This window comes from Harpegnathos saltator, unplaced genomic scaffold, assembly GCF_003227715.2.
Source record: "Harpegnathos saltator strain DR-91 unplaced genomic scaffold, Hsal_v8.6 scaffold54, whole genome shotgun sequence".
Classification (NCBI taxonomy): Eukaryota; Metazoa; Arthropoda; class Insecta; order Hymenoptera; family Formicidae; genus Harpegnathos; species Harpegnathos saltator.
In genome coordinates this window covers 1,939,122-2,064,342 of record NW_020230360.1, presented here as the reverse complement: position 1 = coordinate 2,064,342, position 125,221 = coordinate 1,939,122, and the positions used below count along the sequence as shown (strand labels likewise).

Sequence of the window (125,221 nt, the reverse complement as noted above, 5' to 3'; positions counted from 1 at the left end):
CTCAAGATACAGGAACGCTGCTTTGCCTCATATATAGTCCTGTATCAACCCTATTCTCACCATGAAATTCTTGACTCTCAATTCCCAGTAGAAGCGGAGATATGAACATTAATTCAAATTTCAATTAAAATTAACTTAAAATTTAAAAATGTAACCTTCGGTATCTTCCTAAACGGCTCAAGATACAGGAATCGCCGCTTTTGCCTCAATATAGTCCTGTATCAACCCTATTCTCCACCATTAAATTTCGACTCTCAATTCCCAGTAGAAGCGGAGATATGAACATTTAAATTCAAATTTCAATTAAATTAACTTAAAATTTAAAATGTAACCTTCGGTATCTCCTAAAGGCTCAAATACAGGAACGCGCTTTTGCCTCAATATAGTCCTCTGATCAACCTATCCTCACCATAAATTCGACTCTCAATTCCCAGTAGAAGCGGAGATATGAACATTTAAATTCAAATTTCATTAAAATTAACTTAAAATTTAAAAATGTAACCTTCGGTATCTCCTAAACGGCTCAAGATACAGGAACGCGCTTTTGCCTCAATATAGTCCTTATCACACTATCCTCACCATAAATTTCGACTCTCAATTCCCAGTAGAAGCGGAGAGTTGAACAATTTAAATTCAAAATTTCAATTAAAATTACTTAAAATTTAAAAAATGTAACCTTCGGTATCTCCTAAACGGCTCAAGATACAGGAACGCGCTTTTGCCTCAATATAGTCCTGTATCAACCTATCTCACCATAAATTTCGACTCTCAATTCCCAGTAGAAGCGGAGATATGAACATTTAAATTCAAATTTCAATTAAAATTAACTTAAAATTTAAAAATGTAACCTTCGGTATCTCCTAAACGGCTCAAGATAACAGGAACGCGCTTTTGCCTCAATATAGTCCTGTACAACCTATTCCACCATAAATTTCGACTCTCAATTCCCAGTAGAAGCGGAGATATGAACATTTAAATTCAAATTTCAATTAAAAATTAACTTAAATTTAAAAATGTAACCTTCGGTATCTCCTAAAACGGCTCAAGATACAGGAACGCGCTTTTGCCTCAATATAGTCCTGTATCAACCACTATTCTCACCATAAATTTCGACTCTCAATTCCCAGTAGAAGCGGAGATATGAACATTTAAATTCAAATTTCAATTAAAATTAACTTAAAATTTAAAATGTAACCTTCGGTATCTCAAACGGCTCAAGATACAGGAACGCGCTTTCCTCTCAATATAGTCCTGTATCAACCTATCTCACCATAATCGACTCTTCAATTCTCCAGTAGAAGCGGGATATGAACATTTAAATTCAAATTTTCAATTAAAATTAACTTAAATTAAAAATGTAACCTTCGGTATCTCCTAAACGGCTCAAGATACAGGAACGCGCTTTTGCCTCAATATAGTCCTGTATCAACACTATCCCCACCATAAATTTCGACTCTCAATTCCCAGTAAGAAGCGGAGATATGAACATTTAAATTCAAATTTCAATTAAAATTAACTTAAAATTTAAAAAATGTAACCTTCGGTATCTCCTAAACGGCTCAAGATACAGGAACGCGCTTTTGCTCAATATAGTCCTTATAAACACTATCCCACATAAAATTCGACTCTCAATTCCAGTAGAAGCGGATATGCAACATTTAAATTCAAATTTCAATTAAAATTAACTTAAAATTTAAAAATGTAACCTTCGGTATCTCCTAAACGGCTCAAGATACAGGAACGCGCTTTTGCCTCAATATAGTCCTGTACACCCCTATCCCCACCATAAATTTCGACTCTCAATTCCCAGTAGAAGCGGAGATATGAACATTTAAATTCAATTTCAATTAAAATTAACTTAAAATTTAAAAAATGTAACCTTCGGTATCTCCTAAACGGCTCAAGATACAGGAACGGTCTCTTTTGCCTCAATATTAGTCCTGTATCAACACATCCTCAACGATAAATTCGACTCTCAATTCCAGTAGAAGCGGAGATATGAACATTTAAATTCAATTTCAATTAAAATTAACTTAAAATTTAAAAATGAACCCTTCGGTATCTCCTAAACGGCTCAAGATACAGGAACGCGCTTTGCCTCAAATAGTCCTGTTCAACACTATCCCCACCATAAAAATTTCGACTCGCTCAATTCCCAGTAGAAGCGGAGATATGAACATTTAAATTCAAATTTCAATAAAATTAACTTTAAAATTTAAAAGGTGTAACCTTCGTAATCTCCTTAAGGCTCCAAGATACAGGAGACGTCGCTTTTGCCTCAATATAAGTCCTGTATCAACCCTATCCACATAAATTTCGACTCTCAATCTCCCAGTAGAAGCGGAGATATGAACATTTAAATTCAAATTTCAATTAAAATTAACTTCAAAATTTAAAAATGTAACCTTCGGTATCTCTAAGACGGCTCATAGATACAGGAACGCGCTTTTGCCTCAATATAGTCCTGTATCACCACTTATCCCACCGATAAATTTCGCACTCTCAATTCCCAGTAGAAGCGGAGATATGCTACACATTTGAAATTCCAATTCAATTAAAATTAACTTTAAAATTAAAAAATGTAAACCTTCGGTATCTCCTAAACGGCGTCAAAATACAGGATAACGTCGCTTTATGCTTGCTCAATATAGTCCTGTGATCAACACCTATCCTCTCACCATAATTCGTCCTCGAACTCTCCAATCCCAGTCAGAAGCGAGATATGAACATATTAAATTCAATTTCAATTAAATTTAAATTTCTTTAAAATTTAAAAATGAAACCTTCGGTAATCTCCTTAAACGCTCAAGATACAGAACGCGCTTTTGCCTCAATATAGTCCTGTAAATCAACACTATCCCTCACCATAAATTTCGACTCTCAATTCCCAAGAAGCGGAGATATTGAAACATTTAAATTCAAATTTCAATTAAAATTATACTTAAAATTTAAAATATGTAACCTTCCGGTATCTCCTAAACGGCTCAAGATACAGGAACGCGCTTTGCCTCAATATAGTCCTGTATCAACCCTATTCTCACCATAAATTTCGACTCTCAATTCCCAGTAGAAGCGGAGATATGAACATTTAAAGTTCAATTTCAATTAAAATTATACTTAAAATTTAAAAAATGTAACCTTCGGTATCTCCTAAACGGCTCAAAGATACAGGAACGCGCTTTTGCCTCAATATAGTCTGTATCAACACTACCTCACCATAAATTCGACTCTCAATTCCCAGGTTAGAATGCGGAGATATGAACATTTAAATTCAAATTTCAATTAAAATTAACTTAAATTTAAAAATGTATACCTTCGGTATCTCCTAACGGCTTCAAGATACAGAGACGCGCTTGCTCAATATAGTCCTGTATCAACCACTATCTCCCACCATAAATTCGGACTCTCAACTTCCCAGTAGAAGCGGAGATATGAACATTTAAATTCAAATTTCAATTAAAATTAACTTAAAATTAAAAAATGGTAAACCTTCGGTATCTTCCAAACGGCTCAAGATACAGGAACCGCTTTTGCCTCAATATAGTCCTGTATCAACCCTATTCTCACCATAAATCTCGACTCTCAATTCCCAGTAGAAGCGGGAGATATGAACATTTAAATTCAAATTTCAATTAAAATTAACTTAAAATTAAAAAATGTAACCTTCGGTATCTCCTAAACGGCTCAAGATACAGGAACGGCTTTTGCCTCAATATAGTCCTGTATCAACTATCCCTCACCATAAATTTCGACTCTCAATCCCAGTAGAAGCGGAGATATTGAACATTTAAATTCAAATTTCATTAAAATTAACTTAAAATTGAACTTAAATGTAACCTTCGGTATCTCCTAAACGGCTCAAGATATAGGAAAGCGCTTTTGCCTCAATATAGTCCTGTATCAACACTATCCTCACCATAAATTCTCGACTCTCAATTTCCCAGTAGAGCGGAGATATGAACATTTAAATTCAAATTTCAATTAAAAGTTAACTTAAAATTAAAAAAATGTAACCTTCGTATCCCTAAACGCTCAGATACAGGAACGCGCTTTAGCCTCAATATAGTCCTGTATCAACCCTACAAACCTATTCTCACCATAAATCTCGACTCTCAATTCCCAGTTAGAAGCGGAGATATGAACCTTATAAATTCAAATTTCAATTAAAATTAACTTAAAAATTAAAAATGTAAACCTTCGGTATCTCCTAAAGGCTCAAGATACAGGAACGCGCTTTTGCCTCAATATAGTCCCTGTATCAACCCTATTCTCACCATAAATCTCGACTCTCTCAATTCCAGTAGAAGCGGGAGATATGAACATTTAAATTCAAATTTCATTAAAATTAACTTAAAATTAAAATGTAACCTTCGGTACTCCTAAACGCGTCAGAGAATACAGGAACGCGCCTTTTGCCTCAATATATCTGTATCAACCCTATCCCACCATAAATTTCGACTCTCAATTCCCAGTAAAGCGGGATATGACCATTTAAATTCAAATTTCAATTAAAATTAACTTAAAATTTAAAAATGTAACCTTCGGTATCTTCTAAATGGCTCAACAGATACAGGAACGCATTTTCTCATGTAGTCCGTTACCAACCCTAATTCTCACCATAAATCTCGACTCTCAATTCCCAGTAAAGGGAGATATGAACATTTGAATTCAAAATTTCAATTAAATTAACTTAAAAGTTAAAAATGAACCTGCCGTTCTCTAAACCCCAGATTACCAAGGAACGCGCTTTTGCTCAATATTCTGTATCAAACTATTCTTCACCATAAATTATTGACTCCTCAATTCCCAGTAGAAGGCCGGAAGATTTTGAGAACATTTTTTTAAAAATTTTTCAAAATTTTTTTTCAAATTTAAAATTTAAACTTAAAATTTAAAAATGTAACCTTCGGGTATCTCCTAAAATGGCTCAGATACAGGAACGCGCTTGTTGCTCAATTATATAGTCCTGTATCAACCCTATTCCACACCATAAATCTCGACTTCTCAATTCCCAGTAAAGCGGGATATGAACATTAAATTCAAATTTCAATAAAATAACTTAAAATTAAAAAATGTAACCTTCCGTATCTCCTAAACGGCTCAAGATACAGGAACGCGCTTTTGCCTCAATATAGTCCTGTACCAACCCTATTCTCACCATAAATCTCGACTCTCAATTCCCAGTAGAAGCGGAGATATGAACATTAAAATTCAAATTTCAATTAAAATTAACTAAAAATAAAAAATGAAGCCTTCGGTATCTCCTAAACGGCTCAAGATACAGGAACGCGCTTTTGCCTTCAATATATCCTCTATCAACCCTGTCTCCACCATAAAATCTCGCTCTCAATTCCCAGTAGAAGCGGGGATATTCGAACATTTAATTCAAATTTTCAATTAAATTAAACTTAAAGATAGAAAAATGTAACCTTCGGTATCTCCTAAACGGCTCAAGATACAGGAACGTGCTTTTGCCTCAATATAGTCCTGTATCAACCCTATTCTCACCATAAATCTCGACTCTCAATTCCCAGTAGAAGCGGGGATATGAACATTTAAATTCAAATTTCAATTAAAATTAACTTAAAATTAAAAAATGTAACCTTCGGTATCTCCTAAACGGTTAGAGATACAGGCTTCGGACTGGTACCAAATTAAAGTCTTCTCAAAAACACACTTTCGTACACATGCGACTCTCTACTTCAGAAGCGGAGATATCAACGGAGAAAGGTTGGAAAACTTTAATCTTCGATTTTTCCTAAACGGCTAGAGATACGGGCCTGGCTCTGGTATCAAATTAAAGTCCTCTCAAAACCCTACAATTTCGACTACATGGACGACTCTGTACTCCCAGTAGAAGCTGAGATATCGACGGATGAAGGCTGGATATCGACGGAGAAAGGTTGGAAAACTTTAACCTTCGATATCTCCTAAACGGTAAGAGATACAGGCCTGGCTCTGGTACCAAATTAAAGTCCTTTCTAAACCCTACATTTTGCCGTAAATGGCGACTCTCTACTCCCAGTAGAAGCGGAGATATAGACGGAGGAAGGCTGGATATCGACGGAGAATGGCTGGAAAACTTTAACCTTCGATATCTCCTAAACGGTAAGAGATACAGGCCTGGTTCTGGTACCAAATTAAAGTCCTTTCAAAACCCTACATTTTGCCGTAAATGGCGACTCTCTACTCCCAGTAGAAGCGCAGATATCAACGGAGAAAGGTTGGAAAACTTTAATCTTCGATATTTCCTAAACGGTTAGAGATACGGGCCTGGCTCTGGTACCAAATTAAAGTCCTCTCAAAACCCTACAATTTCGACTACATGGACGACTCTGTACTCCCAGTAGAAGCGGAGATATCGACGGAGGAAGGCTGGATATCGATGGAGAATGGCTGGAAAACTTTAACCTTCGATATCTCCTAAACGGTTAGAGATACAGGCCTGGCTCTGGTACCAAATTAAAGTCCTCTCAAAACCCTACATTTTCGACTACATGGACGACTCTCTACTCGGAGTAGAAGCGAAGATATCAACGGAGAAATGTTGGAAATCTTTAATCTTCGGTATCTCCTAAACGGTTAGAGATACAGGCCTGGCTGTGGTACCAAATTACAGTCCTCTCAAAAACTTACATTTTCGACTACATGGACGACTCTCTACTCCCAGTAGAAGCGGGGATATCGACGGATGAAGGCTGTATATTGACGGAAATAGCCTGGAAAACTTTAACCTTCGATATCTCCTAAACGGTTAGAGATATAGGCCTGGCTCTGGCACCAAAATATAGTCCTCTCAAAACCCTACATTTTCGACTACATTGACGACTCTCTGCTCCCAGTAGAAGCGGAGATATCAACGGGGAAAGGTTGGAAAACTTTATTCTTCGATATCTCCTAAACGGTTAGAGATACAGGCCTGGGTTTGGCACCAAAATAAAGTCCTCTCAAAACCCTACATTTTCGACTACATGGACGACTCTCTGCCGTTGTGAAGTTGGCACCTCATTTTGTAGCACCGCAAGTTTTAGCGATACTTCCATTGGCACTCGCAATAGTTCTACAGTTCCTGATAGGTTATACTAATAGTTCTGTCGAATTAATTAACAAAATTGCAGTTTGAAAATATGAGGTTCTAACTTCCCGTAGCACCGCAACTTCCAAAAAAACCAATTTCAAGCACGAAATTTTATAGTTCTAGAATAGTTCTATAGTCCCTGATATGTTTTAGGAATAGTTCTGGCTTCTAACCAATTTTAAATAATTTTTGGATCTCAGCGCCAGCACCGCATCACAAAAATAAAGTATCAGTTTGCTGGCAGTTCCAGCCGACTTCTGGGTTTCTTTTAGTAGTTCTGCAATAGTTCCAACGTTTTAGGTTGGTCCCGCCGCGGGTGCCGGCCTTTAACTATTTTTAAATAATTTTTGAATCTCAGCGCCAGCATCGCATCACTAGAGTAAAGTATGTGTCTGCTGGCAGTTCCAGCCGAGTTCTGGTTTTCTTTTAGTAGTTCTACAATGGTTCCAACGCTTTAGGTTGGTCCCACCGCGGGTGCCGGCCATTAACTATTTTTAAATAATTTTTGAATCTCAGCGCCAGCACCGCATCACAAGAGTAAAGTATGTTTCTGCTGGCAGTTCCAGCCGACTTCTGGTTTTCTTTTAGTAGTTCTACAATAGTTCCAACGCTTTAGGTTGGTCCCGCCGCGGGTGTCGGCCATTAACTATTTTTAAATAATTTTTGAATCTCAGCGCCAGCATCGCAGGTCGTCGATCGACCCCTCAATCTCGAGCCCGTGCTCCCCGAGAATTCGGGTGATCTCGGGTTTGCGTAGCTCCTGGATCCACGCTTTCGGCACTCTTCGCTGTTTTCCTTCTCTCTTTCCTTTCACCCTAGTCGACCGATCCTGGCAGGATCGCCATGTGACGGTAACGCCCGCGGGGTTCGGTGCGATCGGTCGCCCACCGTCGCGCCTGGCTCGCCGCTCCGCGACGCTTCGCTCGCCGCCGCGCCGGTGCGTTACTCGGGTGAAGGAGGGAGGTTGGTGTGAAGGTTGCTTCTCCTCGCAAGAAGCTTGTGAAACCATTTATTTTAGTTTCAACATTTATGTTAACATGTATAATATTGTTATGCCAACATTAAGTTCTCGTTGCTCTTTATACCCAAATTTTTATTCGTTTTGGACAAGTGCATATTTTATGTAAGCATATGTTATTTAAATATAAATAAAAAATATTTATTGCTCTTAATATTATAAGTTTATTTATTTCCTAACCATAAAGTTTGCAATATTACGTATTTAGATTATATTTAATGCTTATAATATTCATAAAGGATTAATATATATCAAAAAGATTTTAGAAATAATAAACATGAGAATAAGTTAAAAAGTATGTATGTATTTCAGTATAGTTTGTCATGTTACAAATATTAAAAGAAACTCTATATATACATTATATACTAGTAATATTTTTTTTTCAACAAAATTAAAACTATCAATGTTTTTTTCAGAACATTGAAAGCAATATTATAAGTTTCTTACAATAAATGAGAAATTATATCACTTTTCTCTGCGCCGTCTATAAATGCAATGTCGTTATTGACTTCCATTTCTATGCAGTTAAATTCCATAGGTGCATCGTCATTCTCTATACATATATTATGTAAGATACAACAAGACAATATTACTAAAGGTATCATCTCCGTATTATACATGTCAATGTATTTTAATTTACGAAATCTTCCTTTTAACATCCCAAAGGCACATTCAATAATGACACGTGTTTTTGAATGCTTTGTGTTAAAATGTCTCTGCACATCGGTTAAATGACCATTGTCTCGATAAGGAGTCAATATATATTTTGTCAAAGGATATGCTGAATCCGCTAAGAGATGATATTTATTTTGGAAATATCTATTTTCATCCTGTGTTATTAATTGTTGAATATTGCTTAAACACCAGACTCTTGCGTCATGAACGCTTCCACATATTCCGATAAAAACATCTATAAATCTATATTTATAATCACAAATACCTTGCAACACTATTGAATGAAAGCCTTTGCGGTTAATATAACTATCCGAGTTTTCTATGGGTGCACCGAATTTTCTATGGGTGCACTGATAGCTATATGAGAGCCATTTATTGCTCCTATTACTCCTGGAAAGCCATTTAATTGACGAAATTGTCTCTCGAAATTTATCATTGCATGCGGTTCGGGCCATTTAATATATCTTTGAACTTGTTGAGTGAGTAGCATCATGACTTCAAATACTGTTTTCCAAACTGTATCCTTAGATACACCAAATCTATCTGCTACTGATCTATAACAAAAATTGTATATCCCTCTTTCTCTCTCTACACACACACACATGTGTGTGTACATATATAATTGTTAACAATTTGTAACGGCCGAATTCCGCTGTTCGGTCGTTGCTACGCGTTTCGCGCGGATAATGCTCGTCGGAGTCCGGGTTCGAGGAGGAGTAAAGCAGCGAGACACTTGATAGTGGTAATATGAATAACTTAGATTTATTGTATGCTTACCGAGATACAAGAGCTCGGCCCCGAAGGCGTTGTTGCGGGTCGCGTCTATCAGGCGCATCGGTGCAGTACGGTGCGGTGCGACGTGCGGTACACGCGCGCGTACGAACGGATAGGCCGCGCGGAAGGCGGGGCCTATTGCGCGACGCGTATAGACGGTAACGGCGCAGTGATCGGTCCCGCTTCGCGACGCTGGGCGTCTCGGACAATTATCGCCCAATACTCGGCTCGCAATCGCTCGCGTATAGATGGTCGCCGGACCGGAGATTTCGACTTTCGGTCGAATGTACGCACGCAAGTCGCGGAATACGCGAAATGATTTCGTCCGTCGGGGCCGAGGACTCTCGACAGAGAAAGTGTACGCACCTTCCCTTTTCCCTACGTTCGCGGAGGAAAGCGACCAAGTGCTGCGAACCCTCAGCGGAGACAGCGGACACACCGTCCTGGGTTCTTGGTCGCTAGACGGATCGCCTGAAGGCTGAGTACGCTTAGCGGAGTTCGCCGACGGACGAACCCCTGACTCAAGGCGGCGGGTAAAGGCAAGAGACTGTCGAGTACGCTCGACTGAGCACGCGCATGCACGAGCCCAGGAAGACGGGAGACGGCCAAGTATCGAGTACGCTCGATCGAGACTGCGGACGCACAATCCCGTGTTCTTAGTCGCCGGTCGGGTAGTCGGAAAGCGGAAGGCAGAGCGAAACGGTCCGGATATTCTCTCTTTCGACATGAAGCGTCTAGATCGAATGACGGTACGGATCGGTCTGGTGTCTAGAAGCTCGATCGCCGCCGTTTTATAGTTGTTCGCGCTACGATTGATACGGCGGCGATCGAGCAGTGCGCCTATCGGCGCGAGGCACGGCGACGGCGCGTGATCGCGGCCGCGCGCGCTAGCGGCAGCGCGTGATCGCCGCGGCGCGCGATAGCGGCGGCGCGAAATAGCGGCGCGCGATCGTTTTCGATCGATTAAGACGCAAAGCGCCGTTCTTCGGCCCGACAGGTGATCGGTCGGGCCGGTAGTAACGAAGTGCATTTGCGCCTCGTTACAAATTGATCTTTTTATTCATTAAAAACAAACCTTTGTCGATATTTACACAAACACTGAGTATAAGTCTGAACGGCAAAGGAAATGATAATAACTCTACTGTTATGTTGCTAATACAATTTTAAGAGCTCCTACAACACGACAATATAACTAAGTAATGAGATCAAGATCAAGATAATATTTAATAAAAGTATCTTTAAAACTTTTTCGCGTCAGAAAAAAAAATTTATGCTCTTACAAAAATATTTCATTGTTTTTATCCTTATATTATCAACTTTAATCCATCTTTAGCGTGTATATCCGTTTATAAGTCGTTTATAGATTGTAAAGGGACCCTTTTACATATCAGTGCGTTAATACATTTCTACTCATTTTTAAGCAAAAGAGAAACGCCTTAATGTGCTGACATATAAAAGGATACCTTTATGACCTATAAACGACCTATAAACAAATATACGCGTTAAAAACGGACTAAAATGAACAATATAAAGATAAAAATGGTGAAATATTTTTGTAAACGTGTACACATTGTGGTTACATATATATGGCTACATATATTATAGATTCAGAGTTTCTATATATCACATAGTATTTTATGTAAAAGATAATTATAGTCAAGACAATCCATGGTTGCTACATTATTTCCTTTCAACTACAATTTTTGTTGAGAATACAAATAAATAGAAAAATATAAATATTTGTACAAATATCAGGTGTAGTAAAAAGAAATCCATTATTTTTCCAATAGATGGCTTTAGTTATCTGTATCTCGCGTTGTATAAGTCCGATCGGGTTCCACTAGATGGCGTTAGAAAGATGAGATTTCGTACTAAAAAAACTTTTGTGACAGTTTTGTGATTAGTTGACTCAGTTTTGTTTGAGCGCGCGTCAAAGATGGACACTAGCAAAGAGAAAATACGCTATATTTTACAGTTTTTCTTCGATAAAGGCGAAAACGCAAGCCAGGCGGCTGAAAATGTGAATAGTGTTTATAGTCCTGATACTGTAACAGCCAATCACGCGCAATTTTGGTTTCGTCGATTCCGTTCCGGTAATTTCGATGTCAAAGATGCACCACGCACTGGAAGGCTAATTGTCGAAAATATCAATAAAATTATGGACATTGTCGAGTCCGACCGTCATGTAAGCACTGTTTCGATTGCCCAAGAGCTAAAGATTGCACAAAAAACCATTTGGAACCATTTGAATAAGGCTGGATACAAAAAGAAGCTCGATGTATGGGTGCCACACGAGTTAACGAAAAAAAACCTCATGGACCGAATTTCCATCTGCGAATCGCTGCTGAATCGCAACAAAATCGACCCATTTCTGAAGCGGTTGGTCACTGGTGATGAAAAGTGGATCACTTACGACAACGTCAAGCGAAAACGGTCGTGGTCGAATCACGGTGAGCCGGCGGAAACGGTGGCCAAGCCAGGATTGACGGCCAGGAAGGTTTTGCTGTGTGTTTGGTGGGATTGGCAGGGAATTATCTACTATGAGCTGCTCCCCTACGGCAAAACTCTTAACTCGGAACTGTACTGTCAACAATTGGACCGTCTGAAGGAAGCAATCGCCCAAAAGCGGCCAACTTTGGCCAATAGGAGAGGAACTGTGTTCCATCAGGACAATGCCAGGCCACACACATCGATAGTGACTCGCCAGAAGCTCCGGGAGCTTGGTTGGGAGGTTCTTATGCATCCACCTTATAGTCCGGACCTGGCACCAAGTGATTACCATCTGTTCCTGTCCATGGCGAACAATTTTGCTGGTGAAAAATTCGCTTCAAGAGAGGCTTGTGAAAATCGACTGTCTCAATTTTTTGCCAATAGGGACAAGGGCTTCTATGAGAGAGGCATAATGAAATTACCTTCAAAATGGCAACAAGTTATCGAACAAAACGACGCATATTTGACCTAAATCGGATCATTCTAACTATGGTAATTAAAGCCTTCAATTTCATGCAAAAATAATGGATTTCTTTTTACTACACCTGATATGTTTTGGCAACATGTTTCATATAAAAGTAAAATAAAGCAGTCTACTTACCTATGAACTTCTTGATTACCAAGAAACCATAAAGTTAAGGCTATTTGTTTATGGGGAGACATTTTTATGGCACCGTGTTCCCGATATAGAAAAGGCCCAAGGACTTGCACTAGCATTTCAAATGTATGTTTCTCAAGTAGAAAATGCGACTTGAAATCTATTAAAATAATGTTAATGTTATGAATTACAAATATTTTACTTAAATCACCACGGTTTAACAAATTATAATATAATAAAAGTTAAAAGTCTTTTACCTGTTAAAGAATATGTCACAATGACAGTCTCATAATAATTTTGTATTTTATGATGACGTTCCTTTTCAGGTAAAAAATCAACAATATCATCATCTGAAGGATCAACAAAATATACGTCTCAAATTCCTTGTAGATCCATTTTTGTCTGAAAACAATTATTAGAAGATAATAAAGTATGAAGGAAATAATCCGGATTACATTCAGTTTATAAATGTTTATAAATTTGCATGTATTTCTAAATACTTATATTATTCAAATATAAAATCAGGTATATTGTGCAAATTTAAAATAAAGTATGTTAGTTGTATGACAACAAAAATATTTTATAATATTACAATTTACTAACAACAATTGCTTTCACATTCACGCTATATTTGTCAGGTACATATCGCTCGGTTCATGCTTAGCTAACTCAACTCAACTCGGGGTTTATCGGACAGCACTGAGTTGTCATAAATCATGAAGTTACTAGATAGTTGTGTCTATTACATTTTTCGGCCTTTTTTTTTGTTTTTTTTGGTCACCCAGGGGAAATCCATTATGGATACCCCCACCCCTTGGGGGTATCCATAATGGGGTTTTGTCGGACTCTTACCGACTAAAACCCCTGCGGGATGTCTACCTGTCGGACCGTGAGGAGGGGAGTCAGGGGAACTACTCCCGTATTCCCTCCCCAACCCCCCGGCCCCAGAACTCCCTTTCGGGAGCCCCTCGCCACCTGTGTACCGCGCCCTGTTCCGCGAAGGGAATCCAGGGTGCGGTCCCCGACGGGGGTTGGCCCCCGTCGGTTGGCCTTCTGGTGTCTCCTATCGAGGAGAGAGGGGACATCCACCCTCCCTCCTCATCCCCCTCCCTGCTAGTCGGGGAGGGGAGGATTTGTAGGGGAGCGGGCCCAGCCCCAACCGGGGTACCGCTCCCCCCTGTCCCTACTTGTCCGGTCGCTCGGGGGGGAAGGCAAGGAAGGCGGCTCGCCACCCCCCTACTCCCCCCTTGCGACCGGTGGCGAGCTCAGGGCGGCCGAGAAAGCTCCCGACCCTCGCGGGTCTGTGAGCCCTCCTCGCCCGGCGCTGCCCCGGGCCCGCTGTCGCGTCCCTCATCCCCCTGGGGGCTCTGACCCCGGAGTTGCTCCACGCAGCCCCGGTACGGTCTTCGCCCCCACTCGGCGGTGGGGGCGAAGACCCCACTTCTGGGACAACATTACTGTCTCGCAGAAGGAGACCGCCGCTGTCCACGCCTCCTCGCTCCCGCACATGGCCTTGACCATGCGCGGGAGCGAGAGTTCCCCCTCTCGGCATCCCACCGCCCCGCAGAGGACACGGCGCTCCCCGGCCCATGCTGGGCACGCGGCCAGAGTGTGGTGCGCCGTGTCCTCCGGCGCGGGGCAGTGGTGGCACCGAGTGGTGAGCTCCTACCTTATCCGGCGCAGGTACCGACCGAAGTACCCGTTCCCGGTCAGCACCTGCGCCAGATGGAAGGATAATCCACGTCCCCTCCTGCCTGTCAACTCGGACAGGGGCGGACAGCCGCGGCCGTCGCTGGCCCGGGACCCCGGGGGTCGGACAATAAGTCCGCCCACCTCTCCCGGGTCTGGGCCTCGGCCTGGAGCCTCAGACCCCTCAGGGCCCTGACCGACACTGTTCCCTCCCTGCGGAGCTCCTTCATTCTCCAATAAAGGAGGTGTCGCTCCTCTGCGAGGAGCTCCACAGGGGGGAAGCCGGCCAGGGTGGTCGCCGCCATGTACGACACGGTCCGGTACCCCCGAATCGCCCTGATAAACACGGGCCGCAGGGCCTGCCGCAGTGCGCGCTTGCCGCCGCGGCAGGCCCCTAGCTGTAGCGCCCATATAGGCGCCCCGTACAGGGCGATCGAGAGCACCGCCGTGACGTACAGGCGGCGAGCTCTCCATCCTGGGCCCCCTTGGGTGCGCGTCAGGCTGGCCACAGCCAGTCCTACCTTGCGCACCCTGGGGGCCAGTTCCCCAAAGTGGGGTCCAAAGCTCCACCGACTGTCCAGCGTCAGGCCGAGATATCGCATCGTCGGTCCGACGCGGACGTGGACTCCATCTACGAGCACCTGGATCTCCGACGGCGCCCTCCGACCCCTGCAGTGAAAATACACGGCCTGGGTCTTTTGGGGCGCCACCTTGAGACCCAGGTTTCTGATGGTACTCACCACTGACACCAATGCCGTCTCCGCACGGAGGCGGGCTTCCCCTCAGCTCTCCCCCCGGCTACCACTAGCGTGTCATCTGCGTAGCAGACGACGTGGCAGCCAGGGGGAAGCGGAGTGCGCAGCACTCCGAACGCGATGTTCCATAGCAGGGGGCCGAAAACCGACCCCTGCGGAACATCGCGCTCCATAGCGCGCCGGCCTTGGACTCCGCTCTCCACCGGGAAGGGGAGGTCCCTGCCTCCGAAGTAGGCCGCTAGGATCCGCCGGAGATAGACGGGCACCCCGTGGTGTTCGAGGGTCCGTCCAATCTCCGGCCAGGACAGGGTATTGAAGGCGTTCGTTATGTCTAACGAGACCGCCAACAACACCCCGCTCTCCTCCTCCACGACCGCCCGGGCCAGGTCCCGGAAGCACTGGATGGCATCCAGTGTTGATCTTCCGGGCCTGAATCCGTACTGGCGGTCGTGGAGGTCCGGCCCCTTCGAGGACAGGTGCTGGACGAGGCGGTCGGCAACGATGCGCTCCAGTATCTTGCCCGCCTCGTCCAGCAGGCATATCGGCCTATAGGCCGACGCACTCCCGGGTGCTTTGCCCTCCTTGGGGAGGAGGACCAGTTTGGCCCTCCTCCACTCTGGAGGGAATACCCCCTCCTGAGACACCTGCTGAAAACCCTGCGTGTGGCTTCGGACAGGTTTCCCTCGCCGAGGGCGAGGGCCTAGGCCCGGCCAGGAATTCCGTCAGGGCCAGGGGCTTTCCCCTTTGGCCCCGAGCCTTTTCCTGGCAGCGGTGAGCTCCTATGGACTCGCCGCCAGACCCTCGTCCCAGTCACCCTCCCCCAACGGGGGGGTCGGGATCTCGGGGGGCCCCCTTCTGCCCTTGGAAAGAGGGCATCCAGGAACCCTTCGAGGGTCTGGCGGTCTAACGACTCCGTTGGTGGGGGCACCCATGGGCGGATCTTCCCCATGAACCTTTTGTATGGGCGCCCCCACGGGTCATCGTCCAGGGAGCTCACCATTTACTCCCAGGCCGCTCGCTTGGCCTCGACGATGGCGACCTTGAGGGCTTTCCTGGCTCGCAGGTAGCCCTCTCTTGTCCCTGCGGCATCCCCGCCTTGTCGCCGGGCCCGGTAATATACCCGGCGTGGACGGAGGAGTCTCGGAGAACCTCCAGCTCCTCCGTCCACCAGTACATGGCCCGGCGGCGGCGGGGGTGGGATTGGGGCATCGCGACGTCGCATGCCGACGCCACGATACCCACGATTTCCCCAGCCCCGTTCGCCGGGCTGGGGTCCCACTCACCTGGCCCTACATCTAGGTGCCAGGTGGCCGCAAGGACGGCCGCCCAAAACCTGTCTGTATCAAGCCGATTGAGAGCCCATCTTTTGGGGAGGAAAAAATTCCCCTCCCCTGGGCAGCGGGCCAGCTCCTGTGCAGATTTGGAGAGGCGGAGGGCCTACGCTATGTGTCTGTGATCAGACAGTGATTCGTCCTCCGCCTCCACCCTCCATTCATGGAACATCCCGGCGACCGAGGGGGTGGCCCAGGTCAAATCTATGACCGACCGCCCCCCTGGCCGCACACAGGTGCTGGTTGAGCCTCTGTTCATTAACAGAAGGCCCAGCCCCGCTGCCCAGCCGATCACGGGCTCGCCTCGAGGGTCCCTTTGCCGGGGACTGCACCCCTCCGAGTGGGCGTTGAAGTCCCCGGCAATCACGACAGGTCGGGGATAGCACCTACGTACCAACTCCCCGATCCTGTTGAGGACCCTCTTCACTGGGGCGAGCTCCCCGAGACCGGTCTTATTCCTGTGATGGGGGAGATACACCCCCACCACAGTGATGGGCCCTCAATCGACTGCCACGTACGAGGCCCGTTCTCCCTGAAAGTACAGGGAGGGGTCCCCGCCTCAGAATTCGCCACCATGGCCACCGAGCCGTCCGGGCTGCCGATCCAGTTCACATTGGGTACCGGCACCCAGTACGGCTCGGCGACCACCCCCAGCCCGGCGCCCAGCTCAGCTATTCTCTGCAAGCAGAGATCCTGAGCTCGGGCGCCGTGGCCGAGGTTGGCTTGTAGGGCCCGGAGTAGCGTGAAGGCTAAGCCTTTCACGCCTCCTCCGGGCTGCCTACTTCAACCCCCTCCTCATGGGAGACTTCCGACGGCACTGCCGTCTTGGTCTCCCCGAAGGGGGTTTCGGCCATGGTGGCCTCCAACGCGGGTGTCTCTGCGGAGATATGGGGGTCCCTGCCTGCGTGGTCTTCTCCTCTGGGGGGTACGAGGGGGAGCCAACCTGTAGGGGAGTCGGGGCAGCGCTTCCACCGACTCCCCTTTCTCTCGTCAGATGGGAGTGGGCCCGAGGGCTCCACCCTCCTCACCTTAGTTGCTTTTCCATCTTCTCCAGGGCCGTCCTCGTCCCTGGTTGCCTCTTCTTCTTCTCCTCTTCTCTTCCTTCGAGGTTGGGGCGTCTCCGGCTCCTGGACCCTCTCCGGCTCCTGGACCCTCTCCGGCTCCCACTCCAGGTCGATGAGATCCATAGAAAGGTTCCCTTCCTTCTCCGAGGTACCTGCCAGGAGAGGAGCCGGGGTCGCTCCAGCTGTTTCTCCCTTCTGCGGGGGGAGGCCAGTCGACTCCCTTTCCCCGGATTGGTCAGGTTCGGTCCTCCGGCGATGGTGGTTCGGACCTCCCCCCCGCCGGTGACTTCCCTCTGCCTATCTCCCTCCTTCTTCCCCCCCTTTTCCTTCCGGGAGGGAGTTTGCAGGCAGGTCCTCCGATCTTGTGACCGGAGGGCCTGCCTGCCTCGGCGCACACCGGGCAGCGCACCGCCTCCTTACACCCTTTGGCGCGGTGGCCGGGGTTACTGCAGCGGTAACACAGACCGCTGCGGTCGACGGCGCTGGTGCACCGCTCGCGCACGTGGTCCCGCTCTAAGCAGCGGAAGCACAACGTTGCGCGAGCGGGCAGCGCCGTCACCCCGGCGCGGGCCCAGCCCACTGGAACCCGCTCCGCGGCGGCGACCTTAGTGGCCGCCGCCAGCGGACACCGCACCACCATAGCGCCTACTCCTCGCTGAGAGACGCTCATCTCGCCGAAGGAAATATCCTCCGGCGAGCATCCCCCAGCGAGGGCCGCCACTTCCTCGGCCCCGGTCGTTGCGTCCAGGCCGGCTTCCGCAGTGCTGCGAACTTCGCCGGCCTCTGGACGCGGTAACCAGGACCTTTTCCCGCCGCCAGCTTGCGGAGCTCCTCCGCAAGCCGGTCGGCGGACGCCCCGACGTTGAGACCAGGCACCTCTATCAGCATAACCCCATTCAGGGCCCGGCGGACCCTCAGGGACGCGTTGATCCCAAGGTCCGCCGGTCTGATTCGGCGCCCGGCCTCTAGCATGAATTCTTCATACTTTCCGTCGGGGCACATAACAGTGACGGCCGCCGAGCGAGGCGGCTTCTGTCTGCCCGACATTTTCGTCGACGTCCCCCTCCCGGGTTCCTTCTATTTTGGTGGGGGAGCGGCAGAGACGGTGGAGGTCCCGTTTTTCCCCCCTGTCTCGCCTTCCTCCCCACCACTTGGGACCATGTCGACTCGTTCTTCCCTACTGGCTTCCGCTGGGGTCCGATTGGCCGCCGGATCGCCTCCAGCAGCTCCCTTGCCGGCGTTCCCTTTCCTTCCTCCCGGGCCCTTCTCTCTTCCTCCTTCATCTTCCTGGCCCTCTCCTTCCTCCTCTCCTTTTGCCTCTTCCTTTTTTCCTTTCTGGTCCCTTTCTTGGTCCCCTTCGGCTCCGCTGGTGTTCGCGGGGCCTGGGTGTCCGCCTGAGCCGTAATGGTCGTCACTGGTGTTCCCACCGCCACGGCCGCCCGGCCCCTTCCGCTTGCCGCCATTAGGGAGTCAAGCTCCGCCCTCATGCGGCGGAGCTCCTCCCCATGGCCGCAGGCATGGGCCGAGACGACCATGGTGACGTCCAGCTCCTCCTCCGCCTTTTCTGTCCTCCACGTCGGGGGAGGTGGGTGCTCGGGGGGGTTATCGTCGTAAGACGGAATGTCCACCAGCACCCCTACCTCAGCCACCTTCCCTTTTGCCGTCGAGGAAAGAAGGGAGGGAGGGATAGTTTCCCTCCTCCTCTTCTTCTTCCTCTTCCTGTCTTCCTTCCTCGCCTTCTCTTCTTCCTCCGCCGATGTAGACGTTGACGTCGATCCCTCCGCCGCCTCCGCGTATGATAGTCTCCTTCCCCTGGGAAGTAAAGAGGGAAGGAGGGCGGGGGCCGAGGAGGTGGAGGCCTTTATGGCCTCCAGCTCCTCTCCCAGCTTCCTGTTCTCCACTCTCAGTTTCTTAAGCTCCGCCCGGAGCTCCTCCGCCTTCCTCTTTGTCTCGGAGGCTTCCTCCCCCTGCTGTCGCGCTCCGCCGTCCTTGCTAGCAAGGTGGCCATAACGGCCTCGGAAGTGGCCACTGCGCGGTTCAGCAGTCCCACGAAGGTCCCTTTCAATGTGCGGGACCTCCGTGAGACCAGCCGAACCGCACCCAGCGCTCGGCCCACTTCTGAGGCCAGTTCGGTCACCCCAGCCTCTTAAGAGGTTGATGGTGGCATTGTCCCTATACACTTCCTCGACCGGGCGCTTATCTTCTAGGGACCTAAGCATGCCCGTGTCGAGGAGTATCCTTATATCCTCCTCCAACCTCTTGTTTTCCTCCTCCTTTTTCTTCTCCATCTCCGCTTCTTTTTTCTTCTTTGCCCCACCGGTGGTGGACAGCCTTCCTGGCCCCCTTCTCGGGTGGCCGCCCGCGTTTGCCTAACCGGCGGGCTCACCGTGCCATCCCCGCGGTCAGGGAGGCACTTTTTGGAGGACGGTGGTCGGTCCTCGGGTATGAGCGACGCTTCAGGAGCTAGCCCCCTGGAGTCCGCTAGCACAACCTCCCCAGGGGAAGGGGAGGAGGCGTCCGCCTGGCGGATTCTCTCCATCTCTACTAAAAACCTCGTCCCTTCTGAAAAATCACCCTGAATAAGTAGTCGATCCATGGACGGGCTGCTACGCCCGTCCATTAGGACCGTTGAGCCCGAAGGCTCTGAGCCCGAAAGCTCGGAGCTTTTTGTTTTAATTATTCGAGAATCCATTTTTGATCCCACGAGTTCGGCGGGAAGTGGGCGTCGACCCCGGGTAGAGCCCCGTATTATCCGGGATAAGGCTAGCATGTCCCCTGGATTCGCCAGGTGCCCAAGGTGAGGAACCACTAGCGACAAGTCACGCACCTGCCATTCATCCCATAAGCGTGGCATGCCTCAACCGTAGGATTACGTGGTGTTTTATAGAGGACCCGCCTCGCGGTCCGGCCAATTAAGGCAAGACCCCCGGCCCCAGAGACATGACCTAGGGTTACGGTGTGGTAGGCTAGGGTCTGCCGGGGATGCCTGAGCCCCCTGTACCAGAATACCGAAACACCCTGGCCCCTCGCAATCGTGTCAAGTTATACGTCCTGACAAGTACGGGTTTGCAATCAGGGTTTTCCTTCCCCTAGAACGGTTGCCTTCACCCGGCTCACGAGCCCGTTCTGCCCGCGCTGTAGGGTCCTTTGGATCGTACGAGTACGGTCCTCCGGTCCCTGTATGAAACTCGGAGAAAGCTGCCCCTCCGAGAGTGAATAAGGACGCTCTTAGTCTGGCCTCTCAGTACAGATCTCTCCGGCATGGTAGAACCTGCCAGGGGTCGAAACCCCCGCCGGCACAGCTCTGTACCTCATCAAGGCACGCAAGCCCCCCCACCACGTCAAGGTGGCGCCCACGGGGGGGAAAGGTGTGTGTGGGGGTCCCAATGGGAACCCCCAAACCCCCTCTCGGTGAGGAACCGAGGGGGACTCTGCAGCGGGTGGGTCTTCCCCCCCAGGGCTCCCTCCTCCTCCGTATCAATAACCGGAGTCGGGGATCTCACCCTGGGGAGAGGCTGTCCCTCCTAGCGCGGTCAGGGGTGTTCCCACAAGGGGTCAGCCCACCCTTGACCGCTCCTACCTGGCCCATGGGTCCCGGTGCGGGGGCCTCTTGCACTGCGAGGCCACTACCGCACCGGCAGATCCCATGGGCCTGGGGTGAGGGAGGGGGTGGGGAGAGCTACTCGTGCTCATTGTCCCCCCCACTCCTCCCACCCCGTCTCCGCTACGAGGGAAACCGAGACCTCGACCTCCATTTTTGCTTCCGCCTCGGAGACCCCCTCCGGCCTAACCGCCGGAGGAGGGTCCGGCGCAGTAGGAGCGGCCGACGCTCCTCACCCCTGGGCCTATCTGTATCGTGGGCGGCAGAGGCTGGATCACTCCAGCCTCCGTCGCCCCCATCCCTTCCCCATCGGTCCGGCTCGAGCCCGCGGCCGATTTTCGTGCCATTTTGGCGGCATCGCCAGGAGGCTGCGGCTGAATATCAGCCGCAACCCCCCCGCGTGCCGCTTTCTTCTTTTTTCTCCTCCTTTTGCGAGGAGGAGGTACCCCCCCTTTCGGGGCAGTCCGGGGGACCGCCCTACATGCCCGGCCACCCATTCGGTGGCCGGCTTCCCTCCCCTCTTTGTGGCACAGGGGGCAGCTCACCTCTGCGGTGCACCCCTGTGCCACGTGTCCGGCCCCTCCGCACCTGAAGCAGCGGCCTGCCAGACCGTTGTCGGTCTGGCAGGTCGCCGCCAGATATATGGCCATAGTGCAGGCACTTATAGCACTGGAGGGGCCGGTCCTCCAGTACACGCACCTGCGCCCTTCCCCACCCGATGATCAGCCCCCCGGCTGCCACTAATTTTTGGGCCGGTGCCAACGGGCAGAGGAGGCTCTCTCTGAAATCTTCATTCAGGTCCTCCAAATGTTTGCCGTAACCCTTGGCGGCCCTTAGAGAGGGATCCACCCGAACGGATCGATACCGTCCTGGGCCCGCTCGACCAGATACCTCTCGCACGCCTCCCTCGCAGCAGGCTTCCACACGGGCGGAAGGCTCCACTGGTGGCGCCTGGATCGCACGCCCTTAACTCCTCCCTCCCGCGCGTTATGGAGAGGAGCCTCTCCTGCCGAGGGCTCTTCGTCCTCGACAGGAGGGAACTCCTCCCCCGGGAAGAGCTCCCCCCATCGTTGCGTGGCAGACATTGCGTCCCCTCCCCCACGCGTGCAGGGAGCTGCACTCCCCCCATGGGAACTAACGCCCTCGTGGGGAGGGAAGTGCATCTCCCTGCCCTGCCACAATTGCGAGGCGGATTACTCCGCCTCGCGCTTCCTTCTTTTGGCGCTCTTAGGGCCGGCGAAAGCCGAGGGTGGGTCTATGCGACCCACACTCGGCCTCAACCGGTCCTGGAAGCCTCCCTGCGGGCGGTAGCATCTTCAGATGGCGCGCCCGCCTGGCGCACGCCATCAAGCCCGTAGCAGGATGACAACGGGGGGGGGGTGCCGGGACGATACGCCCCCTCCCGCCGTGCCCCGGCTCCGAGTACCGGGGCGCTTTTCTCCTTGGTCGTCATATCTCCATAAATGCAAGGGTTTTACGTGCCCCTGCAACACGGGTGTGATTTCGGGGTTTTCCTTCCCCTAGACCGGTTGCCTGCCAAGGCTAACGAGCTCGCTCTGCCCGCGCTGTAGGGTCCTTTGGGCCCCACGAATGAGACTCTCCAGACCCTGGATAAAACCTGGAGGCAGCTGCCCATCCAGGAGTATTATGGACGCTCTTAGTCTGGCCCTTCTGTACAGACTTCTCCGACATGGTAGAACCTGCCAGGGGTCGAAGCCCCCGCCGGCACAGCTCTGTACATCATCAGGGCACGCAAGCCCCCCCACCACGACAAGGTGACGCCCACGGGGGGGGGGGCATTGACCTCGCCTTGACTCCTCCATTCAAGGTCAACCGGATATGATCATTCAATAGAACTTTTAAAACCTTTACAACTTTAGTTGGAAATATTTTTCTGAAAAATGTTTCGTTTTCGAGGTATTTGACCGTTTCCAGACTTTTCTAACTAAAGTGATATGGTCCATTATCGATGATTTTATTAAAAAATTTTTCGAACGAAAGTTGCATGGCTTGAAGGATGACACATAACGGAAATGTGGACTTGACCTTGAGTGAAGTGACCTTGTCAAAATCAGGCCAAGGTCATTAATGTTTTTTTAAATAGAAACTACGATTTTTTATTACATATTCTTGTAGCTTATCTCGAGAGCATTCCAAAACACTCTAACAAAGTTACATTTCATCGAGTACTTTCCGAGTTATGAGGCTTGGAACTTAAGGCAAGACCGATCACTGATCCAACCAATTAAGGCAAGATCAATTCGAATATGTCTTTAGCCGTTAATAAGTCTTGGCCTTAGAAGTACGAAATAAAACCTCCTTGCTTTTATTACAATATCCTGTAAGTTAGCAAATATTCTTCACACATACAAACATAGTATTATTATAATTTTATTGAATAGTGCACTGAACAACTATAACATTGTTCTGAGAGTTTTCTCATTTAGAGCGACGAAACAAATATATTTTATGAATTTTTTTCGCGCAGATAGAAAATTTCACGGATATAATTATTTAATACTGTATGAAAAATATTTATTAACTTACAGGATATTGTAATAAAAGCAAAGAGGTTTCATTTCGTACTTCTTGATTCTGTTACAATATTCTTTTATATTTCATACTACATCCTTGTATAACTTAAAATTATTCTTAAAATATTATTAAACAATTCAATAATCAAACCTGTGAACCTGCCCGACTCCGTAAAATAATTAATAAAATATATTTCATTTTCTTGGCGCCGAATATTATTAATACTATTACAAATAATATTACGAATGATATAAATTTTTACAAATAAAATTTGTAAAAATTTGTATTATTTGTAACATTATTATACAATTACAAATAAAATTACAAATAATAATATTACAAATAATATATATTACAAATAATAATATTAATAATAAAATATTATTTGTAATAATTTCGGTGCGCCGAGTAGACAAAACTTTTCAGTATTGTCATAGAGAGGAAAGAAGAGAGAGACAGTCGCGCCCGCGATTCAGATTATGGGCAAGAAAGAATTAGGCTCACTCGCTGAGCGAGAACGAGAGCGACAAGAAGGGAATGATATTTTCTCTCTCTCTCGCTCGCTCGGCGCGTCGACGATTGATGATCGCGTGGCTCACACGGATAGACCGAGCTGGCTGTGTGCGTGCATGGGGGAGGGGGAGAATCCTCGTGCAAGCCCGTCACCAAATTCGCATCACTGATACCAATGATGTCAAAACCGAACAAGCTGCGGACAAGCGTAACTTGTAAATACCAGAGATCAACTGTTTATCAGCTCATAGACAATTAATATGACGAGATACCCGCGGAGACCCGTGTACTTCTCTTTCGTCTTTGCGTACAATTGCGATCAATAAATAATTTTCACGAATTGTTCGATTTTGACATCATTGGTGTACGTATGTGTGTATGTGTACAATTGCGTACACGTACAATTGCGATATACACTTACCACGTTAGCATTGATCATTTTTATTCATGCTAAAAGAAATAAGTATGATTATATAAAGAATTTGTCTGCGTATTATTATACATTCTACATAGTTCTCCCTGTGATAGTAAAAATAACACACTTGAACAACCTCTACACTCATATCACAAAGCCTGATCCACTGCGCTACTGAAGCAAATTGGTAATTCTTCTGCTATAACGACATTAACAGAAAAGACTAAACTTCAAACTACATTTCTCAAAAACGTTTAAGATTTGCACCGTTTTTAGATAGCATTTGTTACTATTACATCAATATTATACTTTTCTAAAAGCAAAATCGCACTGTGATTTCAAGGATGAAGATTCCTTTTGTGTGAGATATTAATTATTCATTCTTTATTAATGGGAAAATATTTTCCTTTAGTTTAAATGTTCAAGAAAAGTTATTTGTCCTCTGAGAATCTTTCAATTTTTATGTTTGTGAAAAGTTTATAAAATTCGTACAGAAAAAAAATTATTTTACTACCTACCTGTTCAAGAATTGCGCATAAGAAATATTTTAACAAATCTGAATCTGAATCAGTCAACAAATTAAATTTTTCATTCAAAGAAGGATATGTAGGGTAAGCATAAGTAAGATAAGTATAAATAATAAATTAAATATTATTCTCTGAATATAATAATAAATAAATGTTTTTTTCTTTAGCTGAATCATCGAAGTAAATATTCTATTATAAATTGATTTTTCGGATTACAATATTAATTTGATTTTTCAGAGCACGCTTTAAAATTGACTGTTCGGAATACGCTATTAAATTGACTTTTCGGAATACACTTTTGAATTGACTCTTCTGACTACACATTTGTTAGTTGTCTCTGTGGAGTACATATTTTTTAATTAACTCTTCGGAGAGAAGAGAAGAGAAACATTATATATTTTATTTAAAAAATCTTAATTTTTGCAGAAAACTGATTGATGAAGAAAAAAATTAATTCACGACCTCAACGAAGATCTTAAAAAAATTACTGCAAGAAATGAAGTTGTTATTATATACCATATTGTACAATATTAAAACATACGCGCAATAATTATCTATAATTTGCATATATGAGCGTTTATGTAATTATAAGTAATATAAAAGTCATGACAAATTAATGTGGCCGCGCGTTATCTCTGTCGCGTCATTGCTAGAAATCGTCCGAACTCTCGAAATTATTTTCTTCCCGAATTATGAATATAAAACAATGTGGAAAGGAAAATAAGGAGGTGAAAGGGGGGACGGCGACGTCTGCCTTACGATAATATCGCTGCTGGCTCGCTTCGTCGCGATTGTCTATTCGCTGGACGTGAGACGAAAACCGATTCTTCGTTTTCATATAACTAATCTAGCTCGCTCGTGAACATAGCACAAAACAGAACCAAATAATTATCGACATAGCACGGAATAGTATCGACAAATCGTGGACATTGGCTTAGTTTTTCATTCTATTAATAGTTCATGTCCATGAAAAATGGACCCAGTTAGCGCTTCGAATCAGCCAACTTTTCCATAACGCTGTAAATGCAGCCATGCCCGCTCTCAGGCTTCTCTCTGGTAACCGTTGGCTGCGTTCAGAAAACACAACGGTTGAATAATTCGTCAACGTTATTGGTCTGAATGGAAGGATCTAAAGCCAGCAGCACACGGTGCTTGTTTTCGTGCTGGATTGCTTGCTGGATGAAAATACTGCGTTCTGATTGGTGCATTTCCATCCATCTTCGGAAATGCACCAATCTGAACGCAGTATTTTCATCCAGCAAGCAATCTAGCACGAAAACAAGCACCGTGTGCTGCTGGCTTTAGATCCTTCCATTCAGACCAATAACGTTGACGAATTATTCAACCGTTGTGTAACCGTTGTATTTTCTGAACGCAGCCTTTATTTTCTGAACGCAACCATTGTGTTTTCTGAACGCAGCCTAGCTGTCAATTTCTTTGGTAAAAAATGTGTAATCATGATCAAATGTGTATAATTATAAAATGAATTGGACGTGAAAAATATGTTATTGTACCTACAGCAGTAATATTTGGAAATTGGAATATATTTCCGATTACGAAATGATAATTATTTAATTACATGTCAAGGAAAAGTGAAAGAAAGAAAGAATATGACTGGATTATTTGCGTTTTGTATAATTTTTTTTATACTTTATTGTTATTTTACATGGTAAGTGTGATGTTATATATAAATACAAAATGAGCAGTAAACAATGTATATTGTATTTGTTTAATCTTTTTAACAGGGTGATACCAAGAGTGTTAGCATGGCTGGTGAAACGTCGTTACAAAATTCATTTACGAGTGGGCCATATCTCTTTACCTTATTTTATCCTCCGTGATGTCAATATAACAAAAAATGGTTTTACATTGGTGAGTCTTTCAATTTATGTTACAAATATTTAAGTATGACATAACAAAGGTAATAATTAATTTTAGCAAGTTGAAGAAATAAGTGTACGCAGCAGTTTGTTTAGCAGTGATGTGGCAAAATTATTAGCTGTTATTATGAGAGATGTTAGAATAAATAAAGATGTCCCAGTTGATCCAACATACAAGATAAAACAATCCAATGAAGTATTAGATTTTAGAAACAAGAAAATACCTCCAATGATTATTACATTTGTACAGGTACTTACATGAAACTAAAGTTTAAATTCATTTCTTTATTTTTTGAAGATATATCTGTTATATTGATTATGTGATCATTATATATACTTGAATATGTTTTAGTTTATGGCTGTGCATGTAGAAAACATAAGCTTACTGGCTCTCGGCAATGGTTGGTTAGCAAATGGGAGCGCAGAAAGTCTCAATTTGGATGGCAGTATTGTACATGGTGCACGCACACTCTTAGCATCAGCTTCTATTGTTGGCGGTGCTATGAAATTACTGCGACATGCTTCTGATGCATGTCTTTCACAAATAACATTTGCTGGGACAGTAGAAGCTACATTTAAAGCTCAAGGAGAACTCTCAGTTGAGGTATAGCACTTCATCAAATATTTGTCACTTTAACATTTGAAGTTTGTAAGAAAATGATGTTTTGATAATTTTTATTAAAATACAGCATATTTTCATATCTAATACTTCTATTAGAAATGCTTCTACTTGAATAATAGATAATTAAAAAGGCTTCTTTGGAACAGAGCACGTTCTACTTTTGTGCATGTTCTACATTTCTACATTTAAAGTGGCTTTGTATATGTGAATCTGACCATCGACCATTTCCAAAAGGAATCAAGTGGGATCTAATTTATAGACATTGTATGTCGGAGTAACACAGACCGAAGGATCAGGTGGTGCGGGCCTTATCCACTTCTTGAGAGACAGACAAACATTGAGTCCTGCAGCATCATGCAACAATGTAAATAGTAATTCGTCCAATGACTTAATTGCTAGACTAGCGCCTGTTTTACCCAAAGTAAGTAAGTCTCCCTACTATAGACAAACAGTTATCAATGTAATGAGCATTGACAACACTATAAATTACTGATAATACTTTCAGGATTTTACATTGAAAATTGGTAATTCATTGATAATAGCTGGCAGGGAAGATAGTAGCATGATAGGTTTGGAGGGTACTTTGAGAAGTCTTCAAGTTAATGCAAAATTTCAAGCTAATAGAGCACGGTTGAACTTCACTGTCAATTTAGATGGCTTATGCATACGTGGAAAACTCCCTATTTTAACCTTGCAGTCACTGTCCATCGAAACAAAGGTGGGGAAGAGTATATACCTTTGAGAGTGAATGAAGCGTAATGCGGTAACAAATATAAGTATAAATGCTATTAAATTTGATTCGTTCGCATTGAATTGTGCGCAGATGGAGGAGAATGTCTTATTCATTAATGTACAACTGAACAATCTCTCGATAATGTACGATCATAGAGACTGGGAATCGTTGCTGTATGCTAATGAGAATGACATTTCGAAGCCCGTTAGTGATATATCGCTGAGAGATCAACTGCCCAGTATCGAAGTGAGACTAGACACGGAGCTATATGATTCCTCGTTGAATGTTAAGTTGCCAGACGTGCAAGAAACATCTTGCGGTGTCGCGCATATGAAATTCTCCTTGAATTCATCCACAGGTACATCGTGCTTTATTTGAGATTTATTTACAAGAACTGAATTTATTTACAGCCTCATTTATTTAGGACCTCACTTATTTACAAGAACCGAAACTTCATGATGCACATTTGCCTTGCACTAATACTGTTTGTGTTCTGTGTGCCCCATCGAACAGATAAAACCGAGGATCTAAATACAGAATTGATCGTCGAATCCTTATATTGCGCTTTGAACGGCGTCAACGGCAACATCTCCGAGACGTCTCACCAATGGGGTAGCCCGCTCTCTATCGGGGTATTATTAGCGACTACTCGTAGCAACGCCATAGGCATCGCAGTTGACGCTCTCGTGACGGAATGGAGTTTAGAACTCGCCAAGTTTCTCGAGCAAGCTTACAGGTGATTACAACGTTGAATTCTACAACTCGGCAACAAGCAAGGAAATACAGTACCATCGAGATGACAAATAATGGCAAATAATTGCTGAAAAATAATATAATTACAGGTGCTACAAGAAATATCAACAGCCAGTAGTGAAAAAGAAGGATACGGTGTCGCGCAGTCCCATCCAGTTGAATCTGAAAATCACAAATTGCAATCTATTCTTTATCGCGGAGAACGAGTGTGAGTCCCTAACAGCGTATGATTTTGTTTCAACTTTAGAAATGTTTTCTTACTTTTTCCTCTCGTTTAGTGTCGATAATGATGCGCCTGGACATAGCAACTGTAGAGCAAAGCGCAAAGCGATTCGTAGGCGTGGCAGAAGGCATGAGCGCGATCACTCTCAACAAGAACGAGCCAGTTATGTGCCAGCACGCGCAAGCCTTGACCCATTCGTTTCTGGCAATACGAAAGTGCAAAGCTGCGATCAATTCCGACGCCGTGAACATCAGTCTCGATGGCACCAATCTAGCGTGGAGTCCGAATTTGCATCTTCGCTTGCTGCAATTCTGGGTAGAATCCGAGGTTTTCAGATCTATTATCTCCAATGAAATGAGCGCAACTCGTATTGAAGGTAATGAAATGAACTGACGGGAAAAGCTAATAAATTAGTAATATATGTATTAGGCAAATGTGCATAAAATTGATTTTGCCGGAGAGTTTGAGTATTCAGGATTTTAATTGTATCATATTATATTAATTTATGAAAAGATTTTCATTTATTCATATGTATATATTTCCGCAAGCATGTCTGACCAACACCATTTAGTGTCGTTTAAATTTGAATTTGTCCCAATATAACTACTATAATTTGTTATAATTTTCTTATAATTTATTATACTTTCGCTGTAATATATAATTTGCTATAATCATTCATTTTAATTATAATATGATTCGCCAATTATATGATTATCGTTAGATAATCTCGTTTTAGAAGTGCAGAAAAAGAAACGCATTCTCGATTTGCTGGCTACGGGTGGAATCACCGTCTCCGTCGACATCTCAACCAAACATTTCCTGATCCTGACGTCCGATCAACTGCGTTGGTCGCAGGGCGAATGGAGACTCAACTATGTGCGAGTCACGCTGGACATGGCCGATATAATAATGATCGAAGGTTTCGAATTGGTGCGCGTGAACGATAACGCGGAGGTGCGAGTGGAGAGACAAAGTAACGAGGGCTTCGTGTTGGATTGGAACGAGTGCTGGGCCCTGAACGTGGACTCCATCAAAATCTGCTTCCCGTATGAACATCAATTCACAAACGCGATACAGAACGAGTTGTTCAGCATCAGGAGATGGCTGAAGGAGATCCATTCATCGAACGCGTCCAAGCAGGAGTCCTTGCCTTGCGATCTGGTCATCAAGATCAAGGAGTGGACGTTCGAGGTCGGCGACGACCCGTTCGAGGTACGTCTGCGCGACAATTACGAGCTGCTGGAGGATGAGTACAAGGAAAGCTTGAAGCGGCAGGCGATGTTGGACGCTAAGGTGCAGGAGCTCTGTCGCGCGCACTTGCTGCTGCCGCAGGGGAAAGTCGAGGAGCTTTACGCCAGTCTAAATAAAAAGAACGCGGAGATCTACGTGCAAAGATGGAAGCAGATGCAACGGGCCGGTCCGGCGAGGACTCGGCTCTTCGCCTGGATCATGCTGGATCTGGAGATATTGGCCTTGGCTGATCCGTCCATCAACGGCACGGAGAAGGCGGTGAGGGCACTGCGAGAGATGGACCCGGAAACGCCGTGGCCCGAGGACGGCCTGGAATTCAGTACGCTATGGGTCAGAGGAATCAGCCTCAAGTGCGCGGAATGGAAGCTCCAGCTCCGCGATTTCCCGCAGCCACTGCTGCTGGTGGAGAACCTGAATATCTGGGGCAGACTGGCCGGGGCGGAAGCGTTGGCGCCGCTGAGAGCGAAGAGAACCGTCAGGATCGAAATTGGTGCGCCGTGGGAGGACATAGTGGTGGAGAGAGGCATGACGTCCCTCAAGTATTATCACGATCTCAATTGGGACATCGACAAGTTCAGGTACGCGTTCGGGCCGTGCTGGGAGCCGGTGATAGCGCAATGCAACCTCAGCTTCGAGAAGATCCTGCACCCATCGCGAGATCCGAGCCCGCCGTTACCGTTTTGGGATAGAATGCGACTGGCTCTTCACGGTAGGCTGACGCTCTGTGTGAAACGGCTGACGGTGTTGTTGCACGGCTCTCTGGATCCTTACAATACTACGGAGGAAATGGAACTGACGTGGACCGGGCTGGAGCTCGACTGGACGCAGGGGAAGATCATCATCAAGGGGGATCTCGACGTGTACGTGCGTACAGCCAGTAAATACGACGATTGCCGATTGCTGCACTTGCCTAACGTCAGGTTGAGCATCAAACTGGCGTGGGTGTGCCTAGGCGACCCGCGCGACCATCACGCCGCTGTACCCTGCGCCCCGGATCGGTTACCTGAATACTCGAGCAATCAGGAGCACGACTCCTTCAGGGCGTTCCGCTCACAGAACCTCAACGTCAGTCTCTCGCTGGAGACTAAACCGACAGGCTCGCCTACGTTGACTAGCGCACCGACGGCCTTGCTCTACGGCAGCACGTTGAGGTGGTTCGAGAACCTGAAATTGATACTGTCCGGCGCGACAAGACCTACCAGGAAGGGTCCGCTGTTCAAAAACACCAGACCCAGGAAGAAGCAGCTCAGCAGACACTACAGGAAGGTTCGACTGACCCTGGCGTTCCATCGATTCCATGTCAACTACTGGATGTCCTTCGCGATGCAACGGGGCTTCGAGGTGACCGGCGGCAGGGTGGCCTGCAGTTCGGAACACAATCTGGCGCTGCATCCGATCGACGACGGGCTGATACACCGGCCACGCGCCGAGTGGTCCGTCATCTATATGAATTGTGAGCTCAGCGACGCCGAGATCTGGCTGAAGAGCGCGTTACAGGAAGAGGAGGAGAGCGCGTCGCTGCGTCAGCCGGTCGAGAAGTGTTATTGCCTGAGCGTCGCCCGCGTTAGCTACGGCAGGGAGGCGATGGTCGCGGGTATAAGCGGCGACACGCCGATCCATCGACTGGTGGTGCACGACCTGCGAGGCGCCTGGACCAAGACCAATCGCGACGTCGCGTTCGCGCTCTTCGACTCCTTCATCAAGACCCAGCAACTCAAGAAGAACTTGTCGACCGCGGCGCTCAAGGGTTTCCACCGGGACAACAGCACGACACCGCACAAGAACCGCCGTACCAGACCCTCCGTGGGCGACCAGCAGAGCACACCCACCCAGGTGACACCCTCGTCCGCTGTGAAGCCGCAGCAAGGCGAGGCGGTTGGAATGCTGCAGAGATTGATAGCGGAGGCTACAAACAAGCCGGTAGCCTTCAGCGACGATCTGTCGGTGCAGACCAGGGGGCAACAGCTGCGTGGCTTAGCGGCTTGTCATCAGGACGATGTCTTGCACAAAAATTGGCTGAGTAAGTTATCCATATGTGAGTAGTTGTAAGTACTGATGAAACGACGTGAATTCCTTTCAGTCGCCTTGGTGAACAGCCAGGTATTGCTGAAAGGCATCGAGACTCGCGGCTATGTGATCCTCTCGGCAGCCAAGGCAGAGATATTGCAGAGGGTTCATCACCCGGTCTGGAAGGAACGGTCTCTGGTTCCGAAGACGACCTGGGTCGGCTCGTTGGAGTGCATGCAGTATTACGCGACCGTGAGCGCGAATATCGACGACAATATCGATGATAACATCATGTGGTTGACATTAGACAACATTCAGGTATGCGTGCCAGGCGCATTCTTGGCGAGTATTCTGTGCAAAACAAGCATTATATCGTTCCAGGAAAAAGATTCGACCGTTATAGCCGGCTTGCCAGACGTCCCGGCGTTGGTAGGGTCCGGTCAGAGCGTAGGTGGAGTGGTCAGTCAGACGGTAGGAGGTGGGGGAGGCCCTCAGCATCAGCTGCAGCGCATAGTTTCCCGTTGCAAGTGCGAGTTCTTCTACGTCGGTTACGGCCAGACCTTGGACGTAGGCTCAGTGGACCAGGTGCCGCCGCCACCCAGAGAGGAAGTCAGCCCATGGGAGCGGAAGGACTTGTCCGCGGCCGATGCGTTCACGCTGATGCACCACGACTTGGACGTGTGCACCAATTCGTTGCAATATGCCATGATCTTGGATATAGTCAACAACTTGCTGCTGTACGTAGAGCCGAGGCGGAAGGAGGCCTCGGAGAGGCTACAGAGGATGAGGTTCCAGTTGCAGTTGCATTCCGTCGAGGACCAGAAGAGGCCAATACAGCAGCTGCAGAACACGGTGCGCTGTTTGGTGGCAAAATTGAGGAGGTTGGAGCGCGAAACATATCTAGTGCAGAAAGCGTTGGCCGACGAGTCGAGTCCGGAGTTGCTGACTGAGATGGAGCGGCTGGAAGCGAGCGTCTTCGAGTGCAAGGAACAGCTCAGCGCCAAGGCGGAGGAGTTGGATGTCATGTTGAGCTGTTACAAGGAGACAACCGCGCCAGCGGCCGCGTCGGCCACGTTGAAAGACAAGCCGGCTGCGGTAGCCAGAGTGGCCGAGATTTGCTTCAAGCACGCTCAGTGGAGGCTGACTGATGCGGACGGCCAGCTAGGAATCGCTGATCTTATCCTGACTAATTTTCTGTATACCAAAACGAGCAAGACCGACGACTCGGTGGAGCATCTGCTGGAGCTGGGATACGTCCGGATGACGAATCTGTTGCCGAATCAGATCTACACAGAGGTACTCACGCCGACAGAGCTGCAGAGCAATATGCCTGTCGACCGGCAAAGGGCTCTTCGGGTTTTCTGCAGGGAAAAAGCACCGGTAGCGGGTATATCTGTGAAGGAACATTTCGAGATCAATGTGGTGCCTCTTACGATAGGTACAACGAATGTACAATTCGTGTGTATCGTACATAGAATATCTGACCTAATAACATATACAACCGTTGTGCGCATGTAAGTTGGGTCAAAGCAAACAGAAAAGTCACATCATATTTTGCGAGCTATATGAAATTTTGAGTTATTAATTAAAGAAGGTTGGTAAATGAGATCGCGCGCAAGAGCAGTGATGGAGCAGTGATGAGCTCTGTGATGGCGACGTCTGTCGTCGTACTTGTCGTCATGTGCTTGTGAATTAACTAAACAAACGAAAGATCAGATCAAACAAGAAACGATATGCTTTATTTCGCGCAATCATTAATTGATGAACAAGGTCTTACGTGGTTGGTTGCGAAATGGTACATTTTGTTCAGTTTGACCCAATCTGCGTGCACAGTTATATATGTCACCATCAGACATTTCGTATGTACCGCATCACATGTACGTCAAGTGCAGTCGCTTCACTTTTATCTAGGTCTGACGAAGAAGTTCTTCAACACTATGTTGAAGTTCTGCTTTCCGGAAAGAGATCCGGAAGGTATAGAGGAAGCACCAGCACCGCAACGCGATTCGTCCTTTTATGTGCCCATCGAGAGGAGAGACGACGTGGAAAAGATGAAGGAGCGAGCTGACAAGAACAAATTGTTCATATACATCAAGATACCGGAAGTACCTGTTCGCGTATCGTATAAGGTAATGATCTCGATAGCTATAAACCGAAAGAGGAAAGAGGTTCTTTCCGTTATTTTATTACTCAACTTCCAATTTCCTTTGATAGGGAAATAAGGAGAAAAATCTCGAAGACGTGCGTGACTTCGCGCTGGTCATACCGACTTTGGAATATCACAATGTCACATGGACGTGGCTCGACTTGCTCTTGGCGATGAAGAGCGACTCCAGGCGCGTAATACTCAGTCAAGCTATCAAACAAAAGCTGCAGATCAAACCGAGGGGCCCACCCGAGGAATCGGCACCGCAGGAAGAGGATAAGGCTCGTCTTTTGTTAGGTACCAGACATCTACCTGGAGATGCGAGAAAGAAAAGCGTCTTTAAGTTTAAATAATTTATAGGCAACCCGTAGATTTTTTCTCTGGGTAACGTAGTAACTTATTTATTATTATGGCATCGGTAATCGTTGCATGTGCGATCTTACGTACATGTCGTGTACAAATAAATTGTACAGATTAGTAATATCTAAGTTATACTAATATACACATCTTCCTGAGGTGTTGAAACGTCAACATTTTGCGTCTCTTTGTTTCCCCATACCTCACTTACAACGGTAAGGATCTTGTGATACGATACTGCAGATAGGTAAAGTTTCTGTGTAATCTCTGATAAGTATGTAAGAGCTTATAAGGGCTCTCTTCTCCCCTCTCACGTTACTTTATTTGGCTAATAATCCTTACTGTTGTGTTAATAAAAATAATCTCGTTGTGATAATCGTATTACTGACACTTAATCGCGGTTAACGATAGGGAATAAATTAGAAACAATTCAAGAGAGATCACTGTAAATCAAAGTCGCAAGTCAAGATTCAATTCTCTATGCGAAATACTATCATCTTTCATCTAAACGAATAATAAATTAGTGTTAATCTTACGTGTATATGCATAAGTTGTTACATGTGTACTAAGTTATATGTATATACTGTATGTATTGTAATTTGTTATATATGCTAAATATAACAAATTACAATGGTCATTTTTATAAAAGTCTTCTGTTTGTTAATGCTATGTGTATAGTTGACACCTTGAGTTAATAATTTTTATGGATTATACACTTGGTTTCAAAACAATTTGAACACTTTTTCTCGACTTGGAGTTTCTAATACAGCTAACGACGCAATAAGAGAACTTGTTTTTTATTCGTTCCTAAGGTTCAATTCTCTCATTGGATAGTTGGCTATTCAAACCATTTTGAAATTAAATGTACATATTGTTCAAGTATCTACAGAATGTGTGTAAAGTTATAGAGTGATTAGAGGTGCCTCGGCGTTTTTCCTCGCATGTCTCCATGCATTCAGGTCGGCCAAGATTCGCCTGCCGTATGCTGTGTGAAGCTCACGAAAGGTTATTCTAGTTCTGGGTACGTTCTCTGTCCTACCAGGTGCTGATCTGACGCTCTGGGAACGGTGATGTGAGTCCGGTCTGTTGAAAGGATTATGTCGTTGTCTTGGCGGTGCCTTGGGCGATTGCTGCACTGGTGTTGAAGATGTTTCTTCCTCCACAGCATCCAACTGACGTTGCAGCTCAGTCACCATAAGTTTCATGTAATCATAACTAGCGCAGGCTAACGCCTTCATCCATTGCTCCATAGATTCCTGAAGAATGTTAACATTATTCATTGAGCATATTGATAAGCATAAATATAAATACTCGTGTATGTCAGTATTTTATTCACCTGAGACTCTGCTGCTAAAGCGTAACTTCTGTTGTTTGGCCCATGAAAGACTATCTTGAAACCAAACTGCTCTTCATCCTCTGCTAATTCGATTGTGCAACCTTCGAGCACAACCATACCCACGGGCTCTTTGTCACCGCGGCGATCAAAATAGAACAGTATATTTCCTTTGAGAACGAACCATCGCCTTTGATATCCGCGATTCACCTCGCCGCGTTTATTTAGCCAGCCTTCGCGGTCCACTGGCGTTGCAGAGGTCGCGAATGCCACCATATTTTTCTCATTGAACTTCATGGCGTTTAGAGGCGAATTTTCGTCCAACTCGCGATACTCGATTGATTCGTAGCACAACTCCGCAATAAATTCTAATGCACGTCGAGCTGCACGTCGGAACCACAGCCCGAGGTAAAGTTTTCAGGTTATGTCACAAAGGTGCGCTTTTTCCTTTTTTCAACCTAATATTACAATCACGTGAGATATAACAGAAACATCGTATATAAAACTTTCTTGTATCTTTCATACAAACGTTGATTTTGAAGCCGTTAGGATAGACATAGTCGCATTGTTTATGAGGTTATGTTATGTGTCGTACAATTTTTTTTCAATTTGCAAACAATCGAAAGAAATATTAGAAGTATTGTTACCCGTATATATATAATGCGTTTACGTAGTACATAAATTTTATGTTACACAATAAGATTACACAATGTTATCGCACATTTTGCGTATCCGCAATGACGTCCACACTGTTTTTTTTACGTCTGTCAAAGTGAATCTGACGTGCGTTTGGAGGAAGCCAAAAAATTTGTAATGGCGGTGATGAGTGCGTAATTGCAAATGTGTGTAGACATATTTGTAAAACTGTTACTTGGAATCGTGTAGAAAAAATCTCAACCTGTGAAAATGGGAAAGGGATTCAATAATTACATGTGCAAGAAATTCTTCCATCCAGCGTCGCGAGATAATTTGAAACGAGTACGAAAAATTTAACCTAACTTTTTTACAGTGCCTCACTATTTCTCAAATTTTTTTGTTTTCTTGTTATAGAAAATTGTATACAAATTATATATTTTTAGAAACAGGAAGTCTTTTTTAATATATGCATTTAAAATTAAATCGACGCATATTTTAACAGTTAGATTTTATTGAAATTCATGTTTATTTCAGGTATGGATGGCAGAACAGCAAGCAGAGGCTTATAAGAAAAAGCAAGAAGAATTGCGAGTTCAATATGAGAAGGAACAGGATCTTCATAATAATAAGTAAGTTTTAAAATATTTTATAAAGAAAGAGTCAATATAAGATTTGCTTCTAACAAAAAAGTTTCTTTCCAGAGCATTACTCAGCAAAGAAAGTAAGGATAAACTTAGTGTAAACTTCATGTATGAACCACCTCCTGGAGCAAAAAAAGAGAGAGAAAAAGAGGATAACGAGCCTGAATATAAGTTTGAGTGGCAGCGAAAATATAATGCTCCTAGAGAGAGTTATTGTAAAGGTGATAGTGAAATTCGAGATCAACCATTTGGTATACAAGTAAGAAATGTACGCTGCATTAAGTGTCACAAATGGGGGCATATAAATACAGGTAATTTAACATATATTTATTAAATACTGTTGAAATATGGTAGAAAACAGAGTTTGATGATAATTTGCTTTCAGATAAGGAATGTCCTTTGTACAGTCAAGCAATGAGTGTTGTAATGGCAAATAATTCACAAACACCATCTGCCCCAGACACAATGACACTTGTACAACAGATGCGAGAAGATGGTTTAGCTCTAAAAAAGTAAGTTTATATCATGCTTTAGATAATATGTTGTGTTATTTCATACATGTATTTTAAAATTATTTACAATATATTTAAAAAAAAATTATATATATTGTTTTATGTATGTACATATATATATATATACCTGATAAGAGTAACAGTTGAATATTTAATTTCTTACTACTTTCTTACTACAGATCTGCATTAGATGCCCAACAACACTTACGAGTTCCAGAGCATGAGCATCTTATGGTTTCTGAAGATGAAGAACAGTCGGAATTATCGTTTCTCAAATCTCTGTCAAAGAAAGAAAAGAAGAAATTATTATTGTAAGTTAATTCAATTGTGCAATCATAATTTCTCCACTAGTAATGGAAAATAAAACATTAATGTTTATTAAATAATTGTTCTTATAATTGTGAATTACAGGAAACTACAGTTATTGGAGAAAAAAAATCGCAAGAAAGCAAAGAGAAGACTGAAAAAGAAGAAAATGAGCAGTAGCAAACGTAGCAATATTAGTGATAGCACCAGCAGTAGTAGCAGTAGTAGTGATAGCGATAGTGATAGCAGCAGTAGTAGCGATAGTGATAGCAGCAGCAGCGACTCGGAAAATTCCAATGTGAAGAAAGATAGAAAGAAACGAAAGAAGTCGGTCTCTAAAGAAAAGCATACTCATAAGACTCACAAGCACAAGAGTAAACGTAGTGATACGCACAAGCACAAACATAAGGAGAAGAACGGCAATGCTAAACATGATAGAGACAAGAGTCACTCCAACAGGAAGAAAAAAATTAAAGAGGAAGATAAGGACAGAGATAAGGACAAGTTGCGACACAGTGAAGCAAAGAGAAAACACACGCACCATTAATGATTATTTTTGCAAGACCCGTGAAATGATATCTCCTGTGAAAATATAATAAAAATATACTTATCATGTTAACAATTTAAAAATGCATTTCGCAATTTAATTACAAACCAAACATGTTAGATGTTAATATAAATCTAACGCTGAAAATGATACGAAGAATTTTCAAAAACGGGTAGGTTTTTAACGTTGCAAGTAGATAATGCAGATTGATATTCGAGTATCGTTTGCACACATCAACGAAACTGACTAAATAAATTGCAGCATTTTATTCAATGACAGTGAAATATATTCCTAATAACACGACCCGTAATACAAACATTAATTCGCTGCATAAGTTTTATTATAATATAGCATACATCTTATATCATTTTTACAAATCAATGAAATGCATTAATATATTATTACTGGTATTCTTACAATCACATGTAATTTTAGTGCAACGTATACATGCCTTTCTCGCCAAGATGATACATGGGATCATCGATAATATACGTATATTACAGACATTGGCCAGATCGTTCATTGTATGCCGCGCATCTCGCTTAAGTAGTTCTTAAAAAGTAATAATTTCTCTCACTCTATATTTCTGTCTCTTTATAACACGGTTAGCTAGTAACAATCCGTTTTTGCATATATATCTTTTTCCATATATATATATATATATATATATATATATATATATATATATATATATATATACACATATATATATATAACGTACGAATGTAAATTATATGTAATACTAGCCACCAGTCGGCTTTTGAACACTTGGGCACTTTGAAATCTGTTTGCGTGATCGTTCCTTGCAAATGGATTACATCTTCTATGTGATATGACACTATAACTTTGGGAAGTAGAATCCGGATTGGCAGTTATATATGTACAATTAATTCATCAGTTAATTACAATTAGCAACGAGACTCGATGTATATAGATAAAAAGAGAATACACTCACTATTACGATTGAAATATCTCATATTGTTACATTACTGAAAGTGACATTAGAGCAATAGTGATTACTATGACAGAAATGCCGTTCCGTAAAATGCAACATACACCGTTGTTCTAAATACAATCGTCGGGATTAATTTCACTCTTACATGTACATATATGTATAATACAATAGTCATCCACTCTTCTTTTCCGTTTTTACTCCAGGATAATTGCTTCACTTTTCCCGTGAAAACCGAACTACATGGAATTAATTACATATAATAATAATAGAGACGAGATAATTTAATCTACTCGCTTTTGATAGGATAGGAGTATTACTCGACGTCTCATCTTGTACAAGCGTGAATTGAAATTATCGCGACATCCACGGTACATGAAATGCACTGAAACGTAATATTCATTTCCACAAGAATCGACATCAGAAGCGCGAGCGTGTCTCTTACATACATATATACTTCGATATCTATTGCACGGAAAGCAAATTACTTAAATGGAGATTAGAAAAGTACATTCTCTCGCTCGAAATGCAGTATTTCACTTCAAATGAAACTTTCCAAGACATTAGAAACAAGAAACTGTTGTATAGAAAAAAAAAATAATCTTTCGGTCTAGGAAGGAGAAACAAGCTTAGGAAACTCAATCTCATTATGTGGCACTCTCGAAATGAAAATACTTCGCGACATTCTTTTCTTTTCAAGGATCCATTTGTTTTCGAGTCGCATTTTCTCAATCGCTTCTTTCCACAAGTTTTCGGCTCTAATATATCTGTTTGAAGGACGTGTCACTTTATATGAAAGCAGGTTGTACCGTTAAAAAGGGTCTAACGCTAGTCAACTACGCTATCATTGGCTACCCGATCGTATTATATTCGTGATATATTCACATCAGTACTGCGACATACAGCCACATGTCGGATTTGAGCTGCATCCTGCTCATAAGTGTTTCGCGTTTAGTCTGTAAGTCGGTCACCTAAAGAATGTACTTGCTCTTAATCATCCACATCTATTTACATAGCAAGAAAACGCATACTATTAATTTTCTCGCATTGCAAACGAACGTAAGCCGTCCTGAAATCGCCAAAGGCCTAGGTAAGATCGCGTTTAGCCTGATGTCGCGATATCAAGGAAACCGTCCGAACATGCTGCTTTTTCTTAACTATACATATTAAATCTGTCTAAATACATCTGTTCGTCTGTATCGGCACGAACAATGAACATGAACGGCGATCCGGCGAACAAACGTTTACAGGCGGCTATATATATATATATATATGTTTCTTCCGTCCTTGGTTTGCATCGGAGAAAAGAGAAAAGCTAATGGTTTGCGCGTGTCATGTCGCGGCACTATAAACGATTCGATAGTTGACCGAGGTCTACCATTTCGGCGTCTTCCACGCTGTTGGGCCCCACTGGCATGTGGTGCCTGTGTTGCTGGAAGTCCAACGACGGGCGCAGGTGGACGTCCAGTGCTGACCTGGGTGATGAAAAGCCGTGAAGACCAGCGGCTGCGCCGAAACCAGAGCTCAAGAGTCCCCTACGCGGACTCCGGGCGTTCACAACTTTCGGCTGCGCGTACATCTCCTCCAAGACGCTCGGTGCTACGTACGTGAAACCCTGAAATATCATGTTCGCGGATTCACTGAGAGTACTTTCCACCGGCGAGTCGACCGGCACGGTAGCCGTGAACTGTTCGTCAAACTGAGACGTGTCGTCTGCGCTCTTTAGGGACGGCTTGAACGGCGGGTCCAACTTCCGCGCGATTACGTCTTGCCAATTGATGTGTTTGAAGAAGTTATGATTCTTGATCTGCTCGGCGTCCTCAGGACCGGAACCCAATCTCTGCACGACTTGTCTCTTCAGCAACTTTCGGATAAGATCCCTGGCGTCTGGTGTCAAATATTGCGGAAGACTCAGCTTTCCTCGCAAGATCTTTTCGATGGTTTTTCGTCGGTCATCACCGGTAAACGGTGGCATTCCTGTAAGCATGTCGAACATTAATGCACCTAAACTCCACCAATCCACGGCTTTACCGTGGCCGCTCCTAGTTAAGATCTCTGGAGCCATGTACTCTATCGTTCCACAAAACGTATGCGTCACTGTGCCCTCCTGTATGTGTTCTTTGCAAAGGCCAAAGTCTGTTAGTTTAACATGACCTTCACCATCCAGCAGAATGTTTTCTGGCTTCAAATCTCTGTATATAATTCCCTGATTGTGAAGATGTTGCAGTGCCAGTATAATTTCAGACAAATAGAAACAAGCTGTATCCTCTAAGAAGATGCCTTCTCGATCGAGGTATGTGAAAAGCTCACCGCCGCATAGGTACTCCAGGATCAAATATAATTTACCACCAGTTTGAAAAGCATACATAAGGTTCACAATAAATGGATGTTTTACAGCCTCCAGAATATTTCTCTCAGCCTTGGTGTGAGCAGTATCCTTCTGATTTCTTATAATTGATGCTTTACGCAAGACTTTCATAGCAAAAATACTGCCTTTATCCTTTCCAGTGACTTTTCTCACTTGGAAGACCTTTCCATAACCACCTTCTCCCAAGATCTTGCATAATTCAAAGTCCTGTGGACCAGCTTTCTCTTGGCCAGGATTTACATTCTGCTCTGACAATTGCACTCTCTCCAAGTTTTCAGACCTGCAAATTAACAAATGCAATGCAATGCGATTGTTTTATTAATTAAAATAAAAAATTATCATAGAATCAGAGAGACAGGCAAGATGCTTACTCTAATATAGCGCTTACAGTTGCAGCATGATTATATTCCTCCTAAAAACAAATTAATACAGTACTAAGTATTACTGTTGCAAATATAATTTCGAGCTTGTTACACGGTATGTTTTACCTCTCTGTGTTCAATCACATCATCATCTGATTCATCTTGATTGGTAGCATCTCCATCATGTAACTCAATGTCGAATACCCCTGCCATTCTGGGTACACCAAATTCTCATCAGAGGATCCCAACAGATTGAGGATGTATTCAATTAGAATGCTTTGGATAATGTGCTATGTATGTGGAAGGAGGGTAAAATAAGTTCTGTGGATACATACGTATGCGTTGAAAACGAGTCTGCTTGAAGGACACTCACCTTGAATTTCACAATCTGATGTATGATAAATCTCTCGTGTTTATCGGGTTTCTTACGAAAACCGCAAAACCGCGGACTCAATCAGCAAATTGTGCTGCGATGCACAAGCCACATAATTGCAAATGCATACATGAACCACGGTGAACCACGGTGAACCACGAAGCGGTCCCCATATGAGGTCCACAACGACGACCTTCTAAGTTATGTTCGAAATTCAGACGAGATTTCGTATTTGACATTCGATCTTGGCTATCATCTTCCGCTACGATTGGTTGATACGAGGATATTCGAGAAGTTAGAAAAATGCATGTACGCTTCGTGGAATTCGATGGCGCAATTCACAAGTTCATTGTGATAATGCCGGTATTGCAGACGGTAGTGTCCTGCAATATCGACAGGTGCTTCTAAAACGTTCGGTGAATGCTGAAAATCGCGCGACCATATCCTGCGACCTGTGCTGGCGCATCTTCGCTCCTGACGAATAGTGACGTATATCCAGTATATCCACGTTTGCCGATGTTGATTTTTTTCGTTTTTCGACGTTTTATCGGACGGACAATTGCAAATGTAGAGAGATATGATCGTGGACAACGTGCAATAACAATGTGTTAGCCGAGAGCGAGGAATGCTGACGACGCATTGACACGTCCGATCTGCTGCTCAAGAACGTCGGATAACATAGAAAGTGAGGTTAGTTTTTCGTTTCTTCTTGCGATCTTCTTTTGCGCCTTAAATCTCATTTATCCCGGATATTCGACGAGTGAATATCTGCTGTGTTATTGCCTTATTGTCGCCTCATTGTTGTCACGTATGTTCAGCGAGTGCAATAACGATCGTGTCACTTTGAAATAACGATTACTCGCTTATCAGTCTACGCTCGGGCCACCGATCGGACCCGATTTTCCCGAGAGTTACCCGGTCGTCTTGTTCGCCGAACCACATACGGGTCGTCGCTCGCTCGTCTCGGTCGCAGATCTCGCGCGATGAAGAAACCATGAGTGTCGCATAAGTGTTCGCGCACGCTCGCATGAGTTCGCCGCATGCGTCTTCGCCGCCAAGTCGCGCCCCTGAAATTCAGTTTCCGCGGCAACCGCGACTTATCGATTCATCCTAGGCGTCGCCGATTTACCTTACGGACGTCCAGGCGGGCACTTCGTCTCTTCGTCCGCGAAGCGTCCCGTGAGGAAGACGCGGTGTGACGCAATGACGAAGAATGATGCGTCCGAAACTGTTCGCAGCCGTGCCGCACGACGGAACGACGAAAGAGCGAGCGGAAGAAGAGAGAGGCATCGATGGGATTCGAGTACGCTGTTAGACGAAGGGCTGATTAGTGCCACGGACACGGAAACCTAGTAACATCATTATAACGGCGAAGCAGATAATTTTCTATAAACTTTATTATTATTATCGCAGTGAGCTATATATACGTCCGGGCTAAATGTTTATATTATTATTGATGATTGTCAACTGAAAGTTTGTACGAATTAGAGGAGGAAGAGGAGAGAAATCGCGAGATGCTCTCACTAGTCAAAGAAAGTGGATAAGCGATAAAGGACCATTATTTCTTAAGATGATTGAAGAACGAAGAGACGCCAAAATGAAAAACGAAGGAAAGAAGATGAGGAAGAGGAAGGACGAGAGTTAACAAACCCGAGGAATCAAATTGGGGAGCTAGTGCTAACAATTAACAAGTATATGAAGGAATTTATAAAATACAATTTTCGACATATTCCATGTTCTTTGAATAAAATTCCAAGGTTTTCGACTAATCTTTTCCATATTCTGCAAGTACATGAGTGCACATTCGTGTTAAAAGCTTATATATGCTTATATACATGTATATATGTATATGCAATTTGGAATGAAGCTACAACACTCTTAGTAATTAATCGTATATGTACAATTAAATGGTACCTAATAATGAAAGTTCAACGGCTGTAATAACTTCCAATTTGCGACGACAATTTGCAAGAAGGACTCAAGGATCTTCAGAGGACTAGAACAAAGACAATATCTTTGCAACTTCTGTTACTTCTGTGCAACGACAGGTCGGACAGATCTAGTTATTAAGAGAATTCGAAAGGTAATGAGAATCGTTACCTTGATAAAAAAGGCAAGTCCAGAAGGAAAATTTGCGAGAACTCCAGGATCTTCTGAGGATCAGAACAAAGTCGAGGATGACGGTATTACGAGGATGACTGTGCGACGACAGATCGGTATCTAAGAGGACCTAGAAGGTAAAAAGAATCGTTAAAAAAAAGCAAGCCTGAGAGGAAGACCTGCGAGAAGAATTCAAGGATTCTCTGAGACAGAAACGAAAGTACAAGGAAAATCTATGGGTATCTATTGTAGGGATCAGAGGATGATACTATGAAAAGACCGGTCGGACGGGTCAATATTAACAAGACCTAGAAGATAACGAGAACCCTCGACAAAAAAAAGAGTAAGCCAGCCCGAGAAACGCGAGAGACGAGGAAGAGCACGGGAATGCTAAGTGAGAGCCGTGCGGCGAATCGCGCGAACATCCAGCGGTGCTGCTCCCTGCAGGAGACGACGCTGCAGGTGTCGCCGGAGCACCGGCGATTCCGGCGTATTCACGGTTTGCAGCTGCCGCTGCACCCGCAGCAGGTGATCGGCTGGGTGCTACTGCTGGTCGTATTTACCGGCACCTTCACCGTGTTGACGACGCCGTCGTCCTTGTCGCTGCTGCCAGAGTTGCGGCTCGGCCTCTCGCTCGCGTTCGCCGCGCTGTTCTCGCTACACGTGCTCGCTCACTTGACGGTGCTGCTGCTGGACCCGGCCGACCCGGAGGTGCGCGCACGGCCGGCCGGCGAGGTCGTGCCCGAGTTCGACCGCAGCAAGCACCGGCACGTCATCGAGAACGGCCGATGCCACCTGTGCAACATCACGACCCATGGCCGGCGCACCAAGCACTGCTCCATCTGCAACAAGTGTGTGCCGCGCTTCGACCACCACTGCAAGTGGCTGAACAATTGCATCGGCGGCCGTAATTACCCGGCCTTCTTGGCCTGCTTGCTGTCGACACTCGTGGCCGCGCTCGCGGTCTCCGGACTTGCCCTGTGTGAGCTGCTACTGGTTAATGCGCGTGTCGTCGAGTGGGGAGCTAGAGACAGCAGCAACGACACGATGAACAACGCCACAGCGTCGTCGTTGCCAGTGCCCGGCGCCGGCTCACTCGTCCTCGTCACCGTGATCGGCGTTCTCTCGGCCATCGCCGCGGTCCTACTCATACACCTGTGCTTTTTCCACGGCTATATCGCCTGCCTCGGCCTCACCACCTATGAGTACGTGCGCAGCAAGCGGGAGAAGAGCAACGGCGGCACGGCCGCTGTCACCGCCGCCACCGGCACTTCCAGGACCACGTCGTTCTCGGGACTTTGCGGCGCGCCTCACTGCACCACCGACGGCCAGGACGTCGACGTGACGGGCGCCAACCGAGGCCTCTATCGCTTCTGCGAGAACAGCTCCATGTTCAGGGACAGTGCCACCACGGCCACGACGGACGTGTACGTGTGCTCGACGCATGAAGAGAGCAACGACGGGACGGCGAACGGCGCTAAAAACGCCCGTTCCCGACTGTCTGCCACAAGGAGCAGCCGGAACTTCCGGCTCTGCTTCTCGTACGACTCGCGTACCACCGAGACCTCCATCGAAGTCTCCTCGCAGACCACGGCAGAACTGAGGAACCACGCGGAGTCACCGGACGCGAAGTCCTCCACGCCTTCGCCGGTGTCCTGCTGCTTCTCCATCATGAGCCCCGAGAGCGGCAGGCAGGGGAGGAACGCGGCTCGGAAGCGCCGCACCGGCGACCATCCGGAGGCTGCGAAGCGCTCCTGCGGGACGATGAGGAGGATACAGACGTTTCTGCAGGCCCGCTGGAGAAAAGGCTCGTCGAGGCAGAGATCGGTCAACTCGACGAGCGGCCGTCCTTGCAGCAACAAGGTGATCCCGGCGGCGAACAGCCCTCTGGACGTCGCGCCCACGGCCGAAGACCGGATCATCACTTCGGCCCCGTTGACGATGGAACTGACGTCACTGCCGGACCCACGTCCACCCACGAGGCTGCCCGCCTTGGATCTTCCGCCACGCGCCGTCCACAAGATCAGAATACCCCCGGGTGCCGGGGACATATCCGTCCTGGGGCCGTTGCCGCCCGTAGCGTCGATGCCCCCCAAGCGCAACCAAGCACTCCGCAGCCGAAGGAACACATTCTCCAGGAAGAGGCCGCGCTTCAAGGTCGGCTCGCACATCACGCAGACCGCTCAGCTGTCGCCGATACCGGAGTCGGAGTTCTCCAAGCCCGCCACGCCCAGGTCGCCGGCACGGTCCGGCCACTTCGCCTTCCCGCCGTTGCGCGAGTAACGTCCCTGCCGTCGTATCGACTCAGGTGTTGCTTTAGGGACGTCGAGCTCGCTCGAGATGGAGATATACGCGCTCGCGGTATACAGGACGTGTCTCGTTTATGTGCTTCAGTGCATCGGGAGAGGGCTTTCATGAGAGCCCGTCGAGATTTTCGATAAGTCTCTGCATTGGCGTTTCATTGACCCTCACGTGTGTTTCCTTCTTATCTGGGTTCATGGGTTTGATACACCTCTATTTAAGCTGACGCTTAGAGAGAATAAAGCTATACATTACAGGCTTGTTTTACTTGGTTATATCATTTTTTACCTTTTTAGCGTGATACAAACATAAGTCTGGTCCTTTTATTTGAACCAATGAATCTAGTGGCTACTGGAACTTCGTTCTTTTTTCCCTTCAACGATAAATTGTATACACAGATACATATTTGTATATATTATTGTTATATATACTTATTTTACCTCAACCCTTTCTTGGGACGTTTTTTTTTCTAATGAATATAATTTTGTGAAACTTGTTACTCGGGGGTTTCCAGGCTCGCTGAATATAAATCCGGTGTGAGAAATATGAAATTCAAAATGGCGAAGCCATATAGCGGACGAAATTTGCAAAATCAGCCGAATTCGCTTGAAATTTGTAATTTAAGGGTTTTCGAGGTTGCTAATTACAAATTCGTTATCGAAAATTTGAAATGCCACAGGTATGACGGACATATATACGGCAAGGTTCGGTTGACATCGGTCAGGTTGCCCAGTTCTCATGCGCAGACAGCTTGTTTCATTTCTATAATTATGTTCGCCGTATGAGATCCGTCATTTTGAATTTTGTATTTTTCACACCGGATTCGTATTCAGCGACTTCAAAAATCTCCCGAGTAACAAGTTTCAAGCGAATTCGACTGATTTTGAACATTCCGTCCGCCATTTTGAATTTTGTATCTTTCACACCGGATTTATATTCAGCGACCTCAAAAATCCTCAGATGATGATTTTGAGGTATACGTTATTACTTAAGATTTCATGTAAACGAATTTATTCTCTAAAAACGACAGTTTTGTTCAGTATATGTTTATTAATAACAAATTACTTGTTTGAAATGACCCTAAAAGTTGATGTATTAATTAGAGGAACATCTTAGTAATCCAATAATACCAAATTTGCTAAAGAAATATGTGAAAAATATTAATTATTAGGAAAACAAGCTTGAGGTTGATAAGTAGCACTCTGGGAGGACCACTACGCAGCAAAGGGTTAAAGACAAGTATAGTCTGTAAGAATAGATCTGACGTTGAAGGGAAGAAGGAATGAAATTTCAGTGCAACATCAGTTCAGCTCAGAAAAGAACGAGCCTTACATGATGTTCATTCGCTGCGAAGTCTGCACATTGTCCGTACTCAAAATGAAGCAAACATATATTCAACACCTGGTAAAAGAAAGAAGAAAGATACTAGCAGATAGTTTAAAAAATGCAGCTACAAAGAGCAGGCCTGTCATGTGCTTGCTGGGCGATTTTAGCCTGTGAATAATAAAACAGTCCGTGCAGAGACGTGATTGCAAGGTGGGCGGTTAAACGGAAATTGATACAAATGTATTCAAGACGAATGCTTCGATAATTTCGCGCTACGATGTTGAGGCCACGACGTGTCCTGTATACCGGTGACTCTAACTGCACGGCTCTACCCTCGTCGCGCGATCGAAAAAGCGGCAGATATTTCTCCATCGAAAGTACCGACTGATGTGCGCCTACAGCAGCGAAGCTGGTTACGTAACGGCGGTGGTTACGTTACAAAGAGGTTTTATAGAACATCTAGAGAACACGAAAACTGCCCGCTTTAACGATTAGCAAGACGGTACCAAGCCGTACGACGTGGCCACACAGTGCAGCCGCGTTCACTTGAGTGGCAGTGCCTAGGAGTGACATTATTGCGCTGCGGCACGCGACACATTCCTCCGATGAAGACTTCTTTACACACATGAATAAATTAGCAGTGCCTCATAGCCGCGATTGCGAGTAACGACGTACAATCTTTTTGTCCGCACAGATCATGTCGGAGACTATGTCCGAGTCGGCCCGCGTGCAGGACGTTACCACGAAGGAGGTGAGCAACGTCTGGGAGGACCTGGGCTCGCCGCGCTGCATAGTCGCACCGATGGTGGACGCGAGCGAACTGCCGTGGAGACTGCTCAGCAGGCGACACGGCGCCGAGCTCTGTTACACACCGATGTTGCATTCCTCCGTGTTCTGTCGGGACCCCAAGTACAGGCGTGAGGCTCTCACTAGCACCAGCGAGGATCGTCCGTTGATCGTGCAGGTACTTTGCTTCGCCTTGTCGGAGGCTTTCCGCTGCGAAACCCTGAGATCACGAAAAGATCACTCGGTGCATGCTGCTTTCTTCCTTATACCAGCAACTGCTTCAACTCGAGTAAATGATCGTAAGACTCTTGACTCGGGTGAAAAATGTGGGGAGAAGACGATAAGAGTCAGTCGCAAGTCCAGTTTGCATATGTTTATAATATACTGTACTCGTTCTGTTAGATAACATTTCGCAGAATTACATACACAGGTGCAAGAAGCGTGGAACAATGCATCGCAGAATAATATTCACCACCTGTGCGGTCGTTTGTATATGAGAATTCAGGTCTGTGTTCACGTCCGAGAAGAGTACACGAGATATTTAATATAGTCTCTAAATAATGTTCGCATACATCGTATTTTGAAACTTGTGCATTTATGGATTTGTATATATGATCGTTTATTATGACACATTTATTATACAGGATGTATTGAACAGATCTTTTGAAACTCTACAATTTTTATTTGAAATATTTTTTCTATGCTTAGTTTTTGTGATATTTCACCGTCCCGGTACTTTTTATACATCCTGTATGTGACAGCTATATCACCTATAGGTATAACACTGAGTAAATTGAAAAACGTTTTCATAATGTTGCAATTTCTTTTTTCATCAGTATTATATGCAAATTAAATCTGCAGCGATAATTCTTATCACCCTCTTTCTTCTAATTTTTACCATATTAATTGTAAGAGCAGAATCCACAGTGCTCTTAACTGTTGGAGAAGATCAAATTTGCCGTACTCGACAGTGACGTATTGCTTTCCAGTTCTGCGGTAGTGATCCGGAAGTGTTATTGGAAGCTGCACGCTTGGCCGAGCCATATTGCGATGCGGTGGACATCAATATCGGTTGTCCACAGGCGATCGCGAAGCGTGGACATTACGGAGCCTTCTTGCAAGACGATTGGGATTTGTTGCAGAAGATCGGTACGCTCTTATCTTTGTACCCGAAGAATTCCACACAGCACAGAAGCATGTTTAGTTATTCATCCTTGAAGAAACAATTATCTTAGCTCTGTGTCAAAATACGCAGAGATTCTTAAGGCTCCTGGACGTTCACCACGGTCATATTGGATGATGATGTCAGAGGCGAGAAATTACACATGAAAAAATCTTGTGTGCTATTTCCAAATGAAAAGATATCTGTGTGAAAGAATATTTCGGAAATCGCTAGATCATACTTGTAAAATGCGTGAACGTCATGTTTCTTTCTTTATAATCAATCATAAAACGACGATGATAACAACCATAAAACGACGATGATGAGGTTTAGTTATGCGCATGCGCAATCATTCTGTATGATCATCATATTACAGTCATTTTACGGTTGATTAACTTTCAAGGGAGAAGCAGAACAATTTATAGTGTTTTACGAGTATGTTCTAGCAACCTGAAGTATTCATTCGTATCAATTTATTTTTATTTAGAAATAGCACGCAAGAATTTTTTGAGCTTACTCGCTGCTGACGTTATCATTTAAAAGTTCCGTGGCGAAGGACTAGGAACCTTGATCGGCATTATAATTGGATCGTTTAGCAATTATCTCGCATGCCTTAACGCGTTATTCACGCAAATATCTCGTCTTGACTTCCTAATATAACAATGATATAATATAATAATATGTGATCAATTTCTCGCACAGTGTCTACCTTGAAGCGTGGACTACGCATACCTGTCACGTGCAAATTACGAGTGTTTCCAGAAGTCGGTCGTACTGTGGAGTACGCCCGTATGCTGGAAAATGCTGGTGCTAGTTTACTTACCGTTCACGGACGTACGAGGGAGCAAAAAGGTCCTTTAACCGGATTAGCGTCTTGGGAACACATTAAAGCCGTCAAGTGACTATCTGTTCCTACTTCCACTCGATGTGCTCGATGTTAAATGAGCGAAAAATTCGATTCTTTTTCTAAAACATGAATTACTGCCGCCTTCTCAGTACGATAAAAATAAGTTGCCGATATCGAGAGCTGCGAAAGTATGTAAAATTATCCAGCGATTAATTCGTCATTTTGTTGTACCAGAGCTGCTGTGAAAATACCTGTGATCGCCAACGGTAATATACAGTGCATGCAAGACCTGCAACGGTGTATCAAAGAGACCCAAGTGCAGGGTGTGATGTCGGCGGAGGGAAATCTTTACAATCCGTACATATTCGAGTCATGTTACCCCGCTTGTTGGGAACCCGCCTTAGAGTATCTGGATCTCGTGGAGCAATATCCAGCACCGGCCTCGTACATCCGCGGTCATTTATTTAAGATGTTTCATCACGTGTACGTATATATCGGCCCTTTGATCACGATAGACGCAAAATGATCGCCAGTCCGATGAGATCACGAACTTCTACATAATATCTAGGCTGCTGAATCGCTATTACAGGCTGCGTTAAGGCTAGAAAATATAAGCCACCATCTTTGAAAGGACCTCATATATACATGTTTTGTAATGTCAGTGTGCGAGTTATCGGAATTTCGAATACGGATGAGTTTGCATTAGAAAAAAAATTGTATTTCTTTAATTTGTTGAAATATTTCGCTTTGACAGATTGCAATTAATTATGTATTACAATTGCTCATAAATATACAATATAAATATTGAATTATCGTCTTTTGAGAGAAATTGTATATCAGTGAAATCTTACTACCTTTATGACGTCTCACTCAACTCAATGTAAATGCAATGTAATATACATATATGAGTAATAGTTGAGTAATATTGAATGATGTGTAATAACATTAACGTAATGTTACTGTCAATTGATACTCACTAGACATACATTTTTATATTAATTATCTGTAAGGGCGAAATATTATAATACATGTCGTATCAAGTGGTTCTTTCAAAGATAGTTGCCTTCCCTCTATTTCCTATTTTGTGGGACTTCACTCGCCAAGTCTGTGTTAGAGCAGCAAAGATATTGTATTGAAGTCTGTGGATGAGAATAGTGTTAAAGTTACGATACTTTAACTCCTACTCGTGCGCTCGGCATGCTTTTAACTAGAGAGTAGACTTTGTTTAGCAGAAAATCAAGAGGAGAGAGAGAATTTGGCCACGAACTCCACTATGGAAGCTTTCCGGGCTGTCACATGCGCTTTGAGGGATCGTTACTTACCGTATCATGAGGGTCGCTTGATGTGGCGAAAGGAGCAAATCGGTAATGAAATTCGACATTTGAAGAAATACTATTCGCATTTATATTCACTTCGCATTTAATAATGTAAAATTGCAGATTATAATTTAAAGTTACCACCATGGTTGTGCCAACCTTATGTACGTGAGCCGCCGAATGAGCATATGCACAACGTAGAGGTAAACATAAACTAAACTCTCTACTAGAGAGGTAAGAAAAATGTTCTGTTGAAGATAGACATTTTTTTCAGGAAGGTTCACCTCGGAAAAGGAAATATGAAGACGAAGATGGAAACGAAATCTCGCGAAAACGCTCGAAGAAACTTAAGCGAATAGCGCGACGGCCAAACAAAGCAACCTCAGCTCCTAAGAGAAGTTCGGACCGATGTCACGACTGTCCAAATCCTCTGGTCCGAGTTATATCTTCATAGTTCTAATCTTTTATTAATTTTTAACAGTCGATATTTTTTGAAACAGTGTAGCCTTTTGGAGTAGTTATAATACATAGTTTCAAATTGCAGGGTTTCAAATGTGAATATAAGCTATGTCGGCAATGCTGTAGGACCAAATGCTACGTAGAAAATTTAGATTGCACTGGCCACAGAAATCTAACTAAAACCAGGAGACAGATAGCGAAAGAGTACGAGGCAAAGCGCAAGGACATTCAAAACGTGATATGACACTATGTTAAAATATTTTAAATAAAACTGTACATAATATCTTAGAACTCTCGTTTTCTCCACTTCGTATTTTTTTATGTCAAATGACGGCACATTTGACATTTATTTATTAACTATATAAATACCCGATCCAATGCATAATTAGATCCACGGCGAGATATTCCGAGTTTTACAAAACCTTCTAGTTTGGTAACGTAAAAATCTCAGCTTTTCTAGCAAGTCTAGACATTTTTACATTTTTTCTCACCAATTTTTACATCAATTTATACTATCACAAATTCAACAGCAAACATGGTTACACGGACGAAGTTGCCGGAGCGATAGTAGTCAAAACTGTCCCTAAATTCGTTTCTTGCTCGTTATGAGATACGAGCTTATCTTCTTGTTTTTTCGTGTTACTCCAATACTTCTTACTTGTAAGCATCAACATCATCAACAGAGGTAGATGGAGTAATGAAAATCGGAATAATTTTCTAGAATTCGCGCTGTCCGAATGTTCACTGAATTTCCAGGCTAAAATGGCCGACGAGTATTATTTGTATATTGAAAAAACATTAGGTAAATAAACGTAGAATTAAGTTGAGGATCACTTATTTTACCTAGATAAAGGAAAGATACGTTGAGTGGTGTCGTAGCCAATGCAAACCACCAATTTGTCACATCCAGTACAGGTGCTAAATAACATAGACCAGTCAGAGCCACTGTGTACCTCATAGTTGTTTTACGACATAAATCTGGATTTGTAACAGCCATCATTCGATAGCCAGCACGTGAATAATCTGGCCTCAAGTTCCATGATAAAGCATTAAAGTGTGGAAACTGCCATGCATATAAGATACCAGATATGATCAAAGCACCCGGCATCATGATACTACCAGTACAACCTGCCCAGCCCATAAGAGGAGGTATAGCTCCTACTACAATAAAAAAAATAAAACAATTTACATGTGGTTGCCATTAATATATATGTTACCAATATTACATATGTGTAACAGTGATAACTTTTTTTTCCTCATACACATATAAAGATGTGCACCCATATAAAAAAATTCTATATTCATATATTGAATCAAGTTTGTTTTATACAATTAAATAAAAAGAAACAATGTAGTTTATAGAGTTTTTTCAAATAAATATGTTATCAATAAATTATAGCAAACATAGAAAGTATACTCACCAACAGAGCCAACCCAAGTGTTGACAATACTGACACGTTTCATTGGGGTGTAGATGAGTGTGTATAAAACTAGATTAGTAGCACCCAATGCTGCTGTTACACTATTCACTTCATAATAGAGCATAGATAATCCAATGATACTAGAAACAGCTGCAAATGCTACTGCTTGAGCAGATCTGTTACAGCGTGTTCAATTATTATTACTTACTAGAAATCTAATCTCTAGAATAAGAAAACTTCTAGAAAGAGCTTACGTCAGGTGACCACGCACTAATACACGATTTTTGGTTCGTGACATTTGTGCATCAAAAGGAACTTCAAAAAATTGATTGATCGCATTTGCTGCAGCTGACACTAAGCCTGTGCCAAGAGAACACATGGCAAATGTATAAATATCAAATGGTGCGGGAGCTAGTGCATATCCAGCCATAGTTGTGGCCACAACTAGAGCTACAACAAAGAAAATTATAGTTTGATAAAGTGAAATTAATTTCTTGGATAATTTCAATAAAGCTGACACAATCAATATAATTATACTTTTAAAATGTTTATATTAATTAAAGAATTAAAAGAAAAGCCTTTCTTCCGTTCAACTAAATTGCTACACAAATATATGTGTAACATACTACTTACATGTCAGTCTAATCTTTGACAATTTCAGATAATGTTTGTGAAGCTTAGTGTAATCGACTATTATAGGTGACCATTCTGACATTTGTATTTGAGATAGATTTTTCTTGATTTCATGTACAACTGTTTTTCCAACAGGAAAGGGAATTGTAGGGGTTACTCTGGCAACCTGTAATTTTGGAGCATCTTCTATTGACTGTACTGGTTCTTCCATATATGCAGTTTTTGTTGATTTGAGTCTTCGAGAGCCAGGGCACTAAAATTAGTTTCCTTAGTGAATACAAACAAAATACAGAGAATTCTGTAAATTCGTCTCAATATTACATACCATGGCGACAGAATATTTTGACATAGAGCTGCATGGTATGTACCGGCAGATTTTCCATGAATGAACACTAAATAACATGATAGTCCTAATCAGCTATTTCTTAATTCCATTGAGACTTAAAATAAAGAGTAAGTACGGAAAGATAAGCCAACCTAGTCATAACCTGAAACATTCAAGCATCATTACTTCATTATTATATAATCTGTGACAATAATCAGAGTACCTTCGATAAGATCAATGAAGACAGGTAAAATGATCAATGGAGCGCTGTATAACCTATTTACGGTACGCGCATACCGCTCGTCTCGCATTTGAAATTAAATACTTTGAAATATTTTAAGAAAACTTGTTTTGTATCGGGTGACTAAATTTTGAATATTCCTCTTTCGCGTTTACACGAACATAGCGGTGTTGAAAACGAAGCTTCACAGAACTGACACATCCAGCGCACTCGGTAGTGTTCGGTATTCCGAGCAGTCCCGAGCCACGAGGCCAACAATCCCACCGGGCTGTGGAAAGTTTAAAAATAGTTAAATATTCGGTGTTGAACCGCCGCGTGAATTGCCACGGGCTTCAGTTCTTGAATTGAGAGAGTTTTATATTTCATACTTGTACATAGGCTTCCATACAAGTCGTTCCAATGGCTTCAAAAGTGACAATCTCTCAAGCCCTCGGAACGGACGGTAGTGACTACAATCACAGACAGAAAATCGCGACACATTACCAAGTCAGGTAAGGAGCTTCTAACAGAAACGTTGAATCATTTTTCAAAAGCCGACTGTAGGAGATACAGCGAATTTCATTGATTAACGGCACAATAGTATTAACTTACATTTAGCTGATTTTGGTTATTCCATCACATATTGTTTATATTAAATATATGTGACATATGTATATATATGCATAAGGGCTAGAAAAAATGCACTTTTGAATAAAAATTTGAGTAAAAATTCTATTACAATTTATTATGTGCTTTAAGTACATGTTATATATTGAATAAATTAGAGATATATATAGCTAAATGTATTATTTTTTAATTACTTATATATAAGAAAAGAAGATAGTTATCTATAATTCATATAGATATATTCATATATTAAACTTGCTATTATTTTTATCTCTATTATTAAAATATTGTATTTTATTTCAGTGTGACTAATAAATCAAGACTGAAGTGCTGTATATTTTTTCATTATCTATTATTTTTTGTTATGCTCGCCAAACTATCTGCAGATATATTAGATCATCTGGATATATTTATCTTAGAAATAGAGGAGTTACAAATACCACAGGTATGTAGTAAAAGATATCTTAATTATGACTTATTTCAATATTAATTTTAATGTATTATTTCAATATTATTTTACTTTGAATATATGATAAAATATTCTCTATATTTTCATGAAACAACATATTAAATATCAATGTTACCTAATAAATTATATCTTTTTTTTTATTTCAGCCATTGTGGTGGGAATACATATGGTGCACTAGCTTATTATTATCTTTTCTTGCTCTCTCAGCGATAAAAAGAAATAGAATCAAGACATTGCAGAAATATATGATAGGAATTGTTTTACTAGGATATGGTCCATTGTCTTATGCTGTTGTGTATTACTTTAAGGATGTTTGGACATATTTAACTGTTGGAAAATCAGAGGATATTCATTTGTGGCAGGTATGAATTTTATCATTAAATTATTTTGCATTTTAGTCTTTTTAAAAAAAAATTACTTGGTTCTTATATTTTATTTTTAAATATATTGGATATATATCTAATTATTTTATTTTTCAGGGTTTACCATATGGTGTACTATGGTATGCTTTCATTCTCTTAGCATCACAGGTTCATTGTTTCTCTTTATATTTTTCATGGAATTTGCTAGTTGCCTGGAAAACACGGGGAGCTAAAAAGTTGGATTAAATTTAACAGATTTCCTCTTGACAAATTATGTTTATGGGTATGTTCATTCAATACTAACATCATTCATTAAGCATTCAGTGAGCTTTTGGATTTGACTGGCTTGTACTTTTAATCTTAATCAAGTTTGAAAATGTCAGCTAAATTCAGGAGCTCATTGAGTGATGTTGTATTGAATACACACTATATTAACATACATATGGATGTGTATTTGAAAATGTTAGCCACACTTGTTCATTTATGATAAATTTCTTTTATGAAGACTTGATGAAGATATACATATAACAGTCGCACAAGAAACAGCATCTAAAATGTATAAAATATATGAAATATGTATATAAATGAGAATATGTTATCGATGTATTTATGTATATAAGAAAATATAGACAAGTTAATTAGATTTATGTTTTAAGCAATGGAGTTTACAAATTTTTGTAGTAAAAATATATCCAACTGTACTGTACTGTATTTTTGTGGGAAAGCAAAATGATTTAAGTTCTTTTTGTAATGTTTTATTCCCACAATAGAAGAACACAAATTGTTATTTTAGTATATATTCTGTACTATGATGGAATCCAATGGGGAAATTACTTTCTAAAAATGAGATCAGAAAATAATTTTTTTATTAGGAAAATTTGAAGATATATGAAAAAAATAGTTTATACAGAAATATATCATATAGAGATATTCAATATAGAAGAGGATAATATATAGTAAAAACAATTATTATTTTATAGATAAAGTTGTTGAATTATCATTTCAAAATCAATTTTATTTTCTACTGAAATATATATTTTATGTTACAAAATAGTAATTTTTAAATAATAATTATGAAATTATAAAATTTTTTTAAGGATTACATCTAGGTTTGCATTTCGATAAAATGATAAAAGTTTATAAAATTTTTAGAACTAAATGTAAATTTCTTCACTGAAGAAGAAAAGTATTAACAAAAATATGACTATGAATAGAGAACATAGTTTTACTGGAGTTATTGATCGGTAAACACTATCCAGCCTAAATGGTGTATTTGAAATCAAAGAACTTAACAGAGTATTAAAATAAATTAAAAATAGTAATTGTTAATAATTTTTGGTTTTAAATATACTATTTTTTTACCAAATAACTATTTCATATGAACAAGTTTGGCATTTTTATTGAAACAAAATGTTTATTTCTTCTAATTACTAAAAAATTAAGATGGTTACAAAAAAAATTAATAATCTTGATCGTTAAAAACTACGAATTATTTTTTATATATTTTTAAATTTAATAATTATATCGATCATTTTATATGAATCACCCTATATATCGAATGTTTTTGAATTCCTATTGGCAGAGAAAAACCTGAGAGCAGCGTTTTGGCCGACACATGATCCTGATGTCTCTTGTACTTTCTACTCCAATGCAACTGTTGCAACCAAAAATTGCCTAAAACAATCAGAGCGTAGACATAGATAGACCGTGTTCGTTGATAGATTCTTGAAAATCTTTTTAAATTTTATTTGACCAGGACCCTGCTTCATTTTGGCCAAATGCAAATTATTCAGCGATAACAACGCATCAGAGTGCTCATTATTAATTTTCAAGGCGTCCTTAAACCAATCGGACGTCTCGTAAATTTATCCTTTATATCTAACCGTATAGCCAAGTCGCAAATAACAGTCTATATAATCCGGATGCTCCTCCAGAATGTCTTTATATAATTTTTCTGCTCGGTCGAATATATACAATGTCTCGTTCAGTCTTGCTAAATTGTGTGTGGTTGTAACTGATATCGAGTTATAGTGCACTAAGTCGTGTGAAGCTTTCGCCTTTGAATGTGCCAGAGACTTCTCCCAGTTTTTTTTTGGTTTCTTCCAGATTACCGAGCCTGAAGGATGAAACAAACATTTATGTGCAACTTTATCTTCCTTAGCAAGATGTATTCAAGATAGAAATATACATACTTATAATGCAAAGTCCCTATGTTATTCAGTACGTTACTCAGGATTTCCGGCGGGATATCTGCCTGAACCCTTTCCTTTAGAATTCTTGTCGCAATGCTGTTCAGGACTGCATTCAGATCGCTCTGCTTCAATATCTGAACCAACTCTATCTAGGCTTCGACGTCGTTGGGAAATTGCACCGTTACCTTCCGTAAATAGGCCTTTGCGATGTCGCGTTTCGATTGACAACTCGAGTTGGCGTAGAGTGAGCCAAGGATCTTCATAGATTCATAATTTCTTGGTTGTGCCTTCAATACTTTTTTGAAGCATTGTGTTGCCTAATTATCAAAACAGATTATTATTTTGTGTTCTTAAAAAAATGAGCTTTAATTTAGATAACAACTAGTATTGTGTATTTACATTCTCGGCATCACCAAATGATTCAACACTTTGTGTTGATTTGTCGGATCGATTGTTTATGTCCTCGATAGCATTCTTATACTGTCAAGCCATTGTTGATTAAACTCCAAAACTGAAAGACCAACTAGTGCTTCAATGCATTGTTCATCCAAATGCTCTTCCAAATGCTCTTTCAAATGCTTATCGCACTTTTTCTTGATTGTCCAATTTCATAAAACAGTGGCTCATCCCTAACCTAGCAGCAGCTAAGTAATTTGGATCAGTTATGAGGGCTCTCCTGTAAAATGCAACGTACCTCTATAATCCTTGTCAAAAGCAACGTGAGTTTTTCCAAGCAAAACAGGTACATTGGGCGATTGATTCAATACAAGATTAAACTGTGCATCTGCCTGCTTAGTTTTGTTCCCCTCATGTAAGCAGAAGCTTGTGTGAGTAAATGTTTCTATAATAGAAAAAATGATGAGTATAAATTTAGAAAACCTTATAGAGATGTCAATGTATAGAAGTATATATCAGGTGTAGTAAAAAAAAATCCATTATTTTTGCATGAAATTGAAGGCTTTAATTACCATAGTTAGAATGATCCGATTTAGGTCAAATATGCGCCGTTTTGTTCGATAACTTGTTGCCATTTTGAAGGTAATTTCATTATGCCTCTCTCATAGAAGCCCTTGTCCCTATTGGCAAAAAATTGAGACAGTCGATTTTCACAAGCCTCTCTTGAAGCGAATTTTTCACCAGCAAAATTGTTCGCCATGGACAGGAACAGATGGTAATCACTTGGTGCCAGGTCCGGACTATAAGGTGGATGCATAAGAACCTCCCAACCAAGCTCCTGGAGCTTCTGGCGAGTCACTATCGATGTGTGTGGCCTGACGTTGTCCTGATGGAACACAATTCCTCTCCTATTGGCCAAAGCTGGCCGCTTCTGGGCGATTGCTTCCTTCAGACGGTCCAATTGTTGACAGTACAGTTCCGAGTTAAGAGTTTTGCCGTAGGGGAGCAGCTCATAGTAGATAATTCCCTGCCAATCCCACCAAACACACAGCAAAACCTTCCTGGCCGTCAATCCTGGCTTGGCCACCGTTTCCGCCGGCTCACCGCGATTCGACCACGACCGTTTTCGCTTGACGTTGTCGTAAGTGATCCACTTTTCATCACCAGTGACCAACCGCTTCAGAAATGGGTCGATTTTGTTGCGATTCAGCAGCGATTCGCAGATGGAAATTCGGTCCATGAGGTTTTTTTTCGTTAACTCGTATGGCACCCATACATCGAGCTTCTTTTTGTATCCAGCCTTATTCAAATGGTTCCAAACGGTTTTTTGTGCAATCTTTAGCTCTTGGGCAATCGAAACAGTGCTTACATGACGGTCGGACTCGACAATGTCTATGATTTTATCGATATTTTCGACAATTGGCCTTCCAGTGCGTGGTGCATCTTTGACATCGAAATTACCGGAACGGAATCGACGAAACCAAAATTGCGTGTGATTGGCTGTTACAGTATTAGGACCATAAACACTATTCACATTTTCAGCCGCCTGGCTTGCGTTTTCGCCTTTATCGAAGAAAAACTGTAAAATATAGCGTATTTTCTCTTTGCTAGTGTCCATCTTTGACGCGCGCTCAAACAAAACTGAGTCAACTAATCACAAAACTGTCAAAAAAGTTTTTTTAGTACGAAATCTCATCTTTCTAACGCCATCTAGTGGAACCCGATCGGACTTATACAACGCGAGATACAGATAACTAAAGCCATCTATTGGAAAAATAATGGATTTCTTTTTACTACACCTGATATATGTAGTATAACACATACCTGGTCATACATGATGATTTTGTCAGCTGTTGTACAATAATAAAGTTTCTGTGAAAAGATTTCTTTTCTTGTCCTTATTCTTTTCTCTGTTAGCTTCTTGAACATAATAAGTTACTGTAAGATATAGATGAGGGAGGACAGCACCATCTCGTTCCGGGGGAGCCACTGGAGAAAGTCCGGACTCAATAGCCCAGGCGCGGCAGATGGAGAGGAAATAAAAAGAGACGAACGGACGGAGAGAGAGAGCTTTTTGGCGACTTAACTTGGAGATAGATAGTCGAAAAATAGAGTCGAGTCGAAAGACAAAGTCGGAGATAGTCGAGATTTGTAAAGCGTTATATTTGTATAAACAGCGGTGTCGGATATATTTATATTTGTGTTCTTTTTACAATATATATCTATATTCTTGTTCTATTAAAAGAGAGCTTTCTATTAATCGCTCGGAACCCATACATCCTGAACATCACTTTTTCTAACTAAGGAGGAGGGTCTCGAAGAAGAGAGCCAGATAAGATATCAGAAGTGGAATATATAGAGATTCGAGAGAGAAAGAATAGAGATAGACATTTGCTCTTTTTTTACGGTTTACATTACCAACATATCAAGAGCTCACATTTGGTCTTTTTCATAGTCCTGGTAGTCAATATTTGCATCAGTTCAGTTCAGTTCAGTTCAATATATGGCTCCGGACTGCATTCAACTTTGTCCATACGCCATTTTCCAGTAGTATGAAGGTAAAAGATAAACAGGGACAACGCGTACGCAGTCCCCACGATCAAAAAATATGCGTAGTTATAGGAACCATATCAAACCACTACGGAGGCGAACAAAAGACTAATATTTGCATCAGAATGAGAAGATTCAAATATCTTAATAGTCTTCAATCTTTTGCTGCTTGTAATCTTCAAGCTGGAATATAAACAAAAAACGCTAAATAAATGCGCGCTATTGGATATATATCCATTTTCAATTAAAATTATCTATTTTACATACTTGCATTTTACAGACTGCACACACTGCACTGAAAATCTATAATATATGTAAAACAAATTATGTATTTTCAATACTGGCAGTGAATTTCGGAACGCCTATATTTGACATTTACCTCATTTTTGACGTTCAGGCTATAGCTATCTGCAGTATGAACTAGGAAGTGGTAGGAAGTGGCAACACATTCACGACATAAGTATGTTTTCACAGCACCTCTACAGCGTGTTGCAACTCATTTTGGAACAGTGCTAGCTAGCGCTGGCAGTGCATTTTGAGACACGCCCTCTATTTAATTGTATGTGTTGGAAACTACTAAAATTACGATTACGGTTAACGTTTTTTTACGTGCAAAAGCCTTCAAGTTGATCTTTAGATGCTTCCTAACCAATAAAACGACTCGTACGGCATTTTGAAATAGATTCAGACGATATTAAATATAAATTCGACTATGAATACCATTCGATAGTATCGCTATGAATTTCCGTAATTGCCGCTGAATGTTGCGTCTTCTTCTCCGTCCTTTTCTCTCTCTCTCTCGCTGTTGTTCGCGAGTTCTCTCCAGTGTTGCCAACTTGGCTTATTTTCCGTCATTTCTAGCTTTTTTAAATAACGCTTAGCGTGCAAAAATTGCGGTTTAGCTGTTAACGTATTTTCTGGACATTTTAAAAATTGAAACGGCGGATTTTTCTCCAAAATAAGTTAACTTTTACTAAATTTGAATGAGGCGTTATTAGGTGTGATTTATTGTTATTTAAAAGAGTTAATTATAATTAAATAATATATATTACTTTAACATTGCATGATTAAATTTATGTATGCTTGCACTAGGCAGATTTGCGTAACTGAAATTATTTGATTTGCTGACGTGGTTTAACACAAGTTACATATCTTACGTCGCATAAGGAAGCAACATAAGGCCTGGAATACAATACGTCGTATGTTGGAGTCGGATGTCGCAACTCAGTTGATGGTCCAATAAGAGAGTTTGTTTTCCGGTAATGAGTTTTTCTCATTGGACTATGAATGAATCCGACATCTGACTCCGACACACGACGTATTGTGTTCCAGGCCTAAGAGCTCTCGCAGGCCAGCGCGACGCGACACGCGACAAGCGACGCGCGATATTCAATGATCGTTCTGCTATTTTGATAATTGCACGCTTATTGGATATCACGCGTTGCATATCGCGTGTCGCGTTACGCTGGCTGTGTGAGCCCTAAGATTGCGAGGATACTGAACTATCTACATAATAGATAATAGGAAATAACAACACTTGATCATTTATTTGTGGTGTACAAAGCTTATTTCTCAACTCATAAGTTTGACTTGAACGTAAGTATTATTACTTGTTTTAATATCTTTCTGCACTATTATTTTATATACCTTATATTATTGCTATTATTAACTTAGATTAATTTTGCTACATTTATGATATATGTAGATGCCACCACAATATAAACAAAAATTTCGTCTGGCTTGGTTAAAGTCAGATAAATTCAAAGATTGGCTCTTACCTATTGATGATGACCCAACAAGAGCAACATGTAAGTGGTGTAAATGCACTATTACTGCCAAATTGACTGACATTGATAACAATTCGAAAAGTAAAAAACATATAAGAGTATTAGCTCCATTTATTTCATCGTTTTGTCAAAAGAAGATTGATTTTCCTAAAAGAAATAAGAAGACATCAGTTGCTAAAAGTAGATAATACCGCGTATATAATACTGTTTATAATAAAATGAAATATGAAAAATATATATATATATATAAATATATATATATAAAAGCGATATTGTATCAATAATATAATATAATTATATTATTATGAATAAAATTAATCAACAATAAAACTAATGTATTTATTTTAATTCCTTTCTTAAAAACATATGCACACGTATACATAGCGCGCGTGCACACATACACACACACACATTTATTAATTTTAGCTTATTTCTGGGGTCTTTTGGAGAAGCATTTGACGGATTTTAAAATTCAGAGTTGGCGACACTGGTTCTCTCATATCTACACGATAATGACCAAGCATCCCGAGTGACACTTAGTGACACCAGAGATAGCGTAAGAAATAGATTTCCTGGCGCATTATGCTAGCAACGGTGAAAAGTGTCGACTCAGTGGTTTAATTATGTGCGTCGTCACGGAAATTTCGCTGTAAAGGAGAAACTACAATCATGTGCGACAACGTGAAGGGAAATCCATTCGCTGGACTGTTTTCATCGGTTAATGAAGCTATCTCGTTTTCCTCGCAACATCAAGCGAACGACGATGAGAGCAGCAACGCTAATTACGTGGAACAATCGTCGGACGTAATCAAGGATGAGCCTTACAATGTGATGGAGTCAAGAATCTTAGATGTTAAAGACAAAATTGATCAGCTGATGGCAGATGTGTTTGGCTTGGCACTGCACTCAGACAGCAACAATGTTGTTCAAAAAGCTCTGATTTTCATTGATACCGATTCGATTGAACATGCTGTTTTCGAGCGCTTAATGCTACCAAATCCAGCAGCTAAAATGACATACAATCAATACAACTGCAAAGCTCCTTCTGATAGTCATATCGTTCAAGCACAAGTTATACCTTATCTGTATGAGAGCTACTGCCGTTTAAAGCAATACAACGCGAAAAGTGGTTTAGAAGATATCATAAGAGATGCTTGCCAAATTGTGCTGAGAAATGCCAACACAGCTTTACAAGAGCCAGATTTATTTCAGAGTCAGGAGGTACAAGTTTCTTTCAGTAATATAATGATTACATAAAATATATTTTTCTAGGAACTATTTGTTCTATTTTGCAAATATATTAAAATTATTATTATATAATGTTATAATATACATATTATATGTTATAACATATATAGGAGAGGTCAAATAACTTTATAAGCTATTTTCTCCAAAACCACTGGAGTTATAGACTTGAATCTCTTTTCACATTAAATAGTATATAAGGGCTGGCTTTTTGTATATAAAGTACTTTTTGTATATAAAGTATTATTCTTTATATATTTATATGTTTATAAACATGGCAGATCTCTTACCTGTCATAGAAGAGGTAATATTTTAGATATCAACAACTTTATACTTAGATTAGTTAGAGGGACAAATAGGTCCTTGATATTATCGAGTCATTTTATTAAGTATTCAAAATGATATTCATAAACTTTAAAACACATTAATGCATTGACATCTTGTAAGAAATTACCTCCACTGTGCTAGATATATTTGTGAACATTGTAGATTTGAAATAATTTAAAATATGTGTCTAAATTTATCCAGTAAATTAATTTGTATTCTTTTCCAGAGTTCTTTAACAATGTAGAATAAAAGAAAATAAGAAAAAGATACAAGAAAAATTTCAAATAGAAGTTACTAATTTTGTTGAGAGCTATCTCATTCCACAAAAAAAAAGGTCCTGTTTTGTCTTTCTGAAAATTCATCTTAAAAAACTTTTTGTGTGCCAAAAAGTCAGTTCTTATGTACCATTTATTGTAAAAAAAAATTCAAATCCATAACTCTTATGGTTTTGGAGAAAATAATTTGCAACAAATTATTTGGTTCACTCTGTATAATTATGTATGTCTATTATTTATTCAGGTTCATAATCAGTTTGTTGCTTTATTCATGGATGATGCTGTAGCCAAAACAGAATTGTTCTCATTTGTCAGTGGCATAATAGAAGAATTAATAGCAGCAAATGAAGGAAGCAATATAGATGATATAGTTTCAGTATCATTTAAACCTATTCTATATATCATTCATAGAGATGCAGATGATTGTAATCTTTTTACCTTCCGTCATCAGTGGTTTGCCTTGCTGCACATGTTTTCCACAATCGAACTATTAGCAAAATTAATAATACACTGTAGCATACCAAAGACAGAACGAGGTAGCTCGTATGAAGTTATGTTCCTAGGTGTTTTCTTCAGAATAAGCTGTTTACCGATAGCAAAGCGGGCATATGGTTTCTTTGATAAACCTCTGCAGCAAGTAAGTACTTCTTCTGGATAAAATCTCCTCAGATCGCACAGATTTGCTCTGACTACATGACTGATACATTACAGTCAAACATTGCCATGGAAGGTAGCATATGGACAGCCATGGATACTCTGAGCGAACACTTGCACAAGATTTTCCATTCCTTGCTAAAATGTTCGACGGAAACTCGACACTTGACTCTGCAATGGTTAGGTGATTGTCTCCACGCAAACAGAAATAGGGGAAGACTTTGGAACTCTCACATTGACATGGGATTAGCCCCGTTACTGTGCGTTTCCGATGGTTTCATGCTAAATGTCGGCAATGTTTTGCTGCGTCTTTGTCAACCGTTCTGTGTTAAATCGAACGACGATAAAATACCGAAAATAGATCCTACATACTGCAGTGCTGAGGTTGGTTGTTCAAAAGCTTAGAAGAATGATTACATAGTACCCATCATATTAACATTAATACGGTATTTTAATCGCTTCTTTTATTATCAACATTGGATATATTTTTAGATATCTTTGAACTTATTTCCCATAATTACAGTTATTTACCACAAAGGTTTGCTCTTTTAGGCAAAAGATGAAGCTGATGCTCTGCAACGTGGCATACATATGAAAGGACTGAGCTCGGAGACATGTCTGATACCAATTCCAGAGGGCGAAAGTCGACCAACAGCAGATTCATTTGGATTCATAACTGAATGTTTCTTTCTCACGCATCGTGCATTAGATCTTGGCTACAGAGTTATACTCGACAAGTTTTTAAGGTGCGAAAAGTAAAACGACATCATACGACTCTTGAACAGCCGTGACAATTGCATTATACCTTCATGCGCCTTTAATTCTGCAGGACAAATCAAGATTTGGCCAGGATACAAAGAACCTACAACGACGCTCGAACAGGCGGCAGTTCCGAGGTGCTGGACCTTATAACGCAACGGATGGAAAGCGAAATGACAAAGTATGTTTGTCAGAGCACGTAAAACCGATAAAGATGCGATTGTGCCCTAGTGTGCTTCTATAAATTACACTCTTGTGTGCCTGCAGGTACTTAGCGCTCAAAGCGAGCCTCCTAGTGCCAGAAATGTTGCAACATCTGGCGAGATTTCACGCGATGACGGCATTCTGGCTGATACAAGTGAATATACATGACGTGAACGATGAGGAAGACAAACAAAATTTCGCGCCGAAGCAATGCAAGTCTGTTACATTCCCGCTGTCAGAGGCTGTTCCGACTACACTAAGGTATGCCAAATATGTGCTGTACTGTCGGATAATTCATGAACCGACCGATGTGCTTTTGCGGTAGGTGCATTCCCGAGTTCGTGGTAGAAAATACCATCGAGTTCTTGTGTCTCCTGCGTCGCCTGAATCCAAACACATTTGAGGAACAAGGCCCGAGTTTCCTGAATCCGATCCTGACAGAGGTAAGTCAAGGCAGAACGAACTACTTATTCTCGTCGCGATCATTAAAGTTATACGTTGGTTCTTCCAGCTTATAGTTCTGATGGAGTCTCAGCATCGTTTGTACAATCCTCATCTGCGCGCGCGTTTGGCCGAGGGTTTGGAGGCGCTTTTGCCTATTATAGCAACCGAGACCTTAGAGGCAGCGACGCCGAACTTAGGAACATTCCGCAGGAAGCAACTATTCGTTACTCACCCACACAGGCAACAAGTGAGCACGATTTTGTACGAAGTTTGTACAAAGATTTCTCCACATTATGAAAATATATGCGATACTTGTCGCGACGACGACTGCAAACTCATAGCACAAAATGCATTTAAGAGGCTTAGGAATATAAGAAACTGCACACCGATGAGCTATTTTCATCAAACGAGCAAATTCGCACGACAATCGGTTTATAATGGATCATAAACGGTTCGATCATAAACAGTTTGCCATCATCGAACGGCGCAACCGACATTGTAGTCAATGTAGAAAAGCCTTAAAATAAGCATATTTTCACAGCTAGATATTTCATGTGTTGCCTTGTTCACTTCTAGATAATTGCGCATCTGCTGCACGTATTCGTGAGCATCGAGATGACGGGGCAAAGCGTACAATTCGAGCAAAAGTTCAATTACCGTCGTCCAATGTACATCGTTATGGACTATCTGTGGAGAGTTCCCGAACACCGTAATAATTTCATGTAATTACTTAAATATAAGTTTACGTAAGAATAACAACAGTAAAAATAAGAATCGTTATTCGTAACACGTAAGAATAACAATTTTCCTGGTTGTTTTCGTTCGTAAATTCGCGTTTTAAGCGAGAAGCATGAGAGAGCCATTCTCACGTGGGAATTCTGTAAAATAGCTTCCATTAAGATCTTGCGCGATATTTCCTTTAATTTTAATACTATATATATATATATCAGTGTTTTAGCTCAAGAAGCGGAGGACAATATGGAGGCAGTCCAACCACCGTTGTTTCTGCGTTTCATCAATCTTTTAATGAACGACGCTGTATTCCTTTTAGATGAAGCTCTATCGAATATGGCACAGTTGAGACAGATGCTTCAAGCGAGGTATATTCAAGAATGTGTACGAATATATATCGTTTCCAAAATATTTTATCATGTAAATTTGTATTTGCAACTATGACTACTTTTGATTACAAGGGAAAGCGGAGAATGGAATAAGCTGCCACCAAATGAGCGCGATCAGCAAGCTGGCTATCTTCAACACATTGGTATGATCGCTCGCTTCGACAACATATTGGGCAAGAAAACCATACAGGCGATAAAAATGCTGACCAGTGAGATCAAGTCCATCTTTTGTCATCCAACCATGGTGGATCGTATCGCTTCTATGCTCAATTATTTACTGTTGCAATTAGTGGGGCCGAATAAGAAGAATCTGAAGGTTATTTTATAAGATTCGAAATATCATATATTCGTAAAAATGATAAAAATCGTAATTCTGCGTCTGTCTAAATCTAGGTGAATGATCAAAAAGAATATGCATTCAATCCTGCGAATTTGGTGCTGAACATATGTGAGATTTACATCAATTTAAGTAAAAACGAAAGTTTCACATTAGCTGTGTCGCAAGACGGACGTTCTTACAGTCCAGAACTTTTCAAACTCGCGGATAATGTGCTCAGTAAGGCTTTGCGTATCTTTTCGAGTTTACTTGCACTTGCAGGGCGTAAAGATTGATTAAGAAAATTTTGCCATAGTTCGTATCGGTGGTGTTGGCATCTTGGGAGATTTGAATCAATTTGCCAAGAGTGTAGAAAAGGCCGCGAATCAGAAACGAGAAGAGGATGAAATTCTGACAGGTGTTCCTGACGAATTCCTCGACCCGATTATGTCCACTGTTATGACAGATCCTGTCATTCTGCCATCGTCGCGAATAACCATCAATCGGCAGACTATAGCAAGGTATACGTCATTTTACCTAAATCCAATTTATACAAATATAAACGTGACAAGGAATGACAAAAATAGTGTCAATTATAAAGAAGTAACAGATATGTATAAAACAGGAAATATTTGCACAGATTCTCAGTGTAGTAAAAAGAGATGTTCGTACATAGTTTTCTACCAAACGTTATATTCGGATGGTAAATTTATTATGGTCTGTTATTATAGTCTATATATAATATTATGATTCGTTAAAGATCACGTGCTGAAATGTAAAACAGATTTGTTTATACATACTTTGTCTTTTTTCTTATGGTTTCTGTGTTTTTTTGTTATATATTCAATCACAAAAATCTTGTTGACGAGAAGCTCACTTTATAGTTGCCATTAATTTACTATCTGCATGTAACATTTGCAGACACAATCTTTTTTTTGCAACACAATGTGCGTAAATAATTTTTTTGTTTTATATGTTTGTTACTTGACGTTTATGATTGACATTATTTTTAATCGCTAACGTCATACAAATACTACAAAAAGCCTCTTGTTGACCAAACCATCGACGTTTAGTTATTACATAACATTAATTGTATAGTACAATATATGTTAATTGCACATTAAAATAATTGTAGTAGGGCTTTTACTCGCTATTTTTTTTTAGGTTTAAATTAGTCGCCAAAAGAGGCGTATTTATTACATTTATGGTTTAAGCAAATAGACTTTATTGCATATATTTCAGACACTTGCTGAGCGATCAAACTGATCCTTTCAATCGATCACCGCTTACGATGGACATGGTGAAGCCGGATATAGAACTTCAGCAAAAAATACAAAAGTGGATTTCGCAAAAGAAACAAGAAAAATCGCAAGGAACTAATTCATAATTTATTGTCAATTTTATTACAATAATACAATGTTGTAACTTAAGTATATGATCTCTGAGAGACAGATTATAAAAACGATAAAATTAGTAACAATTGTTGTATTTGTATTGCTGAGCAAACTTTGGTCTAGAAATAATCATGGAAATAATTATTATGGTCTATTAGATATATGTCAAATATACAAAAAATGATACATAAAGTAGTTTGCATTTCACCGCACAACACGTTATTTTTTACATGCTTTATTGAGATCTTATTGCTTGGTATTCGATTTGTTTATGAACAGCAATTTTGTACACAAATAATATAAATTACAATACAATGTAATTATGTACAGAATTATAAACGAAAATAGCTGTTATGGTAATAACAATTATCGGTTGATACAATGAAATGTGTATATGTAGATTATACATCATCTTTGAAATTACATTAATACATGTAATGTACATTATATTTGTGTGTAGAATAAAACGTTACTTGTGAATCTAATTCCGTCGAAATATTTAAAAATTACAATATTTAAAAATTTTTAAATTACAATTGACATTCTTGTAGAATAGTTCAACATTAACATTTTACAAGATATATTACATTATTTTGATATTAACATTTTACAAGATATATTACATCATTTCTGTAATTTTGGTTATAAAATTTTGGTGAGGTCGTTAAAATTCGTCACATACCATTCCGCGCGTGACTTAACATTTTCTCTAATTACATTTCCACCAAATCCTACAACAAAGATAAATATGCTTTATGACACTGTATAACACTAACATGCAACTGATCGTTGGCTGACATTTAGAAATTTTAATAGAATTTCAAGCAATTTGCAAACCTATAAAAGCATCTGCTGGTGGCGATGCTTCTAAGTCTGTAGCACCATCACCGATATGTACTATAGTCTTAAATCTTTTCTCTTCTTTAAGATGACGTATTACTTCTGCTTTTCCACCACTTTTAGAGGTTGGTTGATTTTCATCAAATCCAGCATATTCTCCTGCACATAGTTGTATACATATATGTCTCTGTATCGTGTATCCCAAAAAATAATTATAAACTCATTAATGAAAATATTTACCTGTAAAGTAAAACTTTAATTTATTAGCGTAAACATTTTCAGGTGGGATGTTAAGTTGTGCAGCAATTGGTGCAATGAGAGAATGGAAACCTCCAGAAATAAGAAACACTTGCTTCCCACGAGTTTGTAAAGTTGATACTAACTCTCTAAACATATTTACAATTATGGATAATGTAATATATATACAAATCTAACATATATTTAATTTTATATTTCAAAAACAGATTTCTTACTTGATACCACTAGTGAGTTTTGGCTGATGCATATACAAAAACTCTTTTATTTGAATTAAACTTGGGTTTATGATCCGCAATCTCACTGATAAAGATTGTTGAAATGTCATATCACCTTGCATGGCTTGTTTAGTCCTGAAAAATATATCATAGCATAAATTGGAAAAGTGTCTTATGAATTCTATAGGCTATATATACACACATATACTATATGATAAGTTGAACTGTAGTAAGAATCAATTAAAGAACATACAATTCAGTGATTTGATCTCCTTTGCCACAAAATTTTGCAAGCTCATCGATACCTTCTTCTGTAGTGACAGTAGAGTCTACATCAAATGTCACAGCATCTGTGTTTTTCCATATGCTTATTATTTTGCTCAAACTCGTCATCTGAAATGTTAATAAGAAAAAAAAATACAAAATACACAGAGAATTATTCTACCAAGCTCAAGATATATAAAATAATTGGATAAAGTTTAGAATATTCGAAATCAAGTTTAGTGATACGTTTATAACGGATATTTATGGATATTTGCGGATATTTATGGATATAATACGCGAAATATTTGTGAGCATTACTGATTCAACTGAGCACGATTTGCACAATTTTCGTCGAACGTCACATGTCTTCAGTTACATCACAATGGTCCCCCGCAGATTGTTGTTGATTAATCACGTGACACACATCAATCATTTCACGAGAAAGATTCCCGATTAAACGATAGTTAAGGTTCAACGCAGAAATAATAACAAATAATTATCATGTTACGACATTCATTGTATCATGACCTGCCTATAATTCATTAAAATTTAGTTTTAGAAAACAATTTCGTTTCCATATCGAGTTCTGTGAATAAATTTTAACGAATTTTTATGAATTGTGTGTGCACGTCGAAGCTTATAGAAATAAAAATTGCCATATTTCTAATATTTTTCATCTTTCCGAAGATTACTCCGAAGTAATATATAAAAAAACTACTTGCATAGTAATTTTTAATAATTCCGTAAAAAATGAAAAAAGAACACTCAATATACAAATTTCGTAACGTTTCACTTTATTAAGTGTTATTTTACTCCACAGATTGGTAAAACGTGTTTAAAATTTTTTCTACATACTGTATACACCAATCGTAGGTCCGTCTTCTTTATTAGATGAGCTACGTTGCACTTTTTGTCATTAGAATGAAATAAATGTACAGATTTGCGTCGAAGAAAAAGTAATAAAGTTCCTCAGTGCAGCGTTAACTAAAAAAAAAAAAAACGACAACCTTACGACTCGAAGAAACATTATGAAACTACTCGTTGGGCAAACATTATGAAATTGCTCGTGGAATGTTTTAGTCGGAATGATTCTCCAGAGAGAAGCAATAAACGATTGGGTATAACAATCGAACGGTTCCGATCGGTAAGCTTTCCGAATAGTAATACCTGCTCTTCCTCTGCCGGAACACAGTCAGGAGATACGTGTAATATCTCGTCGGCACCGAAGAATTGACAGATACGGCGCGCAGCGACTACGAATAGCGATCGTTACTACAGATCGTTACTTGTGAACGACTACACGCGATAACACGCACACATGAAAGCTGACGATCACGTAATGGAGAGGGGGGTGGATTCTCGCGGGCAAGTTGTCGCATGATTGCGTTGTTTCGCGTGTTTTTTAGCTCGCGGTTAGTTTCGTACTCGTAACTCGTACGAGATCTGCGTGCCATATTAATATGGCAGTTTGACGTCATCGCGATCAATTATTACTCAATGGCGTTAAACGACCGTGGTTGTTCTGTGCTCGCGTCAAGGAGAATTCAGATTTTGAACGTAACAGCCGCGCGTTGACACGCCGCGTCGAAATATTCGCCCTTCTGAGACGAATTTTAGTTACGTGGTTTCTGCAGAACTTGCAAGAGTATATCACGAGATAATAAACGTAAAAGTAGCTTTACAATGCAATGTATCGAGGTGATTTGTAGTAATGTCGATGCGACGCTTTGAGAATTATAATATCAATACGTAAAAATTAGGAACTCTGATTGAGAACTGTTAAACATTAACAACAAATAAGAAATATATATAAAAAAATGTTATGTATCATTGAACATTATCGCAATAACGTTCTATCAGTTTTTTACTCATTATATCTTGGCTCTTATGATAACGATTTTTATGACAGCAGATTACGTCGGTAGATACGATAGCCGAGAATGATGTAACAAGTTCTTGCATTTTTATCTTTAAATGCTACAGTCGTCTGATTTAATTCGCTTTTCTAATTTCAGCGTACTTGGAAGAGCTTCTAGATGTATTATATTTTACGTATATCAAGAACTCTTCAAACACTTTACAATTTGTAAAATCAAATATTCGACTGTCGACTTGTGATTTTGATCGAGGATATCGATGAACAGTAATTATCCCCCATCGACAAGTTTTCATGATAGGTCATGTTACGAACTGTTTTCGCAATAGTTCAAGTGAATGCAAAACGTTTCGAACAGATACCGCCACTAGCAAACAGTGAAGCAGAAACAGCATTCGTCTTAACCGGTTGCAGTTGGAGACGAGTTCAAGATAAAAAAATGCTAGACATCTTGGGAGAAAAGAAGAACGAGCATGGTCCCTCTACAAATGTTTGTTGCATAATTATTAGTTGTAATTTTTTCCTTTTTTTCAATAGACGGATGATTAAGAGTGAAGGCCGCAAGTACAGAGTCTTCCATTAAGAGGTTTTATTTTAAATTTCGCGGCATCTTTATCTGTCGCAGATGAAGCTATTATATTTGACAGCTATCGAGTAAAAACTAGACAGTTGATAACGATGAATCGATATTCGCTTGCTCAGTCAGAACCACAACGTTGATTCGACATCGATGAGGGTTGAATTAACGTTGATTCAACGGTTCATCGACTGTTTCAACATCAAATTAACGTTATGGTTCTGACTGGGTGAGCAACTCATAGAAATAGTGAAAACTCGCTACAAACAATGGAAAAAATTTTGCGGAAACAATTCGAAAAATCCGTACCAGTTTCGGGCGCCTTCTCGCCCAGCTATTGTGAATTTCATCGATAAATTTGAACATCTTGGTTAGTGATGTTAAGAACCCAACTTGTGCTCGGCCAGCCAGATCAACCGAAGACATTGTTGCTGTGGCTGAAAGTATCGCGGAAGATCCAAGTTTGTCCATTGCAAGATGTGCAACTGGGTATTTCACAAACCAACCTGCGTCCATCTTGCACAAAGATCTTGGCTTACATGCTTACTATACAAGGTCCAGCTAATGCAAAAATTGAAGCTGATGGACCATGAACAACGCTGCACGTTCATCGATTGAGTATTGGAAATAGGCAAGCGGTTGACCCTGATTTTTTCAAGAGAATCATTTTGAGCAATTCAAGGTTACATCAATAAACAGAACTGCCACATCTGAGGCACCGAGAACTCAAGAGAGATTAGTGAACAACCTCTTCATCCACAACAGTGCAGTTTTTGGGCTCGCAGTGTCATCGGGTGAAGTTTTTTTGAAAACGAAGCCGGTGCTACCGTCACAGTTAATGGATTGCGCTACCGAAAAATACTGACTAACTTTTTTTGACCTGAGATTGAAGAACTGGTTCTGGACGATGTTTATTTTTAGCAGGATGGGACGGATACGTGCTACACAAGACGCAATTGCATTATTACGTGAAAAGTTTCCTGGACATGTCATTTCGCGTAACGGAGACTTCAATTAGCCGCTTAAGTTGTACGATTTGACTTTCGCTGGACTTCTTATTCCTTCGGGGTTATGTAAAGGATGAGATTTACACCGATGTTTCGCGAACGATTAAAGCGTTTAAAGAGAATATTTAAACTGTTATTGACGAAATTGAGTCGCAATTGTATGAAAGCGTGATGGAAAATTTTCTCAAAGGAATGACCTTTTGAAAAGTCGAAGCGATCATTTGGCTGATATTGTGTTCCACTTTAATCTGTCGCAGTCTGTACTCTTGAAATAAAAATATAATAACTTTTTTAAAAACAAATTCGTGTTTTTATTAATTTAAAATGAAATCTTTTAATGTGAAGGGCCCTGTATAATAAAGGCATACACGTAGCATTTCTGATTACAACATAATAACGACATGATAGCAGGAAATAAAAGCGCAATCAGATGATTAAAAGTTGCGGCACTCTTTTTTTACGAGGAAAATGTATCTCCTGAGAATTAGTAATAAACAAATTTTCCCATTTGATATGTTTATCGGAACCTAGAGGAAAAGCGTGGTAACCTTTAGTTTTCCGGCTATATGCTGTGCCACTAAGCTCAGCGTTACTTGTATACTTTGCATCTTTATGAGTAAGGTTTGAAATTGTACAAATAAGCCTAGTTATAACGGTAAGTATACATGACTTTGTATGTGTGCGCCATTATTATTACCATAAAAGTCAAGACTTAACAAGCAAAAAGTTGACGGAGCGTATTGCAATAAAATATTCGACAGTATATAATGTTTTCTAATATATATAACTTTTAGTTGTTAATATTGTAATTCTTAACGTTGTGTCAACATTATCACGATTAACTTCAACATTGCATTATTTTTAAAAGTTGCAGTTGAACTTCTTTCCGACTAGGAAAATATATCTCCTGAGAATTAGTAATAAACAAATTTCCCCTTTTGATACGCTTGTCGGAATTTATCGAGAAAAAAATATGGCATACAGTCAGAAAACTAAAGTAACTTTTACAACATTGCAACTTTGCAACATTGTATAATAGTATTTTGATATATTTGTGCAGTATTTTTTATATTGAGAGAGGACATTTAAAAGATACATGTATAATCAATATTTCAAGTTATTGTATTAATAAAGCGTTTTATTGTTTATCGTTGCGATTGTGATATAAAGTAATTACAGAGCGTCACATCTACCTTTTTGACTTGTATATTTTCAAATACACGGTTATAGAAGCGTGAGAAGTGTCAAAAGTACGAGTAAACCGAGTGCAATTTGGAAAATTTTAAACCAGGTGTGCTGACAGTAATCACTTTATAACGCAGTAACGGGTAACTTTTACTTCTCGGAACTCGTATTGCGTGACCTGATCCACCTGTACCTTTCAGCGTTTTATATTCCGAGTATATAGCTCTTAAATTTATCTTTTATAAACAATTTAAATACGTACAGACATCTCCTCCCCTTTTCTCTCTCTACTTTTTCTTTTGCTTCTATTTTGCTTCTATTTTTAAGACATACAGGATGTCTTAAAAATACCGGAACCCTCGGATAACTTTGCAGGATCAAGTTTTCATGAAAATACAAAAGTCGCAGAAAATCGGATAACAAACTTGATGGTGACCTTGAATTTGACCTTGGCCATGACCTTCAAGGTCAATTGGAGGTCAATTTGCGTTTTTTAAACGGAAACCCTTATTTTTTATTACACTGTTTTCTTCTACCAATTAATTTGAACAACTTTTGTCTAAAACATTTTTTTATTTGTCTAATATTTTTTGAGATATTTGAGGAGAATTTGATAACATTTTCAATATTTAACTTACGATATCTCGCTAACTATTTGTCGGAAGAAAAAGTGGTATTAGATTTTCTTGCTTTATTTAATCTCAAAAATATATTGTTAACATAGCATCTTGATTTTTGTTAATTTGATGATTTTGAAATTTCCAAAAGTCAATAAGTTAACAAAAGTCAGGGCCCTATTGTAACAATATATTCTTGAGACTAAATAAAGCAAGAAAGTTTAATACCACTTTCTCTTCCGACAAATAGTTAGCGAGATATTGTAAATTAAATATTAAAAAAGTTATCAAGTTTTCCTCAAATATCTAAAAAAATATTAGGCAAATTAAAAAATGTTTTAGATAAAAGTTGTTCAAATTAATTGAAAAAAAACAGTATAATAAAAAATAAGGGTTCTCGTTTAAAAAACGCAAGTTGTCCTCCAAATGACCCTGAAGGTCATGGCCAAGGTTAAATTCAAGGTCACCATCCGTTGACCTTCCAAGTCTGTTCCAAGGTCCAAGTCCGTTACTCGATTTTCTACAACTTTTGTATTTAAAATTTTTCATGAAAACTTGATACTGCAAAGTTATCCGGGGGTTCCGGTATTAAGACACCCTATATAGAACCTCTGCACGGAGAACTGCAAGGATGACTTTTTCCAAATTCTGTATAGATTAATGATTAACTCAATTAATAGAGTTGCCAATGTAGGAGATAAAACATAGTTTATTATTAAAAAGGAGTAAGGAATTCTCTTGTTCTCTCATGATAACTTATTTAAAATTGCTACAGCTAGAAATTATGCTGGTTAATTTCATCGATGTTTCGTCAAAGTCGCCTTAAGGGTAATTTTTTAAAAATTCTAATCAATCGATTATTCAATAATTAAGCCGGCAGAGTTGTAATCACAAATTTTTATATTTTTCAACATGGCAAATAAAAGACAGTTTGTTTGACAATTCTTTTGACTCTTGGTCCCTCACTGCGGAACTTTTGATTGATGACGTCAAAAGCGAGAATACACATGCCTAAAACTTTTGCTTGCCATTTCTATAAAAAAAAATATTTGTATGAAGGAATACTTCAGATCACTGAAGAATATGCTTATAAAATACCCTGAAATTAATAATCATAAAATAACTTTTTAAGGTTAATTATATGTATGACTGGGGCTTAACCCATTAACGCCCAAAAGTCCTAAAATATTAGCTTTACTTTGCAACTGTATTTTATGTAGAGAAACATATTATATAAGGTTGGAAAGTATTTTCTTATGTTTTCGTTCTATAAGATTCCGGCATCAGAATTCGATTAGATTCACAATAAAATCCAATATGGCGGAATTTTTGGAAAAAAGTCGTGAAAAATCGACAATTTTATTTTTTATAAGTTTGATTTCGTATCAAAAACGTTACTTTGATACAGATATAAGTGTCACATCTTGTCTCAAAAATGTTGAACTTTCAAGGTATGCATTGGTGAAAATGTGAATTCAAGATGGCTGCCTCAAAATAGCAGTTTGAGCGAAAAAACTTAAAAAATAATGTATTTTTAAAATAACTTCGCAAAATCCTAATATTTAACATCAATTTAGTATCCAGGGTACTGATTTTAAGATATTTGCTGACAATTCATATTAGAGAATTTCAAAATGGCGGATCCAAGATGGCGACTAAAAGGCACGAATAATCGTGAAAATTTCCAGATTTTCATGAATTTTCTTCTATTATTTTCATATTCATGAATTATTTTCGAGACGTACACACGCACATATACAGGGTGGGTGATTATAAACTTACAAACTTTATAAAAAACAAAAAACATCGAGATAAGTATAACGGACGGGAAAAAATAGAAATCGACTACGTAAAGTTTTGAGAAAAATTGCTAAATAAATGAGCGAATAAACGCTCAGTGGGCATGCGTTATGGGCATCGCAGGGATGCTACTCCGCATGGCTTGGGCCGGATTGGCAGGCAACAACAGTGGACCGGCGTGCGCCGGTCCATTGTTGTTGCCTGTCAATTCGGTCCAAACTGTGTGGAGTAGCAGGCCCGCGATGTCCGACCACTGTGCATTTATTCGCTCATTTATTTAATAATTTTTCTCAAAACTTTACGTAGTCGATTTCTATTTTTTCCTGTCCGTTATACCTATCTCGATGTTTTTTATGTTTTTTATAAAGTTTGTAAGTTTATAATTACCCACCTTGTATATGTGCGTGTGTACGTCTCGAAAATAATTCATGAATATGAAAATAATAGAAGAAAATTCATGAAAATCTGGAAATTTTCACGATTATTCGTGCCTTTTAGTCGCCATCTTGGATCCGCCATTTTGAAATTCTCTAATATGAATTGTCAGCAAATATCTTAAAATCAGTACCCTGGATACTAAATTGATGTTAAATATTAGGATTTTGCGAAGTTATTTTAAAAATACATTATTTTTTAAGTTTTTTCGCTCAAACTGCTATTTTGAGGCAGCCATCTTGAATTCACATTTTTACCAATGCATACCTTGAAAGTTCAACATTTTTGAGACAAGATGTGACACTTGTATCTGTATCAAAGTAACGTTTTTGATACGAAATCAAGCTTATAAAAGATAAAATTGTCGATTTTTCACGACATTTTTCCAAAAATTCCGCCATATTGGATTTTATTGTGAATCTAAACGAATTCTGATGCCGGAATCTTGTAAAACGATCCCGAAAACATAAGGAAATGCTATTCCAACCTTATACAATATTCCAGCAAACACAGAATATAACTGTTATATAACATAGGAGTAACATGTAATATAACATATGTTATACTCTAATTATATTAAAGTTATATAATTTGATTTCATAGTTGTAATATAATTCTTTTATATATCTGTTACACTGTTTTGTTATAAACTAGAGATAACATTATAATAATAATATAACAGTAATGTAACACGTTATATAACAGTAATTACGTTCATATTACATTGATGTTATACACAATTATTCATGCAATCTATTAAAAGCTGCAAATGCTTTCTATTGCGAATAAGGGTGCATTTCGATAGAGAAAGAAATAGCAAAGCGGAACAGTAACAAATAAAAGAAATGGTGGAAAGCTAATCAATCAGAAATTCCGTTCCGCTTTATTGTAGATGCTTTATTTTATAGTTCTATGTTTTTATGTATTTTTAATGCCTTCATCGCGCTTAAGCAGACCATATTGCCTATTTATATTGATGTTTATAATGCACATTAATATGCATACTGATATGTATCAGGTCTATAAATATGAAACCGGAATTTGCCCATAGATGTCAATGTAGTTACCGCCCTAGCTGTCAATGTAGTTACCGTCAAACCGCGTCATTGGCGCCATTTCCATTTGTTGACATCTGACAAAGATTTTCAACTCACAACAATACAAGTTTCACACAACAGCATAGTTTGTAATAGCGTTGAACATGTCGAATTTTGTACCTGGAAGCTACGATTTGCGGACAGCATTGCTTTTCTGTTACCATTTGAAGAAAACTGCTGTAGAATCGCATCGAATGCTTGTCGAAGCTTACGGTGAGCATGTTCTTGGTAAATCACAGTGCTTTGAGTGGTTTAAAAAATTCAAACGTGGCAATTTTGACATGAGCAACGAAGAACGTGGAAGACCACCGAAAAACTTTGAAGACAGCGAATTGCAAGCATTGTTGGATGAGGATGACGCTCAAATGCAACAACAACTCGCGGATCAATTAAATGTGACACGAGAAGCCGTCCCCATACGTTTGAAAGCCATGGGAAAGATCCAGAAGATGGGAAAATGGGTTCCACATGAACCGAATGAAAGACAGCAGGAAAACCGAAAAACCACTTGCGAAATGCTGCTCACCAGGTACAAAAGAAAATCATTTCTCCATCGAATTGTGACTGGCGATGAAAAGTGAATATATTTTGAGAATCCTAAGCGTAAAAGATCATGGGTAACTTCAGGCGAACCATCAACATCGACTGCAAGGCCAAATCGCTATGAATGGAAGACAATGCTCTGTGTTTGGTGGGATCAGAAGGGTGTGATCTATTATGAGTTGCTAAAACCTAGCGAAACCGTTCATACTGAACGCTATCGACAACAAATGGTCGATTTGAATCAAGCTTTGCGTGAAAAACGACCAGAATATCCAAAAAGGCAACACAAAGTGATTTTGTTTCATGATAATGCACCATCACACACAGCAAAACTGGTCAAGGAAACGATTGAGGCGTTTAGTTGGGAAATACTTTCGCATGCGGCTTACTTACCAGACTTGGCTCCGTCCGATTACTACTTATTTGCATCGATAGGACACGCACTTGCTGAGCAGCGCTTCACTTCTTACGAAAATGTACGAAAATGGCTCGATGACTGGTTTGCCTCAAAAGAGCAACAGTTTTTTGGCGTGGCATCCACAAATTGTCAGACAGGTGGGAAAAATATATAGTTAGCGATGGGCAATACTTCGAATAAAATATTTTTTATCATTTTCATACAATAAACGTGTATTTTCTATACAAAAATTCCGATTTCATATTTACATACCTGGTATATTCTCACAAAAAAGTACATCGAATCCACGTAGAACGCATTCGTTGCATTCAAGTGGAATCCACAATAAACACATGGATTTCACATGGACACAACGTTCCTATTTTCGTGGAGATATCCGCACTTATACTATTTAAACGTTTAAGAACGCTTGTATATTATACTCACATAGAGAAAAATTTCTTTAGGTTTAATATTCTTATTTGTTCGATTTTGAGTTGTTTCATTAAAATATATTTTTACAATATTATTTTTAGAAATAAAGGCTCTATTTCTTTGAAAAAAAACCATGTTGATAAAAAACAGGGTTTGAGATAATATTTTTCAAAAGTTTTTTTTTAGTATTTTTTTTTAGTAGATTTAGTAATTAAAATTTTTTATTTAAACTTCCATGAATTTGTTTCAAACTATTTCTTTTGTGAGTTAATCATTATAATACTCCATTATTAATAATTTTGAAACATAGTCTATACTCGATATTCGTCGCATATCGAATGTTGTTGCGTTGTTTTAATTTTTGACATGAAAGGTTACAATGTTCTGTGAATACTACATAATTCTAAGGATACATTATATATAAGCACCAATTATAAAAACTTCGTAGGAGTCATTGGGATAACTGCGTGTCGTTCGATTGTTAGGTTTAAGCGAAGCTTAGCATGGTCAGCAGGTGGAGAGGTAACCGCTTGGAATCGAAGCTATCCGACGGACGCGCAAGACGCGAGAAGAATTAGGAGTAAACTTTTTACATAACAATAATATTACAGCTATGTATCATTTTAGTAACATGTGATATTTCTGTTATATAACTGCAACTTTCTATGAGTGGGAAATTACAACTAACATGTATATTGCTTGTAACGTACACGTTACATTACGTGTTACATTTCGTTACATTACGACAATGTAACTGTTTACTGGGATGTTTCTCTACATAAAATACAGTTGCAAAGTAAGGTTAATATTTTAGGACTTTTGGACGTTAATGGGTTAATATAATCATTTTATGGTTGTTGGTTGATTATCAAGGAAAAAGGTTAGCGTTCGAAGAATTTTACAGGAATGCTCTAGCGATCTAAGATATTCTTTCATACAAATTTTTTTTATGTGGAAATGACACGCAAGAATTTTTAACATGACATTTCTCGCCTCTGACATCACTATTCAATATGACTGCGACGGGCACCAAGGAGTCTTAAAACTCCCGCGTTCTCTTTTTATAACATGTACTTAAAATTGTTAACAGTCTCAGTAATAACTGTCCTATTCTGCTAACGTATCCAGAGTGGCTAATTACTGAACCATAATTATCAAGATAAATTAATTATCAAGCAAAGTAATACTTAACCCTTTGCTGCATAGTGGTCCTCCCAGAGTGCTATCTATCATCCTTGTTTCTCCAATAATTTAAATTTTTCACATATTTCTTTAATATATTTGATATTTTGGACTACTAAAATGTTCCTCTAATTAATACATCAACTTTTAGGGTCATTTCAAACAAGTAATTTGTCATTAATAACCATATACTGAACAAGACTGTCGTTTTTAGAGAATAAATTCGTTTACATGAAATTTTAAGTAATAACGTATACTTCAAAATCATTATCTGGGGGTTTTCGAGGTCGCTGAATACAAATCCGATGTGAAAAATACAAAATTAAAAATGGCGGACCCAATATGGCGGGTGGAATTTTCGAAATCAGTCGAATTCGCTTGAAACTTGTTACCCGGGGGGGGGGGAGGTTTGAAGTCGCTGCATACGAATTCGGTGTGAAAAATACGAATTTGTAATTAGCAATCTCGAGAACCCATAAATAATAAATTTCAAGCGAATTCGGTTGATTTTGAAAATCTCCTCCTCCATATTGGATCCGCCACTTTGAATTTCGTATTTTTCACACCGGATTTATATTCAGCGAGCCTAAAAACCCCCGAGTAACAAGTCTCGCAAAATTATATTCATTAAAAAAAAAACGTGCAATAAAGGGTTATGCGAATCACATAGCTCGCTATTGCTGTTATCATTTTCGTCGATTTACTCATCGATCGATTTAACTGGGGAGTCGGTCCAAGTCGTCGAAAACGAAAAGCAAGAATTCTCATTCCTTCGTCCTCTTCTCCCGGCTGATCGATCGAGATCGCGTTTCACAGCAATCGCGAGGCCAGCTCGACCCTCTTTGATCTCGTTTACATACGTACCGATAAAGCTCGCGGCGAAGAGCTCGCTTGCTCTCGAAACCGTCATCTACGACGAGTTCGTCGACGAGCGTGCGAGTGAGGGGTATACAGGCGACGGAAGCGTCGCGGCGCCGCGCAACCGCCGACGCAGATGCGGGCGGAGCGGAGCCGTCGCGGCTGATCGCCCAGTCGGCTGATAGTTTACGCTCTTCGGCGCCCTTGTCGCGATGCGCGTCCGCTCCGCTTTCAATTCGGCGATCCTTTTCGGCGCGTGTGGTCTCTTAATCGTCGTTACCGCCGCCGCGGCTGCCGCTGCAGCCGCCGATGGACCGCTACGCGACGATCCGCGCTGTTTGGCCTCGCTCAGCGTGGTCCTGAAGAACGGAAGTGGCGGTGACGACGGCTTCATCTACGACGGCACCGTCTATCCCGCTGATCTGCGCTGGACCGACGGTAATCTCACTTACGGTTGCATCTGCAGGCTGCGCAACTGCATCAGGAAATGCTGCCACAGCGACGAGGTGATCAGCAGGAATCTCAGCAACGGGCAGTGCGAGAAGATGCCGTGGGACCCGCTCGCCGCCGGCGACTCAGCCGCCAAGACGCCGGCGTTGCGTTTGATCAAGGAACAATTGGCCGAGGAGATCCGACACATCGGCGAGCTGAGGGAGCATTTCGTTCTCATGGATGTCGAAGGAAACGCCTGTCCCGGCAGGAAGCTCACTTTCAATGTCAACGAGGAGGAAGGTGATGAGAAGATCACCATTCAGGCGAACGGCAATCTCTTCATACACTCCATAAACAAGATGCTGCCGCCGTGGGACTTCTGCTTCGACTGGAGCATGACTCTCGACAAGGTCGGCATCCTCGTCTGTTTCACGCAGGATATACAGGAGGAAGAGAACGAGACCCACAGGGTGGGCATGATCATCTCCATCCCGTTTCTCGTCGCCACCTTCCTCGTGTACGCCATCACCCCAGAGCTGAGGAACCTCTACGGCAAGACGCTCATGTGCTACGTCATCTGTCTCATCAGCTCGTACGTCTTCCTGACCTTGGTCAACCACGTCGGATATATATCGCCGTATTTCCTATGCATCATTATAGGTAAGCGATCACTCTTGCGACTTGCGCCTCGCTTCCCTTACGAATCCACGATAGAAGTCGCCGGCCTGGGTCAAGGCGGGGAAATCCCGCGCCCGATGAAGGCTGCGAATCGTTGGGAGTGGAAACGATCTGGCGATGTTATTCTCTGCCGCGGAGAATAGCCCGAGGCGCACTAACGATCGTGCCTCAGGAGAACGCGAGAATCATCACGTTAACAGGTTTCATGAAATCAGAGTTAATATGCTCTCGTTGGATTTCTCTCACATTAAGCTCGCGCTTCACTCCCTGCGTAATTCTACGCCTCGCGCTCTTCCGATAAGTATAAAATGTTGGGAGTATAATCTCGAGGGAGTGTCCACACATGAAGACGAACGACGATGCGCGTTAATTAAAGAGGGAGAGGACCGCAGGGGGGTAAACACCGCGTTGTGCAACAGCACTTGGCGCTCCTTCGGTATTTCCCACTGCTCTGCCGACGAAGCGAACGAGCAAATGAAAGTTTGGGACATTTTAACGACACGTCGTGTCGAGAAGCATCTCTCTCGAATTCACCAACCGATTAGCACATAAATAATATTTTTTTCAATATCCACGCGAAAAACAGAACTCAGATGGTGCGAGCGAGCGGGAATCAGACGCGCGTTCGGTGATGAGAATGAAGAAAACATTCGGCTGTGCCGGCCTGAAAACTCGGCTGAAATAACCGAAAACGATTGACTCATCAGAAAGCTCTCCTGCATTTCAAGAATTTTTCTCCGCTCCTTCTTCAGTTTTTCACTCGGCCGCTGTTTTTCCCAGGCGTCGCACAGTGGGATGTTTGTGCCAAAAAGTTGGCCAAAATTATATTTTGACGATTATATTTTTTCGGTTCAAAACGTGATGCTATTCATTATATATACGATGCTAAATTTCAAACGTAACAGGTAAAAAATCTCGAAAACTATGAAAGATATTAAAAAAGCTAAAACACGTGTTCCATGATTTCGAAGGGGAAAGAGAATGGCATTATTACTTTTTTATTTGGAGGGCATTTTCAAGGTCAGTTGAAGGTCAACTTAATTTTTTTAAATTGAAAGCCCAATTTTTTATTATATCTTCTTTTTCTACCAATTAATTTTAACAACTTTTGTCTGAAACATTTGTTTATTTGCCTAATATTTTTTGAAATATTTAAAGTTACCAACTTTTCCTTACATATTTCAAAAAATATCAGACAAATAAAAAAATGTTTCTGACAAAAGTTGTTAAAATTAATTGGTAGAAAAAGAAGATATAATAAAAAATTGGGTTTTCTATTTTAAAAAATCAAGTTGACCTTCAACTGATCTTGAATATGCCCTCCAAATAAAAAAATATATGATAATGCTATTCTCTTTCCCCTTTGAAATCATGGAACACGTGTTTTAGCTTTTTTTAGTATCTTTCATAGTTTTCGAGATTTTTTACCTGTTACATTTGAAATTTAGCACCCATGATCATTATAAAGATTTCGTATAAGTTTTTCATGAAATAAAGTGCAAGTATGTATGTGAAAATATTTTAATAATTAAGAAAGCCTAATGTTGCACTTCAATAAGTATTTAACTAGACAAACTCCAAATTTCTTTATCTAATGAGTGTATTCCATCCTCAGACTCTCACAACATCATTTTCATTCATTGAAATATCTTCTTTTTTTGGCGTGGGGTCAGTGTGAAAAGAAGCATATCCAATGTTTTCTTTAAAAATAGTTTAGATTTCTTTCTTGGTACAGGTCTTATATTTGTTAGCGACGGGTCAGAACTTAGTGGAAGTCTGTTGATTATGTCAATACATTACAAAGAGAAACAAAGAAAAACGAAAAAAAAACAAAAGGAAACTTCATATCTAAATAACCTTTGGACAAGACCTAATTTACGTTTAGGGAAACAAAAGTAATTACTAAAATTACATTTGCGGTTTTCCGCGGCTGATTCTTTCCGATACTTTATCCGGAGGGATTACTCTTTCGTTTCATCTGAGAAACGTAACAGGGATAAACCCTGAAGTATAGCTAGATCCTTTGAGTTTGACATCGAGAACGCAGAAAGATACATTATTGAATGCTATTTTCAGAATCGTATGTCCAATCGTGAATGATGATTCAATCGTAATAAATATAGTCTGAAACGTTTCTTCATACCTTTCTCGAAACAATCCGTAACGAAAAATTTCGCGCTGCCACTTCTAAGAACCTTAAAATTCTGATCGGAGATCGTATGTTATAAAGCACTGAGAATTGATGCATATGGTACAATACGAATAATTCCGATCATGTAATAATGGATTTGTCTGCACATAAGCGCGAGCTCGTATGCACAATAACCAAACCGTTTCATGTTATCGCATTATCCCACAGATATTCAACTGTCTAAGACAGTCATTCATGTGGAGCAAGAACGATTTGAAGGAAATTCACTTTTGGTCAGCTTTTCAGGCCGAACATCCCACAGTGCGTCGTCCGGAAAAATTCAGTCGCGCGAAAGACAGAATTGCTTTTCGTTCCGTGTATTCTCGATCGTGATCGTTGCACCTCTCAGCTTTCTTCTCCTCGCGTTCAATGCTCGGCTCTTTTATTTTCTCTCTCGTTACTTTGTTTTTCTTTTTCACGCTTCTTACAAGAACTCACCGCAAAGGTGCTATTATTATCCGACAGCGGCCGAATGCCGAGAAGATCATACATAGTAATGGACTCGTCTGCACATAAGCGCGAGCTCGCATGCATAACAGCGAAAAGCAGGGAACCGACGAAAAGATATATTTTAAATATATTTCCGCAACGCGTCGCGAAACTCCGAATCCCCTGATAAGAGCGACAAAATAACTGAATAAATTTCGGCTCCACCGCGACGAAGGTTGCGATTTTCATAACTAGTTGCTTCAATCAGCAAGGGAAGATGGAGCAACTTGTTTCGAGCCGATTTGCATGTAAGTGCGTATACACACTTGCACATGTTTTCACGTTCAAACATGCATTCACATTTTGCCAGCCCGTCGTTGTGTGAATCAGCCGGACACGCTCTGCCGAGCACTCCGCGCGACTCCGATATCGCAGAGATTAGGAGTGATTCAAGCATCTGTCCGCATTTCCTGATACGATTTAATCCTTAACATTCGATCCGCGTTCAGCGTACGCGGGAGTGGCGGTTCGTGAAACACGATCGATGCGATTGAGGAAATTCGTCTCGTTCACGAGGAAAGTCTCGGAGCGAAGAAGCGGGTATACGCCGGCGCCTCTTGAGCCAACACCATCCTCGAGATTTTCCGTAAAACAAATGTTAATGATTTTCCCACTACTGACGATGCGTGAAAGAGATACCATCGAGTTCGAACCGGTTTTTTCACATACTTGTTTCATGGTGGGAATAGCATGTATAGGGTGAGACAAAAGTACGTCCGTTTCTCTCGACGTGCACCGTCGGCTTTCGGTCAAACTGATTTGTCGTTTCATTGGCTGCGTTCGGCAGAACTCAGCGCTTTGTAAACGGTTTAGTGATACATTGCAACAGTTTGGATGTTCTGCTGAACGCTCTCTGTACTCGTCAGAGTGATACATATATATATATATATATATATATACATTTGTAAACATCGAACTAACTTTTCATTACTTGCTGTAAAATAGTTCTACATGCATTTTTATTATTCAGCTGTTATATTTGATACACTTATTACATTAAAAAAGATCCATATAAAATTTGAAACGTTTCTTCTTATTTTTGCTGTGTGGCTTTATTCTAACCTATGCATTATCTATAATATGCATTAATATACTTTGATGTGAGTATAATTATATATTTCATTATTAAATTATTTATATATATCTTTTTCTAATTGCTCGTGCACTTCTATAGAATTTACATTATATTATATATAACGTCTTTGTATTACGCTTCACATAAATTGGGGGCATCCATCTTGCTCAACATGTTGTGCTTAGATTCAGCTTCTTTTAGTTCGCTGGAAAACATGGCGACCGTTAAGTAAACATGCTGAACTGCTGAGTCCGTACTTTAGTACCGTTCAGAAAAAAAAGCATAAAACAGTTTTGCAACTGTTTTGTTCTGTTGGACGCAGCCATTCTCTTCTCCCCGAGTTGGTGCACGAAGTTGCAATATCTGTCGCAGGATCTAGGATTTCCCTTAACTCGGGTCAATTAATCGCTTCGCTGATGCATCTCTCGATCGCGCACGCGATGTACCCCTCCGGTGCCGCTTGACGGCTGACGCCTTCGTTAAGCTCATCTTCCTATCGTTCTCCTGCGCATCGTAAATCTATTCTCAGATTTCGCACAGTGCTCTCCAGATCTTTTACACGAGAACATTAGACGTTCAAACGGCCTAAGCGTCTAAATTTACGTAGCTGTCGGATTGACCAAGCCACCATCTCGAAAAGATCTCGCGTCGGCCGAGTCGTCTTTCTTTTCGGACCGCCCTGTATATACATTCGCAGCAGGTAGGCTGCTTTTCTAGTGCCGTCAATGACGATCCGTCCCGTAGTCTCGCATCGTAGCTCGCGTGAGAACCCGCGTTTCCTCGCGCTCGTCCCGTCCTCCGTATCGCGGACGGGAAGAAGCCGCTACACCGTGAAATATATCAGCTTTATCGTTCAGTGCGATAGCCGAAAGTCAATGCAATCGTCACCGATAACAGTGCCATATTTGATCTGTATGGATTTCCCGTATTACGTTGCGCGAGACCCACGTTGCAAGCTCTCGGCTAAAAGATATTATAGCGCGATATTACAGCTGACATTTATTCTGCGTGTTTGTATCCCCTCGTCGAAGGATTGCGCAAACGGACTGTAATAATACATCGTTACATCGCATCGCGTCGCGTCGAGTCGCGTCGCACGCACGAAGATAATTCGGTGACGCCGCGCCGGCGGAAAAATTCCGTTGTTTGATATTCTAACGGTTGCATCTGTGTAGAGAGATACGCCCTTTTGTTCAAACGCCCCTCGTTCAAACAATCTCAGCCGGATCGAATTGTCGACTGGGGATTATCGGAGTAAAGTTCGAAAAAAGAACGCGTGTGATGTAGTAGAATACAATTTTCTGTCGGCATCAGGCAGCAGGTAATACTGTTCTTTACTTCCTAATCAGTAATTCATTTCGGTTATTCAATAAACCGCTCGAGACGACGCCGGCTAATCGAATGTCTGCAGTGTCATCCCTGTACAAAATGTCGAATTGAAACGTATTAAAAAGTATTGAAGATTTTGATTTACGCTTGAATTTTGCTTTCTGATCCGAAGGAAGGGATTGTAAAGTATTAGTTCCCATTAAATTTCACCGCGCTAAGTGCGAGACGGCAGTGGTGAATGCTTGGCATTAAAAAGGATTCAGTTCATTTCGAATATGCCTTGCATTCAATCGCAATCGATAATTTTCAAATGCGAACTTTCGCATCGAAAAGTATTCACTTCTTCTCCTAATTGTTTTCGGATTCAGAGGCATACACAAGATTTTCACGTTCTATTCCCCGCTAGCATTGAGAAGTATTGGCCCGCGATCCGATCCGAGATTTCCGCAAAGCAGAATTCATGACGAAATCTCGTGAATGCGGAACAATACTTTTAAATACGACATTTTATACAGGGATCTGTTCGCATTAGAGTCGCTGTCAGAGCAAATATTTCTCCATGTGTGTCGCGATACACCGCTGTTGACCGTTTATTCGTTGACCTGACGACCTTTCGCGCTTCGACAATCGTCACTTCCTGAAATTTTTGTCCGCACCTCAGTCGTCGCACGGAAATGTCGCCGGATCACAGAAACGTTACGTATACCGCAGAGCTTTAGAGTCACAGAGTCGTAGAGTCGCAGAGCAGTGACCTGGATCCTTGTTACGCGCAAATGATTAACGACGCTGAATCTCATTTCGACAGAGGTTCCTCGTCGCGACATCGTAATCTCCTCGTGCGATCGCCGCCTCGTGAGTCACTTCTCTTCACGTTCGCTTGTTTATTCATGCACTCTTTTGCACCCGCAATTGTGCGCGCACACTCTCCTTTGTAAATAACTGCATTCGCAGCGATTTCCGTTGGACACGCAGCGGCGGAGTCGTGTTTACGGCGCCTTAACTTAATACTGATTAGTTCGCACCTTCCCGCTGTTTCACCTACCGGCTCGGTCCGAGCTCGTTCGGTTCATGCACTAACGGTTGCGGGACAGCAGCGAGTAATTAATAAAGTAATTCGCTCAATTACGCATATTATATTCATGGGGCATTTGTATCATTACTATATATTATGTCATCTCTAGAGCGGCTTGGCACTCTCGATGGAGTCGTGCTCTACATTCCTCTCTTTCTTCTCCGACTCACGTTCTTTGTGGTGCTTTCGTGAGTAAGCTTCCGCGGAGCGATAACGCAGGACCGGCGATGATTACACCGTCTGGCCGTTGGTAGTCTCACTAATTAGTACAGAATGAAACGGCATCTGGGAACGGTGTTGCTCGCGTTTCTCGTGATCCTGAGCGTTGTCGGGAGCGTCGTGTCCGAGGATTCACAGGGATCATGGGAAGGAAGTGTTAACCCGCGGCTGTCCTATTTGGAGGTAGAGACAATTCCACAAGTGCGATCCCGTTTCTCGCGACGTATCTGGCGCCATTCCGAACGCGCAGTATTATCGATATACGCAGCTCTAAGGCCCAGTTCCGCAACTTATTGTAAAAGTTGGAGTTTAACTCGTTAATCCTAGTTTGGAGGAAAAGTTGTGTTCCACAAATGCCATAAAGCACGCTTATAACGTCGATTTTCCGCAGTTAAGGTTAAACCCTCAACTTTGGGCGTTTAGTGAATTGAAACGAAGTTTAACACTCATCGGGTTGAGACTGCGTTCCGATATTCACTGTCAGTACAGAATATATTCTATAATATACAGGATGTTAAATTTCAAACGTAACAGGTAAACAATCTCGAAAACTATGAAAGATATTAAAAAAGCTAAAACACGTGTTCCATGATTTCGAAGGGGAAAGAGAATGGCATTATCAGTTTTTTATTTGGAGGGCATTTTCAAGGTCAGTTGAAGGTCAACTTAATTTTTCAAAATAGAAAGCCCAATTTTTTATTATATCTTCTTTTTCTACCAATTAATCTTAACAACTTTTGTCTGAAACATTTGTTTATTTGCCTAATATTTTTTGAAATATTTAAGGAAAACTTGATAACTTTTTCAACATTTAACTTACGATATCTCGCTAACTATTCGTCGAAAGAAAAAATAGTATTAAACTTTTTTACTTTATTAACTGTCAAGAATATATTACTATAATAGTGCCCTAACTTTTGTTAACTTATTAACTTATTAACCTTTGGAGATTTCAAAATTATTAAATTAACTATTATTAACAAAATTAACTTGGATCCTTCAACTGACCTTGAAAATGCCCTCCAAATAAAAAAGTGATAATGCCATTCTCTTTCCCCTTCGAAATCATGGAACACGTGTTTTAGCTTTTTTAATATCTTTCATAGTTTTCGAGATTGTTTACCTGTTACGTTTGAAATTTAACATCCTTTATAGAATATTATAGTATATTATAGAATATATTCTGTACTGACAGTAAATTAACAAAATTATTAAATTATATATATTAATTTATTATATTAAATTATTATTATATTAAATTATATATATTAAATTATTAAATTAAGAGAGAAGACGACCGTTATATATTGAAGAATTTGACGACGTTGATTTTCACACACGATTTCGTTTATTCAAAGAATCTGTTACTGTAGTTCCAGCAGAAGTCGAGCGACTTTTTTCGTCCTTCCTCCCGTTCTACTTTCGAGCATTTATCACATTAACCAATCACAATCTATGTTTGACAAGAAGTAGACATCCTTGGGACTTTTTTCGTACAGACTTTAGGTTTACATAAACTACGATTGTAAATGCGACGTGGAACGCAACGCAAGTTTAACCATGACGTTAAATGTAACAGCCGCTCAGCTAAGCTTGCTTCGAACTCGAATTTGTGGAACTGGGCCTAACTTGTCGTGTCGGCTTTCCGTTAAGCCGTAATCACATTTGGCGATTGGCGATTAAAATTATTTGTCTAAACGGTAATCATAAATCTCAATCGATGCCTGTTTTGCTCTGATTGGTTGACAAGTAATCGTCAATCGCAATTGCAATCCAATCGGCAATCGCTAGTGTGATTACTGCTTTATGCACATCGGACACGCGAACTTATCCGGATGGCTCCTAATTTTCATCATCGGACTCTCAACGGCGGTCGATGGTGCAAACGCACTCTCGATAATAATGCTTATAGACGCGACAAAATGGCGGAAAAACTCGCGACATTTGCGACTGCTTGCTCATCGATCAGCACTTATCAGGCAGAATCGCATCCCGGAACTCGAGAAGCCCGCTCAAAGTTACGTACGTATCTTATAATCATTCGCTCGAGCGTGAATAAATTATTACGTAACGCGAAAAAAAAGACTTACTCATTCCCGTAGACTCGTAGATCTATACAAAGAGCCATATCAAATCACGCCAATTTGCGCCGACGAGCTGCGTACGTAACGACACGAACGTTCCTTATTACCGGCATAATAAAGTCCGCTCAATCGACTCAATTTCGCGACGGCTTGGGATCGATTTGCTCTGCCCAATTCAACGTAATCGCCGGTTAACGCTGCCTCTGCCTACGTTCTCTGGAATTCCACGGCTCTAGAACAACTCGTTAGTCGATGACGACGGCGGCTCGGGGAAGGCCCGGCTGTCGCTATGCTGTCATGTCGGCACCTTCCTCAGCGGGGACGACTGCGTGCAAAGCGCGGACGAGACGGAAGTGACGCTGCCGACGATCCACGAGGTCGACCTCGCGCCGGCGAACATCACCGCGAGCGACGAGCACTTCTCCATCAAGGTGTGGGACCCATGCGCCGGCGGTAACCGCTACACCTTAAATCCGCATGTCTACCCGGACGAGCGGTGGTATCTCCTGCCGAACGGCTCCGTATACTGCCCCAGGGCCGAGGCGGAGGAGGATCGTCTGCTAAACTACGACCAATACTGCCTGGCGAGAGTGCCCAAGTACAAATACTCGGAGTACCTGGTGTTCTTCTGTGAAGAGACGTACCCGGACGAGGAGTACTATGAGGAGGAGAGCGAGGTCGTGTACTCGTTCGGCATGATCGCCTCGGTGCCGTTCCTCGTCACCACGTACGTCGTCTATTGGCTGCTGCCCGAGCTGAGGAACCTGCACGGTCTAACGCTGCGCAGCTACGTCGGCTGCCTGACGACGGCGTACTTCATGCTGACGGTGGTGCAGCTGACGCCGCAGGATCGGATTTCGTACGAGGGATGCATCGCAATCGGTATATTCCCAAAGAGTGCAGCTTCTACTTCTTCTTCTTCTTCTTCCTCCCCTTGCCCGTAATCGCTGGCTGTTAACGCAACCGAGAGGATCGCGAGAAGGATGCGACGACGGAAGGCCAGACGACCTGAGCGAGCCAGCGGACCTCCTGGAAACATCGTGTCCCGTCTTGTCGTCTTTTCTGAATCAAGTATTGTGTATTGCGAACACCCGCCGTTACACGCTGGCCGCGCCGGTCACCGGATGGAACGCGGTTAGAAATCTTGCGAAGATCGCCTCACGCTTAGCGCGACAACTTTCTAAACTGCCTCGGCAACATCTTCGCTTTTTTTTCTTTCTCCCGCGTTCATGGATGCTGGAATTATACTCGGGGAGATCCGACGGTCCGTTATTATGCAGAGGTACAGGCGTTATTTGTCGATAACACACACACACACACACTGGTGTAGGTGCACTTCTCGATGGCTACTAATGGCGTGAAATAAGTGTTCGGAGTTGTGTAACTGGTTACATACATCTGTGCGACTCCGCTCATCCTGCTTCTACGTTCTCTCGCTTTTTGTATGTTCCTTTCGGAACTTCTGTCGTTCTGTGATTCGTGTAAGATCCAGCAAGCAGTGCTAATACACAAACAACCCATTCTAACGGTCATTCAGATTTCAAAGGTCCCGCGCGATATCCACGGATGAAGTAAGAAACGGGGTGTGGAAGGTCTGAAAGAATTAACCGAACGTTCTAGCGCTCGTCATTCTGACTCTGTTCAGTAGAAGAATCACCCAATTTCCTCGCTGGAACCGCCGGACACATTTCGGAACATATTCGAAACAGGGCTTCCCAAGTACTTGAAATTTCCCACGATAATCCACGATAATCGATTTGAACCAATGGGGATCGCGGGTCTCATTACACAGGCACACCAAAAAGAAAGTTGCTTGTTCGCTAGACTACACCGTCATATCTATATGTTTTCGGTCGATCGTTGAATCCAAATCCGTTGTCCGTTTTACCCCATAACAGGGGTAGGGTCAGGTTTCGTCCCTAACTTACAAAAATACCTCAGAATCGCTAAAATAGCGTTTTTAAAGCTGCACAGTGAACACTGGCGACTGAAATCTATAGACAATAGACTACTTATGGAGATATTAAATTTGAATTTTGAAGTTGGATCAATCTTAACAGGTTAGAATTCCATTTCAACTCTAAATATATCACAATTCTCTATTCATTTTTTTCCTATTGTATCTAACTTTTTTACTCTCGAAAGATCTATGAAGTGGCTTTCTTTTACGTTTGATTTGAATCAAACGTAGGTACAGTGGTGTAGTCTAGCGAATAAGCAACTTCTTTTTTTCTAGTGTGCCTGTGTTATTATGAATCAATCTTATCTTCGGATTCTCGTTAGAATAGATTAATACAGAGAGAACAAAATTTCCACGACGAATGATATGACTCATCCTGCCGGTTGCAGAACGGAAACGCGCGCGTGTTGCATGTCGGAGCATTGAAGGCCTTTAATAATCGGTTCACTCGAAGCAAGTACTGATCACACCACGCTGCACATTCTCCGAAACCATAGACGGGTCCACAGACGGACCATGAGACTCGTCGACGCAAAGGGGTTAATGTCTCCCCCTGTCGCATCGCTAGAAGCCGAGCCAAGACCTGCCTTATCGAGGTGCCTTATCGGCGTCTCCTTCCCCGACGCTCTCTCGCGCGCTCGCTGTGAATGCGATTATGCTGCTCGAGACGAGAAGGTCGCCGCCAAGTCATAGACAGTATCACATATATCCTCGTTTCCGTAGTTCGCGGTATCGCTGTGGTCACTGGACGTTTGACGGGGCCTGTCATAAGAAGAAGCCAAGTCGATTCAGTGCGATCCTCGACGAGTCCGCGGCGAAAGGTCGAAGATGCGCCGGCCGAACTCCATCGCGTGGTGCACGCTTCTGCTGGTCGTCGCCTACGCGACGGAAACTCAGGGAATCCCCACGATCCAAAAGCAGAATGACAACACAGTGCCGTACGAGCCCTACGTCAACTTCACCGACACGTGGGATCGCGACGGGAATTCCACGAGGGGCCGCAACGACTCAGTGCAGCACGAGTTTCACAGTGACTACACGAAGAACTCCCGCAAACCGGACGATCAGGATGCGCTGACCAAGCTCTTTAACAATTGCACGAAACCCGACGCGTTGCTTCGTCTACAGAATAATTCCAAAGAAGACAGCTGGCGGAAGATTTGCAACGGTACGGCCTGCATCCCGATTTGTTGCGAGCTGGGCTATCGCATGATCAAGGACGTATGCGTCCCCGACGACGGTGATTATCCATTCCCGGATGTGCTGAACGTAGGCAAGAAGGTGAACGATGTCTTCGACCTGGTCGTGTCGGATCCCTGCTCTGTACACGGGCGCTACTCGCTCGACAACATCCTTTATCCCAGCGATGAGTACGTGGTCCTGTCCGACGGTTCGATATATCAGCCGGAGCCGTGCATTTTCATCGATCCGGCAACCTACTGCTTTGCTGTCCTTAACAAGAGCAAGTACGAACTGACCATGTGCTTCGACGAAACGAGTGTGCCCGTCAAAGAGCTGGAGTTCAGCGGCATACCCATCGGCATCATAGTGTCCTTGCCGTTCTTGCTGATGACGTTCGTGGTGTACACCATACTGCCGGACCTCTGGAACATGCACGGCTACACACTCCGCGGATACGTTGGCTCGTTGTTCGTCGCGTATACGGTCCTCGCGTCGTTCCAGCTGACCACGCCGAGCACGTTATCGACTGCTGTCTGCATCGGATCGGGTACAGCTTGCGTACATCGTATAATCGATCGATTTTATCGGTGATCATTGCGATTCGTTAGGCTCTGTTTTGGGCATTGATCACGTACTGGTTGACGTGTCTGGTTACTCTCTACCGATTGGGAAATTAGTCAGGGTCTTGGGGTAGCATGAGAATTAGTAACGGGGCAAGTCTCAATGTGGAATACGCGCTGCTTTACAAAGACGTACGACTAACTTCGCTACGTTCTTGGTTAGATCCTTTTCTCTTGATCTGATCGAAACCATACGAAGGTCGTGTCTCCCTAGGAGGGACGTCGTTTTGTTCGACTTTGGGCGCGTACCTGTTGCGCTTCTTGTCGCGCCGCCTTTTCCGTCACAGGTGGCTTTTTTCTGTTTCTTCTTCGTTAGTAGTGGCACAACGGATACAGTTGTTGTTTTTATCGTTACTGAGTACATGTAGAGAGTACACGTCCACAGAATAGGCCGAAACGTATCTTGAAGGAAAAAGATTTCCCGAGACTGGGTGAGAAAAATCATCGTAACGATTCGTTAGTTCTTGAATAACGGTAACGAGTTGCTCGTCACGAGCAAGGGTAACGATTGTGAATGTTCAAGGGTTAACTCGATTACTTTTCAAAAGTAGACGTCTCTGGTCTTCACAGCGGGATGTGGTAATAAGTGTAAGACTCTCTGGCCCTCCGATGCAACCTGACTTTGAAACTCTGTTTGTTTGACTGTTTCAGCCTTCGTCATTCACTTCTCATTCTTGGCGAGCTTCTTCTGGCTGAACGTGATGTGCTTCGATATTTGGTGGACGTTTGGGTAAGTGGCAAAATATCCACGCGCTATACTTCATTCGCCAATTCCACGCTGAGTTTTATGATATTTTCGCAATCGAGTCACGGTGATCGTCACGCGTATATATATGTGTGTGCGTGTGTGTGTGTATGTGTGACTTTCGCAGTATTTCTACCTTTATTTTCTACCAGTATTCACCTTGAAGCCGGACACTGGATTGGTGGAACTGTTACGTTGGAAATTTGAATATCAATCATTCCGCGGAAATAACTTCCGTCTTTGGGATGTGCGTAGTATAACTTGAAACATCTCGGAAACACGCGATTATCCAACAGCGCGGATTATCATTTTGACAAGAGCCGTGTTATTTTATCCTTCCGTTGTTTATCAGCAACTGATGTGGCCAAAAAGGAGTTATCACATGCATAGAACATCACATTGGATTTTTAACGTGTATGTGTGTATGTAGAATTTATAAAAGGTTTGGAAACCTTTGAAAATTTCGAAAAATACGAGGGCAGTCTGAAAAGTTCTCGGCCTGACACATAGATGGCATTAGAAAACTGTCAAACTATAATTGTATTGGAAAGTGGCATCCCTGATATAAACCCATGTAAAATTTTATTTCGACCTGTCAAGTCATTCGAGTAGTAGCACCAGTTTAATATTGACGTGTCATTGTCTTTTTTAAAATGGAAAAAATTGAATATCGTGCAGTGATTAAATTCTTTGTTCTGGATGGTTTAACACCAACAGAAATTCATCCGAAATTGTTAAAAGTGTATAAGGATGCATCACCTTCATTTTCCACTGTGAAAAAATGGGCTGCTCTTTTTAAATCTGGTCGTACAAGCCTCGAAGATGAACCACGCGAAGGTTGTTCAAAAACTGCTACAACACCACAAAACATTCAACAAGTCCATGATATGGTGTTAGATGATCGGCGAGTGAAAATGCGTGAAATAGTTGAGGCCATAGGCATCTCAAAAGAACGAATTGGAAATATTTTGCATGAAGAATTACGTATGAAAAAGCTTTATGCAAGATGGGTGTCGCATTTGCTAACAATTGAACAAAAACGTATTCGAATGCGTATTTCTCAAGCGTGTTTGGATCGTTTTAAGTAAAATAAAATGGATTTCAAGCGTCGTTTCATGAAACTGTTGATGAAACTTGGATCCACCACTATACACCAGAGCGAAAAGAATAGTCGAAACAATGGATTGAAGCCGGTGGACGTGCACGAAAGAAGGCAAAGACGGTTCCATTAGCAGGAAAGGTTATGGCAACAGTTTTTTGGGATTACAAAGGTGTTTTGTTGATCGATTATCTTCAGAAAGATAAAGCGATTAACTCTGAATATTGTTGTAACCTTTTGGATCCATTGAATGCAAAAATTCGTGAGAAAAGGCCTGCTTTAAAGAAGAAAAGAATCGTTTTCCATCAAGACAATGCATGTGTTCACACAAGTGTTTTGGCAATGGCAAAATTCAACGAATTAAAGTACGAATTGTTTGAACATCCAGCGTATTCACCAGATTTGGCTCCCTCTGACTATTATCTGTTTCTAAATCTGAAAAAATTCCTGGCTGGAAAGCATTTTACATCAAATGACGAAGCTATTGCAGCCGTGGATGGACATTTTGCAGACCTTCCGGAATCACACTTTAATAATGGTATTGAATTATTGGGAAAACGTTGGAATAAATGTATTGAAGTTTTAGAAGATTATATTGAAAAATAAAATATATTTCACGGCAAAAAAAATTTTCTTTCATTGTTAGGCCGAGAACTTTTCAGACTGCCTACGTATATATTTTTAGAAAAAGTGTTTCGGACAAAAGTTATATGGTTTCAAGGGGGACATAAAGCAAAACTACATCAGTTTGTTTACGGTTATTTGTTGATGGTGCCACTTTCGAGATATTCACTGATCATCACTTTTCTCAAATGGAAACCCCAATTTTCTGTTTTATATCATCTTTTCCTACCAATTAATTTTAATCACTTATGTCTGAAACATTTTTTTACACATCTAATATTTTTTGAGATATTTAAGGAAAACTTGGTAATATTAAAGATATATATTTTTCGAAATTTTTAGGGGTTTCCAGACTTTTCGTAAACCTTGTGTATATATATATGTATAACATTAATTATTTATATTGGTTATATATTGAAGTAATTACGACCGCGACATTAATTACGCGTTAACGAAAATAAGAGATTCGCAATGGGGGGTCCAGGGTCGAAATGGATTAATCGATTCGCCAAATATTTTCATAGGCGCCACTCGATCCGCGCGCGACGACGTTTCTGAGAGAGAAATTTGATAATTGACAAACACCGGGGGGAAATTGATAGCGACACGACGCGAATTAATATCCGGTACGTGACCGGCGCGCGTATGTGCCGCAAACACAGCCCGAGTTAATTTTGATCTCCTCACGCGGCCGGTCGGAGCGGCAATTTGGGCGGAGGCAACATTCGCCGTAACGGCAAAAGTCAAAGGCTGTATCGCCAACAGATATTGACACATGGCGGAGGAAATCGTGACGATCGCCGCGGCCAATCGAATACCACTATTCGCTAAATTTTCGCTCGTGTACTCTCGAGGGAATATCTGCCGGATATCGACATACTCGATAATGTACCTCTCCCGTAGTTTGCATTGTTGTTTTTTATTTCACGAAGGCAAATGAAGGTACAACTTTGGACATTCTTGTTATTTTCGTCACAAACGCGAATATTTAAACTTTCAACATGAGACGTGCATATACATCCTACGCGCACGGGGTTGTATTTCAAAATAAATTTCTTTTTATTTGCAGAATATCTCTTTGTTTTCGATAAGGAGGAGGTTTTCGATATTCGTCAATTCATTGACACTTGTATTATCATCTTGCGAAAACATTTGCAATTCTACACAAATGGAGCTCTAGAACATAAATTCCAAGATATAATTCTATAAATATAAATATAATTATAAATGTGATAATAATTATAATTCTATAATTATAAATATAACAATAATTAAAATAATAAATCGAATAAATAAAATAAATAAATAAAATAAGAATAAATGAAAATATAATTCTATAATTATTAAATGTAATTCCATATAAACAGAAAGAACCGAGCGAATCACAAAAAGCTGCATTATATCAATGTCTAGCATCTCCTCGGCGCGATTGCAGAGCGATGTTTCCGGGCGCGAGTCCGTCTCATTGACACAATTTGCCGGAGCGATAACCGCTGAACGTTACGTTCGAATACGAATTAAAAGGGGACGATAACACGGCCAGTTACGCCAGTAGTCCGTCAAGTTGATGATCCAATTCAAAGAAGTAATTCGCATTCGCCCCCATACGTTACGTTACACCAGCTCGTTCGTTCACTCGCTAACGCGTTTCCCACTTTCTCGTCTAATTACGCGAATTCGCGTCGGGATACTGCAAAGTAATTTTTTATCTCTCGCGTGTCTTCGATGAAATTCCATGACGTGCCGACGTTGAGCCGCTATTTACCGTGCGGGGACGGATGGCTGTCGCCAAGCCCCGTTTCGCTCTGTTACAAGGGTGTGACGACTGTGTGTATGTGTGTGTATGCGTATATACAGGGTGCTAAATTTCAAACGTAACAGGTAAAAAATCTCGAAAACTATGAAAGATATTAAAAAAAGCTAAAACACGTGTTCCATGATTTCGAAGGGGAAAGAGAATGGCATTATCAGTTTTTTTTATTTGGAGGGCATTTTCAAGGTTAATTGAAGGTCAACTTAATTTTTTAAAATAGAAAGTCCAATTTTTTATTACACCTTCTTTTTCTATCAATTAATTTTAACAACTTTTGTCTGAAACATTTGTTTATTTGCCTAATATTTTTTGAAATATTTAAGGAAAACTTGGTAATCTTTTCAACATTTAACTTACGATATCTCGTTAACTATTCGTCGAAAGAAAAAATAGTATTAGACTTTTTTTATTTTATTTACTATCAAGAATATATTATTATAATAGTGCCTTAACTTTTGTTAATTTAATAATTTTGAAATTTCCAAAGGTCGATAAGTTAACAAAAGTTAGGGCACTATTATAGTAATATATTCTTGATAGTAAATAAAGTAAAAAAGTCTAATGCTATTTTTTCTTTCGCCAAATAGTTAGCGAGATATCGTAAGTTAAAAAAGTTGTTGAAAAAGTTACCAAGTTTTCCTTAAATATTTTAAAAAACATTAGGCAAATAAAAAAATGTTTCAGACAAAATTTGTTAAAATTAATTGGTAAAAAAAGAAGATATAATAAAAAATTGGGCTTTCTATTTTGAAAAATTAAGTTGACCTTCAACTGACCTTGAAAATGCCCTCCAAATAAAAAAGTGATAATGCCATTCTCTTTCCCCTTCGAAATCATGGAACACGTGTTTTAGCTTTTTTAATATCTTTCATAGTTTTCGAGACTTTTTTACCTGTTACGTTTGAAATTTAGCACCCTGTATATATATGTGTGCGTGTGCGACATGCGGTACGTTTTCTCGTAATCAATTACAGAATGCGAGCGGTCGGATAGTGCGGGGATTAATTTCCCTCTTTCCTTCGGCTGTCGTGCGTGCACACGTCTCCTCCTTTCTACCCGCATACGCGCTCGCTCAACGAACCCGCGTGTCCTTGCGGATATATCACGTGAATCATTATCCTCCGGCCCGATATGATTTCACGTACGTGTGTTAATAGTTTCGAACCGCGCATTAATCTTGTAACTGTCTTACGCCCGCGCGTGTCCACCTCGTGCACTCGAGCGTCAACCTGACTCTTGAGACTTCCTGCAACCGTGGGCGTCGATTATAAATCTTCTCCTCTAGCGTGAACTCTCGTGATGTAAAAAGTCCCATTGCGAAATCAGCGTTCGCTGACGAGACTTTTCACTTGTCTTTCACGACTTCGCGTCAGAGAAAAGATATATGAGCGCCTTGATTATGTAATTTCCCCGGAGCGGAAGCGTGAAGAATTTCACGTGAATTCACGACGACTCTGACGATTGTGCAACTTTCCGACCTGCGGAAATATGAAATTTCTCACGTGAACTTGCTTGCTCTGAAAGCTGAGGGTCGATCTTGAATAGTTTTCATCAGCGTGAACTGCTGAAAGATGAACATTTACTGATTTGGAAGTATTTGGAAATGTTCGCTCGTTCACGCCAGAGGATGCTTATTCATTATCGCTTGCCTGATGATGAACATGTACAAATTTAATAAAATCTAAATATTTTTTTAAATATTTTAAAATCTAAATTTTTCAATGTTGCATGCGTCCATTATATATATTCCCATTGGTATTCAGAGTTGGTTTTCACGACTATATGTAATCTTCTTTAAAAACGAGTAATATCCAAATTCAAGACAGTAATTAATTAATCGCGTTTAATGACTTCATGTCACGCGTTCGATTATATAAGCGCTTCTGCGAGAAAGTTCACGCGAGATCGAGATGAGCAAAAAACGTAAAGTGAAAAATTCCTCTCGAAATTGCATGGTACTCTGAGTGGCGATCATGTAACTCTTTTCTCAGAAACGGAAACGTGAAAAGTGAAAAGTTTCACGTTATCCGGGAAATTATGCGAGTCGCTGAATCGTCGAGCTCAGCTGTTTACCTTTCGTATTCCCGTTTTTAGCCACATTATCGCTACCCTGGAAAAAAGTCGGACGAAAGAAATGGTCACATGATCGCTGAAAAAAGAAAGATCGTTATCTCAACGAGCGAATAATCCTTGGGGATATGAGCGTTAATGAAAATAGAAATGTCGCCTGTCTTCTTGTCGGATTACATTTCATCTACGCGCAGCTCGTAATCCTCGAATGTAGCTGTGAAGAGTAATGAAGTCACGCGATAAATTACGATTAATAGTGTACGACCAGACATCGTAGCTAAATTGACGATTGATCGAGGCTCAATTTCCCGTCCTCTCATTCCGCTCTCTTCTCTCGATCGGCGTAGATCATCGTAACATGGTCCTTTCAGGTGTTTGCTCTCATCAATGAACGATGACTCTTCAGGAAACGCTTCAGCGTCTAATTCGTGACGCGAACGTGTAGGATAGGTTAAGATAGGTGCAAGAACGGTCGCGTATACTATATTATATTATACTATACTAGGGTGTCCGGGATTTTTAAAAAACGAAAAATTGTGAAGATTAATCAGATCAAACTGAAGAGAAGAAAAGTCTAGTATTATTTTGCAAAAGTCGCAATAGTTGTTAAGTTATTAATGATTGAAAATGGCCACATCTAGAGGCTCTTTTAACTGATTTGCATATTTACTTGCAAAATGGTAAAGGCCTTTTTTGTTCAGAATGATCTAACCTATAATTATATGATGTAATTATATGACGGCTATTATGTCTAGCGACAGATATGAATATATTCAACTTTAAACCTTGAATTTTGAACCTGTCGCTAGACATAATAGTCGTCATATAATTGTAGGTTAGGTCATCCTGAAAGGTCCTTCACTATTTCTTAAATAATACGCAAATTTTCCATGAAAAGAGCCTCTAGATGTGGTCATTTTCAATCATCAATAACTTAACAAATATTGCGATTTTTGCAAAATGGTACTTGACTTTTCTTCTAAGCTTGATCTGATTAATCTTCACAATTTTTCGTTTCTAAAAGATCTCGGACACCCTGTATAACGTCACCTTTAAAAAGAGGAATCATTTTATGAAGTTTTCTAACAGTTTTAGATTGTTTACGATTGTTTACTGATCAGGTGGTTCGTATAAATAATACATTAACTCTTTTCAGTCCTGTGTCGGAAGTACACCGTTTTCTGTTCATTAATACTACACTCGGAATGAATCTATTCGATATAAATAAAAAAAGTCATTTATAAATTTATAACATTCTTACTACGATAGAGCATATAACGTTTTCTAATATGTGATTTTTATAGCTTCGACATATTTCGATATCTTTACAACATTCGACGATTTTTACGATATTCGAAAGTAATATCATGTCATCCGATAATATCTTTGACGAATCGCAGGGGTCAGCAAGAATGTTGGAGAAACGCGTATAAAATTAACACTTCAGAAAAGGTTGATCTGATATTTTTTTCACTTTTTTTTTTCGCTAGTGCAAACATGTTGCCGCGTTGAATGCTGAAAGAAACGTAAAGTACGCACAATGAATGAATTTCCGTGAATTGTTTGAGGAAAAACGTCGTAAGTTATTCTTCGGATCGCAAGATTTCTTAAATGAATTATTAAAGGAACAATATGTCCCCTCACTTATCAACATTAGTTACTTATGTCGCATGTGATTCACTGTCGTTTCGAAATAACATGCGCTGAAAAGAAGGAAGATTAAAGATTAAAATAGAGACCGAATAGGTTTCCGGGAAAACTGACCAGAGAGGCGATAATCATCTTAATGTGCGATTGTAAAGCATTCGCTCGTGCTTCTGTTATTACTATTATTACTATTATGCTGATCGAGATGAATAATTCCGCAGAGGATTCCGCTCGCTGCAGGGAAGTGTGAAGCAACGGGAGAGAAAAAAGTTCATCATGTATTCGATCTACGCGTGGGGCTGCGCCTCCATTCTCACTATCGTCTGTGCCATTATGGATTTCGTTCCCACCGTGCCGGAAACCTTCATCAGACCAGAATTCGGCGCAGTAAGATGTTGGTACAAGAGTAAGTACAGGCACAAATGGATGTCTTCCGTTGACTCCAGCGTTAGCCCAGGTAGAACGGAAAGTTATGTCGGAGTGACGAGCAAACGATCGAGTGTCGTGATCGTAAAGTGAGTTTTTACAGTCATTTACAGTCTCGTCATCATCGAGATATTCTGTTCCGCTTGGGCCATCGAACTCCCGTTACAGATATATCTGTGAGATCTCAATTATTAAAAGTATTAAATAAATAATCAATATAGTTAACGTTAGTTTTTTTTAATGCCGAATAAATAATAATGGAGGGGACTCGCATTATTATTTGCAAAACGCTAACGATTTGTTATTGCCACTTTCAGCGGATAAAGCAAGGGCGGTGTATTTTTATGGACCCATGAGCGTTACTATTATCTGCAACATCTGCCTGTTTATTTCCACGGCGTTGAAAATCGTGCGGCACAAAAAAGACACGGCCCATCATCTGAGAAGCTCGGAGAGCAGACGTCACGACGACAACAAGCAATGGTTCGTATCTAACCGACGAGGTCGTCAACATCATTGTTTCGATATGCATTAATCTGCATAAGTGATGAAATTAATAACATTGATATTGCCTTCCGCGAATGACCTCGCATAATGTCGATCGGTCCTCGTTCCCAACACGCTGATTATTTTTAGACAGCGACTTTCCCATGCGGCGGTTTGCTTTCATAATTACGAAATCTTTTGAAGAAACAAACACATCGCCGCCGTTTCGACCGCGAGCGCGAGATTCCTCCGGCGATGCGGGAGCGTCTGCGATCCCGGAAAGAATGACGGACGGCCGTGCGAATGTAAAATCGAAGTGAATGCTCTCAGTATAAAAGGGCAGGACGAAAGCCACTCTTCTTCGAAATCCTCTTAAGAGAAACCTGAAAAATTTACTCGAACGTTGGCTCGTTCCTTCTTTTTTTTTTTTTTTCAATATTGACTCGTCTGATCATAAGATAACCACGGTCGTCTGAAAATATTTATCTCCGCAGATATAACCTAGAAAATATTTTCGTGAATGGCAAAATTGGTTTAAAGATTTTAAGGCATGTAAGTGATTTCTGAAGCAACGTTCCATTTTAATCCCACTTTTTGCAGCTTTCGAAATATCATTCTGATCAAGATCATATAATACTACTACGTTCATGCGGGGACTTAAAATTCACCTTGTGTCATCTATACTTTACATTTAGATAAACCAGGAACTGCATACCGAAATTATTTTACTAACGATTTCATATTTTATATGCCGCAATTTTATAACACCGGTATTGGGGATAATATCGTTTTTATAATATCGATAGTTATACACATAAATCAGTATCTGAACAAACATAAAAACTAATACGATATCCCAAATTTGGTAACTACTGGTGATATTGACGTTGTTTAAAAAATTGTATTATAAGTATCTCACATGAAAAATGTAGCACTAGTAATTTTACAACATCATCAGATCAGTTTTATGCTGGTCATGTAAATGTAGTAAATAAACGATCCAATTAATCCATCGCGTCATAATCGCAACAGATATAACACGAAAAGTACGTTGCAGGTTCAATCTGTACCTGAAGCTGTTCATCGTTATGGGTATAAATTGGTCCATGGAAATAATATCGTGGGTGTTCAAGAAAGCGCCGCCATACGTCTGGTATCTGAGCGATCTGACAAATACTCTACAGGGTCTCATCATCTTTATCATATTCGTCTGGAAAGATAAGATAAAGAGACTGTTGCTGAGACGATTTGGCTGCCAGGAACGCGGTTTATTCTCCGGGAACTCAACGCGCAGCGGTTGCCACAGCTCGGCCTCGCGCACCTGCACCACGTCGGGAGTGATGTCTCTTCAGGAAAAGATCAGCCCTTATGTACAGACAAACTGCCGCGCGAAGAATGCGTCCGAAGTGACCAATCGCCCTTAGTATAACGCAAAGGTTTCTTTCGTACGCGAATCGCGGTCGATAATCGGCGATTAATTTGATGGTGCCGTAATTTCATTTTACGGTCAAGCATCAATTTTACATTATTATCTGTTGATCTCTCTTTCTCCCTTCACTCACTCTCTCTCTCTTTCTTATCTACAGAGTGTCTGATAGCTAATGACGTAATAACACCCGTGTATAAGTATAGCATATCGAACTATACAGGACATTTTATATTATTTTACAGATTTCGTAATAATTATGAAGAAATTAATTAATTAAAAAAAAAAACATCAACGAAGGATTGCGCAGAAAGCGGTAAGCCGAGCTTCGCAAGAAGGCCTCGTTCAAAATACTCGGAATTGTTTGACAATCTTCTGACAATGGCAGACGGCCCATGATGCTGGATTGCACGTCTTCATGGTCCATTATTAGATCGTCCGCCGTTACTAAATTGTCAACGTACTCGAGACATCTTGAATGAGAACTGCCTACCGTTTTTCGTACGTTTATTTGCTGTTATTTTTTAGTTGATATCTCTTGGGACTCCTAATGCACTGCCACGGTCATCATGCTTGATGACGTCAGAAGCAATGAAGCGCACGCCTGAACTTCTTGCGGCATGCGTTGAAATAAAAGAATATGTCCCTGATGTGACACTTGCGGCCGATTTGGCACATTTAGCAACATGTTCCGAGAACTTTTCTTTTGCTCCGACTATCAACAAACAAACGTAAAATTAACGTAACGTGCGACCTGCTTTCTCAATTTATTTTTTCTTATGATTTTGTTACGTCGATGCATCTTCTCGCTTTTTCAAATTAACCTCGACGAGAAAACAACTTGACGATCTTAGTCCACTGATCTTGAAGTGAGTCTCGACGATTATCTTATTTCTATTATATTTGGTCCATCTCCCTTTATTTATATATTTTTCTTGATTGTAACTTGCTCCATTGGCGGGTGCTTGATTTTGCGCTTGACTTTGTACTTGGCTGACTCGACAAATCGGCGCGCTGTACTCATTGTCGGAATCTCCGCTGCTACTAGAATCATAACCCGATCGAGAACTCCTTTTCCCAAGAAATGTATCGTTAAGTGCAACATTCTTCCGAGATGAGCACTCGTGTCGGATATTAGCCGTTGAATTGCTGCGTTATTCGCCGAGACGGTGGAACCTTTCGCGAAGATTCAATCGCAAGACCGACACTTGAAACGATATGACCGTGGTTTACCCTTTGAGACAAACGAGGAAACATGAATCTTAATAATTATTGCGATATCTATAAAATGATAAGAGACTTTCCTATTCAGCTTGATACGTCTTACATGCGTATGAGCGTCGAGTCGTTATCACACGAGGAAATATGAGTCTTAATAATTATTGCGATATCTGTAAAATGATAGGAGGCTTTCCTATCCAGTTTGATACATGCGTTCTACATGCATATGAGCGTCGAGTCGTTATCACATACTATGTGGTAATATCTAGGGCTTCAAATCAGTGGCACTCTGACTTTCAAGTGGCACATACACTTGTTTTCTCTTCGTCTTTTAATTCTTAATCTTTAGTTATGTATTCTCTATTAATATTTTAAGCCTTCACGATTTAAAATATTATAGATTTTTTTAATTTTTATATAACATGATTAGCAATATGTCTGATGTTATCATTTCTTTAATATTCATAGCGTTCCCCGAAATTTCCATGAAATTATCATATAAAACATTACCTTATGTTAGACAAACATAAAGCAGACAAACATAAACATATATTATTGTTGTATTAGAGATAATGATAGAGAAAAGAGTTTGAAGTCGTGCACCTGTCTCGTAATTGTGAATGTGTGATCACCTATATGTAAGATTATTGTAACCATTACTCGATTTCAATGTTTATTTTTATTTTTACGCTCATTCCTGGAAGATTCACAATACTACCATAAGTTACCATGGATTTATTATTATTACCATTCTTTAGTGAAGTAACAAAAGTATGTTTTGTAGAACTTACCTACATCAAATGTATGCCATGCCATAATTTTGTACAAATTTTACTTTAATATCACTTACAACACAATTAAAACTTAAGTTTACAATATTTTGTGACAGAGTTTTATTTACTAAGAAGATATCCCAATCAGAACCATAACGTTGATCCGACGTTGATTTGATGTTGAAATGGTCGATGAAACGTTGAATCAACGTTAATTCAACTCTCATTAACGTCGAATCAACGTTCTGGTTCTGACTGGGACTAAGACTCTCATTATACCGTGCCACATGGAATTGAACAAAATCGAGTTTTTCGGGACGTAAGTGCGTCTGTATTATCCTATAGTTTCTTTCATATAATCTATCCTTATACGATGAACTTACTTCCTGCATATCCTGGTACATCCTCAATACCTATCTCAAACATTTATTTCTAAAAGATATCTTTGTTATATTTGTTAGTTGTTAAAAAATGTATATTTAATGTGTATATTTTTTAACAACCAACCAATAAATGTAAGAAGGATAGAATGAGTTAAGTTGTGTGTTTTTGCGAAGTCCCTTACCCCGGCCATACATATAGTTTTTAATTTTATTATTATACAATAACACACGAGTTCACATATATTTCTTTATGTCTTTACACTACGTTTTAAATTTTACGCATTTGTACAAGCACAAATATTTAAAAACAATATTTCTTTTGAATTGATTTTCAACTAATTGTCATTTTATTTTTCAATCGTCATTTGGCTCGATATTTTCTTTCCAACGATGTTCTAGAGCGGTTATGTCAGATTAATAGGCCGATATGTCAAGATTTTCAAAATTGCCATTTACAGCGTCGCTGACTTCACCGTCGTTCGCAAATCTTTTCCCACCGAGCCATTTTTGAAGTTAGGAAAAAGCTAGAAGGGGCTATCCGCTAAATCTGGGGCTAAATCTGATGAATATAGTGGGTGAACAAGCAATTGGAATTTTAATTTATTGATTTTAGCTATCGCAACATCGTCGGCTGTCTGAACGTTTTGGTTGACATCAATTTTCAGAACTGTTTAATACGCCATCTGCGCTCATTTTTGAGCTGAAACTCGTTCGTTACATCTATTTTCAAGCGCTGTTGGTAAAGTCCCTAGTTGGAGTATGTTGTGTTACGCCCATTTTCTGATGGTTGATGTCCGTGCTGCACTCATAATTGAATATTGAGAAATACGGCATTGCGCGTGAACTTACATTACGTTTAATGACATGACTTTTTTCTCTACATACTGTTATGAATCTATTTGTATGTACATGTGCATATGAAATATCGCTCTCCATAGAAATGTAAGATAAAATTCCCATAATAATTACAGATTCTCACACGTGTATAAGATGTTTGGTAACTCAGCCATGATCAATTAGGGACATAGAGATTGAGATAAAAAAAAGTCAAATATAAGTAGTTGTAATATTTGATTGGTAAATAAAGTTTAAATTTCATACAAAAATCAGAATTAGTTTACATACCTAATATGTACAATTTGTTTTATGTCCACTGCTGGGAAGAGCGGAGAGAGAAAGGGCAATTGTTCTCCAGCAATAAAATCATTAAATATCTTGCGTTGGACCATAAAATTTTGTATTTCTACCACGGAAGGAAATATCCTCCCAGGCAAATTAATTAAAAAATAAAACTAGAGTTTGACAATCACATCCGAAATAATGAGCTAAGTTAGTTTTAAAAGGATTATTATTATATTTACACAAAAGGGTTTTGAAAGAAAAGATAACGCCAATGCGTTATCTTTCATTCTGCTGCATTCAGCAGACTCAACAGTTGGACAACATTACTAGATTTTCCACTGAATCTCGCTCCTGATTGGTAAATACTTCTGGGTCTATGAAGAATCTAAAAGAATACTCCAATCACAGACAATAATCAGTAAGCGCTCTCTGATCACTTTGTTCTACTGAACGCGGCCATTGTTGCGCACCAAACTTGATACGCGTACCAATGTTTCGACGATTTAAACTAGACCTATAGATTTGCAGCGCTGGCAGTGAATATCGGAATGCAGCCGCAGCCTGATTGCAGTATGACTGGAGCTCGATTCCTGACGTGCGAATGAGATGAGCATGTGAAAATCTAAATTATACAATGTAACGTGAACTGTACATTTTCGCATAACGCATCTTATTCGCTCGCCGTCAGAAATCAAGCCCCTGGCCAATAGAGCCCATGCTCAGGTCATAATTAACGAGCAGAAGAAGAGGGGTGTATTCAGTACTACAACCGCTCACTGAGTGCTAAGTGAGCCGTTGCATCTGACTGGTGTATATTTTTAAATCTAAAAGAATATACCAATCAAATATAAAAGCTCATTGAGAGCTCAGTGAGCGGTTGTAGTACTGAATGCACCCAATGGGTGCGTTCAGCGGAGAAAACCTCTCAGTGAGCGATTAATGACTATTGGTCCTTACTGTTAGATCCTTACATGCAGACCAATAACGTTGACGAATTACTCAACAGTTGCGCAACTGTTGAGTGCGTGAACGCCATGGGCTACGTTTACACGGCAAGGTTAATCCGGATTAGTAACAACCGTAGTTAGTGAATTCTTTGATTCGATTGGTATATTCTTTTAGATCTAAAATATACTCTAATCGGATTTGAGACTGCACTAACTACGGTAGTTACTAAAGCCAGCGGCACACGGTGCTTGTTTTCGTGCTGGATTGCTTGCTGGATGAAAATACTGCGTCCTGATTGGTGCATTTCCATCCATCTTCGGAAATGTACCAATCACAACGCAATATTTTCATCCAGCAAGCACAAAAACAAGCACTGTGTGCCGCTGGCTTAAGTCGAAGTAAAGCCAGCGGTACACGATGCTTGTTTTCGTGCTGGATTGCTTGCTGGATGAAAATACTGCGTTCTGATTGGTACATTTCCGAAGATGGATGGAAATGCACCAATCAGGACGCAGTATTTTCATCCAGCAAGCAATCCAGCACGAAAACAAGCACCGTGTGCCGCTGACTTTAGAAGCCGTGTAAACGTAGTCATAGTTGCTAGATGCAATATATTGTGACGCTACAGCGCATGCGTGAAAGCGTAAGCACGCTGCTTGAGTAAAAGTCTCAGTATCGTATCTCTTTTAAGGTATTATAGCGCCTGTATTATACTATGCATTGAGAATTGCAATCGAGTAAATTAGATAATCTAAATCGTGGTTATTTTAATTGGTTCGATAGTAATTCTCAATCTACATTACAATTTTTCACTTAACAATGTCATTGTTACATAATACAAGTATTATGTACCAGTGACATAGTCGAGTGAGAAATTATAATGTTAATGTAACGTAACTGTATTTATTATCCACTGGATAACATAACCTAAGATAAGATACTCGCGCAAGAAACGCGGGAAAACTATGCGGGAAGACAGCTGATCGGATAGCGTGGGTCCCTCCATGGACCCTGCGATGCGCTTTGTTGCCGTCATTGGCATATGCTTTTGTAGAGCTACGTCTCTCACGCATGCGCTGTAGCGTCGCAATATATTGCATCTAGCAACTATGGTGAACGCACCCAATGGGTGCATTCAGTACTACAACCGCTCACTGAGCGCTCAATGAGCTTTTACATTTGATTGGTATATTCCTTTAGATTTAAAAATATATACCAATCAGATGTAAGAGCTCACTTAGCGCTCAGTGAGCGGTTGTAGTACTGAATGCACCCAATGTCGCATCTAGTTCTTATTATATTCTATGATAATGGATCGTTACGTTATTGGGAAGTTTGAAATGATATGCTGTAATTACGACTGATTTATTCGAAGTGTTTATTGTGTTTAATATTACGAATAACATATTGATAAGGAATTGTGTGGTATTGTTGTGGTACGGTTGAATAACAAGTGGAATTGAAAGAATCAAGTTTTTTAATATACGCTTTTGAAGAAACTCGTGTTCTGCAGTTTGTGTACTATTTTGTGTACATGTACAAGCAAGGGATTCTCTAGAAAAACAATAAATTTTTATATGTCTGTGCGAGTATGTATATGGATATTGAATTATTTACTTGTCATATTGCCTTTATGATAAAAAACAGTTTCTACATATTTGAATCTGTGAACTAAAACAATGAGATCTATAAGAATGTTTTTTTGTTTAGAATAATTTCAAAATGAATTATGTGAGAGACAGAGTGGATCATTTTGATTATCAGAAAATGCCACAATCTGAAGGCAAAGGTTAGTCCATAAAATAGTCCATAAAATGTCAATTCTTTATTTATATTCTCATATTTATATACTCGTATGATAATTGTATATTTTGATTAATCATTGTAATTTATTGCTAAAATTATTCTAAATTGATCTATTCTTTACATGATAATCATTAACTTTTTCCTTAAGAATACAATGTGACTAAATATATTAATCGTGTAATTATCTGTGATTTGATAATTTTTTCTAGTACGAGAGATATCTAAGCCTGTAAAAATTGCACAACTATTTGGACCTCCTAAACAGTTACAAAGTTGCAAAAAAGGTAATATATATTTATAAATATTTTATATATTTTTTTGATATTATATATGTATACCATGTTGTTAACTTTTTTTTATTGATATATTTTATATTTTTACAGATTCAGCTGTTAAAATAAGTCAACCTGAAAGGATTACACCTTATATGAGAAATACATCAACTCAAAAGAAAAATACATCAACTCAAAAGAAAAATGGTATGTATAATCTATCTTTATTTTATCTACCGATGAATGGATATACCCAATGTTTGCTGTGACTTGTTTGTTATCAATTTTATTAAATTTTCATTAAATTTTTATTATCTCATTTTACAGGGGCAAGTACAATTAACAGACTTCATCACAGTGAGAGAAATGTACGACGAAATTTAAAATTTACAGAAACACCACCTACTATGAAGAAAACTAAACAGACTGTAAGGACAAGCACAAATAATTTGCACAATAAACCCACTATGAGTGCAAAAAGCTTACAAACGCAAAATAGGAAAAGCTTTATACTGCCGCCAAATAGCATAAAGAATGTACATGTTGCACAAAACAGATTCAAACACAGTAAATCTATGTTCCCACATATAAATCAAACACGTATCTTAACAGAAAAATCAGTAACAAAATATCCTAGAATATCCGAGGGTTCAGAGAATTGCTCGCCATTTGTAGAAGATACGGATGCACCAGTAAACAATTCTGTTGCCCATGAGAAAAATAATAAAACATCAGTTATACAGCACACATCGTCACAGACGTTTAAAACTAAAAATTTGTCAGGTATCAGTAATTTACACTCTTTCAGCTCTAATTCAACAAATGCAAATGATAATGCAACAGAAAATAAAACTTCTACAAGCTCAACTATTAACAAAGCCTTAAATGTTAACATCTGCAGCAATCAAAATAGTTGTAGTTGTAATGTTACAGACGACAAATCACAAGTGCTTTCTATGTATAACACAGACACGAGAAACAATGCCAAATTGTACAGTGATGGCTATCTCAACTTAGAAACAAATGCTGTATACACACCTGGTGTAGAAAAGATCAAAATCGAAGATATGTATGTACCTTTACAAGCTGTTAAAAAGATAAGTGAGTCCTATGTAGATTTACAGCGTGATATCGACGGCTGTGAATACGTGACCCTCAGTAAGAAGGAACTTGTAGCTTTGACATTCAATTTGAAACATCTTATCTGCAAGCTGGAGGAGAATATTTCCTACTTGAAGTTGACATCATCTAACATTGTGAACTTGTTATCTGCGAATGCCACGAGTAAAGTAACCGAGGAAAATAAGGTCGAGAGTAAGAAGCAAATGCTCGACAGTCTAGATGACAACACAAAAGTAGTCAATAATACAAGCACAGTATCATTGCCGTGTATGACGATTAACGTCTGCAGTGAAGTTGATCACAGGTCAGAAGGTACTTCCAAAATACTCGACTCTGACGCATTGGTATGTGGGGAAACTGATGTGCCTAAGACTACAGAAGATGCTCACGTCAAAACACAGCTGCCGCAGCAAATCAATGTTGTTCTTGAGGACAATAAAGAGAACAAAGAGGACACAAACTCGTCTGTGAAGCACTCTAAGCCTCAACAAGATGGAACAAGGCGACGTTCCGCACGATTGTTGGCAAAGGCTTTGAAGAATTCGAACGTGGATAACGATAGTTTCGTGAATCTGGAGCATGAATTGAATATCTCAAGCAAACCGTCCGTCACGCTGATTATGCCACATATTGACCGTACCCCGGTGATGACTGGATGCAAGGACAAGAAGACGGAAAGACCCTGGAAAGAATATATGGCTTTGAAATCACGTATGAGTTGCTTGCTGACGCCTAATATCAAGCGATTTAATTCTGTGGAATCCAAGGACAATATGCACCCTGAAACTGGTGGCATTAGAACTTCTTTATCGAGCAAAATATTCGCGGATCTTCACAACTTGTACGCCGATTCGCCAGATCCGCAGTAACTTTACGTGTCATCTATTATTAATGTTTTTATAAAACAACATAATTCGTATATAATAAGTTAATATATGTTTATTATTATAATATATAAATAAATTTTATGTGTATATAATAAGCCTTATGCATAGAAAACGGACTATGATGTTAGCCGGCAGCATTTTTTAATATATTCAATTGGTTCGCCAATATGATATTACGTGCATATAAAATTTTGAATATCATATTTATGCGAACACAGATGTCGTTGAGAGATGAAGATTGAAAAAAATATGAAGAAAATTATATCGAATAAATTTTATATACTTTTGATTGAATAAAGAAAATATGAATGGAGAATACGTAATTACACGTATAGGTTTTTGAGGGCGTTTGGGAGTTTGTCGGAGTGTTACTTTATCAATGAGCTACGCACAAGATGATAGACGAGTTCACCACTGGCGGGCGTTGCGATCGTGCCTGAGCAATTTTTCCTGCCTCTTTCCGGATGTCTCGTAATAAGAGCATAATGACACTCGATTCGTGTTTTTACACTCGTGCCAAATTGTCGTCGTCGTTCGCCCTCGTCGTCGATTGTTGATTATGTCGTGTGCTCGCGACGGTGCGAGATATAATGCGCGAAAGTGTCACTGATTGAGCGAAGAAAAAAGTATGGCACGTCCCAAGCACAGAGTGAGCGCAGACGTGTGCGCTGACTGCGGGGCACTCGGTGAGCGCATCATTTTTGTTTATAATTACAGACCTGTCCTACATCTACAGCGAATTTGCTCTTATTTGTACGATATATTTGCTATATTTATACGATAAAATATACGATAACCCCTATCGACTCGTCGAGCGCTCTGTCAAACGCGCTGTTTGGTATCACTTTGATTTGCAGCAATTGCTCCAGTAACAAAATATTAGATGTACATTTAAATTTGTTTGAATTTGTTTATGTAATGGAATTTTGCTGAACAGTGCTCGCACAATTAAAAGAATACTACAGGATCGGTCTGCTGTTTCAGAGCCAGGATGGGCATCAATAAATAGAGCTATTTTGTTATGTGATGATTGTTGTGGGATTCATCGAAGCTTAGGACGTCATGTGTCGCATATTAAGTCATTGCACAAGAGTATTTGGAATACACAGCTATTGAATGTTAGTATATATTGCGTGAAGTGTAAAGAAAAATTTCCTTAGCATTTATTTAATATATGCATCGTGTCACTCATGAAATTATATAAATATTTCAGATGGTGCATACCTTGAATGATAATGGAGCTAACAGTATTTGGGAACATTCCCTGCTAGATCCTAGTAACTCAAAGATTAGTAGAAGAAAACCACAGGCCAAGGATCCATTACAGTTAATAAATTTGATCATATATAATTCTCTTCTCCTATTCTGTAAAATGGGGCATCTCACTTGCAATATTTTGATTCTATTACAGTTGTTACAATTCTGTTAACTTTTTTGGATGTTGGATTTATATTTTTTTTATATTCCTAAATATTAGATGCCTTTGTAATTATTAACTTTTGTAATTATGTATATTTTCTTGATATTAAAGCAAGTTCTTTACTTGCTACATTGCTTACAGTCCTGTAAAAGCAGAATTTATTAAAGCCAAACATCAACACTTGGCCTTTATATTACGGCCAAGTAAGGAGGAATGTTGTACTGAAGAAGAGTTAAGTAGACAGTTGCACAGTAGCGTTCGTACAAGCAATTTAGAGACTTCATTGAGGCTATTGGCACAAGGAGCCAATCCCAATTACTTTTATAAGGTACTGCTTTAGCGTAAATATATTTTGTAAGATATATTGTGCTCCTGCAGATTATCATGCATAATAAAATTATGTTGTCATGTAAACATTTTTATAAATTAAATATAATTTCTTTATTCAGGAGAAAGGAACTTCTCCTTTGCACGTTGCAGCACGTGCTGGACAAGTTCTTCAAGTAGAACTTTTAATAGCTAATGGTGCAAATCCAAGTGTAGTAGATTTAAATGGACAAACAGCTGCTGATATTGCCAAGTGAGTAATGTACATTTTTAATATATTTTTATATAGCTGAAAAATATCTCTGTCGATTTCTTTGATTGATTTTTTGTTTTATTATTATTTTAGGATGGCAGGACATATAGATTTGTCTGAACGCATAATTGAATGTATGTATGAAGTAACAGATAGATTGACATACCACGTGTGCTCTCGTAAGCCGAATCATCGAGGTGACGAACATCTCATCATTTCTGATTTAGCTTCTAATCTGGACAAGAATGAATTAGCTTTAGAAAGAAGAAACAGACTACAAATGGTTTGTAAAAGTTCACTTTATTCAGGATTTACTAAGTCTATCTGTTGCTGTATATTTTTAATTCACTTAGTTTCTTGTTTAGTTACCCAATCACTTATTGGAGGAATTAGCAATGGATGTTTATGATGAAGTAGACCGCCGAGAAACAGAAACAAGTGAGTATGTCTTTAATCATACTGAGCATTTTTATGCTTCATATTCAATACAAAATCTACTAGTTTAAATTACTAATAACACATCATATATATTTTTCTTGTGCTATTCCTATGGAAGGGTGAGTAAAGATTGTTTAAATTTAACAACATAATTTTAATTTAGTCATTTAAATACTGTGGACATATCTTATTCACTTAGATTTGGACTCAAACCACCAATGCTTTTAAGGACTGTCATCTGTGCATTCACTTTCTCTGCTTGTTAGAAATAGTTTCAGTTGTGGACTTTATTATTTTAAATATAAAACACTATTTCTGTTATTATATAACCGGCGACAGACGAAACGTTCGAAAATCTTGTTGAATTTCGACCACATAGAGCGCTTCTTCATCGCGTTATTTCGCACTCGAAGGAATTGAAATTGATTTTAATAGAAATGTCCATCGAAGTATGCGCTGAAAACACGCAGATAGACAAATAGAGATTAATGTTTCATATTTTCTGCAGTTTGGTTTTCGACTGCATCCCTCCCGGAAAAGTGTACCGTTCCATTCCTACCGGTTAATCCGCAGCTGTCGTCCACCAGGAATCAAGGAAGACAAAAATTGGCAAGATTTACGCCCAAAGAGTTTACCACTCTCATCGTCGATTTATTGGTAGAGGCCGGCCGAAGACACATGCTTTCCAACAATACACTACAGAGTAATACTATAAAAGCGCATTCTTTGTGTTATTACACCGTTCAACATTTTCTTATATTAAGACGTCCGTCGCTCTTTAGATCCTGCGGTGTCTATACTTCGGAAGGAGCAACTGGGCAAACATGGGTCACAGGTCTCCGATGACGAGCCTCTGTATGACAGTGTTGCGTCTGACGATGACTACGCTTTAACATCTACGGACAATACTTCATCGGACGCTTCGAATCAACCCAAAGCTGACAATGAGGTAGGAACGTACTGCAATAAACTTGAATTTAGTTTCGAGATAATTGAAGACTTTGTCCCTTGAACACCAAACTTTAACAAAATCTTCTGCGATTCTGCATCTTTTTGAGTAAATAGTTTTAATACAATAGTTTAGTCGGTATTAAACATTCCCGTATAAGTTGGAATATACGTGAGTATACCAGTTTTACAAATCGCTTGTCTTGTACGTGTGTATATTACGCACGGCAATATACATATGAAACATTAAAATATAACTTATGTAAGTTATATTTCTCTTTAAATTGCAATTTGTGATAAAAATAGAAGAAAAAAAAGATCATATTGACATGTTTTATCGCTGTCTGATAAAATATTGAAGGTACCGGCGCTAGTAACAAAAAGAGGAATAAGGAATTGGCTGAGCACGTGGCTTTTCTGTAGGCAGTGTTATTAGGCAAGTGCACAGGTCTGTTTGTGCATGTGCAACCATTGCCAAGAGCGCCAAATTTGACCATTCTGAAGCATTAATTAGCTATTGGGCGTTGATTCGCATAATTATTCTTGCAATCCATACACCACTAAACGAATTTATGCGTTCATAACAATAATAATAATAATAATAATAATAATGATAATAATAATAATAATAATATAATAATAATATAATAATAATAATGCGTACAGCATTTTATAACCATTTATTTTGCGTGATCATTATAACATGCTCTATGCTCCTTACTTGATACGAGTTTAGAGCAAATGTTACGATTGCGGCTTGTTGTTTCAGGAAACATTTGCACCGATGGCCAAGGGTCTTCCGTCCATGGTAGAAGTCTTGAAGAAACAACTGACCCTGTCTGAATCAACCGTACGAGATCTGCGTGAGCAAGTACATACCTTACAGACTACTGTCGAGCAGCTCACTCAAGAGAACAGCGAATTGAAACATATGCTACAAGTAACTATATCAGATTTTATTTGATACGTGATAAGCTAAGACACTAATTGTTTCAAATATTTAAGAAGAAATTGATAATTAGATATGTAAAAAGAGAGTTGCGCGTTTCTTTGATTTTAATATATGTTTTAAAGAATAATATTCTTTGTAACTTTTTCTTTGCAACTATATAGGAGTCGTATGTAGTTTCTCAGGTATATTATCTTATTCTTATATTATATTATTCTTTATTATGCTGAGTTTTTGTCATTACAAACGTCATTCGTGTTGCTCTTCGTTGTTTACATTTCTTGTATTCATATGAGCTAGTTTCTGTGAAAATATTCTTTAATCTTTCGTCTTACTAAATTAGTAAAATAAAACTAATTAAAGTTTATTGTACGCTAAAATAACAGATTCTTGAGAGGCCAGCAAAGATAAAAATAATTATCTATTATATATTAAAGTAATAATTCTTTTCAAAATCTATTAGTTTAGTATATAACAGATTCATTAGTTTATAGTAAAGTGTTAGTTTATAGCGAAAAATTCAAATATTTTCGATAGATCGTTCTTGAGTTGAAATGTGTTTGAATGGATCGGCATTGATGAATAAAAATGTAAATAAAAGAGAATAGCACACGATATGTTTGGAGTGACAGTACGAAGAATAGCTCATTTCCAATCAATATGATCAATATAAAATATAATCAATGTAAAATTGCAAAACACTTTCAAGTGATACACACAGAAGGTGAGGTACCTAAAACAGACTGCCTGAATAACTTTGAAAATATGCAAGATAGAAAAGAATGTCAAATACAAAAGTTGTAGGGTTTCAAGTAACGCATCACATACTAATATGATCTTGAACAGCATCATTAAGGTTACGGGAAGGTCACCTTTTAAATGATAAATTTCATTTTTTATTATATCATCTTTTTCTACTAATTATTTTGAACAACTTTTGTCTGAAACATTTTTTCATCCGACTACTTTCTGCGATCGTTGCTTTCTGTTATCGCTGAATCGGGGAGCACAATTAAAATGGGACATCATATATATATTAGAAACTACATACGATCCCCACATAGCTGCAAAATATAAAGATTACTGAGAACTACGTCCTTTATAATATATATTAAAATCAAAGAAGTTCCCAGGATGTGTAATCTTTCTTACATAATTACCGAAAATTTATATATGATAGTGAGATGTTAACCCGGCGATATTAACCCAGGCAAAGAATTCCGGCGATGGCACTATCAATGGACATGTTGGCGGCGAACAAGAACCGGAACTGGAGCCAGTGCACGACATCAAGACGTCTACTATTCGAGGAAATCAACGACCAGCGTCGATGTACGAGACTAGAGAAGGTTTACGAAAACCAGCGTCCTGGTCGACTCCCATTTGCCAAGTAAATTTCTTTCTTTACAGCAACTTGGAACGAGAGAGAATATCGTGTACGCTGTATCGCATCTCTGTATCGTTTTCTAGACGAAACGCGATGCGGAAACGTTATCGCGGAATAACACGCAGAGCCTGTGGGAATGCGGCGCTCCTAATCTTCCACCCAGCGAAGAGGTGACCAGACGAACGGAACAAGTTACCAGGCGAATTCAAGAACTGTGGTTGGCCATGCAAGACCCGAGCCAACGAGAAGCTTTCGTCCCTTGCGCGGAGAGAATACGTGTCGCCGTTGCCGAGTTAACCGCTATATTTCCTCAGGTACAATTAGTTATCTTGCTCGCCGCGTTTCTAACGCAGAAGGAGGAGCTGGATTTGATCAAATTGCGAAGAAGATCTTCATTTCAACCGTATTCTCGTAGAATCCTATAGAGGAGAATATCAGATCTGCCTTGCGGCAATTGAACGGCAACACCGGGAGGCTTCAAGCAGAATGTTCTGGCCTACAAAGATGCACGAGTGACGCCGAGCATATGGATCGTTGTCTGCAGCAAGTACGTTCATGCGCTTACGATATTGCCAAAGCAACCAAGACTCTTGTCACGCAATTTCAAACATTGTAGATCGCAGGTTTTGACGTTGTAGAGACAGTATCGGATATGTATGCGCAATTTTCCTGTATATTTTCAACGACGATTGTAAATACTTTTATATAGCCTACCGAAAAAGTTTACTAAGACTATTCTCTTCTCAAATCTTCACTACGCGTATTATTGCTTCACATGTATTCATTTCACGATCGGTAGTTGCCTCGTTTGTTTCTGTTTTCTTTTTTCATTTCGTTAAATTTCATGTAAATACGAAGTATATAGGACCTTTTTATATCTGGTAAGATTATTACTTTAATAGTTTACAAGACACTAGATTGCTAAAATTATATACTTTACATTATTTAATTACGTTTGAATGCACGATTTAACACACGAGACATGACACTGTTTGAATATAGATTTTACATTATGTATCATTTCTTTAATGTTTGTAAAAGACTGAATAGCGGCAAACCAATGAACTCTACACGTATACAGTTTAAGTTTATAGTTTTCATTTAACTTGTCCAAAACAAAATTTTGCGCGATGGAAATGAAAGACGGATTAGAGCGTTATTGTTTTATATACTAGAATAGAGAGCATGCCTTTTATGCGACAATGTAATGTTAAAAACTTTTATTACTTTTACTTCATTTCTTATAGATATTCTATATAAAAAATAGGAATAGAGACAGAAAGATAAAACAATCTGACTCTAATTGATGTAGCTGTCTTTCTAAAATATCGCTTTTATCGTATTACACATATATAGTAAGAATATAAGAGACAAAGATGCTTATCATCTTCCATCCATATTGTATGTGTATTCATAAAGAAGTTCAACAATTATATATTATACTAGCAACTTTTAATCTAAAACGACTGATGTGGAACGTTTCAAAAAGTTTTTGATGACTTTTTTTTAATACACTTCTAATTTGCTTGTTGAATAGTCCAATCATGCTAAAGAAAGTTCGAATGAGATTTTTTAATAATTCTTTTATATTTGATCATTAGTTTGCATAATAGAAAACAATGAATATTTAAGAGATGGTACAGATTTATTATCTGTATCATTTTGTTGTATTATTTTCTAGCTTTTTATATTATTATTTGAAAGCTATATATGATTTTGATTCATATTCATATTCCCTATATTTTATAATTTCTTTCTCGACATTCTTGTCGATTACATCACTATTGGGAATAGTATGTGCAATATTGTTAGTAAATTATTGCTTATTTCAAATAAACACAAAAACAGTCACACTCATTAAACAAGCACCATTGGTACGATACTTATTTAATTAAATTTGTGCAATGAATTGTATAATTATGAGTGGGATAATGTGACAATATATATCTCTATATATATTCTCATTATTAAAAATATATTTTAGAAATATTGTAACAGTAATATATATGTATATGGCAGCCATATAATTTAAACAAAAAGATATGTGTATTCTTGTCGTAAAAATATAATATTAATTATAGAATAGCAGTAACACACACATATATTTGTAACATTTCGCACATAGGATTCACATCTGATATTCATAGGAGATTTCTCTTTCTGATACATTTCTTACACTTGGCCAGTTATATATGTTAATATGTGACATGATTAAGATTTATCCACAGGGTGTCTCAGAACTTTGGCACACGGGCTCCGTAGAGACATAGAGCTAAGCGCGGCGTCAAAGCGCCAAGATGCCATCGCGACAATCAGCGCAAGACGCGTTATCGCTCAGCTCCTACACACACAGCTTGCCGCGGAGTATCTATAGGCCGCGCTGGGTGTGGAAAACGCCAAACTTTACGCGGTTATTACTAAAAAACTATTATGATTTTCACATTATGGTAGAGGACTTTTTTGTTCTTCTCATTTAGCTCTATGTCCCTACGGAGCCTGTGTCCCAAAGTTCTGAGACACCCTGTATATGACTAGCATGCCGTATATATTTTTAAGTTAAATGCAGCTCAATTGTTAACGTTATAAATCTCATGATTGTATCTTATGATTGTATATCAACTGCATTTTC

The 125,221-nt window shown here is 40.5% G+C and overlaps 12 protein-coding genes, 1 long non-coding RNA gene and 2 pseudogenes across 32 annotated transcripts; 8 read left to right on the top strand and 7 right to left on the bottom strand.

Annotated features, from left to right (window-relative positions):
- Window positions 1–8,539: 8,539 nt before the first annotated feature.
- LOC109503824 (putative nuclease HARBI1) lies at window positions 8,540–13,029 on the bottom strand (annotated as a pseudogene).
- Window positions 13,030–26,658: 13,629 nt separating this feature from the next.
- Window positions 26,659–35,209, top strand: hob (bridge-like lipid transfer protein family member hobbit). The gene is made up of 15 exons (XM_011140912.3): window positions 26,659–26,732; window positions 26,809–26,935; window positions 27,002–27,193; window positions 27,296–27,547; window positions 27,825–27,986; window positions 28,071–28,283; window positions 28,389–28,656; window positions 28,812–29,034; window positions 29,141–29,259; window positions 29,330–29,650; window positions 30,011–32,545; window positions 32,606–32,850; window positions 32,914–33,970; window positions 34,444–34,661; window positions 34,747–35,209. Exons 1-15 carry the CDS (start codon window positions 26,674–26,676, stop codon window positions 35,029–35,031), a joined length of 6,276 nt encoding a protein of 2,091 aa, XP_011139214.1. The 5' UTR covers window positions 26,659–26,673; the 3' UTR covers window positions 35,032–35,209.
- Window positions 35,210–35,382: 173 nt separating this feature from the next.
- On the bottom strand, window positions 35,383–36,665 carry LOC105183058 (sesquipedalian-1). Its single transcript, XM_011140911.3, has 2 exons — window positions 36,372–36,665; window positions 35,383–36,291 (listed from the first exon to the last, which is right to left on the bottom strand). The coding sequence occupies exons 1-2, from the start codon at window positions 36,663–36,665 to the stop codon at window positions 35,938–35,940; spliced, it is 648 nt and encodes a 215-aa protein (XP_011139213.1). The 3' UTR covers window positions 35,383–35,937.
- LOC105183057 (corepressor interacting with RBPJ 1) lies at window positions 36,593–39,085 on the top strand. Of its 2 annotated transcripts, none has more exons than XM_011140910.3 (6): window positions 36,593–36,776; window positions 37,539–37,633; window positions 37,706–37,956; window positions 38,031–38,157; window positions 38,337–38,468; window positions 38,569–39,085. In XM_011140910.3, exons 2-6 carry the CDS (start codon window positions 37,545–37,547, stop codon window positions 39,008–39,010), a joined length of 1,041 nt encoding a protein of 346 aa, XP_011139212.1. In that variant the 5' UTR covers window positions 36,593–36,776; window positions 37,539–37,544; the 3' UTR covers window positions 39,011–39,085. The 2 variants fall into 2 exon arrangements, with proteins under 2 accessions (XP_011139212.1, XP_011139210.1); XM_011140908.2 differs by having other exon boundaries at window positions 36,657–37,346.
- Window positions 39,086–40,547: 1,462 nt separating this feature from the next.
- On the bottom strand, window positions 40,548–43,315 carry LOC105183060 (ribosomal protein S6 kinase beta-1). 2 transcript variants are annotated; one of them, XM_011140913.3, is made up of 4 exons: window positions 43,066–43,315; window positions 42,819–42,982; window positions 42,702–42,742; window positions 40,548–42,610 (listed from the first exon to the last, which is right to left on the bottom strand). In XM_011140913.3, the coding sequence occupies exons 2-4, from the start codon at window positions 42,903–42,905 to the stop codon at window positions 41,308–41,310; spliced, it is 1,431 nt and encodes a 476-aa protein (XP_011139215.1). In that variant the 5' UTR covers window positions 42,906–42,982; window positions 43,066–43,315; the 3' UTR covers window positions 40,548–41,307. The 2 variants fall into 2 exon arrangements, with proteins under 2 accessions (XP_011139215.1, XP_011139216.1); XM_011140914.3 differs by having other exon boundaries at window positions 42,819–42,906.
- Window positions 43,316–43,552: 237 nt separating this feature from the next.
- On the top strand, window positions 43,553–53,645 carry Dus1 (Dihydrouridine synthase 1). 4 transcript variants are annotated; one of them, XR_003113621.1, is made up of 9 exons: window positions 43,553–43,755; window positions 49,487–49,756; window positions 50,568–50,727; window positions 51,443–51,638; window positions 51,822–52,070; window positions 52,806–52,951; window positions 53,027–53,106; window positions 53,182–53,336; window positions 53,448–53,637. XR_003113621.1 is itself a non-coding variant. In XM_011140921.3 (9 exons), exons 2-9 carry the CDS (start codon window positions 49,490–49,492, stop codon window positions 53,604–53,606), a joined length of 1,416 nt encoding a protein of 471 aa, XP_011139223.1. In that variant the 5' UTR covers window positions 43,556–43,755; window positions 49,487–49,489; the 3' UTR covers window positions 53,607–53,645. The 4 variants fall into 4 exon arrangements, 3 of the variants coding, with proteins under 3 accessions (XP_011139223.1, XP_025159135.1, XP_025159137.1); XM_011140921.3 differs by having other exon boundaries at window positions 43,556–43,755; window positions 53,178–53,336; window positions 53,448–53,645; XM_025303352.1 differs by lacking the exon at window positions 43,553–43,755 and adding an exon at window positions 47,327–47,473 and having other exon boundaries at window positions 53,178–53,336; window positions 53,448–53,645.
- Window positions 53,646–53,674: 29 nt separating this feature from the next.
- Cox10 (Cytochrome c oxidase assembly factor 10) lies at window positions 53,675–56,136 on the bottom strand. Of its 3 annotated transcripts, XM_011140918.3 has the most exons (8): window positions 55,965–56,075; window positions 55,894–55,904; window positions 55,742–55,808; window positions 55,417–55,669; window positions 55,038–55,233; window positions 54,784–54,959; window positions 54,206–54,523; window positions 53,902–54,119 (listed from the first exon to the last, which is right to left on the bottom strand). In XM_011140918.3, the coding sequence occupies exons 2-8, from the start codon at window positions 55,899–55,901 to the stop codon at window positions 53,902–53,904; spliced, it is 1,236 nt and encodes a 411-aa protein (XP_011139220.1). In that variant the 5' UTR covers window positions 55,902–55,904; window positions 55,965–56,075. The 3 variants fall into 3 exon arrangements, with proteins under 3 accessions (XP_025159138.1, XP_011139220.1, XP_019696923.1); XM_019841364.2 differs by having other exon boundaries at window positions 55,742–55,904; window positions 55,965–56,136; XM_025303353.1 differs by lacking the exons at window positions 55,894–55,904; window positions 55,965–56,075 and having other exon boundaries at window positions 53,675–54,119; window positions 55,742–55,819.
- A 73-nt stretch (window positions 56,137–56,209) lies between these two features.
- On the top strand, window positions 56,210–59,129 carry jagn (jagunal). Of its 2 annotated transcripts, none has more exons than XM_011140916.3 (5): window positions 56,210–56,473; window positions 56,892–57,033; window positions 57,204–57,419; window positions 57,537–57,702; window positions 59,002–59,129. In XM_011140916.3, exons 1-4 carry the CDS (start codon window positions 56,382–56,384, stop codon window positions 57,663–57,665), a joined length of 579 nt encoding a protein of 192 aa, XP_011139218.1. In that variant the 5' UTR covers window positions 56,210–56,381; the 3' UTR covers window positions 57,666–57,702; window positions 59,002–59,129. The 2 variants fall into 2 exon arrangements, with proteins under 2 accessions (XP_011139218.1, XP_025159140.1); XM_025303355.1 differs by lacking the exon at window positions 59,002–59,129 and adding an exon at window positions 57,925–58,023.
- LOC105183066 (RNA polymerase-associated protein CTR9 homolog) lies at window positions 57,883–60,359 on the bottom strand (annotated as a pseudogene).
- Window positions 60,360–62,618: 2,259 nt separating this feature from the next.
- On the bottom strand, window positions 62,619–62,977 carry LOC112589547 (uncharacterized). The gene is made up of 3 exons (XR_003113622.1): window positions 62,937–62,977; window positions 62,825–62,860; window positions 62,619–62,740 (listed from the first exon to the last, which is right to left on the bottom strand). It is a non-coding gene; the product is annotated as an uncharacterized LOC112589547 (long non-coding RNA).
- A 1,872-nt stretch (window positions 62,978–64,849) lies between these two features.
- Ube4A (Ubiquitination factor E4A) lies at window positions 64,850–71,470 on the top strand. Its single transcript, XM_011140922.3, has 14 exons — window positions 64,850–65,565; window positions 66,436–66,828; window positions 66,903–67,229; window positions 67,398–67,591; window positions 67,675–67,785; window positions 67,872–68,069; window positions 68,134–68,251; window positions 68,320–68,499; window positions 68,829–68,974; window positions 69,203–69,352; window positions 69,446–69,689; window positions 69,767–69,929; window positions 70,006–70,210; window positions 70,932–71,470. Exons 1-14 carry the CDS (start codon window positions 65,014–65,016, stop codon window positions 71,074–71,076), a joined length of 3,126 nt encoding a protein of 1,041 aa, XP_011139224.1. The 5' UTR covers window positions 64,850–65,013; the 3' UTR covers window positions 71,077–71,470.
- aay (phosphoserine phosphatase) lies at window positions 71,286–74,117 on the bottom strand. Of its 3 annotated transcripts, XM_011140923.3 has the most exons (7): window positions 73,828–74,117; window positions 73,516–73,644; window positions 72,650–72,789; window positions 72,397–72,531; window positions 72,164–72,309; window positions 71,921–72,082; window positions 71,286–71,814 (listed from the first exon to the last, which is right to left on the bottom strand). In XM_011140923.3, exons 3-7 carry the CDS (start codon window positions 72,787–72,789, stop codon window positions 71,726–71,728), a joined length of 672 nt encoding a protein of 223 aa, XP_011139225.1. In that variant the 5' UTR covers window positions 73,516–73,644; window positions 73,828–74,117; the 3' UTR covers window positions 71,286–71,725. The 3 variants fall into 3 exon arrangements, with proteins under 3 accessions (XP_011139225.1, XP_011139227.1, XP_011139226.1); XM_011140925.3 differs by lacking the exon at window positions 73,516–73,644; XM_011140924.3 differs by lacking the exons at window positions 73,516–73,644; window positions 73,828–74,117 and adding an exon at window positions 72,979–73,111.
- A 10,644-nt stretch (window positions 74,118–84,761) lies between these two features.
- On the top strand, window positions 84,762–110,435 carry LOC105183069 (G-protein coupled receptor Mth2). Of its 8 annotated transcripts, none has more exons than XM_025303346.1 (7): window positions 89,998–90,855; window positions 92,045–92,337; window positions 94,475–95,120; window positions 98,652–98,730; window positions 106,220–106,404; window positions 106,742–106,907; window positions 107,968–110,435. In XM_025303346.1, the coding sequence occupies exons 2-7, from the start codon at window positions 92,209–92,211 to the stop codon at window positions 108,332–108,334; spliced, it is 1,572 nt and encodes a 523-aa protein (XP_025159131.1). In that variant the 5' UTR covers window positions 89,998–90,855; window positions 92,045–92,208; the 3' UTR covers window positions 108,335–110,435. The 8 variants fall into 8 exon arrangements, with proteins under 8 accessions (XP_011139232.3, XP_025159131.1, XP_019696926.1 ...); XM_019841367.2 differs by lacking the exons at window positions 92,045–92,337; window positions 94,475–95,120 and adding exons at window positions 91,669–91,715; window positions 96,922–97,927 and having other exon boundaries at window positions 90,009–90,855; XM_019841366.2 differs by lacking the exons at window positions 92,045–92,337; window positions 94,475–95,120 and adding exons at window positions 91,525–91,715; window positions 96,922–97,927 and having other exon boundaries at window positions 90,009–90,855.
- A 3,662-nt stretch (window positions 110,436–114,097) lies between these two features.
- Window positions 114,098–117,007, top strand: LOC105183070 (uncharacterized). Of its 2 annotated transcripts, XM_011140931.3 has the most exons (5): window positions 114,098–114,372; window positions 114,494–114,572; window positions 114,799–114,873; window positions 114,973–115,068; window positions 115,189–117,007. In XM_011140931.3, the coding sequence occupies exons 1-5, from the start codon at window positions 114,361–114,363 to the stop codon at window positions 116,850–116,852; spliced, it is 1,926 nt and encodes a 641-aa protein (XP_011139233.1). In that variant the 5' UTR covers window positions 114,098–114,360; the 3' UTR covers window positions 116,853–117,007. The 2 variants fall into 2 exon arrangements, with proteins under 2 accessions (XP_011139233.1, XP_025159155.1); XM_025303370.1 differs by lacking the exons at window positions 114,098–114,372; window positions 114,494–114,572; window positions 114,799–114,873 and having other exon boundaries at window positions 114,973–115,069; window positions 115,254–117,007.
- A 281-nt stretch (window positions 117,008–117,288) lies between these two features.
- Git (ARF GTPase-activating protein GIT1) lies at window positions 117,289–124,154 on the top strand. Of its 2 annotated transcripts, none has more exons than XM_011140932.3 (13): window positions 117,289–117,556; window positions 117,855–117,988; window positions 118,084–118,196; window positions 118,432–118,618; window positions 118,740–118,870; window positions 118,964–119,153; window positions 119,236–119,308; window positions 119,817–120,011; window positions 120,091–120,257; window positions 121,026–121,196; window positions 122,416–122,595; window positions 122,676–122,906; window positions 123,008–124,154. In XM_011140932.3, exons 1-13 carry the CDS (start codon window positions 117,499–117,501, stop codon window positions 123,206–123,208), a joined length of 2,031 nt encoding a protein of 676 aa, XP_011139234.1. In that variant the 5' UTR covers window positions 117,289–117,498; the 3' UTR covers window positions 123,209–124,154. The 2 variants fall into 2 exon arrangements, with proteins under 2 accessions (XP_011139234.1, XP_025159154.1); XM_025303369.1 differs by lacking the exon at window positions 117,289–117,556 and adding an exon at window positions 117,646–117,755.
- Window positions 124,155–125,221: the final 1,067 nt, after the last annotated feature.

Coding starts and splice junctions, on each gene's coding strand:
- hob (XM_011140912.3), top strand. CDS start 26,674: ATGACTGGATTATTTGCGTTTTGTATAATTTTTTTTATACTTTATTGT. Junction 27,194..27,295: donor TGATTATTACATTTGTACAG/GTACTTACATGA, acceptor AATATGTTTTAG/TTTATGGCTGTGCATGTAGA. Junction 29,260..29,329: donor CTTTATCGCGGAGAACGAGT/GTGAGTCCCTAA, acceptor CCTCTCGTTTAG/TGTCGATAATGATGCGCCTG.
- LOC105183058 (XM_011140911.3), bottom strand. CDS start 36,665: ATGAAGTTCAATGAGAAAAATATGGTGGCATTCGCGACCTCTGCAACG. Junction 36,292..36,371: donor CTTTAGCAGCAGAGTCTCAG/GTGAATAAAATA, acceptor AACATTCTTCAG/GAATCTATGGAGCAATGGAT.
- LOC105183057 (XM_011140908.2), top strand. CDS start 37,275: ATGGGAAAGGGATTCAATAATTACATGTGCAAGAAATTCTTCCATCCA. Junction 37,634..37,705: donor CAGGATCTTCATAATAATAA/GTAAGTTTTAAA, acceptor GTTTCTTTCCAG/AGCATTACTCAGCAAAGAAA. Junction 37,957..38,030: donor ATGGGGGCATATAAATACAG/GTAATTTAACAT, acceptor ATTTGCTTTCAG/ATAAGGAATGTCCTTTGTAC.
- LOC105183060 (XM_011140913.3), bottom strand. CDS start 42,905: ATGGCAGGGGTATTCGACATTGAGTTACATGATGGAGATGCTACCAAT. Junction 42,743..42,818: donor ATGTGATTGAACACAGAGAG/GTAAAACATACC, acceptor ATTTGTTTTTAG/GAGGAATATAATCATGCTGC. Junction 42,611..42,701: donor ACTGTAAGCGCTATATTAGA/GTAAGCATCTTG, acceptor GTTAATTTGCAG/GTCTGAAAACTTGGAGAGAG.
- Dus1 (XM_025303350.1), top strand. CDS start 45,553: ATGCTAAGTGAGAGCCGTGCGGCGAATCGCGCGAACATCCAGCGGTGC.
- Cox10 (XM_019841364.2), bottom strand. CDS start 55,819: ATGTTATTTAGTGTTCATTCATGGAAAATCTGCCGGTACATACCATGC. Junction 55,234..55,416: donor GTCAAAGATTAGACTGACAT/GTAAGTAGTATG, acceptor TCTTTGTTGTAG/CTCTAGTTGTGGCCACAACT. Junction 54,120..54,205: donor CGTATCTTTCCTTTATCTAG/GTAAAATAAGTG, acceptor CGGCCATTTTAG/CCTGGAAATTCAGTGAACAT.
- jagn (XM_011140916.3), top strand. CDS start 56,382: ATGGCTTCAAAAGTGACAATCTCTCAAGCCCTCGGAACGGACGGTAGT. Junction 57,034..57,203: donor AGGAGTTACAAATACCACAG/GTATGTAGTAAA, acceptor TTTTTATTTCAG/CCATTGTGGTGGGAATACAT. Junction 57,420..57,536: donor AGGATATTCATTTGTGGCAG/GTATGAATTTTA, acceptor TTTATTTTTCAG/GGTTTACCATATGGTGTACT.
- Ube4A (XM_011140922.3), top strand. CDS start 65,014: ATGTGCGACAACGTGAAGGGAAATCCATTCGCTGGACTGTTTTCATCG. Junction 67,230..67,397: donor CTACATACTGCAGTGCTGAG/GTTGGTTGTTCA, acceptor TTGCTCTTTTAG/GCAAAAGATGAAGCTGATGC. Junction 68,252..68,319: donor TGAATCCGATCCTGACAGAG/GTAAGTCAAGGC, acceptor TGGTTCTTCCAG/CTTATAGTTCTGATGGAGTC.
- aay (XM_011140923.3), bottom strand. CDS start 72,789: ATGACGAGTTTGAGCAAAATAATAAGCATATGGAAAAACACAGATGCT. Junction 72,310..72,396: donor AAACTCACTAGTGGTATCAA/GTAAGAAATCTG, acceptor AAATATGTTTAG/AGAGTTAGTATCAACTTTAC. Junction 72,083..72,163: donor ATTAAAGTTTTACTTTACAG/GTAAATATTTTC, acceptor AACTATGTGCAG/GAGAATATGCTGGATTTGAT.
- LOC105183069 (XM_011140928.3), top strand. CDS start 97,027: ATGCGCCGGCCGAACTCCATCGCGTGGTGCACGCTTCTGCTGGTCGTC. Junction 97,928..98,651: donor TGCTGTCTGCATCGGATCGG/GTACAGCTTGCG, acceptor TGACTGTTTCAG/CCTTCGTCATTCACTTCTCA. Junction 106,405..106,741: donor AGTAAGATGTTGGTACAAGA/GTAAGTACAGGC, acceptor TGCCACTTTCAG/CGGATAAAGCAAGGGCGGTG.
- LOC105183070 (XM_011140931.3), top strand. Junction 114,573..114,798: donor GCCACAATCTGAAGGCAAAG/GTTAGTCCATAA, acceptor AATTTTTTCTAG/TACGAGAGATATCTAAGCCT. Junction 114,874..114,972: donor GTTACAAAGTTGCAAAAAAG/GTAATATATATT, acceptor ATATTTTTACAG/ATTCAGCTGTTAAAATAAGT.
- Git (XM_011140932.3), top strand. CDS start 117,499: ATGGCACGTCCCAAGCACAGAGTGAGCGCAGACGTGTGCGCTGACTGC. Junction 119,309..119,816: donor CCGCCGAGAAACAGAAACAA/GTGAGTATGTCT, acceptor TATTTTCTGCAG/TTTGGTTTTCGACTGCATCC. Junction 121,197..122,415: donor AATTGAAACATATGCTACAA/GTAACTATATCA, acceptor ATATTAACCCAG/GCAAAGAATTCCGGCGATGG.